The following is a 121,217-nucleotide window of genomic DNA, read 5'->3' on the forward strand; positions in this document are numbered from 1 at the left end:
ACATGTGCCCGCTATAGTGCCACATTGTTGTCGATATGAATGTTGTTAGGGCAAATGTTTGCAACAAGTGTACTAAATTGTGTTACTGTATGAACATCGTTGACTGATTTGTATGCATTTTTGTGCCAGACCATTCCACATTAATGGATCTTGGTCAATAATCTGCCATTTTGTTTTTGGTAATAGTCTTAAAAACTATTGTGTTGAGCGATCTTTGTTAATAGATGCAGTAATTCAAGTCACATAGAGATGGATTATTTGGTGCCAGAACACTTGCGTTGTTTGTATTTTTCTTCAAATGGAAAATGGTGGATGAACCATCATTGGTGGACCTTATGGATTCCACTGGCAAATGTGTTCCTTAAAAACAGAAGGACCCAATTTGTACCAAATTACAAGACTTAAGAGAAACTGTGTATGACCGACATATGGTGTGTGATCCACAGTTCCCTCCCCCGATTCCACTGATGGAGAAAATTAGGGACATCCCCGGAATATCACCAGGTTGTGTTACGGTCCCCTGGACATACATGGAACATCCTCTGTTCGCTTAGTTATTGCCACATCAGCTAGTCAACCAATACAGGCTCTGATGCCATTGTTATTGTACATGTTAGTGTACTGTTACACACTACTGTAAACTGACACATTGTAATTTGTTTTATTAAGAGATAACATACGAAAAACACACAACATCAAATACTTAAATCTGTTATTGACATTGTATCAAAACCATTACCTACAAAACATTACCTGAATTGTATTTTACAATGAAATATACATACACATTTCTTACAAAATTGTGTTGTTTTGTAGCTTGCATTCAGATTTTAGGTAGATCTTTGCATTAAAATTACGTTTACTTTTATGCCATATTACATATAATCAGATTATTCAGAAGCTAAACTGGATCAGTATAAAATCTCATGAGGCTCTACATTCTTTACAGAATATAGCATTTAAGTGATCATTTGGATATTATAAAAAGCATCTTTCTTTACAATGTTTTTTTTTTTTTTTAGTTGTGATTAATGTGTTTTCTATTTATTTAAATGCAGAATTAAGCTATTGAACACAAACTTATTTCTTTCAAAAAGTTTATTGAGCATCAACCAAGAAGAAAAATATTAAAGGGCTTACATAAGCGGAGAAGGTTCATATGATAATACACTATTTCTGTTACCAGACCAATTCTACATGATTTAATGTCTCAAGAAAACCTTATTACACTGTTTGAAAGCATTTCAGGTTTTTAAACTGAAAAAATAATAAATGTATTTAATTGTTAAGAGCATTACATACAATGTCTAGCAGCTCCGTATTTTTAATTTTTTTAATTTAAGTTTATGTTTACATAAAAAAGAAAAGTACGGCCCGTGATTAAAGAGTGATTATTAAAGGAGAGAAATTAAACAGAAACACACACGTCTGCACAGATTTTAAGATAAGAATAAAACAGTTTCACTATCCACAATGGTTCCACACCATGCTTTTATAAGCCCTTTAACACTAACTTTAACACTAATCATTTACAAAAGGAGATAAAACAACATATGTATATCAGCATCTTTCTTTTTTCTGGTTGGAAAGGTGTCATTTACAAGGGACACAATTTACCAATAACCCTTGAAAAAAATATCTACAATACTTCACCTCTCTAGAACTAAACCACTAACATTAAAGTGACCGATCACTCTATAAACAGGTCTAGATTATTCCGATAACTATTTGTTTGGGAACGATAGAAGATTATCTAAATTACACACATTACATCATTCTGGTGGAAACAGTCTTGAAATGATACTACGGTCTTCCATTTTTAAAACCCACGTTTTACGATTGTTTACAAGTTGTTTACTGTCACCGTTTATTGTTGGTTTTTGATGGTTTGTTTTGTTCAGTCTAAAAAGAAGGGAGTGTCCGTATAAAATCCATTACTTGATGACACGTCCGTGAGGGATTGGGCAGGTTGTAGTTCAATATCTGGAGTAGGGCGTCTCTCTGTACACTCCCTTGGTCGTCCGTGCGGTCGGCGCCTTGCTGCGATTATTTGTCCATTCTTCCTGACCTGCTTTAGACGGAAACAACAGGCAAAAGTAAGGAACATTTTGATGCATGTGGGCACGTACACACATAAACACGCACAAACACACACCCGACCTGGATTCAAATGCTATGTCGGGTATCAGATTGCAATTAGTGGGACATATGAAACACAATTAGGTAAAACACCCGAAAGTTATGTATTTTTAAACACTTAAATACAAAGTATTTGAACAAATATAGCTCTGTTTGCTATTTCAAATGACATATTTGAAAATTATTATTAGAAAAAAACATTTAAATAGTCTGTAATTTATAGGAAGGTGTTTACATCTAATAAAAGTAGTTGATGTGGGCAGCATTATTTTAGACTAATTATTCACAGAAAATAAGTATAATGGTTTATTTTTTATCTTAAAAGTGATGTAATAAAACTTGCCATTTGTGTCCCTTGAAAGGGAGAACAATATATTTTTTTACAAGATTTCAGGAGGTCATTATAGCCTATTTTATCAATTATTTTGATCATGGCATTATACTGTCTGTTCTTCTAATCCATCCACAACAGCAAGACATCAACAATAAAAACAGAACAAATAGGAGTTTTCTATAGATTGTTTCTGTGATATAATAAAAATAACTTAGAAAACGTTTCTCGCAGGGACACTTGGTTTTTATGCAATTGTTCAGAAGAAAAAAAAATACATAGTAGTTAGATTAGGCTACACACAGTTGACCTAGGTTATTTAGGACTTTAGTTACACATTTAACAGAGAACAGTACAAAGATAATACTTAGAAAAAACTGTATAACCGGCAACTTTCTGAAGCTGGAAACAGCAGCAAGCTGTGCATTGCCTAGGTTACAGGCATTGGTTGATACAGTTGTAAGAGCTTGAAAATGATCTGGTGGATCCAGGGAGAATCAATTAGTCTGTTGAACATCTGCTTCCCTGCCCTGCCTCCCATGTTTCTATTGCAATGGACATGCCAATGTACTGTACTGTAGCTAGCATTGGTCCTCATCCAGCTTGAATAGCAGTGCAAGAGCCATCGGCTCTCCCAATCCGGCTTGCTTTTCCATCCTGCGTCTCAATGGTTACAACCACCGACAGACAGACTTGGGACGCGCAGATGAGCTAGCAAAAATGCTCCCTTGACTAACAAAATAATAAGTCATATTTGTGTGACGCAAACACTCCTTTATTGGCATCACCAGTGAGAACCACCTGAGTTGATATATAGTACTCCTGAATGCAGCTAGGCTGCTACCCCCTGCTGAGGCACATCTGCCCCTGATCAAGCCTCGTCAGTGGAAAGATAAAAGGGCCCCTGAAGAGCAAAACTGGGAAGAGGGAAGAAGGAGTAAAACTGTGTCCTACCACCCATGTTGCTGTTCTGCTCCTGGGTTACAGGTGCACCAGGAAAACATAGTATTAGAAAGCAGTAATAAATAGAAGAGTGCTGAGGCCAATGACTTCAAGAACGCCTGCACCAATACCTCCGTATCCGCCACCAGGAGGCCGCCCCGTACGAAGCCGCCTCGGCTTTTGAGTCCATTCCCTGTGTCCCTACCCATAACAGATAGCAGGACACATGCAAATCTATTTAGTTTTTTTTTCGCACACAGATGAAAGACGCTCTGCCAATTACAGCGCCTTTGTCAAGCACTGTAACATAATGATTGTCACCTTGTAACTTACGGCCCAACAAGGTGCTAGACACGGCCAATAAACCATGGCTAAGGCCCTGTTTACACTACAAAAGCGGTGGTGCTTTGTGTGACATTTCTGGAACGTTTCAGGTTACATTGGCATGTACCGCCAGATGCCCAGAGAGATGTATGTGGGCTGGATTTTAGGGATATTTTATCTAGGCAACTTGACCAATCCTTAATTCGTATTCACTACTTATTTTAATAGGCTGTATCGGTTAGCCTATAGAAAATATATCTGGATACAAAAAGCTGAATAATAACAATATGCAAAGTATGATTTTCTTTCATCACTTCAATCACCCTTGTTAATTATTGAAGACGAAATGTATTCATATCATGTTTCTGCGTGGATTTTTAGCAATGTGAACGCAGAGCCTCTAAGTCCGCTCATTTCGGTAAATGGAGCAATAAAAGACATCTCTCCGATACTTTATAACTCATCCTTTGAAAAAGGCTGACAGGGCAGATATGGATTAAATTAAATTTACCGATGTGGTGATTTCGCTTGTGCACATAATTACATTACCTGAACCACCCCAGTAAAATGAGTCCAGTAAGAATATAGGATCTAATCATCATTGCCTGTAAATCGTGGTACATCCCTGTACCAATCTGGCCTGCTTCTGCAGACTATCTGACGTCCATGTTTGATCCATGATTTATTAGACTACTGATAACCATGCCAAATGCCGCTAAGCATTACATTGTTCAATGTTACAGTAACACTGGTGCCCTAGCTTAAATTAATCTGAAATTGGGCTAGATGTAAGATTTAAAAAAACAAATTTTCACTTGAGAAATCTGGAATCTTGCTTTTCTGCAAGGGATTTGGTGATTCTCTTCACTTACACTTCATTTCAGTAACTTTTGATTCAGTAATTGTTTGCTCGCTCGAACTGAGAGCAGAATATTTCGAACTCCCAGCAACTTTAATTACAGGACGGGTTCTTCGGAAAACGCACATCCGCTCCATAGAGGCTTGAGTGATGGATTTTCATACGTTTTCACTTCAAATGAATCTAGTAGCCCTTTTGGGAAAATGTTGAAGTCTAAATAGGCACCGAGTGCTGTCCTAAGACAGTATTGAACACAAAGGACCCTGGTAGTAGTATGAAGGCTTTATACCACAAACCCCTGAGATGCCCCTGAGATTTGAACAGTGCCAAGTAATGGTCATGACTATGGTATACTGTTTGATATATTCCTTTCAATTAGTACATTCTTGCACTAGCCAATGGATTGGTGTCTTACAGGAACGCTCCCACCAGCCATACACATTCACATTAATGTGGCCTGATCACTTCCAACGCTATTGGATCAAAAGAAGAGATTGTGTATTGAAACCTTGACTTACCGACTCAAAGTCCACTAGTCTTTACCTCATCCATAACATCATGCTTGAGTGACACAATTAATTTAAGTGGCTACTTAGTTAAAGCTAATGTTTACCTAATAATAATTACATTTATAACTGAGTGGGATGATCATACGTATATGTATAGAATTTTTTATCTCAAATTTGTATCCATCTTTTTGTAACTATTGGCAGTGTTTTGTTCGCAGGCAAGTCCTCTATGAAGTTACTGCTGTTGACAATGTTGTTTTACGTCTGTGGAAGTTGAATAATAAAGTTTTCAAGTGCAACTTCATTAACAATGGATTTGGAAAAGTGCTCAAATATTTAAGAAAGGTTCTATGAATGTTCTAAGAATGAACTTAGCCTTAAGATGTTTTTGTTTAACCGGGCCTGTGTTGTTCTTATAGAAAACAAGATTATAATTTTTTCTTTACCTAGCTAGCTTGCCATGTCGCCAAGGAACTAATAATGATACAATAATTTACTTGAAAATTGTCAGAAGGATGTATATAAAACATAATTACATAAACCTAGAGACATTTTTTTCATATTTTTCTTCCAAATGTCTTGATAAACCTGTTGCTAACATATAAACACATGAAAGCTACACATGCAGATAAGTGCACAGTGCTAGGTACACACACATATGCACACACAACTGTCTGTGAGTGGTTTTGAGGTTTGAAAAAATCTTTCTTGTTAATATTGCATATTGACCAACGCCCAGCAGGTCCAAACTCCATCCTGCCAATTTCAAATAGCCCTTTTACTAAAAGGGCAATATTTTCCTTTCAAAATGTCACATACTAATTCCAATTTAATATTGAGGAAATATAAAACAAAGAAAATACAGATGTTGACATCAGTCTGGCCTTTTTTTGTAATTCTTACACTCTCAGAAGGCGTTAAAGAAATGTTTTCTTTAACTGGGAAATGGTTCAAACAGCTCATGGTTCTTTCTTCAACGTGAATCAAGCATTGTGAACTTTCTGGCTCCAGAGTCTTTTGAGTCCCTGCTGTTGATACGGCTTATCTAACTGTCACAACAAAAGATTTGTCCCACAGCCTCTGTAGTTCAAACGGAGACTCCACCAAGAAGCTTGTCATTCAAGTAGACAGATGCATTTAGATAATTGAAACAGAAGATCAAATAGCTACTTGAAAAGAGACAGTGTAGTGGCTCCTAGCAAAAGGTCACAATTACCATTAGCCCAAATCAGCCCTCATTCAGGCCCTCCACTGTCAATGTGCCAAGTGCCTGCTGCATCGATGGCAGCCTTTGTGTGATCTCTAACCAGCAGAATCATCCCTGGAGCTGAGCAGAGGACCACAAAGGGCTGTTTCTCCCATGACATGGTCTCTGCTGGCAGTCCATAACCAATACTCCCTAATTAAACCTGTCGCCCTTTCTCTGACACTCATTTCAGAGAGACAGTGACCAAGGTTACCTTGTATTTAGAGAACAACCGTGTACCCTCCACTCAGTTAATCGTTTAAACAGCAGCTTCCTTTGAACTGCCAAACGCCTCTTTTTTTATCTCTACGAAAACATTTAGCCTGGTGTGTGCGTGTGTGTGTGTACGCACATGTATGCATGCATGCTTCATTAGCTAAATGTTTAAAGGAATACTTAAAGACACGATCATTTCCTACTTCCCCGGAGTGAAAAACCCATTTATATCCTTTTTATGTCTCCGTGTGCAATTTGAAGAATGTACTGTATAAGGTAGCATCTTGTTAGCACTTAGCACAATTGTTTGAAATCTGTGGTGGGTTAAATGTGAAATAGAGCTTGTATAGAAAAAAGTTATGTTTCTGATCTTGATTATGTTTCTAATCAAAATCTTTTTCTTTTTTTTTATGGTACACAAGAGTTTGTCTGGCTGTATAGGAAATTAGTAGGAAATGATCCCAAATATCTACATTTCAAACTATTCCTTTTTCAACCAGCTAAATAATTATTCTGAATTAATATTCTGTATTGCCAATTAGAATATTAATAAACCCCACTTTCAGTTATGGTCAATTAAAAAGATATTATGAACTGAAGGGCATAAATCTTCCACTTTACAGATTGTGACTACAACGATATACTCATATTTTGAAGAGCTCTAAGAATTGACATCTGCCAAAGCAAGAGATCTTAGATTAGGTTAACAGCTTAGTGTCTGAGAAAGGAGACATACAGTGCTTAATTAACTAAGGAAATAAAACCATGGTTACTGCTTTGTTATAAAGAGCAGATGCATAGGCACATCAGCTTCTCTATCAAACTTATTATAAATTGTTTATACATGACTACAGGCCTGGATGCTGTAAATTTAGCCAAGACCTGCTTCAGAAATATTCATATTAACAGAATTGGGTTGTTACATTTTATTTTGCCAATGTGTGACAGCATAGAATGAGTATTAAAAACTGCATAAAATACCCCTAGTTCAGTCGTCAAATGAAATAATTCCATCGTAATGACACAGAACATGCCTCATGTCCCACCTGGTATCCAGAATAAAGCTAACATAGCTACATAACACATCTGTCAAAAAATATGTACAGGACCAATTAGAGGAAAATGCATGTGGGTTTAACAGCACAAGCTGCTGTGATTATGATGAACACTAGATCCACATTCCACACGTTTCAACAACATAGTAACTCACCGTATGGCTCATATGATTCCCCGCCATTACCATGTCCATATTCATAATAGTCATCTGAGCTGCGAAAGGAAAGAAACAGGAGAAATCCATCAGAATCTCTTTATACAATACAAATATGTGGCTAGGTCTTTTCTCAATAAAAAACAGTAGTGGCAGAATATGAATAAAAAAACACTGCAGTTTACAGAAAAATTGCATCAATTCATTACCTGGAAGCTGAATGCTATAAACTGTTCAGTGAAGTGAAATAGCTGAGAATATAATGTACAGAATCTTTGCAATATTCTGTTTTATGTGATCTTAAAGATACTTAACCTGCATGATCATACAAAAAATAGGTTGAAAGCTAATAGCGTCAACAGTTTGAAAGCATATTCTATGAACTAAATACAGTTGCAGTCAGTAGGATCTTTTCATGAGGCATACACTGCAGACCGGCAGACATTCCTCCACGGACGTGTGCCGATAAACAGACCTGGGTTTTTTGAAAAGCTGCCTTAGATGACACAGTAAACTGAATGGATCAGACAGCTGACAACCACTCACAAGTTACAGTAGCTTCCAGACTGTACAGATGCCTCCAGCTCTTTGTTTTATACCAAGGGTGTGATGAACAAAAAGTGTACACACTCGCTAATTAAAGCACTCTCTGCTGATGCCGAAATAAAAGCTTGTTTGTTCCCCATAAATAAATATATCCTGCAACAGAGAGGTCCTTTTTCTTTGTTCTCCTGGAATGTCAAAAGGAATGGTTTCTGAATATACAGTAATTGTGTCTGTGACTTCTCATGGCAATTTCCTGGCTGTGTCTATCTATTCATATCCTGGTCCATATCAGAGAATATGGAGATATATATATATATGAGAGATGGCACCTATAATGAAAATAAAAAAGAAAGCCATCTTGGATTGTGGTTTCTTTGCAATTCTTTATTTATATATCAGCAGCTCCTGGTGACTTGCTGACAGAACAATCATGTGCTGGAATCCTTTGGTATCAGTCCTATCATTCAGACCCAGAAAGGTAATTCATCATAAGGCTGCCACAGAGTCGACACATGTGCCCATCAGAGCTGAGTCCCCTCCCTGTCACCATCCCTATCCTCAAGCAGTCTGGGGCTGAGATAGTGGCACCCCTCCTCTTCAATTTAGCGCTGGGGGTGCCACTACAAGCTCAGCTACAGTGGATATAAAAAGTCTACACACCCTTGTTAAAATGTCAGGTTCTTGTGATGTAAAATAATGAGACAAAGATAAATCATGTCTGAAATTGTTCCACCTTTAATGTGACCTATAATGTAAACAATTCAATTGAAAAACAAACAGAAATCTTTGAGGAAAAAAATAAATAAACAAAATCTGTCAGATTGCGAGGACATCTCCTATGCACAGCCCTCTTCAGCTCACCCCACAGATGTTCAATTGGATTGAGGTCTGGGCTGTGGCTGGCCCCTTCCAAAACACTTCTGATGAAGCCATGCTTTTGTGGATTTGGATGTGTGCTTTGGGTGGTTGTCGAGCTGAAAGGTGAACGTCCTCTTCATCTTCAACTTTCTAACGGACGCCTGAAGGTTTTGTGCCAAAATTGCCTGGTATTTGGAACTGTTCATAATTCCCTCCACCCTGACTGAGGCCCCGGTTCCAGCTGAAGAAAAATAGCCCCAAAGCATGATGCTTCCACCACCATGCTTCACTGTGGGTATGGGGTTCTTTGGATGATGTGCAGTGTTGTTTTTGCTCCAAACATACTTTTCAGAATTATGGCCAAAATGTTCAACCTTGGTTTCATCAGACCATAACACATTTTCCCACGTGCTTCACCCGGGCTTGGATGTTATTCTTTGTTAGAAAAGGCTTCTGTCCAGCCACCCTTCCCCATAGCCCATTCATATGAAGAATACGGGAGACTGTTGTCACATGTAGCGCACAGCCAGTACTTGCCAGAAATTCCTGCAGTTCCATTAATGTTGCTTTAGGCCTCTTGGAAGCCTCCTGACCAGTTTTCTTCTAGTCTTTTCATACATTTTGGAGGGACGTCCAGTTCTTGGTAAAGTCTCTGTTGTTCCATATTTTCTCCACTTGATGATGAATGTCTTCACTGTATGTTTAATGCTTTGGAAATTATTTTGTACCCTTCTCCTGACTGATATCTTTCAACAATGAGATCCCTCTGATGCTTTGGACACTCTCAGCGGACCATGGCTTTTGCTCTGAAATGCAACTAAGAAAATGTCAGGAGAATCCTACAAGAACAGCTAAACTTTATTTGTGATTAATCAGAGTCACTTTAAATTATGGCAGGTGTGTAATGACTTCTATTTAAAATGAGTTTGAATGTGATTGGTTAATTCTGAACACAGCCACATCCTCAGATATAAGAGGGTGTGCACACTTATGGAACCAGGTTATTGTAAGGTTTATATTTTTCATTTTACCCCCTCGAAGATTTCAGTTTGTTTTTCAATTTATAGGTCACATTAAAAGTGGAAAAAGTTCTGACATGATTTATCTTTGTCTCATTCTTTTACACCACAAAAACCTGGCATTTTCACAGGGGTGTGTAGACTTTTTATATCCACTGTATATACCAGATTAGTACACAAATACCATTGGGGGTGACTTTTATGAAATGTTTTAGTTTTTTTCAATACAGTAGATCATTAGTAAATGTTGATTGACAGTTTTTTTTTTCTTCAAAAGAAGCCTAAAGGCACAAGCTGACATGAACAATTGAAAATGTTAAGGGACAGAGAAAGAAAAAAAGGTCCATAGTTGTGGATCTATAAACGTCTGCTTCAGACATTGTTCAGAAGAGGCATTCATGTTGGGTATCTTCCCTGGGGAGATCACTGACTTGGCATGACACATTGCTCACTCAGCTCATGACTCAACCAGGGAACAATACCAGCAGAAACAAGCTAGCCATTTGCCTCTTATCTAAACTGTATCCCTGCTAAGATGAGTGAAGATTTAAGTGAAAGAGAAGAGAGATGTTACTATTCGGTGTGAGGTTTTTCCAATCAACCCTCACAGCAGAGGTGCCACTGTATGCCGGCACCTGTGGCTAGTTGCTAATATATACCTGACACTACTCATCATGGCTTTAAAGAGAACAAATCAGAACGAGAGAGAAAGAAAGAGAGTGTGAGGGAGGGTAGAGAGAAAAATATTTGCAGCAAAGTAACGCATGTTCTCCCTGTTCTTGTCTTGTTCACTATGACAACACCTGACAGGTTGTGCAGTAATTTGATTTCACACAGTGTCTCAACACTCGGGGTGTATTCCTCATGGAGCAGAACCCATCTGAATACACAGTCAACTACATGGCACTCTGCTAGAGGAAGCTGAGCTAGAGCACAAGCAACGCATTCCTCCTGTTGGTGGTAAAGCTAAAGGTTACAAGGAACAATATATGCAGTCACATCGTCAGAGAACTGCAGAGTCAATGCTTTCCCTTTTCAAATGGACAAGAAGGATTCCCAAATCTGTTAGGAACCTCTAATGTCTGGGCTGACATTTTGTCAATATCCTCAAACACTGTCTCACCCTGTACGAGCGTTCTTTTCTTTATGGTCAGTGAGTCCTAAAGCCTCAGGGACATCCTGAAGAGCAAACATCCAGGTGACTCCAGCTGCTCATATTCTCTAAAGTCCAATGACAGTTGTATTCCACCATTGCATCCTATTAGTGTACTCATATACAGGAAATGCATTTTGAGAATGGCCTCATCTCATTAAACTGGTACATATCAATTATTGAGATAGTCTCAAAGTAATCATAGAATGACGCACAGCTCCCGCTAAACTACAGAGACATCAACCTTATTAGTACAATTACCACAACAAGTTATACTGTTTTTGGAAAAGCCCATGCCCATTTTGAATTTGATGCCAGCAACACGTTACAACATTTTTTGGGACAGGGGCATGTTTACCACTGTGTTACATCACCTTGTCTTTTAACAATACTCTGTAAGCTTTTGGGAAATGAGAAGACCAATTGCTGCAGTATTGAACGTGAAAGGTTTTCCCATTCCAGCTTGATATAGGATTTCAGCTGCAGTTCGGGTCTCCTTTGTTGTATTTCTTGTTTCATATTTGCCAAATGTTTTCAATGGGTGACAGTTCTGGAGTACAGACAGTCCAGTTAAGCACCCAAAGTATTTTACTACGGAGCCATGCAGTTGTAATACGCGCAGGATGTGGTCTTGTTGAATAAAGAAAGGCCTTCCCAGAAAAAGCGATCGTTTGGATGGGAACACATGTTGCTCCAAAACCTGTATATATTGTTCAGCATTAGTAGTGCCTTTACAGGAGTGCATGTCACCAATGCCATGTGCACTAATGCACCCCCATACCATCATGGATGCTGACTTTTGAACTGGGCGCTGATAACAAGCCGCATGGTCCCTCTCCTCTTTTGCCCGGAGGACACGCCGTCCATGATTCCCAAAAACAACTTCAAATTTGTATTTGTCAGACAATGTTTTTCGCCTCAGTCCATCTTAAATGAGCTGGGGCCCAGAGAAGGCGACAGTGTCTCTTGATCTTGTTTATGTTTTTTTCTCTGCATGGTAGAGTTGTAACTTTTATTTGCGGATGCAGCAACACGCTGTGTTTACAGACAATGGTTTTCAGAAGTGTTCCTGAGCCCATGCAGTGATGTCCACTACAAAATAGAGTCTATTTTCAGGTTGCAGGTTTGGGGCCTTTTCCATTGCATATAGAGAGTTCTCCGGGTTCTCTGAATCTTTAAATGATATTAAGTAACGCAGATGATGAGATCCTCATTCTTTGCAATTTTATGTTGAGAAACGTTATTCTTAATTTGCTGCACAGTCTTTCACAGAGTGGTGAACCCTTCCCCATCTTTACTTCTGAAAGACTCAATCTCTCTTGGATGCTCTTTTTATACCCAATCATATTTCTGACCTGTTGCCAATTAACCTAATTAGTTGTGAGATGTTCCACCAGGTTTCTTTTTTGCATTACACAACTTTTCCAGTCTTTTGTTGCCCCATTTTTGAACTGTGTTGCTAGTATCAAATTCAGTGGGCAAATTCATGTTTTTTTGTACTATTATCTATTGAATACAGGGTTTAAATGATTTGCACATCATTGCATCCTGTTCTTCTTTACAAATTATACAGCATCCCAACATTTAAAGCAACAGGGTAAATTGCAAGTCTCTGTTTTGTCTTTCATTTTTACATTTAATGTATTTATGAATATATGTATGCATAATTAACTTGTACCAAACATTCTGATTAAAACATGAACAGGCTGTTTTGTATATATTGTCTGTGTTAAATTAGACAAGTATTATCATTGATTGTACGTGGGGCAAATAGCAAACAGACCAAAGCCCAGCCCTAGCAGCATCAGATTAGATGTCTAGGGTGTTTACTCTCTGTGGAGATATTGTCTTGTCATAAGGTGTGAGAGGGCTTTGACTTTCTAAATAGGTCAGCCTGTTGATTTGACATTCATTACTGAGATGTGTTCTGCTATTTTGTCTTGCAGAGCCTCAGTCACCGTCTAAACTTCAGTTTCAGCATCAGTCCTGGCCTCACTCCCAGTCTCAGGTCCAGCCTCACTCCCAGTCTCAGCTCCAGCCTCAACTCTGGCCTCCCTCTCAGCCTCAGCTCCAGCCTCACTCCCAGGCTCAGGTCCAGCCTCACTCCCAGACTCGGCTCCAGCCTCAACTCTGGTCTCCCTCTCAGCCTCAGCTCCAGCCTTACTCCCAGTCTCAGGTCCAGCCTCACTCCCAGTCTCAGGTCCAGCCTCACTCCCAGTCTCAGGTCCAGCCTCACTCCCAGTCTCAGGTCCAGCCTCCCTCCCAGGCTCAGCTCCAGCTTCAACTCTGGCCTCCCTCTCAGTCTCAGCTCCAGCCTCACTCCCAGGCTCAGGTCCAGCCTCACTCCCAGACTCAGCTCCAGGCTCAACTCTGGCCTCCCTCTCAGCCTCAGCTCCAAACTCACTCCCAGTCTCAGATCCAGCCACACTCCCAGTCTCAGGTCCAGTCTCACTCCCAGTCTCAGCTCCAGACTTACTCCCAGCCTCAACTCTGGCCTCACACCTTGACTCAACTCTGGAATCATACCCGACCTAGCAACAGCTTGGACATTGATAAATCAAAACCTATAGGCCTGCTAGCTAAGCTCATGATCAGAAATCAGGGAATGTGACCTGCTCTTCCACAAATACACCCACTACCCAGAGGCATCTGTCATTCCTATGAATGGCTGATCTCATATACTGATCTTGCCATTCACGGCACCACTAAACAGATGGTGGTGATAGATCTGAATAAAGTGGTACACGTGCATCTGAGTGATATTGCACGTCTCTGGTGGACTGTGTTTTCTCATGCAGCCATTACTCTTCCACTGCTATAATATCAAGCTGAGATCTGCGATGACATTAGAGAGGTTCCACAGTTCCAGAGGACCAACAGTCAGGAGCCAAATCCAGAGGATAAAAGACACTTAATATTTCAAAAGCCTTTCAAAGCAGGTCAAATAACATTCAACACTATATTCTGCAGATTTTCATCATGCATTTCATGGCATTGCATATAATTTAAAATAAGATTAATTAATTTTGATTAAGATACTAGCATTCTGTATTTTTGCTCATTTGCTACATTTGTTTGTGGTATAAAAAAATAGAACTTTATGGATTAAGACTAGGACAAGGATAAGGCACAAAGCACAATTGGAAGATTATGATATAGAACTGGCTGGACTCGTTAAATGACAACAATAGATTCTAAATATAATTCAAAAGGAACTGAACTACTGTAGGAAGAATATGTCCTGCATATTGTCCAAAATGAGGTTTGGTATAATTGTAACTCCCTCAGGACTATACTGTTGATTGCTCGTCTCAGCAGCTGATTGTGAAGGCAATTTCTACTTTTGGACCCATGCCGTGGTCTCACAAAGACCGCCAAAATGGTAAACGTCATGGATTTACATATGTTTCAGTATAATCATCCGCTTTGTCGAAATCTGACCTTGCTTCGCTTTGCTTTTTTATATTTTATATATAGATTTTAAAACTACCTGACAATTCAGATATTCCCATTACAAAAATGTGTAGAAATTCGAAAAACTATACAAAACAACAAAAAAGGATTTATCTATATAGCATCACATTATCAGTATCTCAAATGTCCAATTATAGTACATTTTTGTGATTTACTTAACAACAATTAAAAGGACTAAAAAAGTGTTAATCATCAGGACAATGTTAATCATTTTCAGTTCAATGTCCCAGCTCTCTTGGAAAAGTCACATTAAACCTATTAAATGTATAGACAGTTTGAAGTATATTTATTTATATATATATTTAAATATATATATTTTTTAGTTAAATACTACGAGTTAAAATACTACGACGGTGTGAAAACATGGTGGGAATTATGTTGCACCAAGACGTTCCATTCAGACATCCAGAAGTCTTCCTGTGTTCCGTGCTCTGACCTACCTCAGAATAGCTCTCTCACCTTTGAGCCTACCTCCATAATCCCCCTGTGCTCTGAGCTACCTCCCACCTCCACACCTCTACACTTGGCTCTTGTATTGAATTTTACAGCAGTTCCTACGGGATGTGTGTGCCCTTTAAAACACTGTCACAGCTTCCCCTGTAACCACAGCCCTCCTTCCTGAAGCCTCGTCCCTCGGGGCGCTGGCAGACCATCAGGTGTGCTGGGGAAAGGAATATGCCCGGAGAGGCCCCAGTAGTTTTACACGTAGGTGTCAGGCGTGAAACAACGCTCTGGTTGTAACAGCCAATGTCCACATTGGCTCCATATGGGGCCAATCTAGGGTGAACTATAGGCCCCATGTACTGTAAGCTTCAATCATTGGGCAGATGCACTTTTTTGATTTTATAGGTATGTGCTAATAAAAATATGATTTATTAAATTAATAAAGTGCCTAATGGCAAATGGAAACGTATTCTGTGCTATAGTATGTTTTAGATACTTTTAGAAAATCAAGGAGGACATTGTATATTGCTGGAATGTAACTATGTAATTTACTGTAACATTATTACTTAAGTGGAATTAATTGTATTACATTGAAATTTAGTTTGTGCCTACGGGCCAAACGGCAGTGCAGAGTACCCGACCTTCTTGGAGTCTCTGGGAGGGGTGCTGGAAAGTGCTCCGACTGGGGACTCTATCGTTCTACTGGGGGACTTCAACGCCCACGTGGGCAACGACAGTGACACCTGGAGGGGCGTGATTGGGAGGAACGGCCCCCCTGATCTGAACCCGAGTGGTGTTCAGTTATTGGACTTCTGTGCTAGTCACAGTTTGTCCATAACGAACACCATGTTCAAGCATAAGGGTGTCCATCAGTGCACGTGGCACCAGGACACCCTAGGCCGCAGGTCGATGATCGACTTTGTTGTCGTCTCATCTGACCTGCGGTCGTATGTCTTGGACACTCGGGTGAAGAGAGGGGCGGAGCTGTCAACTGATCACCACCTGATGGTGAGTTGGATCCGATGGCGGGGGAGGAAGCTGGACAGACTCGGCATGCCCAAGCATACTGTAAGGGTCTGCTGGGAACGTCTGGCCGAGTCTCCTGTCAGAGAGATCTTTAACTCCCACCTCCGGCAGAGCTTCGACTGGATCCCGAGGGAGGCTGGAGATATTGAGTCCGAATGGACCATGTTCTCCACCGCCATTGTCGAAGCGGCCGCTCGGAGCTGTGGCCGTAAGGTCTCCGGTGCCTGTCGAGGAGGCAATCCCCGAACCCGGTGGTGGACACCGGAAGTAAGGGATGCCGTCAAGCTGAAGAAAGAGTCCTATCAGGCCTGGTTGGCTTGTGGGACTCCTGAGGCAGCTGACAGGTACCGACAGGCCAAGCGGGCTGCAGCCCGGGTGGTTGTGGAGGCAAAAACTCGGGCCTGGGAGGAGTTCGGTGAGGCCATGGAGAAGGACTATCGGCTGGCCTCGAAGAGATTCTGGCAAACCATCCGGCGCCTCAAGAGAGAGAAACAGTGCCCTACCAACGCTGTTTACAGTAGAGGTGGGCAGCTGTTGACCTCAACTGAGGATGTCGTCGGGCGCTGGATGGAGTACTTCGAGGATCTCCTCAATCCCGCTGTCACGTCTTCCATTGAGGAAGCAGAGGATGAGGGCTCAGAGGTGGACTTGTCCATCACCCGGGCTGAAGTCACAGAGGTGGTCAAGAAACTCCTCGGTGGCAAGGCACCGGGGGTGGATGAGATCCGCCCTGAGTACCTCAAGTCTCTGGATGTTGTGGGGCTGTCTTGGTTGACACGCCTGTGCAACATCGCGTGGCGGTCGGGGACAGTGCCTCTGGGATGGCAGACCGGGGTGGTGGTCCCTCTATTTAAGAAGGGGGACCGGGGGGTGTGTTCCAACTATAGGGGGATCACACTTCTCAGCCTCCCCGGGAAAGTCTATGCCAGGGTTCTGGAGAGGAGAATACGGTGATAGTAGAACCTCGGATTCAGGAGGAACAGTGTGGTTTTTGTCCGGGCTGTGGAACACTGGACCAGCTCTATTCCCTCTACGGGGTGTTGGAGGGTTCATGGGAGTTTGCCCAACCAATCCACATGTGTTTTGTGGATTTGGAGAAGACATTCGACTGTGTCCCTCGCGGCATCTTGTGGAGGGTGCTTCGGGAATATGGGGTCCTGGGTCCTTTGCTAAGGGCTGTCAGGTCCCTGTACAACTGAAGCAGGAGCTTGGTCCGCATTGCCGGCAGTAAGTCAGACTTGTTCCCAGTGCATGTTGGACTCCGGCAGGGCTGCCCTTTGTCACCGGTTCTGTTCGTAATTTTTATGGACAGAATTTCTAGGCGCAGCCAGGGACCGGAGGGTGTCAGGTTTGGGGACTACACAATTTCGTCTCTGCTCTTTGCAGATGATGTTGTCGTGTGGGCCCCTTCTAACCAGGACCTTCAGCATGCACTGGGAAGGTTTGCAGCCGAGTGTGAAGCGGTGGGGATGAAAATCAAATCCGAGGCCATGGTCCTCAGTCGGAAAAGGGTGGCTTGCCCATTTCAGGTTGGTGGAGAGTGTCTGCCTCAAGTGGAGGAGTTTAAGTATCTAGGGGTCTTGTTCACGAGTGAGGGAAGGATGGAACGGGAGATTGACAGACGGATCGGTGCAGTTTCTGCAGTAATGCAGTCGATGTATCGGTCTGTCGTGGTGAAGAAAGAGCTGAGTCGCAAGGCGAAGCTCTCGATTTACCAGTCAATCTACGTTCCTACTCTCACCTATGGTCATGAGCTTTGGGTCATGACCGAAAGGACAAGATCCCGGATACAGGCGGCCGAAATGAGCTTTCTCCGCAGGGTGGCCGGGCGATCCCTTAGAGATAGGGTGAGAAGCTCGGTCACCCGGGAGGAGCTCAGAGTAGAGCCGCTGCTCCTCCACATCGAGAGGGGTCAGCTGAGGTGGCTTGGGCATCTGTTTCGGATGCCTCCGGAACGACTTCCTGGGAAGGTGTTCCGGTCCCGTCCCACCGGGAGGAGACCTCGGTGTCCCCCCGGAAGAGCTAGAGGAAGTGTCTGGGGAGAGGGAAGTCTGGGCATCCCTGCTTAGACTGCTGCCCCCGCGACCCGGCCCCGGATAAGTGGAAGAAGATGGATGGATGGATGGATGAAATTTAGATTACTACAGTATTCCCAGTTCATCTTCAATTACCCCGGTGCAGTAATAGGGAAACAGTGTTGCCAGATGGGGTTGGTTCCCCTCCCCCCCATTGGGCTATTTTTAATGACAGTGCGCGGGCAAAAATGGGCTTGGCCCGGTTGATTTACAAATAGGGTTTGTATAGAAAAAACTGCGTTTAGGTGATTTTATTGTGGAGTCCGCGGGTGATTGCGCGGCAACACTGATCGGGAACCAAAATCCATACTCATGTTCCTAGACCTAAAGATAATCACACACACACAAGTACGTCGAAGCGACCAGATTCGCCATCCCTGAATCCTGGATTTCTACACAATCAAATGACTTCCGTACCTGACTGATCAGAAGACGACTTTGAGGCGTTGCTGTAGGCTCCACTAACATATAATTGTGTGGTTTGTGACGTAAAAGCTTGCAACCTTTACTAGAACCAACCTACATGTTACAGTGGCTTATGATAACTAATATACATACACACATAGGTAAGTCAAAGAGACCAAACGTGTCATCCGTAAGTCCTGGATTGTTACACAGTATATTAACATCTGTACTCAAATGATAAGAAGCAGCCTTTAAGGCATTGTTGTAGGCCCCATGAACACATGGTCATTACATTGTCCGGGGTGACTTAGAGGCAAGCTACCTTAAATAGTTTCAGCCGACATCTTATGGTCGTTTATGATAACACATATATTCACAAACAATATGAAGTCAGATTAGAGATAATACATGATCACAAATGGTATATTCTCTTGCACTCGTTTTCGAACCTGGCACCTCCGTGTTGTTTCAAGTATTCAGGTGTAAACTTTTACCCCTTAACTACAGAATGACTGTGCATTTGAAAGAAGAATAGTTTATTTGATCATTTCTGTGCATGTTCAAACGGTATTCCATCACAGCTTTAAAGGAAACTGTAAAAGTTTGACAAATGCTATCCCTGATCCAGGTTAAATAGTTTCTTACTATGGAACCCCTTCGCATATAAATAAATAAATTAGAATTTTCATTCTAGGACAGAATTATGACAAAACACGGTCTGGATAAGCCACTGGTGGGCGAAGTGAAAGGTATAAAGGTGATTCAATGTGATATATTGAATTATAAAGATAACCAAGTTGTTCAATATTTCACAAAAGTGAAATATTTTTCATTATGTCAAATGCACTTTTAGAGCAGCAGGACCCCGTTCTTAGTGGGTTCAGATTTGAAAATGGTTATTTAAAAGAGGGACAGGTCTTTTGTAAATGGGATTATTCGTCAGTGTTACCAGATATAGCAAAACAAACAAAGCAACCAGGAGTAGTTGAAGCAGCCCTAAACAAGCAACTTGATGCGGTGGACAAAGCCCCAAAAAGCAATGCCTTGTTAACACACACTCCAAAAACGTCATAATCCTTTAAAAAACATTTAAAGAACTCATGTATTCATAGTCATAATGGAATGCAAACAGTAAACACCAGATCTCCAGGAAAATAATGTATTTATATTATCTATCTGTTTTACAGTTTATTGTTTTTGTTTTTATTTACACATTGAATCCTTTTATGTATGGTATTCTAAGTTTGATCAGCATCACATTCTGTTCGATTTTCCTGTCTTCTTCATTTCATTATTTTCTCTGCAATCTTTAGGAAACCTGTCATGCCTGGCATATCTCAGTTGACTATCTTTTGCAGATCTGTTAATAGATAGAGTCATTAGAGAACAAGTCCCTAACAAACTGCATCACCTCTGTGGGGAGATCAGTAAAATCTCAGTTTAAAAATAGCTTTCAGTTTATCAAAATACTCAGACATCACAGGAGTGATTCTTTGCTGCTGATGACTAAATATACTGAAGGTACAGTACACAGTGTTATAAATTGAGAATTATATGAGGACCCAAATCAGAGAAAAATTTTGTACATGTATTTTTCATGTGAATAACTGTTAACTCCACATATTGCCAGGGAAAGTCAATTTCAGTTAGCTAAAGATGTCACTCAGAAAGCAAACCTCCCAACTTTTCAACTAGTTTTGCTAAATACAGAAATCATAGATAAATGCAACTTGGCGACGTAGGGGGGCAGCGGTCCGCTTGCATTTTAATAATAGGTGGATGATAATGTTGTGTAGGGTCGGTGTATTAAACGCTGAAAATAGAGGTTTTGATAATGCCTTTAAAGACTGACTTCTCTTGAATGGCGCGGAATCTGAAGCTGCAGAGGCTGTCATGCTGATCTGACACTGAAGGGTGTTCCCTTTGGCTATATGCTTCTGAAACATGTAAATGTCTCAGAGCTACTTAGAAGGACCAATGTTTTTGCTAAAAGCATCATGTCTCAAGGTTGACATCTTAAGGTTATTATTTGAACTTGAGTCTACCAGCTACATTACCATTCATAAAAATAAATGTTCCTAATGTATCTGACCTGAATATTGAAATAATAACATTTCCTAAAGTGTTTAGAATATTATCTGCAACCGAATTCTGCCAACATGTTACATGTCTTGTATTTATTAAATTAAATTTTATTTGTTGCATGATATTTTACAACAGTTGTAGACTAACTAGTCTAAATGCAGAAGTAGTGTTACCGTGTGTTTATAATAAACGTTTCATGTTTCATGTTTCTGTGCCGTTTTTTCTCACTGTGCCTTTACACTACACACATTTGCATGAGTTTTATGTTACTGGTCTCTGTACAATCCACCATAGACTGCTAGAGCCATAGGGTTCGTAACAAGTAGTTTTGCTTAGGTAATATGGCTTGGGGGTAGAAGCTGTGCAGGGCTGTGGTTCCAAATCTTTTCTGATAACTGATAATACCTGCAGAATTTGGATATGCTGTGAGTACCGCTGAAGTAACCCCTCATGTTCATTTTTTCACTCAGCCTATGATCGCATTAGTCTTCCCAAGCACCCCATTGTGGACAAGCCAGGTATCCTCTGGGATTCTAGAACCCCTGGTTGGGAACAACCAGTATAGGGAATAAACCCTGGCTTGGTTTTAGTAGGAATTACAGGAAATAGGAATGATATGTCGACCTCCATCATATATATACATACAGTATAGCAGTAGACATTAATGACCAAAATTCCCCAAACCAACTCTTCAGAACAGCCACCCTTTTCCCCCACCAGGCATAGGGCTGATACCACACTAAAGAAACCAACGGTATAATTTGCTCTGCTTGTTATCCTGCAGGCAGAGAAGTCTGATGGGCTGACTGTGCTGTGAGCTCCTCAGGCTCTGCGAGGCCTTGTTAGGGAGACGTCTTGTCCAGTCTCACATTCCCCTGTGCCCTTCCCGGTTTCAACCCTGCTACTGCAATGACCTGCCCAGGCTGAGTTTAGGCTCCGGGGTTAAAACAGGGCGGGGCCTCTTATCCATCAGCAGATCACATTTTTCTTTTACTTAAAAAGGAAACGTGCAATATTAAATGCAGTGCTGTGTTATGCAGTACTGTGTGGCAAACAAACAGTTACAAATGTAACTATTGCAGCCTGTGAAAGAGGTTCACGTTCAAATGTCCTTTTACCTCAATTGCCTGCAGCAGTTATGTTACTGTAGGTGTACAGAAAGATAATAAAACCAAATGTGTATTTCCTTATAATCAGTCTTCCTATGTCAATACGTTGTATGAAAACTGTAAATTGTATTGGGTTATTAAATCTATTTTTGTAAGGAGGAAATGTACCGCACATGTTTACATAAACCCAATGCCTTCATGACTTCAATGCTGAGAGTAAGAGGAGACCACTAGGAGCATTCAAAGAGTTGTCTTCTCATTCCAACACACTGTCATGTTCCCAGAAATTGCATGTGATACTTGCTTTTATCATGAGCACGATATACGATCTAACCTCGAATCTCAAAAATACTTTCCAGCCAGTTGTTAGTCATGTAAAGAAACATAAATAAGTAAACAAAAAATAAGTAAATCAACTGAACGGTGTCTCTGGAGGGAGGTGGTGTAAAGCACGGAGGCCCATTAGTCAGCCCTTGTCAGCGGCTCAAATGGCCCCCTATTCCATGTATAGTGCACTTCTTTTAACCAGAGCCCATAGGGATCCAAACCATCTCTAGCCAGCAAACAGATTTCAGAGTCTCTTTGAGTACAGCATCAGGCCTCTGGGCAGAACAGAGCATAGCACAACTCCACCTAGCACACACACACATACATGCTCACACACACAAACACGCACACACACACATGCTCACACACACACACCCACTCTGCCTCTACAATACATGATGGACACATTTTTTCTTCTGCCTTAAGCCTCTGATTATTCACCAGGCTGCTTTTAAAACAAATAGCTTCAGATAGACACCCGGGCTCAAGGCCATCCTGCCCCCAGTTATTCCCCCTGCTTCTCAGCAGATCTAACAGGCAGGCAGCCTCTCAGCATGTATGAGATGGAGACGGTCTAGCCTGGGCGACATATATCCTGACATGGCCACAAAAGAAAGCATCAACCATCCTTCCTCACAAAGCAGGGGACAGCCTAATATCTTCTTTCTTTCTTTTTCTGTCTCCCCCTACACCCCGCCTTCCCTTCTACAGCTGCCTCTAATGCAGTTTTTTTTTTTGACATCTTAAGTGCGGCAACAATCAGGCCCTCTTTGAAACTGCCCATGCAGGCAGAAAATACAGAATAAATGATAGGAGGGAAGATGGTGTGACAACAGCTGGGATAAGTCACAAACTGCACACTCTCACCTACTTTTGACCAGAGACAGCCAAGGGAGTGTGCTATTATGGGAGATAGTGCAGTTGGGGATCAGACCCAGATGCGGGCCTGATAAAAGAGAGGCAACATGTCAAACCAAAGTCCTATGACCTTAGGTGACATAGTGAGGCTGATCACGGTCAGTCCTTTGAAGTGAGAAAATCAATACTGTGAATTTAGCTGCAGGGTCTTGTGTTTCTGTTGAGCTACATGCCACCAAACTGTCATTTGGGCTCCATTGACATGAGGCAACCATGGCTGATGTGGCTAATTTGAAAATATTAGCATCCGGCACCCACTAGTCAAGGTACAGCACTACGGGAGACCAGACTTTTTACAAGACAACTGAATGAAAAGCTACAGTAGAAAGACAGCAACGAAAATAATTTAGTCCAAAATGACTGGCTGGGTGTTTGTAAGAGCATTATGTGACAACTGCTGATGTAAAAGGAGTTTTATAAAATAAATCTGAATGCTTGATAGATCTTTTTCCCAAACTGTTTTTCTATGGTGTAATATTCATTATGGATTCCAGGTGTGACTGATGGCTCCTTCTAGTGTTTCATTTCAATTTGATCTTTACATTTTGTTTAGATTAAAGTTTACTGTGGAATTATCATATAAATGTACGCTTTGTTGTACAACAGAACATCCGTTTGTATTCTTTAACAGGAAGTCACGTTCACAGGATGTCACATTCTGTCAAAGCTCACGACAGTAATTAGCCAATGGGCTTATAGTACTCTATTGAATTCTGGGTAGCCATGCCCCTGTATAATGTAGCAAGACTACATGTACTGTGATAATAAACAATTGAATTATCTCTGACTCCTGGGTACGTTCTTAACAAAAGTGACCACAATACGTAAAGGTTATTTTCTTACAGTACAAATATAGGCTCTCCTGAGTTGCAGGCAATTATGAGAATAGCTCATTCTGAGTTATTTAACAGAGATAGTCACCATAATGGATAACTAGTATCCTAACATGCTAATAATCTGATGTGGTTCACATGAATCTAATGGAGAGGTAGCATCCCAACAAGCAAACATGTAGTTCACATGCTTCTAATGATTAATTAAACTAACATGCCAACATTCACTTGAATTGGTAAGTGTATCTACATGGATAAGTGTGTCTAAATGGGTAAGTGTGTCCATTTTGACTGGGTAACTTGTGTCTAAACCACTGTACTTCCAACAATAGCTGACAGAATTACAGCAGGGCTCCACAATTACAACCCTGTTTCCAAAAAGGTTGGGATGCGGTGTAAAATGCAAATAAAAACAGAATGCAATGATATGCAAATGATGTAATCCCTATATTTAATTGAAAGTACTACGAAGAAAACATGCAAAATGTTGAAAGTGAGAAATTCTATTGTTTTTGGAAAAATACACTCACCTAAAGGATTATTAGGAACACCTGTTCAATTTCTCATTAATGCAATTATCTAATCAACCAATCACATGGCAGTTGCTTCAATGCATTTAGGGGTGTGGTCCTGGTCAAGACAATCTCCTGAACTCCAAACTGAATGTCAGAATGGGAAAGAAAGGTGATTTAAGCAATTTTGAGTGTGGCATGGTTGTTGGTGCCAGACGGGCCGGTCTGAGTATTTCACAATCTGCTTAGTTACTGGGATTTTCACGCACAACCATTTCTAGGGTTTACAAAGAATGTTGTGAAAAGGGAAAAACATCCAGTATGCGGCAGTCCTGTGGGCGAAAAAGCCTTGTTGATGCTAGAGGTCAGAGGAGAATGGGCCGACTGATTCAAGCTGATAGAAGAACAACTTTGACTGAAATAACCACTCGTTACAACCGAGGTATGCAGCAAAGCATTTGTGAAGCCACAACACGCACAACCTTGAGGCGGATGGGCTACAACTGCAAGAAGACCCCACCAGGTACCACTCATCTCCACTACAAATAGGAAAAAGAGGCTACAATTTGCACGAGCTCACCAAAATTGGACAGTTGAAGAGTGGAAGAATGTCGCCTGGTCTGATGAGTCTCGATTTCTGTTGAGACATTCAGATGGTAGAGTCAGAATTTGGCGTAAACAGAATGAGAACATGGATCCATCATGCCTTGTTACCACTGTGCAGGCTGGTGGTGGTGGTGTAATGATGTGGGGGATGTTTTCTTGGCACACTTTAGGCCCCTTAGTGCCAATTGGGCATCTTTTAAATGCCACGGCCTACCTGAGCATTGTTTCTGACCATGTCCATCCCTTAATGACCACCATGTACCCATCCTCTGATGGCTACTTCCAGCAGGATAATGAACCATGTCACAAAGCTTGAATCATTTCAAATTGGTTTCTTGAACATGACAATGAGTTCACTGTACTGAAATGGCCCCCACAGTCACCAGATCTCAACCCAATAGAGCATCTTTGGGATGTGGTGGAACGGGAGCTTCGTGTCCTGGATGTGCATCCCACAAATCTCCATCAACTGCAAGATGCTATCCTATCAATATGGGCCAACATTTCTAAAGAATGCTTTCAGCACCTTGTTGAATCAATGCCACGTAGAATTAAGGCAGTTCTGAAGGCGAAAGGTGGTCAAACACAGTATTAGTATGGTCTTCTTAATAATCCTTTAGGTGAGTGTATATGCCCATTTTGAATTTGATGCCAGCAACACGTTTAAAAAAAGTTGGGATGGGAATGTTTATCACTGTGTTGCATTACCTCTTCTTTTAACAATATTTGTTTGGGAACTGAGGAGACCAATTGCTGTAGTTTTGAAAGTAAAATGTTTTCCCATTCTTGCTTGATATAGGATTTCAGCTCCTTAACAGTTCGAGGTCTACTTTGTCATATTTCTCATTTCATAATGCACCAAATGTTTTCAATGGGTGACAGGTCTGGACTGCAAGCAAGTTGGTTTAGCACCCAGAGTCTTTTACTACGGAGCCATGCTGTTGTAATACATGCAGAATGAGGTTTGGCATTGTCTTGCTGAAATAAGCAAGGCTTCCCTGAAAAAGACAATCTGGATGGCAGCATATGTTGCTCCAAAACCTGTATATATTGTTCAACATTATATACACACACAGATGTGTAAGTCACCCATGCTATGTGCATTGATGCACCCCAATACCATTATGAATAGGGTTGGGTATCAAGAACCAGTTCCAAGTTTGAACCAGTACCAAAATTCCAAGTACTGTGGATTTGAAAAGACGTGCACTTCAATTCTGCTTCGGATCTTAACATTTGCATTTCAGCTGCACATTTTACGGTCCATAAAAGTTGCACATATCTGCCAGCACTTGCTACGAGGACGGCGGACATAATGTCATGTAATTTCACGAAGTAAGTCAACAAATCAAGCACATGATGCCTTAAAAGAGACATTGAGTTGGCCACAGCAAATGCTCGAATGTTTGGCTTGTTTTGGTTTTTGTTGATCATTCCTGTACATTTTATTTATATATTTGTATTTTTAAGGGAAATAGAAACCTTACTCAATCCTGTCACTGTTGACAGTTGACTGATTATAGCCTAAATAATAAAAGTTAGGCAAATATTCCTTGAAATATTTTGTATTTTCTCCAAATTCTGTCCAAATAATATTGTAATCAGAACCGGAATTCGATAAGCAAAATCGGAAAATGGATTCATTTCTTAACATTTTACACAGCGTCCCAACTTTTTAGGAAACAAGGTTGTACATTCAGACACTGGACAATTGACTCTTGACCAGGTGGTCAGGGGGCCAGAACAACAACTATTATTTGTACACTGACTGCTTTAAAACCTTGATTAAATCGTGATATGGGCACATTAGACTCTGTTTGGGCCTAGAAATACCTGGAAAAATATTTACTAAATTAAAGTCACTTTGAGCTGATTGTACAGTGATGTGACAGTCAATTATTTCTAACAACAATAAAATAACACAGATATTTATTTGTGCTCCAAAAACTTGGGCAGCCCAATCAATCACCTGCTGGACGTTTTTTGCCTGCAGTCTGCAAGTTGGAGAATACTGCCTTATGCTCCACTTGATTTGTAGGGGTCAGGATGATAAGGCGACCTGGAGAACACATTGATGTACAGCCCTAAGAAACAGGAAACCGACTCTTACTTCTGTCCTTGATTGCTGTAGCTGTTGTCGTAGGAGTCATAGCCCTGTTCATCATAAGCCGTCCCGTATCCATCATCGTATTCCTAAAGATCAAAGGGATAAAATACATGAACGACATTTAGGAACATCACCACAATGACATTTTTCTGCACTCAACAAGCACACCTCAAGAGGTTTGAGGAAAAATAACTTATGTTCCTATGCCAGAGTTTTTTTTTGTTCCCCAACCATTGCCGTAATCAACAGCCAATGTTAACATTAATCAGTTCTACAACAGTGTATTACAAATGGGTCTGACAGTGTGTATCAGGACAATATTGTAAAATTCCGAAGATCTTCTGGCAATACATTTTGCTCAGATGCAAAGCTTGGGAACAGAATTACGGTTTGTGCTGTGTAATCAAGTTACAAAACTTTCCATATAAACTGTTCTTCGAGCAAATGTTGTTTTTTTCCAGTGAAAACCGACAGAAGTACTCACTGCGCATAGAGCGGTATCTGTAACTTTGCAATATTTTTTTTTTTGCTTGGCATACATTTTTTAAGGAAAACTTCTGAAAAGTCTGTTATGCTGGAATTGCCCTGTTGTAATCCATTAGAGATCAGCACAGATGCTCCACCATGCATTTATGCAGTATTCTGTCCTTACAAATCTATTTGATGGATAAATGTATATTATAAATTAATTGAGTGCCACACAATGAGGAGAGTATCCCATTTACTACCCAGCCCACCATTACTGAATTTATTACCCCACACAAATGATGAACATGGAGAACATAGAAGCAGGAGGTCTTCAATCTGGGTGCGGGACCCTCACCTGACAACATGGAGCAGATCTTAGCTGACTAGCTGCCGAAGTAACAGCCCTAAACAGCCACGGTTATCATTGGAAAGCTGTAATACTGATATCTGGGACTCTGGGTCATGTCATGTTCACAGGCTGGCAGTACTTGCTTTAAATGGCAGGTCTACATTAAGTCAAAGGCAGAGCAGCTGTGTCAGCGCTTATGGGCAGCATGTTTGTGTTGAGGAGGTGGTGTACTGAGTACTCAAAGGTATCCACGCGTGCAGAGGTCATAGTAATAGCTGCACTTGAGTGTGTGTGTGTGCATGTGAGAGAGACACCACCATTCCTCAAGTCCACCTCATCACAATCTCTGAAGATGAGCCGGAAACCTCTGCTCGTGCCCCAGGAATACCACCTCTCCTGCTCCTCTGGTTCCACTCCTCACCCCCGCTACCCCCCCGGTCCCCTAACCCCTTGCCTAGTCTAGTGGAACATCAAAGGGAAGCAGAGCCGCACCCGCCCTAATTGACGATAAATGGGACTTGTGTTACACAAAGATGTCAACCCCTCATGACACGTCCCTCACCCCCAAACCCTCCACCACTAATTCCATCTGGGCGATTTGCGTGCTTGAACTGAATGGCTGCTGTGAGACTAACAGTGAGCGAGAGACGGAGAGAAAGACAGAGAGAGAAAGAGGGACAGTGAAAGACAGGGAGAGAAAGTGGGGGAGAACCTATCTCCACATTATTATGAAGGCCAAGCAGCATTATTTGAATCCATTATTTTATCTTTAATCCTGAGGAAGCTAACTGTGTAAGAAAATGGAAAATAAAGTTAATTCAAGTTTGGATGGTGCTGTGTAAATCTGAGGGTCTCCCAAACGGCAACCTATTCTCTAGGGGTTCTGGTCCAATGGAGTGCACTTTGTGGAGCATAGGGTGCCATTTAGGAGCCTTTCTGTGTTACAGATAGAGTTCCCTGGCCTCTGGCTTCCTAATAATGACAGTATTAACATCACAGCTACCATGCTAGATTAATGGTATGTAAATCAGATCATCAACATCAACTGTCATGTTGGTTTGTTTTGGATTATGTATCAAGTAAACTGTACATAAGGGCACCCTTTAGAAATCATAAAACATAATTTGGCGGTAGCCTCCAGGTTGTCGGTTCGAATCCCAGTGCCGGTGGGGTGTATTCCTGGAATCAATATCTCACACACCACCCACTGTACTGCCAATCTTCCCTTGAGCATGGAAAGTGGGGTCTGTCAGTTATTTATAATTGATGCTGAACCTTGGCCAGCAGAGACAACTGTACTGTATATCTTTATGTGCATTAATATGAAATAGAAGGAAAATCTCTTTAAAAATTATAAAAAGTAAAACCATGTAGCTGTAGCTGATCAGGTATGCATAGCTAGCCTCACTCATGAAATAAATATGTCTATTCTGAGTATGAAAAGCGAGAGGGAAATGATCCGGCATTGGAGGCAGAAGATCGCACTGTAGGTCAAGCGGAAGAGGTAGTCATCCCAGAAATAAAACGCATTTCCAAGTGTTTCTATAAAACAGTAAGACATTATAAATTAATGTGAGTATTTTGACATATTAACTTCAATATTCAATGAGATTACGTATTTTATTCTAACATATGTGCATGCGTCTTGAAATAACACAAAAAAGTTATTGTCCACTTTGCGTTTTGATTAATAAGTTCAATGTTGTTTGGATACAACTTGGAGAAAAACAATCAAATGCAAGATGCCTGACAAATATAATATCTATTAGCGTAATGACTAACATTGCGAAATAATCACATTCTCTGTAAGACCTGGCCTTGGTTACAATGTTATCGCAGATTAGAAATGTAACGAAGCCCTGTGATTCTATAGAACTGATGGCATTGAAAAAGTGGAGCTCTGGTTTCTCCTTAACACGTCATCTAACTGTGAGTGAGACATGTTAGTAATACAATCACTTGGAGAGAAGGCTTATTCCATGGTTGACAATCTATTTGAAGCCTTCTGCCCTACAGTGAGCAGTGATGTAGATGTCATTCCTATTCCTCAGACCCAGTGTTAACAGTATTAGGGTACTGTCCTTGTTCTTGATCTGTGTTGTTACTGTGTGGTGTTCAGAGTCCATTTGAGTCCACATTAGAGCCTAACAACCTTGTGTTATTGTTGTTTAAGTGAGTTGGCGGAGAAACGAGCCTGGAAACATGACTGCTTTACCAACCACGCTAGCCTGTTAGCAGCAGCTTCCATTATGTTTGGAAGAGTTTTCCCTGGAACAATAGGCCTTTGCCAAAGTTAAGGGATTTTGCGATCAGAAACTTGACTGCGATAGCTAATGCTAGTCACATACCTTTGTTTCACCTCTGTCTAAGCACTGATAGCCCAGCTCAGTAACTAGCAGTCAGCATTAAATGGGTTGGTGGGGGAAATGAGGGCACACACACACACAGAGCACTAATAAAATATGGCTACATTTCCCAGTTTGAACAGGATTAGCATGTCAAAAAGGGATGGAGGGAGCAGAGAGAAAGAGCAGGGAGAAGGAAAGAGAGCTGAAAAAGAGAGAGGGAGAGAGCAGAGAGAGAGAGGAAAAGATAGCAGAGAGAGGGTTATCAAGTAGAGAGAGAGATGAGAGAGAGAAAGGGAGTAAGAGAGAGCAGAGATAGATCAGAGGGGGGGGGGGGGGCCGGAAGACAGCTCCTAAGTGAGTCTTTCATTTGTATGCCAGAGGAGGGCTGGGAGGCGTGTTGTTAAAAGATAAGGGCTGCCCTCACAGGCCGTAGAGACTCACAGAGGCCCTGGCACTGCATGTTTCAACAACAGTATCACAGACGCCTCACTGCGCTCCACAATACATCCTCTGGAACAGGGAAACATATAGGGTGGGACGCTGCCGGAACATAGACGGGTGGTTTGAAGTTACACACAGCCCCATCATCTCCACAACACTCAGGCGCTGTACACCCGTACTCATATTTTTTAGAGGCGTGTGTATCCCTGACTGGATTCACCAACAAATCAAATGTGGTAAGTCATAGAGAAGGTCTGCAACAGGCAGAGGTTTCTCTTAGGATCGGTACGCCAACGCCATCTGCCATCAGAAATGTCTATTTCTTTTCATCTGTTTTTGGTGTGCTACTGTGTGTGTAGAAAGAATGCAGGAACACTGCCCAAGACATTATGCTATGAAACTCAACTATACCACTGTACTGGTAAATACTATTGCTGATTGTCTAGAATGAGTACTAGAATGCACATCAATTCTTTATATACTTTACAAGAGAGAAAAAACACTACTTTTAGAAAGCTATAAACCCATATTAGATGGCAGTTGCCAACAAACAATAACATAACTGCTCATATTTCATTAGTGAATGTAGGCTTTTTCATGTGTTGCTGCATATGTGACCTGTACGTTCCATTAGTTCTAAAGATCTATATATATATATACAGTGGGGAGAACACGTATTTGATACACAGCCGATTTTGCAGGTTTTCCTACTTACAAAGCATGTAGAGGTCTGTCATTTTTATCATAGTTACACTTCAACTGTGATAGAAAAAACATAAATCCAGAAAATCACATTGTATGATTTTTAAGTAATTAATTTGCATTTAATTGCATGACATAAGCATTTGATACATCAGAAAAGCAGAACTTAATATTTGGAACAGAAACCTTTGTTTGCAGTTACAGAGATCATACGTTTCCTGTAGTTCTTGACCAGGTTTGCACACAGTGCAGCAGGGATTTTGGCCCACACCTCCATATAGGTTTTCCTACTTACAAAGAATGTAGAGGTCTGTAATTTTTATCATAGGTACACTTCAACTGTGAGGCCCAAATCCCTGCTGCTGTGTGCGCAAACCTGGTCAAGAACGACAGGAAACGTATGACCTCTGTAATTGCAAACAAAGGCTTCTGTACCAAATATTAAGTTCTGCTTTTCTGATGTATCAAATACTTATTTCATGCAATACAATGCAAATTAATTACTTAAAAATCATACAATGTGATTTTCAGGATATTTGTTTTAGATTCCGTCACTCACAGTTGAAGAGTACCTATGATAAAATTACAGACTTCTACATGCTTTGTAAGTGGGAAAACCTTCAAATTTGGCAATTTCTCAAATACGTGTTCTCCCCACTGTATATATATATACACTCACCTAAAGGATTATAAGCAACACCTGTTCATAATGCAATTATCTAATCAACCAATCACATGGCAGTTGCTTCAATGCATTTAGGGGTGTGGTCCTGGTCAAGACAATCTCCTGAACTCCAAACTGAATGTCAGAATTGGAAAGAAAGGTGATTTAAGCAAATTTGAGCGTGGCATGGTTGTTGGTGCCAGACGGGCCGGTCTGAGTATTTCACAATCTGTTCAGTTACTGGGATTTTCACGCACAACCATTTCTAGGGTTTACAAAGAATGGTGTGAAAAGGGAAAAACACCCAGTATGTGGCAGTCCTGTGGGCGAAAATGCCTTGTTGATGCTAGAGGTCAGATGAGAATGGGCCGACTGATTCAAGCTTTTAGAAGAGCAACTTTGGCTGAAATAACCACTCGTTACAACCGAGGTATGCAGAAAAGCATTTGTGAAGCCACAACACACACAACCTTGAGGCGGATGGGCTACAGCTGCAGAAGACCCCACCAGGTACCACTCATCTCCACTACAAATAGGAAAAAGAGGCTACATATTGCACAAACTCACAAAAATTGGAAGAATGTTGCCTGGTTTGATGAGTCTCGATTTCAGTTGAGACATTCAGATAGTAGAGTCAGAATTTGGCGTAAACAGAATGAGAACATGGATCCATCATGCTTTGTTACCACTGTGCATGCTGGTGGTGGTGGTGTAATGGTGTGGGAGATGTTTTCTTGGCATACTTTAGGCCCCTTAAATGCCATGGCCTACCTGAGCATTGTTTCTGACCATGTCCATCCCTTTATGACCACCATGTAGCCATCCTCTGATGGCTACTTCAAGCAGGATAATGCACCATGTCACAAAGCTTGAATCATTTCAAATTGGTTTCTTGAACATGACAATGAGTGCACTGTACTGAAATGGCCCCCACAGTCACCAGATCTCAACCCAATAGAGTATCTTTGGAATGTGGTGGAACGGGAGCTTCGTGTCCTGGATGTGCATCCCACAAATCTCCATCAACTGCAAGATGCTATCCAATCAATATGGGCCAACATTTCTAAAGAATGCTTTCAGCACCTTGTTGAATCAATGCCACGTAGAATTAAAGCAGTTCTGAAGGCAAAAGGGGGTCAAACACAGTATTAGTATGGTGTTCCTAATAATCCTTTAGGTGAGTGTATATATATACATAAAATTAATTGAATGAACAACCAGGTCACATAAGTAGCAATCAAAACATGAAAGAGCATAATCACAAAAGAAAACATGCAAATATAAATGAAAACATCATTTCTACTAGTAAATGGTTGCTTATGTTATTCTTTGTTCCTTTAAAGCCTATATCAATATCTGCAAGCTGGTAAAGTTCTTAACTTGTCCTATCCCTACATTTCAAATTGTGAGAAAATTTGCTCAGTTTATAAGAATAAAAGGAACAAACAACATATTATAATGTAATGAGAAAAACTCTTTTAAAAAGCAATTTGTTCATTTTTGACCTATATTGAGGGGATAGTTCATCCAAAATTATTATTTTTCTCATTTTTTCAAACATTTCATTATTCAGCTCTGACCCAGTCGGTAAGAGTTATTAGCATTGTCCAAATTCATGAACGGAAACAGTCCAAACCCCTAGCAAAGCTGCACTGGAAAACTACTCCAAAACAATTCAAACAACTGTATATCAGAGGTATTCAAATATGGCCCCTGAAGCCAGTTCCACTCCATTTTATCATTACAACCTTCTAATCAGGGACCTATTCAGACTTAAGACGCCAGGTGGGTCCAATTAATGATAAGGTAGAACAGAAAACCAGCAGGCTTCGGCCCTCACAGGCTAAGATTTGCTGTACACTGACAAAACAGTCAGTGCTAGCGAACTATTTCCTATAGCCACCATACACAGCTTCTGTTCTTTGGCAGTGATGTCATTGAGGTAAGCGTGAACTTTAACCTCAACAAGCTATGTGAAGATAGGTTGCTTCGCCTAGCTGACCCATTCAAGAGTTTGTTAGCTTTCTAACGTTCTTTGTTCCTTGCATGCCTTCTGAGTTTACCATTTTGCTTATCCTAAACTTTGAACTTTGAACTTCTGGATTTTCTTTGTTTGGATCGACTTCTGCCTGATCACATCTGGACCACGTTGTATGCCTGCTCCCCTGGGTTTTTGGTTTGAAATTAAATTCGACGAGCTCTGCAACTGGTACAATACCTCTTCCTCTCCGAATCAATGGAGCAACTTCACCAACGTGACCTACACAATTTGCAAGAAACATTTTACAGAGCATCGTGACCCACGTTCACTTAAAAGAGGACTAAAAGCAAATGCAATTCCAAGTTACCCAGTTCAACCCGTGGAGACAAGACAGATTGTAAGTAATACTTCCAATTGCTATGTTATAATACACAAAGTACACATTGCCTCTGGATATTCTGGGCAAGGGTTGGGGATTAACATGTTCACCATCGCCCCCCTTTAGCTGCTGTCCAAGCTTCGATTCAGTCAATTCATCATCTGTGTATTATGGTCAGAACAAGTAAGGCTCCATCCCCCCAAAAATGTCTTCCTGCTCATATTCAGTCAGACATAATATATATATATATATATATATATATATATATATATATATATATATATATATATATATATATATATGTATATGTATATGTATATGTATATGTATATGTGTATGTGTATATGTATATGTATATGTATATATATGTATATGTATATGTGTATATGTATATATATATATGTGTATATGTATGTATGTATGTATATATATATATATATATATATATGTATGTATGTATTTTCCTTTCTCTCTCAAGCAAATTAAGTTTGACTGTCCGAGGTGAATATCAAAGACAAAATAGGTAACTTGCTTTCTACCTAGCGAATACCAACTTTAGTTTACTGTGATGTATACACTTAAGCCTTGTTCACACTAAGTACAGCATAAAATTACCGTACGGTACCTTAACGCAAACATTGCAATCAATCCACGAAAACATTGCAATGAATATTACGCATTTTCATAACCAGTATCCAAAGGTGGAGGAAAGACTTGTTGTGTTAGCATCTAGCAAGGCAACGTGCAGGAGCGTGTCTCAATTATGGTTTCATTGTAGTAGAGGAAATTAAGACTTTGAAGTCACACAGGCTATATATATATATATCTTTTTTTTTATTCATTATTGTTTTTTCCACAAAAATGCCCCTCAAATATTTAACCAATTGGATCAAAGTCTCAATCTTTGATATTGTAGGCTACTACAAATACTGAGCTGTCATAGCTTTTCTTGCAGTCCCATGAACACATACTTGAAAGCAACATTTTAGCTTTTCTTTGGTAGTAAATTAACTTTGGTTTCTCATTCCATACGGAAAAGCACCGCAGAAGTTGGAAAATGTCAACTCATGCGGCACACCTGCCGTACTGCATCCATATCTGGCCGAGTTTGGTGGACTAGCCGGAGTGGTGCGGATTGCTTTCTATTCAAATGAATGGCCTTCTGCCAGAAGGTGTGAACGAGGCTTTACTCTTCCCAAAGTAATGTGTATTGAACAAAACTGACCGGTAAACCCAGGAAGGAGAATATCGCAAATATTGAAACTTTATTTCGAGGAATACAACATTGTCATGTTCTTTGAGGTAAACAACAACACTTGTCTTTGTTTGGAGTGTTTTAGAGTAGTTTTCCACTAGCAATGCAGCTTTACGATAGGGATACCAACCGTTTCCATTCATGAATTTGGACAATGCTAATAACGCAAATAACAGACTGGGACCGCGCTGAATAATGGATTGTTTGAAAACATGACTCTATGTCTTCAGGATTATCTCTTGGTGAGTGGAATTTGAGAAAAATATAAATTTTGAATGAACTATCCCTTTGAAACACACAATTGAATCTATAATGAACCTATTTTAAAACATTCAGATGCATTATCAGGTTATTTCTGCATTAAAACTATAAAAGATGTGCGGAAGGTGTGGTCAGGTTGGCAATGGGTGTGGCTATCTACATGCAAAAACCAGGCTAGAGCCAGGGGAAATAATATTTTACAGGCTCCAATCATGGCAGTGGTTTCTGTTTTAAAAAAGATTTTCTGCAATCATACACATTTTGCTATGGAGCTGTGAGAATTTTGCAGTTCAAAGTCCCTATGCACCCTTTGTAATTTAATTTTCAATTCCTATCTGTATGTCTAATACATCCCTCTGTGCTTTTATTTAATTAAAATAACTACAAAAACATGTTTTCACATGAAAATAAATAGAACATGCTCAGTCTGATCATGTGGGCATTAGGAAACAAATTTGGAGATATTTCCATTCACAACACGCTGATTGTGTGGATTGATCTAACAGCTGAACAGTCATTGGTCAATCAAAACAGATTACATTGTGCTGTCATGATGTAGGATAACATTTCCATCCCACATGCAGAGTATTATCATTATTTTCACAATTTCAGTGTTATTTCAGTGTGGATAAACCGAAGAAAAATAAAAATCACATTTTAACTGTCCCATTAAAAGTGAATTTCTTACACATTAGTTATGGAGCTGAGAAAAAATTAAAGACTTTTATAGACAATTTCCATCAATTCTGCTTATTTTGCCAAACACTGTGTCCTTAATAGGCTCAAACATTATAACAAAAATCAAGTCGGGGCCCAGGGTATACACACTGTATGACAAACCTGACATGTTTCAGGAATTTGTAATTCTCCTGGACTTAAACAGTTCTTTAGATGATATTTACACACACAGAAACATATATTTACATGCACAGAAACACAAACCCTGGCTCCTAACATACAGCTGAGCAGAGAGCACTCTGGGGGAATTATCGTAAACAAAACCGACCTACTTGCATCACGCAAACACAAACACACACACACACACACACACACACACACAGACACACTAACTCACACACGGGTGCATCCAGACAGCTCTGCCCCTCACCACGCAAAGATGTCATGTAGTAATACTACCTCAGATATATTATTTTATGTAATTACATGTTAACATGACATCTTGACACTCTGCTTATGTCCTAAAGAGCAACATATTACTTATATAGTACCCTAATTGGTCTAGGGCCCATTGAGCCACTGTGATGGCAGTCAGTCCATACATCCTCTCATAAAGAAGTAATGTGTTCATGTGTGAGGCCTGCAATTTGACAAGGACCTGTGCCCTGCTGTATTGACAGGAGACAGACAATCCTTTCTAAGGAAAACATGAGATATGAGCATGTGACAGTAATTTCATCACTAAGTATCACCCTAGAAATGACATCACTGATTAACAAGGACATTCTGTCTATTTCTCCCTACACCACACTGTCTCTACATAGACTGTCTTCCTATACTGTCTGTCTCATTCTACACCACACTGTCTCTACATAGACTATCTTCCTATACTGTCAGTCTCATTTTACACCACACTGTCTCTACATAGACTGTCTTCCTATACTCTCAGTCTCATTCTACACCACACTGTCTCTACATAGACTGTCTTCCTATACTGTCAGTCTCATTTTACACCACACTGTCTCTACATAGACTGTCTTCCTATACTGTCAGTCTCATTTTACACCACACTGTCTCTACATAGACTGTCTTCCTATACTGTCAGTCTCATTCTATACCACACTGTCTCTACATAGACTGTCTTCCTATACTGTCAGTCTCATTCTACACATACACTACGCTGTCTGTCTCTCCCTGCACTAAGCTGTCTGTCGCTCACTACACTACACTGTCTGTCTCTCACTACCCTACGCTGTCTGTCTCTCACTACCCTACGCTGTCTGTCTCTCCCTACACTACGCTGTCTGTCTCTCACTACCCTACGCTGTCTGTCTCTCACTACACTACGCTGTCTGTCTCTCCCTACCCTACGCTGTCTGTCTCTCCCTACACTACACTGTCTGTCTCTCCCTACCCTACGCTGTCTGTCTCTCCCTACACTACACTGTCTGTCTCTCCCTACCCTACACTGTCTGTCTCTCCCTACACTACACTGTCTGTCCCTACACTCAGCGTTCATACACTGTCTTCTGTCCCCTCCTCTCTCCATAGATCACACCCACTGTCTGTTTCTCACATTCTCCATCTACACGTTTCTCATTATCATCCCAAGTGGTGCTGATTCCTAGTGAATAGTAAGAAATGGATAACAGGCACAAAAATCACAATTGTATTATTGCTAATTCCTCTGCGAATGGCCTGACAGACAGGTTGGGAACAGGTTTCTTACATTGTGTTTGTGCGTGCGTGTGTGTGTGTGTGGCCTATGAAATATTTGGAATGAGGTTTGGATACAATTACTGTATTGTGTAATGAGCCTCAGACTGCCAGACAGATCCAGCAAATAATCTAATTCAGAATTTTGTTTTATACAAATTAGATTCCCCAATGATCTGATATCATTACTCTGTGTTTCATCAAATCATTGATATACCGTAAGAGTGAGGCAATGATTCAGCCAAGAAAATCCATTTGAATTCGAAAAGAAATTAAATCAGCAAAACAAAGACATCCCTTCTCTACAACGGATCACACAGATAAATGTAACAGATAAACAGAACATGGCTTCAAGGCTTCGGCTGAACCATACTGTCAACTGAAGATAAGGTAAAATGTAAAAAAAAAAGGCAAGAATGATGCAAAAATGTATCCCCTTCTCAGTAGTTGTTGCATAAAAAACTCCACAAGCCCATTCGTTATCAGCAGTAAAAGACAAGCAAGAAAACATGACTTCTGTGTATTTCTGTCCCTCTCAGACAACAGAGGGGAGTGGGCCTCATTCGGTCCAGAATTCACAGTGATATGATGGAGATTTACCATCAACCAGATGTCTGCAGCGCTTCCCTCGCAAGATCCCCAGGTGTGTGTGTGTGTGTGTGTGCGTGTATGCACGAGTGCGTGTGCCCATTTGTGTGTGTTTCTGTGTGAGTGTGTGACTGTGTGTGTGTGTGTGTGTGCATGCGTGTGCGTGCGTGCGTTTGCGTGCGTGTCTGGGGAGCCAGTACACCACTGTGACAATGATGTGAGGCAGCTGGTCCGGCCGTGGCTCCCTTCCAGCAGCCAGTCGTTCTGTACCACTTCCACCCAGTCTAAGTGCAGACCTCCCTATAAACCTGTCACATGTGGTTAGCTATGGTCTGGCCTGGCACTGCTCTAACAGGGGGCCACCTCCCCTCCCTCTCTGTTTCATGTTCTCTCCTCCTTCGCGTCTCCCGACGCCCCTCCTCCGCCTCTCCTGCTGTCTTTCCTCCTCCTCTCGTCTCCTATCATCTCCACTCCCTCCTCCTCCACCGCGTGTCCCCTACGCATCGCCGCTAAATACGCCAGGTTGGTGCGGCGGCCCTGAGGGAGGGAGTCCTCCTTGGCATGCGTACAAAGGGTCTGACTCTGGGATTAATGTATTCGGCTCGGCCAGCTGTTCATATTTCAACAGGGTCCCACCAGACCGGCCAGGTGAGCTAGAATGCCAGGACTACCATAACAGCTAGCAGTGAAATCCCCACTATGTTTTGATTATACCATGAGGATGTGCATCTTATTGTGTGTGTGTGTGTGTGTGCGCGTGTGCGTACACAACTGGTTTCTCAGTTCGGGAAGTAAATACTCACATATTCGCCGTACGTCTCCTGAACTACAGGTGGTGGGGGCCTGTACCCCGCTGGCGGGGGGGCTCCCCGTGCTCTCTGCGCAGGCACTCCCCTGCCCCGGGCGGACGGTACCCGGCTGGGCGGTGCCCCTCTCGGCGCTGCTCCGCGGGGGACCGCTGCATGAGGAGGGGGCACTCCTCCACGACTCCTACCGCACGGGACCAACAGGACAGGGTAAGTGTGGGCAACTCCATCTCAACCCTGCCTAGAGCCCTGTGGTTTAGGTGGACCAGGACACCGGTGCCATTCAGATGTGAAGTACGGTGAACGGAACACGGCCTTGTTAGTAAACACGTTATTTCTACGTCCGACCTGCTGAACACCCCGATGCCTCTGGGTCTTATCTCAGTCACATTAGGCGTGCTAAATTCAAATTACTGTCTAATTCAAAACAGACCCAATTATAGTTCCTCTCGGAGCAACCCAAACACGTACACATGTACACGCGCGCACACATGCGTGCACACTCTTTGACCCGGTTTATCTCATCTAATGGAAAAGTATGTTTGCTTTTAGAAACACAAACAGCAAACACACTTTGCATTTCCTTTTAAAATGTAGAGTAGAAGGAGCCAAACCACCAACACACTATAAATAATAATGTGTCAACGCCCATGTCAGTATTATCTGTGGAATTAAACCTTCAAGAGAATGCGGAAGGACAGCTGCACGCTAAAATGAATTAGAAATGTAATGATTGTGTATAGTTTGGGCCAAGGTTTTCCCATTAGTATTACAAAGGAGAGTTTTGAACTGAATGCACTAAAACTCAGACACATTGATATCAGACTTTTTCCCCCAGTTATGGGCATAAATGAATGAAATTAATTTCCGGCTGCGGGAGTCCTATTCTAAGTATGTTCTCTCGTTTGGAATAGCCTCTTTGGAACATGGTCTGTTTATCTGTTTATGAAAATCTGTGTATAATATGTATAATGTCCATCAACGATACACGTCTCACAACCAATAAAACACACTATATCACCACACACACACACACACACATACACACATTGGCAGCGGGTACCTAATGGGTCCGGGGGCAGGCGTCCCTCTACCACGTGCTGAGGGCAGCTTGCCCCTCACCGTTGGCACCTTGGCGTCCTCTGAGCCACCATTCAGGTATGTCAACTCTTGCAGCTGTGCCTGTCGGATCTCATCATTGTAATCCTGCGGGCGCACACACACACGCACACACACACGCACACACACACGCACACACACACGCGCGCACACACACCCACACACATTTAATTACAGTGCATTAAATGACGTCCTTTATCTCCACAGTTACAGACCTGTAGAAATATCCAATGAATGTACTTTACAGTGCTTCAGTGACCAACCAACCGCTGTTTTATGTGTGTGTGTGCGCAAGTGTATCCTGATGCTGTCATGACCACTGCTTCTGAAGCAGAGCCACTCACTTCTGATCCCACACTGATAACACCTAGGAACTCCACTTGGCTTTTTATCATGTCACACTGTCATCTGTTTGTTTGTGTGTGTGTGTGTGCGCGCCCGTCTAGCTTTATAGTCGCACGCAGTTGTCTTCATCGCTCAATGGAACGCAGCAATTAATATGGAAATCAGTCTTAAATCACACTGCCATGAAGACGATTGTGATGTGTCTCCTCCATATCAATACATCACTGTGTATTTGTGAGCGAAATTATACACGCAATTAATGACCAGGAATAAATCCTCCCAATGGCCAGAAATGAGACTGGAAAGATCCTCCATAAAACCCTGGGATGGATAGATCATTCTATTCATACATGTTACCATTGAGAAACAGGAAATAAACTAGGACGAGTCCTACAGAGGGTTAGTCTATGCAGACTGCTTCCTGTCGGACTGTGTTACTCCGTTTTTCAGTTCATTCAGTTACTCCAATGACTTCCCTTACAGGGACATGCAGCCAATCAGAGGACCCAGACACTCCGAAATGCATCCAATCAGACGACCCAGACAGAGTCCTACATTGCACCATACTAGAATAGAGTTATGCTGCTACAACAGTATCAGCTTTCATTCACTGTCCGGGTCACGGGCCCAGGCCCACACTACCGGATTAAACTCAGCCCCGGGTTAAGTTGACATGGGGTTGTAAAGACAAGTTTAAGAACTCAACAGCTTGCATTTCCAACAGGTGTACGCACCGTGAAATGTTTTAACTACACTAATACAATCCTAAAATAGCAAATAAATCCCCTCAAAATTCCTTCAGACTGTGTGGCTATTTTCACAAAACATTGCTTTCCATTTTCTTGCCCAGTGGTTCTCCAACCTCACCTGGGGTCCCCCATCCAATCCATGTATTAGATGTATTCCTGGGCAAGCACACCTGAATCAACTTGTCAAACTAATTATCAAGCCCTGTGGTTGCTTGATTTAGCTGAGCTAGTTCGGGGCAACCACAGAGCTGTTTGACAGCTGGAGGGTCCCCATGAGGGGTTTGAGAACCACCACTGACCTAACTAGATGCTTGGTTATAAAGACCTGGGGATCCATATAAATCCACTTAAATCCGTCTTCATTTCATTTCAACTCTGGAGCGGAGCTCAAAGTCTTCCGCACTAGTCACAGCACAACCCAGTTGTGGTGAAATGTAAGGTTGTTTCAACACGGCTAGGCCTGCCTCAGCAATAGCTGGGTTTCAACTCATATTCACAGTAAGAATAGTAGAATACATTGAGTGCAATTTGAAAATGTGGTTATGAGTGAACCACATCCCTTGTACTTCAGTCACTAACTATCAGCTAAAAACTTTTGGATTGGTAGTTCCATTTCCGAATTTTTTTTTTTTTGGCAGTATCTGTAGGATAGCATCTGCAGACCAAAAATGTCTACCTTCTACAGACACAGTGAGAAAAACCTTTCGGAGGCCTTCAAGCTGAGGATGTAGGTAGGTTTGTCAGGTATTCCATCAACTGGTAGTCATGGCCCTGACCTTAAGAGAGCCCACTGATTTTGTTAGTCACTCTCAGTTGGATATCATACTAACAGGCAACAAGTGTCAGTACATACTGGTATCAGGAACTTCTTGATCTCCTCCAAAGCGTGACCCATCCGGTTATAGGCTTCTGCAGGAGGAGCGAACACTTCGATGAGAACATGAAGGTCTTCGTTCAGGTGCTGATATTTGGCCTCTCCACTCTTCCGCAGCTCTTCCTCCTGAAGGCACAAAGGGCACAAAAATCAATAGAATGTATTTATAAAGCCCTTTTTACAAAAGCAGTCTTCACAAAGCTCATAACTCAGCCTCTCATAGTGTCACCTCAGTGTTTCCTCACAGAATAACTAATCCAATCAAGATCAGAAAGACAGACTCAGCTAATCAGTTGGACTGGATAATTGAATGTATACCTCATATAAGGTATGAATGTATACCTCGTATTGATTAAACCTCTAATGCCACAATGGAATCCAACAGTAAAAACTGTACATATTATACAGAAGGTACTATGGTAGATAACTGGTATGGAGCAATATAACACAGATCATTATGGATAACCTCATCCAGACAGACGCAGGACAATATGATATTAAGGGGTCAAAATAGGACAACTAAACCCTATCAAAAACTACAGCTAGACACTTAACACTTTCCTCATCTGAACATCTCCCCAGTTCTGTTCCTCCACGGTGTCTGCATATTGATAACATTCCCCTCTACCTTCTCCCGCAGACACACACACACACACACACACAATTACTTTCTCTAGAAGCACTATTCAATGCAGTGTCTCTGATGTCACATAATTATAAATAACCTGGTTTTAAGAGAGCCTCTGGTATGTTAATGAGATGCTAATTTCCCTCATAAATCTGTGTTTTACGAGGAAGAGACTCCTCTGTCTATACTGTCTGGAGCACTACTACTGATGGATCTGCCCGTGTCAGTGACTGTGTGTGTGTGTGTGTGTGAGTGTGTGTGCCCATGGGATATATGCTACCCGACCCCTCATACAGCTCTGATAAAAAAAACATCACTCATTGACACACACACACACACACACATAGCTCATACGCAAACACACACTGTCAACATCCTATAGTTGCTCAGTACCCCACAATCAGAAATGAGTGGTTGGGACATCCCCGGAAGATAACGAGGTTGTGTCATTGCTCCCCGAATGTCATCGTCCCGTCGACCCTCTGGAATAGCCTAGGGCAGAATATTTCAGCTGCCACATCGCACATCTCCTTCAAGCATCATCCCTCAGTTGATATTCCTCATGGATAATCTGTTTATTGTCCCCCACAGCAAAGCTGGTAATCAAACAGCCATTCTCTTCTCCAGCAACAGGGGCACAAAGAGGCACAAAGGCCGAGTCCAGAGGAACCTCATACAGGAACTGAATAGGTAAGTACGTGGGCTATTAGCTGTTGTGGATGATGCATTGTTCTGCAATCTAAATACCAGGAGGATAACAATACAATTTCAGCATGGATGCTGTGAATCACAGTGAAAATCTGTGCAGACTGACAGAGGGCAATTGGAGCCCAGGTCGACAACTCATTGTAATTTCGTCATCCATTTTAAGCTCCACTAGCCTTTGTTTTCAAAACAGCATCCTTAAGCCAGGAAGCATACGCCACTCAGTCTGGAATGTACCATGAAGCCACTACAGAGACACGGAATCGTGTTTTACCATATTGGCTGTAAGAGTACAGTGTTGACAGAGCAGCCCTGTCAGGTGTGTCATCAGCTTCACACTGAAGAAGACGCGAAGGAAGGAGAAAGACCTGATATAGCTTGCTGTGGATTCCCTGTCACTGACTTTTCTAACAGACAATGAAAATCTGGATCAGATAACGGAAGAAACAAATGAGTGTTCTATGCAAAACAATTTGGCACACGCTTTAACCTATCCAACTTACTTGCAGGGAGGGAGTAGCTAACTGAATAGGCCTCAGCAGATTTAATTATAATTTGATTCCACAATTAGACTTTTTCATGCATAATACTGGCCTCCTTATACAAGAGATCTCTGAACCAAACACAAAATGAGCTTTTCAGGGCGTGTGGTTTTCTGACAGGAACAGGTAAGGGTGCATGCGCGCTCTGGAGAAAGCTATCAGACCCAGATCAAAAACCATCTCTGGTAGTGTAGTGGAGGAGGATCGTGGGATGGCCTGAGTTCCTGTTTGAAGCCAGGTGAATCAGCTGAGGTCATCCTATCGCCGGGACAGGCCCGTTCAGCAGGGGTTCCAGAGTTGTAGCGTCCAATGGAATGCTGCTGTATGATGTTGTGTACCATCAATGTCACAAATCACCAATGATAAACGAATGGAGCAAAGAAAGACAGTCACAGTGACGTTGAGAGACCAGACAGAACAAATCAACAAAAACTCCTGAACTGGTTATGGATGACTTCCCGCTAACGGTGAGTCTTCCACAAACCATGGACACAAATGGACAGAATGAGACAGGCTGTAACCAGAGGGGAAGAAAGAGAAGCAGACTCGTCTGTTCCCAGATAGATGAACCAAGAGATGAAAGGTCCTACTGTCACAGAGAGGGGGAGAATGACTAGGCCGTTACCTTCTCCTTGTCTCTCATTGATCCTTTCCCCAGAATTGACATCTTGGTGAGCGTGTCTTCCTGTAGTCTCTTCAGCGAGTTCCCGCGTGGACCCAGCAGTTTGCCCACAAAGTTAAACTAAAAGGGAAACACACGTAGAGTACGGTGAATTGGTATCTGTGCATTGTCATGTCAATCCCATTTTGGTTTAAACGGTGCACTTTTAATTAAATTTACACAGGAATTGTCAGCATTTGACAGGAGTAAGAAATGCAGTCAATTCCTATGAGAACTGAGAATGTTCTTCCAAGTAGCAGTAAGTCTCCATAACACTGTTATCTTAACTGGGTCTAGTTGTGCGTCCCAAATGGCCCCTTTTCCCTACATTGGGCACCACATCACATACAGTATACCTAGGGGAAATAGGGTCAAACACAGTGCAGAGAAAAGAATGCCATTTGAGACCAGGGCCAGAGGTTCTGCTTTTAACAACTAAAACACATAATCCTCACAATTATTACAGCAGTATGGGAAAGGAGAAGGCTCATCCTTGTCAATGGCCTGTTTCACACAGCACAATCCGGTCCTATTCAACATATCAACTTTTATACAATAACCCAGTTTTCCTTGTGAATGTGCCTGTTTTAAGGTCACGGAAAGACCAAAACCGATTGAGGAGACCGACAAAAAGAGATTGGAGGGAAAGAGAAAAAAGCAGAGCAGGAAAGGTGGAGGCGGTGGGCAAAAAATACAGTGCCTGTTCTTCTTCGCTCGCCAGCTCTCTCTCTCTTTTTAACAGTGAGTTATACAGCTGTCTCCCACATCTCTCTAGGTCATTAATTAGTGGCTTGAGAAAAAAAAAAAAAACAGCCGTATTTTGTTCTACACCTCACCTGTGGATCCTACAGAATAGCTCCTGCCTGTTCCCTCACACATCAGTAACTGTCGTTGCCATGGTAAGTAGCATTGCACTCAAGTGAGCTCAGCCCATATGGCTCTTTATTACGTGTTTCACTACCCTGCTCATAACCCGGCCTGCATATGCTAACACCAGTTAAATCTCATTCATTACTATAGCACATAGGGTGATGTCTGCAGATGGTGCAGAGGTGATTACTGGATGTCCATATGTTGACTAACAGCCAGGTTTGCGTCAGAGATTGAACTGGTCACCGGGAAGTTCTGCATCTGTTACATTCAGAGAGGACTGCATCGTGCAAGGCAGGGCTACTCAACTCCAGTCTTGAAGGGCCGAATCACTTCTGGTTTTCATCGTCTCGTTCTAATCAGGGGCTGATTCAGATCTGGGGACACCAGGTGAGTATAATTAACTACACAGTCGAAGCAAAAACCAGAAATATTTCTGCCCTCTAGGATGGCAGTTGAAGAGCCTGGATTTACACTATAGGAGATGTTTTAGCTATATGTTATGTTTTATCTGCTGAAAAAAACACGTGGGGCAAATTTCTGGGGGCTTTATTTTTTCAAAAGTGTCTAGGTATCTAAAGACAAAAAGTCTTCAGAGTTATACAATAGTCTCCCACATTTCTATGGGTCATTAACAGGAAATGTTGGTTATTCAGCAAAATGATGGCCTTTTGCATCCTTTTGATATTCTTTTTAGTGTTTTTTGTATAAATTAAATATTAAGCTTTAGAAACCATGTGAAGAATTCAATAACTCTGATATATATATAATGCATGTCCCGACTTGCACAATCTGTTACTTTTTAACCCACTTTAACTAAAAAAAAAAAATGTTGCTTTAAAGATTATTTCATTCATTTGAAAAGTGATGAATTTATGTCTTTCATTGCACGATCAAGCCTGCTATGTAAATTGAACTCTTGTTTTAATATGGTTTATTCATTTTAAAACGTTCATGAAAGAAACATTGAACATTTAAATGTCATAGTGTAAAAGCAGGTGATGGCTTATGAAGCCACAGGTGATGGCTTATGAAGCCACAGGTGATGGCTTATAAAGCCACAGGTGATGGCTTATAAAGCCACAGGTGATGGCTTATAAAGCCACAGGTGATGGCTTATAAAGCCACAGGTGATGGCTTATAAAGCCACAGGTGATGGCTTATAAAGACGCAGGTGATGGGTTATAAAGCCACAGGTGATGGCTTATAAAGCCACAGGTGATGGCTTATAAAGACACAGGTGATGGGTTATAAAGACACAGGTGATGGGTTAAAAAGACACAGGTGATGGGTTATAAAGCCACAGGTGATGGGTTATAAAGGGACAGTTGATGGGTTCATGGAAGACACCTGGTTGGGGAGGAACACAATGCAACACATGTGTGTGGAATAATGGGGCAGGAAGGCAATCAGGGTGTGACAGAGAAACAGCCTGGAAATGCTTTAATTGAAACAAACGTGAAGCTCACATTCCATTACAACAAGACTCTATCCATTCATGTCGAACGCTGCACACACAAATATGTATTGTTAGCAATAAATCTGCAGGATCTTATTTTACTAAATTATCAGTTAACTTTTTAAATTATATAAAATATCTGATCAAACAGTGTTTGGAAAGACAGAGGGGCTGTTTATTAACTAGAGCGCCATGTAATGTTATCACAAATTACAAGGGAGATGAAGACAGTGAAAATGCTGTTTTGTTTTGTGCTATGAAAGGCTGTTGATTCTGTTGACATTTTTTTTTACAGCTTAGTTATTTACAGAGAGTTAAAATGTATTTGCTTCAGATCTGATCTGTTTAAGGCCACTAAACGGCAGTGATAGACAATCTACACATTAAACACACCGTCGACTTTACTTAAGCAAACTAAAGCCTCTCCAACCATCATCTTACAGTGCATTGCTCTGGTGGGACCATCCAGATCACTGTTCATCGTTCTGTTACTGGACCAGTCTGGCCTTTCCAATAGAACCAGTCAGATCACTGTTCATCGTTCTGTTACTGGACCAGTCTGGCCTTTCCAATAGAACCAGTCAGATCACTGTTTATCGTTCTGTTACTGGACCAGTCTGGCCTTTCCAATAGAACCATTCAGATCACTGTTTATCGTTCTGTTACTGGACCAGTCTGGCCTTTCCAATAGAACCAGTCAGATCACTGTTTATCGTTCTGTTACTAGACCAGTCTGGCCTTTCCAATAGAACCAGTCAGATCACTGTTTATCGTTCTGTTACTAGACCAGTCTGGCCTTTCCAATAGAACCATTCAGATCACTGTTTATCGTTCTGTTACTGGACCAGTCTGGCCTTTCCAATAGAACCATTCAGATCACTGTTTATTGTTCTGTTACTGGACCAGTCTGGCCTTTCCAATAGAACCAGTCAGATCACTGTTTATCGTTCTGTTACTGGACCAGTCTGGCCTTTCCAATAGAACCAGTCAGATCACTGTTTATCGTTCTGTTACTAGACCAGTCTGGCCTTTCCAATAGAACCAGTCAGATCACTGTTCATCTTTCCAAAAGATGGCATTTGGAATGAGACAGTATTGTGAATCCCAAATGACACCTATGTGTCTTTATGGTTCAACACTGTCCATCAGAATGCAGTGCACTATGAAGTGAATATGGTGCCATTTGGGACATAACCATCGCCTGAACGGAGCCTTTTGGTCATTTGCAAAGTTTTCAGATATCTCTAATCCATTTCCTCCCACAAGACCATTCATCTGAACCCAGTCCAAACTCGCTACAATATCTTACTGTCCCTGAATGGGACTAGAAGGCGGACACACTGCCAGGCACTGATAGGGAGGACCCATACAGTAGCTGAACTGTCACTCCTTAATCATCTGTTGTCTAGGACCACTTTGCCTTTTATTTTGGTTGCACGCACAAAGATACACACACATGCAAAAACGCACACATCTGGACTACAGTTACGCTTGAGTAACCCTAAACACCACTCTCACAGTCGTAGTTTAGGGCTGACAGAGAAGCCTTGGGGCAGAGTGGTCATCGTAACAGCGACTAGAACTAAAACCCCAGCATTTTTTGCCACTCATCTTCAAGTTGTCAGGAGACTAAGGAAACGGGTGAAGAGATGGAGGGTTCTATGATGATTAAAAAGTCGGAGGACACCAACCAGTAGGAACGAATGTATTAATCACAGCTACCCAGGGGGGTGGGGTGGACCAACATCTAACATCTTTTCATCATTTCCTGAATTCATTACTGTACTCTACTAGCCTTCTCTGTGCTGCGAGGAGAGGTGTGTGTGTGTGTGCCGATAGCCAGGAGAGGTGTGTTCAGAGAAAAGACAGCGTGCAGTGATTCTGCTGAGGACAGCAGGACAGACAGGGCCAACAGTAGAAGAATAAATCACTTTGGCCGTCACTAAGGAGAGGAGAGAAAGGCAAAAACATAGCGAAGGAGAGAGAGACAGGGGAGGACATAGGGAAGGAGAGAGAGACAGGGGAGGACATAGGGAAGGAGAGAGTCAGGGGAGGACATAGGGAAGGAGAGAGAGACAGGGGAGGACATAGGGAAGGAGAGAGTCAGGGGAGGACATAGGGAAGGACAGAGAGACAGGGGAGGACATAGGGAAGGAGAGAGAGACAGGGGAGGACATAGGGAAGGAGAGAGAGACATGGGAGGACATAGGAAAGGACAGAGAGACAGGGGAGGACATAGGAAAGGACAGAGATACAGGGGAGGACATAGGGAAGGAGAGTGTCAGGGGAGGACATAGGAAAGGACATAGTGACAGGGGAGGACATAGGGAAGGAGAGAGAGACAGGGCAGGACATAGGGAAGGAGAGAGAGACAGGGGAGGACATAGGGAAGGAGCGAGTCAGGGGAGGACATAGGGAAGGAGAGAGTCAGGGGAGGACAGAGAGACAAAGGAGGACATAGGGAAGGAGAGGGAGACAAGGGAGGACATAGGAAAGGAGTGGAGAGACAGAGGAGGACATAGGGAAGGAAAGAGAGAAGGAGGAGAACATAGGGAGGAAAGGAGAGACAGGCAAAGACATAGGGAGGGAGAGAGAGACATCAAGGGAAGCAGAGAGAGATAAAGGCGAGGAGAGACAAAGACACAGGGAAGGAGAGTCATAGAGACAAAGACACAGGGAAGGAGTCATAGAGACAAAGACACAGGGAAGGAGAGTCATAGAGACAAAGACACTGGGAAGGAGAGTCATAGAGACAAAGACACAGGGAAGGAGAATCATAGAGACAGATACACAGGGAAGGAGAGTCATAGAGACAAAGACACAGGGAAGGAGAGTCATAGAGACATTGACACAGGGAAGGAGAGTCATAGAGACAGATACACAGGGAAGGAGAGTCATAGAGACAAAGACACAGGGAAGGAGAGTCATAGAGACAAAGACACAGGGAAGGAGAGTCATAGAGACAAAGACACATGGAAGGAGAATCATAGAGACAAAGACACAGGGAAGGAGAGTCATAGAGACAAAGACACAGGGAAGGAGAGTCACAGAGACAAAGACACAGGGAAGGAGAGTCATAGAGACAAAGACACAGGGAAGGAGTCATAGAGACAAAGACACAGGGAAGGAGAGTCATAGAGACAAAGACACAGGGAAGGAGTCATAGAGACAAAGACACAGGGAAGGAGAGTCATAGAGACAAAGACACAGGGAAGGAGAGTCATAGAGACTGAGACACAATGAAGGAGAGACAGGGACATAGGGAAGAAGACACAGAGACAAAAAGAAGGAAAATCACAGAGACAGAGACACAGGCAAGGAGTCATAAAGACACAGAGAAGGAGAGACTGAGAAACAAGGAAGGAGAGACAGAGACAGAGATACACTCACGAGAGGGGAGATACAGAGGCTACATTTTACACTGGTAACCCAAATCAGATGTTTTTCCACTAATTGGTCTTTTGACCCATCGGGATCTTTTCACATCAGATTGTTTGAGAGTGTGTGTAAGTGCAGGTAGGGACAGAGAAACAAAGAGACACAGAGAAACCTCTAGGGCTCTTTCCACCTAGCTAACGGTCAGGGTGACTTCTATAAAATATGTATGATGAGGTGCCCATAATGTACAGTGGGTAGAACAAGTATTTGATACACTGCCGATTTTGCAGGTTTTCCTACTTACAAAGCATGTAGAGGTCGGTCATTTTTATCATAGGTACACTTCAACTGTGAGAGACAGAATCTAAAACACATTGTATGATTTTTAAGTGATTAATTAGCATTTTATTGCATGACATAAGTATTTGATACATCAGAAAAGCAGAACTTAATATTTTTTACAGAAACCTTTGTTTGCAATTACAGAGAACCCTAACCCTAACCCTATTGTATGATTTTTTTATTTATTAATTTGCATTTTATTGCATGATAAGAATTTGATCACCTACCAACCGGTAAGAATTCCGGATCTCACAGACCGGTTCATTTTTCTTTAAGAAGCCCTTCTGTTCTCCACTCATTACCTGTATTAACTGCACCTTGTTACCTGTATAAAAGACACACACACTCAATCAAACAGACTCCAACTTCTCCACAATGGCCAAGACCAGAGAGCTGTGTAAGCACATCAAGGATAAAATTGTAGACCTGCACAAGGCTAGGATAGGCTACAGGACAATAGGCAAGCAGCTTGGGAAGAAGGCAACAACTGTTGGCGCAATTATTAGAAAATGGAAGAAGTTCAAGATGACGGTCAATCTCCCTCGGTCCAGGGCTCCATGCAAGATCTCACCTCGTGGGGCATCAATGATCATGAGGAAGGTAAGGGATCAGCCCAGAACTACAAGGCAGGACCTGGTCAATGACCTGAAGAGAGCTGGGTCCACAGTGTCAAAGAAAACCATTAGAAACACACTACGCCGTCATGGATTAAAATCCTACAGTGCACGCAAGCTCAACCCTGAGCATGTCCAGGCCCATCTGAAGTTTGCCAATGACCATCTGGATGATCCAGAGAAGGAATGGGAGAAGGTCATGTGGTCTGATGAGACAAAAATAGAGCTTTTTGGTCTAAACTCCACTTGCTGTGTTTGGAGGAAGAAGAAGGATGAGTACAACCCCAAGAACACCATCCCAACCATGAAGCATGGAGGTGGAAACATCATTCTTTGGGGATGCCTTTCTGCAAAGGGGACAGGACGACTGCACTGTATTGAGGGGAGGATGGATGGGGCCATGTATTGCGAGATCTTGGCCAACAACCTCTTTCCCTCAGAAAGAGCATTGAAGATGGGTCGTGACTGGGTCTTCCAGCATGACAACAACCCGAAACATACTACCAGGGCCACACACTGCCAGGGCCGTAAGAAGCATCTCAAGGTCCTGGAGTCTCCAGACCTGAACCCAATAGAAAATCTTTGGAGGGAGCTGAAAGTCTGTATTGCCCAGCAACAGCCACGAAACCTGAAGGATCTAGAGAAGGTCTATATGGAGGAGTGGGCCAAAATCCCTGCTGCAGTGTGTGCAAACCTGATCAAGAACTACAGGAAATGTATGATCTCTGTAATTGCAAACAAAGGTTTCTGTACAAAATATTTAGTTCTGCTTTTCTGATGTATCAAATACTTATGTCATGCAATAAAATGCAAATTAATCACTTAAAAATCATACAATGTGTTTTAGATTCCGTCACTCACAGTTGAAGAGTACCTATGATAAAAATGACAGACTTCTACATGCTTTGTAATGAGCAGTGTATCAAATACTTGTTTTCTCCAATGTCTTATTTAGTAAATTTGATTGTTGGCAGATTGATTCAAATCTGTTGGGTATGGAATGATCAAAGTTATATTTTACCGTCAACCTCTTGCATAATCCCAGATCACACTGAAATGTAAATTCCCGTATATTCTAACCGCCGTCTTTTCAAAAGAATGAATATCGAGTTATTGAAATCAATATCGTTTGGCATTTCACATTTTGAAAACAGCAGACCTCTTTTCTCTCACACGAAGCAATTCGAAGCACCTCTCACAGTAACACTACAAATATTCTGTTGTCCAGCAGCTGCAGCTTATTATCCATGGTTGCAGGAGCCACAGACTGATGTTGAACGGTGCTGATAGATGAGTATGATCATTCTACCGACGATGCCCGGGGCACTCGCATGTGGTGGAACAAATTGGCTCAGCACCGTCCGGGGATGGTGAGGTTGGTGTCGGACAAGGTACTGTAGGTCTTGTCTCATCCAACTCTAGCAACGTTTCCTGGTAGGGTGTGCGCCTACATGAATAATTGTTCGCTGGCGCATGTTCTCCTCCAAAGAGTAGGTACTGCTGCTATAAAGACCACATCTTTCGTGAGATTCCACGATGAGGCAGTGGTGAATTGCACGTTACCAAATGGAGTAAAATCTTTTTACAAAAGTGTTTTGAAATAAAACAGAATAAAATTTGACCTATTTCATAGCCAAAGTATAATTTTATTTGTTGCATAAAATGATATGTCTGGAAGCTGCACTCTAGTCCCTCTGCGTTTTTAATGCTATTGATAAAGAAACTTGTTTTTTGGTCTGAACTGTTGCTTCTGAAAAACCCAGCGAGCCACTTCAAAGATGAAAGCCAAAAGGTGATGTTTTGTGGTTCAGGGAGAAAACCCATTTGAGTCACAGCGATCACTCTCAGCCATTACTACCTGTCAGATCGAACAAATTGAATTTGTCTTCCTTCGGTGGCTTGTTGAGGCTCTAAACACCGTATTAGCGTCCCCACTTATCAAAGCTGTCAGGAAATGTGTTTAGCTGCACTCCTATGAGACATAGATGGGCGTCTAGATGACATTACATGCCTCTTTACTAGAAATGTCATTGTAATTGTTTTATGAAGGGACAAGACTTAAGCTAGCTCTTAGAATCAGTGTGTTTAGGTCAGAGAAAACTATAAATATCAAAGCTCCCTCGTGAAATAGTCTAAATCTATTTCAGTAGCACTCATTAGGGTATGTAAAGGACATATTTCAATGTCCAGACAAAAGCAGCCTGCAATACAGTGAAGAGGCTACCGATGAACATTTTACATACAAAACTGGAGTTTGAAATTCTTGCGTCGAAGCTCCCACAGCCTTAACGTCCCCAGAAAGGCAGGTCATCAATCTACAGCCTAGTTTCCGGGAGGACTGAGGTGAAAACCTGAGTGATGTCATCTTTTTCTGAGAGAGGCTTCTCACTTCTGCGCTAGCCACTCCGCCACGCTACTAGCCCTCTTGTTCCCGTCCCTGTGGGAGCTGGCTGTCATGCAGCTGCCGTGTGGCTTCATTAAACGCTGTGTCTGCCGGGAGCTTTGTCTCAGAGCAGAGGGCTGAGAGGCTGAAGGACTCTCATCACATGGCTAGAGGAGCACAGCATCACTCAAACAGCATGGGGTGTCTCATCCTCACACGGAGGTCATGCTGAGAGGTTGTGTGTGTGTGTGTGTGTGTGTGGCGGTGTATGCAGCATAGCTCTTTTTATTTCTGGCGTGACTTAATGGAAGTGCAGGTGTCTCTCCTGTTGTCTCTTTCTGAGTCTTTCGACCTATTGTCGTATTTTCTTTTTTTTTTATCTGCCTTTACTTTCACTCTGTCTTGAGTATTTGTACAATCTTTTTTTGTTAAGAAGGGCACTGATTGTTATGAGTTGGATGCTTATACAATAAATGAATATCTGCTTTGTCATCGACAAATTGGTCTTTTGCTTTTTCCAGTACTGGCATAACTTTTTGTTTTTACTGTTTACGGGCCCTGACACCAGCTTTACTGAGACAGTGCAGCTTGCACGAAAGCAACCGTCTTCTTTAAAAACAGCTTTTCATCAAAATGTACAAGTTGAATTAAGCATTAACTGCCTTGTTCTGCCCAGGAATAGTGCAGTATGGAGACAGTTAACTTTCAGCTGTCCCACAACCATGTTGCACCATAGCAACTGGTACTTCGGTGCATCACATACTAAGGGGAAGGTGTTGTGTGAGATGATTGGCTGATAGACAATGTGGTTAAGCCAATAGTTGTCTCGCTCTGAATTTTGGGCAACTTTATAGCAACAAGTGCCCTGAGAAAGTCACTTAGTCTAATTCATCCTCTGTGTCGTTCTGAATACGTTTCTAAAAGTACCGTGACTGGGACTATAATCATGGTCCCAGTGTCTGTGAGCACTATTGTATTGTCACAATCCTCGCCATGAGCCGTGTTACAAATCCTGCCGAGTGTCATGATAGATGGTGTTTGCCTTTCCTCTCTCGCCGTTTGCTACATTGGTGTCAGAACCCACGGCTCGCCTGTGCCAGGGGGCTGAGTATTCAGAGCATGGGGACGTGCCTTCCCTTAGGAGGGAGCACTGTCACAATCCTCATAAGTGGGTTACTCTATTGGCATGATGCGGAGAGTGTTTGCTTTTCACGCCAGCAACCCTGCTTCTATCCCCAACTACAACAGCAAAAGGCTGAGCTTTTCTACATAATGTGCCTTCAGAAAGTAACTTTATCCACATTTTGTTGTGTGATAGACTTAATGCATAATTGATCAGATCAATCAACACACAAAGCCCCAAATAATCACAAAGCATAAACGGGTTTTTAGAAATATGTGCAAATTCAACGAAAAACTGAAATATCTACTGTACAAGTACATTACAAGATCAGACAAAAGCTCTCCTAAGTAAAAGGCATATGACATGTTGTCTGAAGTTTTCTGAGACCATGATAAAAAAATGTATTTGGTCTGATGAAACCAATATTGAGCTATTAGTCCTGAATGTGAAGCACTACTCTTTATCACCCAGCTAATAAAATCCCTACGCTGAGGTATGGTTGTGGGTGCATCATGCTATGGGGATGCTGTTCAGCGGAAGGGACTGGAAGACTGGTCAGAATTAAGAGAAGGATGAATGGAGCAAAATATAGCCAGGTCCTTGAAGAAAAAACACAGAATCGCAGACTGGAGTGAAGATTTGTCTTTCAGCATGACAATGACCTTAAGCACACAACCAAGACGACAATGGATTGGCTTCAGGACCGATCTGTGAATGTCCTTGAGGGGCCCAGCCAAAGCCTGGACTTGAAAACTATTCAACATTTGTGGAGAAACCTAAGGATTGCAGTTCACTGACACTCCCCATCTAATCTGACAATGCTTGAGAGGATCTACAAGGATGTATGGGAGAAACTGCCCAAATCCAGGTGTGGAAACATGGTAAAGGCATATCCAAGAAGACTCAAAGCTGTGATCGCTGCCAAAGGCATTTCTATATAGTACGTAATAAGGGGTTTGGATAATTACATAAGTTGGCACTTTTTAAAAATGTGTTTTTCTTTGTCTTTATGAGGTTGCGGCAAAAAACGATTATGTCTATAACAGGAAATGTGTAGAAAGTGAAGGGGACTTTCTGAAGGCACCGTATCTGTCTGGCTAATGCTGGCAGGAGTATGAGGTGTTTTTGATACATCGTGGTACGGGGTAAATAAAACTTACGACAAGCCGTTTGTATTTTACCTTTAAAGTTACTGTATAAATTGGGATTATGTGGTGCATCAGTATGACAGTGTGAGTTACAGAACTAGCTGGCTAGCAAACTAAATTATGAATGGGGTTTGTTTGTAGTAATAACATTACTGTTGACACAAATTATTTGTTATTTACTTCAATAACAAAAATGATTTGTTATTGAAGTTAATAACAAGTAATCTGTGTTACTCTACTGTATGGGTGGGTATGGTTCATTTTGTTGCTAACATTACGTGATCAAACCAACATACTTCATCCATGTGTTTCAGGAGGGTATTGTACCATCATCATTAATATTATTGTACATGCTCTTTTGTTCTTTCTCAATCCGCACTGACACATTTCCTTCTCAGTTTTTAAATGAACACTTCGTATTGACACGTTTGATATTGATACTACACTGCTACTGTAGAATATGCAAGTACGGATTTCAGCGTACCACATGCAGCATACCCATGTAGCTTTACATAGTTGATATAGTTTGTTCACTAGATACACTGTGGAAAAACAACAGAAACTGCAGTATGTTCAGATTAGCACATGCAGTTGGTAAAAGACGAGACAATTTCTATTTTTACCTAGTATTTCAGTATTGCAGACTGTGTAGTAGCATTTTAGTCTTAAAATCTTTGGCTGCTTTCTGCACATTGACATTACATTAACATTTAAGTAATTTAGCAGATGCTCTTATGCAGAGCAAGTTAGAGTAGCGTGTGCATACATCTTCATACTTGTTCACACGCTACCTCACTTGGTTTCACATTGGAGTCCTTAAAAATAGGGTCCGGGCTACAAATTAAGGAGAGCGTAAACAACCGAAAACAGACCTCTGTTATGTGTAAAAACGTGAAAATAAACATTCAATGCTCAAACTTAGAAATACAAAACCAGAACTGATATCCACCTAGATGTCTCTGGAGGAAGTAGCAGACTAAAACAATGTATTTGCATTATAGAGAAAACTGAAGCAAAAGACATATAGAAAAACTGCATATTAAGTGAATGGAGATTTTATGTTCGTTTTACACCACAATAGTTTTATTCAGATGAATTGCTTTATTCGGATAAACGAGATTTGCATCTGATATCAAAAATACATTATATAAATGGATGAAAATGGCAATTGTCATACATCGCCATCCGAGTTAGCATGGGACACTTTTCTGACCGATACTCTCTGCGCCAACAGAGGTCTGAAGACGTCTCGCTCAATATGTATTAGAGCTAGAATCAGCGTTTACATAGAAAGTCTGGTTCTGTAAGTCTGGTTCTGTAAGTCTGGTTCTGTAAGTCTGGTTCTGTAAGTCTGGTTCTGTAAGTCTGGTTCTGTAAGCTCCATAAACAAAATGAGAAAAACAGATTGCTGGGAAGCGACTAAAAACATCTCACACTGGCACTTAAACAATTCTACTATCACCTGCACTTGTTTGACGGAGACCAGGTTCTGTTAGTTAAAAGGTTAGAGTTTATACATCTTCCTGATCATTGGTCTGGGAAAAGCGATACAGGAGGATTTGTTTCTCCTTAGGGTGCAGTAAAATGTATTGTCGCTAGTGTGAATATTTTTTTTATATTTTATTATATTATGTTAATGTTATTTAAATGAAATCATGTCCATAACAACTGATGTAGTCTAAACAGGCACTCAAACGCACATCACTGACCAAGGTCAGTCAAAAGTTGGGGGGAAGCGTTCTGCAAATAAAGGGGTTATTTGTGCTGTGATGTTACATAAACTCTTAATAAAATGTGATCACGTGAGCCTAATTCTGCTGCTTGCATTTTAGCTGACTTAGTTATATAGCAAATGATTTCCCTCTGTGTAAATGAACACTTGAACTGTCAAGTGATTGTTGTCTAGGAAGAAATGCAAATAGAAAAGACATCACGTTGTTTGTTTGCAGTTTCACCATGTGATCTGACAGTCTCTAACCCAAATCCAGCACTACTTACTTTAGGAAACTGTTTGACAGGTATTAACACTTTCTGTCCCAGCTTCATGTTCTTGTTGATGACAACGTCGATGAACCTCTCATCTTCTTTGTCTTCTTTTCCTTCATCTTTTTGTAATTTTTCGATTTCTAAAGCGGAAAAAAGAAAAACGCAAAATCAATGACTAATTTGGATTAAGACAGACATTTAAAGAGTGACAAAAAAAGAAGTCTTTCCCTTTTCTCACAGGCATTTGAAACAATAGACATTATGTGTGCCGGATTGTCTGCTGGTTGTCACTCAGACACACACCTTTTGCCTGCTCAATGAACTGTGAAATAAGCTGTTTTGGCGATGCCGTAATTTAGGTGGATGTGGTTCTAATCATTTTACAGTCGTTCATCACGGCCATTGGACAAATCTCCCTGTCTGGATTGTATTATTTAGCAATTTTGACTGTAGGTACATACAATTTCAGAGACATTTAAATATCTTTCATGTTCCACCAACATGAAAAATGATAATGAGGGGAGACCAGGTAGAGAGACGAGTATATCTCCAGGGAAATATTGTCTGTCACCGTTCCACCCGTTTAGAAGGTAGCCTTTGATGGATTTGTAGGTGTAACCTTGAAGATTCTATGAGATAGATAACATCTGTGTTTCAAAGCCAATAAAATGGTAATGTAACGGTGGGGAAAACACATATTGTACCTGTATATTGACTAAGCATGATATCTAAGTGAATAACAAAACCTCGGGATCTTTGACGCACAGGCTAATAAAGCCATGGCAATTGACACGAAATTGAAAGCCATGTTCAGTCTGTGTAGCAAGCCAAGCAGTCTTCCCGATTTGAATTTCTAATCACTGCATATCATTATCATTGCTTCTTGAAGTTTCGGTTCCCAAATGACATACAGTAGAGTTTCACTTAGTTGACTGCATTGGTAAAGCAATCAAATAAATAATAAAAGAGACTCTGTGTCCTGGCTCTAAGAAGCTACGGCAACACAGCTGTGAATATGGGACCATACAACCTCTTCGCGTTCCTAAGACATCCTAATGACAAATGTTTGTTTGCAGGATGGATTCCAGGAATTAAACGAAAGATGAAAAACATTTGTTTTAACTACGATAACAGATGTACGGTATCAGTAAGCTGGGATATCTTCTAAGCCTAAACTCATCCCAGGAGGGGACAAATTCCTCATGTTCTGAGGAGAGGCCAGATTAATATTAATACGTGACCTCTCTACATTCCTTGCGGATAGTCTATCATCCTTCCTCAATGCTTTGGTTGGGCTGAAGGCTGAATTCAGTATCCTGTGGTTAACTCAATGAAACGCTGTTGTTTTCAACAGTTTTGCGGTGCGCCAGTGAAAAGCCCCAAGGTGCATGGCTGTCAGGATTTTAAAACATCTGGGAAGAGATCAACGTTTTAGACTGTCTAATATACCAAGCTGTCTTAACAACCTAGTGCAAACTGCCGCGCGGTGTTCTGTTTGCACAGTGGTCTGGCAGATACATATCTGGAAAACAGAGTGGACCCGGCGCCTCAGGAACCAATGGTTGCTGTTGTGTTGGATTTCAGCTGGCCCTGCAGGGATGCCCGAATCCAAGAAAAAGGTCCCTTTTGATGGGCTCTGCGGTTCTTCTCTCGCCATCAAAGAGGCTAGATGTGACATTAAATGTGTATTCGCAGCTCTGGAAGACCTCAGTGTGTGTCTGTGACAGCCATGTCCCACACAGCAGGGGGTCTTGGCCCAGCTGTTTGCTTCACTATTAGATACGGAATCACTTAAGAGGAGCCCAGCACTGATGTAGACCAAACCCATCCTCCATTTAAAATTCATAAGCTGGAAGAGATTTGCAGGATTATGCCTGATTTCCGATTCGGGCTTGTGAGTGGTAAGGAGTTGAGATGGGGGGGGGGGGGGGGGGTTGGGGTGTGTGAGCCGGGCAATCAGGCTATTAAGTTCCCTAATGTCAGGTTGCAGAGAGGGTCAATGTAACCATGTGATATTGACAACTGGACATTGAGGTCTTCTAGCTGAAGTGGACAGAAAGTGGTCACATCAAATATTGATCATGGAAACTATTAGGGGAATGCATATGTTGCCCTGGTAGTTAAACTGTGACATTTTTAGCAAACTCCTTGAGACTAGTTGACAGATGAACAACGATTAAGGTTAATAGATTTCTTCTGAACGGGGGGGGGCCGCGGTCATGGCAGCACTAGTGGTCACTCACCATGAACTCTGTGAAAAATGCTTGGACATTATTATTCTAAAGGTGTTCTGTCCTGCTTTCTAATGCTGTTATTTTATGTTTGTACAAAAGAAAAAAAAAGGGTTGTCTTTGCGAAACTCTTACCCAGAAATTGCCCAATTCTGCCTTTGTGATGGTAAAACATGTCAGAGCTTTGAGTATGGAGACATCAGAGAAGCCAATGTACAAATGGTATGCTATGTTTCTGTGATAAAGCAACAGAAAACATTTAAAAAGGCTTCCAGCAACACTTACATAATAATAATAATAATTAATTAATTAATTCAAATGTTACAAATAATATTAATATGATAGTAATATAATGTATACATACATAGAGCACATTTCAATTAGAATTTCATCTTTACATGAAGAATAAAACAAACATTGCCACAAATCATCTGGAAATGACTGCTTTGGAATTAACTAAACATAATAATTGATTTTGTACTTGTTTTATGTAATAGTGTCTTAATCTATTTCCCAAACATTGCGGTGAATACACACTGCAGTCAATGCATCCTATTTCTGTATCGACCTTATACGGATATTCTTCTCAGTCACAGAAAGAAAATGTACAATACGGTCATGAAATAACAACACAGTATGTGTATATACTAGTATGTGAAGAACCAACATTAGTAAGAAACACCACCATTTTAACTGATCTGTAGGTTGGGCGTCTAAATCTACCATGTTACGGATCAATATTTCGATATGTCACAGTCCAGTGTTTGATATAGGTGCTATTTTCCCCACAAACTGCCCCCCGCTTGTAACTCTCAGCAGATTTCCATGACAACTGACAGACTGTGATGAAAAGCACCTTATTCTGAATTCCAATCGTCTAAGTGGTTACCTGCAGTCTCCAGGCTACATTGTGTGGCCAAGAGAACTGCACATTAACACAGAGGGAATTGAACTAACCGCTCTCTCCTTTTAGACAGGCAGGACTCTCAGGGCTGAGCACAGGGGGGGTGTCCTGACATTAAAGTGACATTCAATATAAAAGACACAAAAAGTTTGTCTTGTTTTTTGTTGTTGTTGAAAGTTTGTCTTTAGCAGAAATTAATGTAAGGGTCAGGGTTAATTATTTTTCCAGTGTTGGCCAAAATTAATCAAAAATGTTGTGCGTGTTTGATCATTAATCGCAATATTGGACTATTGATAAGATACAGTGCATGAACTTTGTGACACAAGTGTCCACGCAGCAGGAGGCCGGAGCAGGAGACCGTATCAGAGAGCAATCTAAAACATCTCCGTTTTACGTGTCAATACCCCCATCTCATCCTTTCCATTTCCATCTCTGGGTTTCACACAGCACTTTGTATTACGATGAAGAAATCCCAACCGTACATGAAAGAAAGCTGGTGACAAAATGTCACTGTATGTTTTTCTCCATAAATGTGGGACTGCCTGCCTGCTCAGCCGGTCTGCTTGTGTGACCTAACATTCAGTGCTATCCAGGGTATCCGACTGTGACCCTAGAAAGAGAAAGAGCTCAGCTCAACGCACAGACCCTCACGTGGGCCGCCGACTCTGCCCTGAAATCTCAATTTCTCTCTGGCTCCTTTACAAGGTCAGACTGGCGGCAGGAATTCATCTCGGGCTCTAATCTAGAGATTACATTCTTCTTGCCCAGCCCAGTGCCAGATCCTCCCTCCCTGTCTTTCTCTCAATCTCTCTCCTCTCTCTGTTACCTCGCTGTCTTCCTCCCTCTTCCTGCCCTCTGTGGCCTCTGTCTATCTCCTTGCAGCCCTTGTCCTCCATCTCTCCCTCTCTCCTTCTCTCTACCAGGCTCTCCACGGGGCCCTGGCAGCCAGGATCTCTGCTGTGAGGTTAGTAAAGTGCTCAGACCTGCTTACAGTCGGCAGATAATGTCCAGGATTAAACCTCTGAGCTCTCCATCCCTGGCCCCCTCCTCCCGTCAGCCCAGCTATGGTTAGATGGTTAGACAGAGTTTGAGAGCCCCTTTATCAGTACAGGGGGCTTCTTTAAACTGCACAGCCTGCCAATCAAGAACATATGCAACAACCTGGACCTTCTCTGTTAACTTAGAACATAATTTCTATGACTTCGCTCCCCAAATAATTCTCCAAGAGGATAGACAAGGGGATAGAGAGGGTTTATCTTTGGCCTGAACCACACTGCTTTAATGGTAGTATACTATAGGGAATATTTTGGAAGAAGACATACGCATACCAAAACGAAATGCAGCCCCCTGTATCCATGCCCCCGACCGAAGGTAGAATTGTTTGATGGAATCCCTGTTTTGTTTTTTTGTGAAGAGTTTAGCCATTCTGAATGTTATTGATTTTTGCCACGGTAAAGGATTTAGACATTTCCCCGTCATTTAAACAAGAATTACAATGAAGTTTGTTTTCTTACCTAACCGGAGGAAACAATTGAATTGCATTTGCATTTCTATATTTCCATAAAATAGTCTGGGGAGACAGCTCTGTTCAAGACAGGGAAGACAGTCGAAGACATGAAAGGATTTGCAGTTGGCTTATTCCTCAGTCTCACCTTCAACCAAACCGAGTGCTGAGATACTCATCTGTCTCCCCAGATCATACAGATGTCCTTCGCAGAAAGAAGATATTCTATTCTCCATGCAGACATATCATGACAAGCTGTATTATGATGTTATGATGAGCCAAGCCTCCAACCAAATAGAGGTTCAAATAGAGGTTCCATTTTAAGATGAAATGAAAGCATTTGCTCGATATGACTGTACAGTATGTGTAAGGGTTTCTTAAACAACAGAATAATGCCATTCTCCTGTTGAGTCCCCTAGAGGCAGATTCATCAAATAATGAAATAACTACCCATCTACCAGCCATGGGGATATAGTTCACAGTCACTAGAAGTCTTGAATAGCGTCCTGCATTCCCTACAAAGCTTACTATATTTGACCAGGGTCCATAGGGATCAGGAAGCTGGAAAGGTTTGTACTTCTACAGAACTAACTCTGAACTACATTCCCTGACTGGTGTGGTGGACTGAACTCTGCTCCCACTCGGATCCCTGTCCTTGTAAATAACTTGACTGATTGTGTTGCGTTCTTTCAAAGGAAACTGGGGTTCTCAGCCTGCTAGGCCGACAGAATTTTAATAGCCATAAACATGACATTACGTTTGGCCCCAGCTAGTGTGAGAATCTTCTGCAGTTACTAACAAGCCTGAGTAACCAGTGATTTCCCTGCACGCATATTTCCATGTGGAATCAAATATATTTTTGACCATTCTTTTAACAATATTACTAAAACAAGACAACACTAAACATGTGACTAATTCATTTCAGTTGATTTCTATAGCAGTCCCCTTGGGACAATCATTGTAATTTTGCCAGATCTGACTCACATGCAATCAAATTCATGACTGCATTGACATCCCTGAGTATTGTGTGTTAATTAAGAGACCTTTTTCTTAGCACAAATCATGCACAGATACTTTTTTCTAAATATTGTGTCACGCAGAAGTGAACATTTGCAGAATTCAAATGAAAGAAACTACTTTCAAGTAAAAAAAAAAAAAGAAAAGACATTGCTGTGAGATAAACGTGATAATTGTCTTTTTCCTATAAAATATATTGGATGCAGGCACCCTCTGAATGTAGTTAAACTTTTCCATGACCCTAGTACCAAGAGAATGTATTCAAAATAGCTTCTGACGTTTCATAACTGTATGTTAGTTAATATGATTGTGATTACATTTCCTTAAAAGTTTCTGTTTTGGAAATAAGAGGATTTAATCAGACAGCCATGCATAAACAGTTTCAGCACGCCTGAATCTAGGTTTTGCCTTCATATTTATAAGACATTAACAAGGACACATTGGTCACTTCTCAGTGACATTTTAAATGGGTGTGACCCTGAAAAAGGTGACACATGTAATCATTCGTATAGTGCCACCATCTGGCCAATTTGGTTAAACATCGGATTACTGTGGCAAGACCCACCAGTTGTCAAGATCAGGTCAGTTGTGTCTGGTATATGACATGTCACATGTACTTTCCTTGTGGGGGATAATGAGAACGTAAAAATAAGAACAACAAGGCCCTGAAATACACAGAAACACTCACAAACACACACACACACACACACACAAACATTCACAAACACGCGTAAGCACAGAAAAGAATCGGTGCCCAGACACCCAGCTATCAGACTGTCTACGCTGCACACTCAACAACGAACCATTACGCAACATGTTATGTTTACTAAAATGCCTAACCTGACACAAATTCGGAAAAGCCCAGACTGGGCACCTCCTTAACTAGTCTTTATTTCTTAACATAACCTCAAACTAAAAGTTCCTCTGACACTGCAGTAAGACTCCAGCTCTCCCGCTCATTCCTCAAACATGTTATATAGGTTAATGGGATTCTCTATGCATAATTCACAAATATTCTGTTCATAAAATATTCTGTTTTCCCCACAAAACAAAAGATTAGCAGAAAACGAAGCTGCTCTGGAGAAACCTCTAGCCAGTAAGATAATATGCATCCCTGCATTCTACTTCGCAGGTAATAGGGAACATCTGAGGCTCAGGTAGCTAGTTGGGTACCTTGCAGTACAAAAGGTGCATGAAAGCTGGACCTCCTGTGGAGTTGGATAAAACAGAGATATAGCAGCACAAAGCTAAAAATAATGGTCTCCAACTCCAATTAAATACTTCCAACATCACAAGCACACAGACACACACACACACACACGGCAATGAGATTCTATTGGAGCTCACTACACCCCCGTACTTGTTCAATCTGTCCTCTCAAACCTGTCCCGCCCACCACCCCCCAACCCCCCTCCCGCCCACACCCATGCTCATTCTGTGCATTTGAAGTCTCCCTCCAGCCGTCCTACCTGTATTTTTGAAGGTGTCTGATTAAAAATGCAGTTTAGGATGTTGTGAAGCGGCGAGATGCGAATCGACGTGAGCCGTCCTGGGCAAGGGACCGGGCTCCACTCCCCTGTCAGATTCACTCTAAGATGAACCGCTACTGTGTCTCTATGTATGGCCAGCCTGAAAATCAACACAGACGCTAGCCCATGGTTCTTTACGGGCAACACTGAAAAGTCTGGCAGAAGATAAGAGAATGAACACTAACCAAACACTGTACTACAGCTGTAGATTCTGAGTGCAGAAGATGAGGAAATGTGGCTTAACACACTTGGCATGTTATGGGACAAGCAGCACTCAAATCAATTATACTATACCAACATCTGTGTCTGTCTTATTTCCCCAAAATATAATTAATGGGTCGAACAGCACGCCCTCTTTCGTATGATAAGCCTTTCTTTGAGAGACTACTTGAACTCCTAATATATAATTAACATGAACTGATGTTTATCGGTTCAGTGTCTCTTAGCCTAATGAAGCTTCCCATCAAACCATCATTAGGCTCTGAAAAGAGGGGGAACATGAAAAAAAAACTGAAAAAAGAGAAGGATAACAGTGCCTGGGCTTAATGTTGGTCATTATCTAGATTTCATCTCAGGTTACATTATCAAAATGCACTGAATCATCATAAATCGTAACGACCTGAGAGCTTTCATTTTTTGGCCGAGATTGTGGATCCATAGATAACTGCCCCACCCCTGTCGCTGCTTGTCTGCATCTGCTTTGCCAATATTTGTAATGATGGTGGTAAAAAAAAGAGACCATAACCGCTATTAGTGATGGGCATTTGAAGCTTTTTCAGTGAGCCAGATTAGCTGTTGCACTTCTGGGCAACCGACCATCACAGTCAGCTGAAGCGTGTAGCCGGTAACCAGAGTTTGACAATGACAACGGGCCCAGTTATCATTCTGCTGATATGACAATGAAAAGACAACAAGGGTCCAGTTCAATCACATTCGCCATAGTCGACATTCCCACTACATTCAAATCCACAAGTAACCCAGTGCAGTAAAGGTGGATAGGCCATTGGAGGCAAGGCCTAGATGCACCTGTTGGATGATCCCATGGCCCTCAAAACCTCTATATGGGCTGATTGAAACATTCCCATCTTGCAAAATGAGCATGCAATTATTTCACTCTATCTGAACATCAAACACGTACTTTGTTACACTCCGACAAGCAGCCACTCACCAATTTCACAGCATTAACGCAGTTACCGACAACGCCAAAATATCGGTAAACAATTGATCTTATTGAATCCCGGCCAACATCGCTATTTACACAGCACGTTGCTTGTGTTTCATATGCTGACGAAATATATGCATGAATCCCATCTGAAAACATTCAATAAAAATAGCAGTGAAATTTTTTTTGACTCTTTGCGATGGCATATTATAATAACACAATAAACAGCATGTCCATCATGTCTGCTGTACAACACCAGAGACTAAACAATGATATATCTGATCATCGACATGGGGAGGAATGAAGTGAAAGCAACAGCAGAAGCAGAAACCACACGCAAAATCCACATAAAGATTCGCATACAAGCGTGGCTATTCAGAGATTTCCAGTAAAAGTAATTTGCGCAGTCACTCCGTAAAATTTAAATTTCTTATATAAGAAATTACAATTGGCTAAGATCATGAGCCTTATTTAAAGGTGCATTGTGTAGAATCCTGCCTCTAACATTTAAAAGACTAAACACTAACACGACTTGTCTCCTCCCCTTACCTAATGAGACCAAAGAGGTTTTAGCTAGTTCAGGGTGGTTTAGGCCAGTGGTTCTCAACCTTTTTCAGCTACTGCACCACCGATTTTATCTCTGCATGAAGTACCCCTGAAGTACCCCCTCATGTTAATTTCACCAGTAAGCCTATGGTGTCATGAGTGTTTTCAAGTACCCCCTGTGAAGAACTTATTTTTTTATTATTACAAACCCATAACATATATTTTTCAAGGAACAATAAGAAATATATATGTTTCAACTTTTGATAAATTGTCTTGACTATTTTCTGTTGATGGTTTGAACACCTTTGCATTCAGGTTTTACTGACATTTTACACAGCGTCCCACATTTTTGGGAAACAGGGTTGTAAAAATCCGAATACAGATAAGTTATTGGAGGAGAAAGCTATAATGTCACTCCCGTCTGAGCTTCTCCTCCAGTTGGTTTTGAGGAGACGCAAAAGGTGTAATTGAGAATTATTCAGGGAAGACATTTCTTTGGTAGCAAGTGAATGTTTAGACCTTTCCTGAAGTGCATTACTTGCATAATATAAATGTTTTGCTCAGAGGCCCATCAAATTAGTTTTCATATTCCACATCATATCATACCTTTGAGTCATATTTCGCCTAGTGGCATGCACTGGTGAACATGATTCAAAGTTTCAAATCCACTGCCAGCTTGTTTAAAACGACACCTCTTTGTAATATAAGAAATGTCGACAAGCATTTATGGGAAAAGCCATGGCACCATTCTGTTATTGAGATTGATTCTGTATACGCATATTATGACGTATTTTACCTCATAATGATACATAATTAATCACTTCTAATAGAGTGATACTCAATAAATGCATGTCATGTCCTTCAAAGGCCACATGCTTCAGGTTGTTATCCTTTATCTAGCGCCTACTGAGTGGCTGAATCTATTGGATTACAGACAGAGTGCCTCTTCATGACAGTAAGTGTCAAACTATCCCAGAACAAAATGAATCAATATCCTAATTGAAATTATACCCTTGATGTTCTCTTGTAGACGATGCTACATTCATTTATGCTGAGAGATAAAGTCTTTGTTTGGTATCAATGGGGGGGGGGAGAGGGGGGTGACATGTCAGATCAGATCTACTAATATGGACTTGATGTTTTATTACAGCGGTAACAGATTATCTGACAGCTATAGATCCGGGATTATACTATAATCCAGGTCCAAATCCAGAGAGAACACAGTGGCTGATTCTGGCCTGCTGACAACTAACTCATATCAGTTATTGCAGATCTATTGCAGTCTGCTGTAGATAGTGTATCATTTATTATATATCAAGTCTGCTGTAGTCAGTGTATCAGTTATTATATATCAAGTCTGCTGAATACAGTGTATCAGTTATTATATATCAGTTATTTTATATCAAGTCTGCAGTAGTCAGTGTGTCAGTTATTATATATCAAGTCTGCTGTAGTCAGTGTATCAGTAATTATATATCAGTTATTATATACCAAGTCTGCTGGAGTCAGTGTATCAGTTATTATTATATATCAAGTCTGCTGTAGTCACTGTATCAGTTATTATATATCAAGTCTGCTAAAGACACTGTATCAGTTATTATATATCAAGTATGCTATAGACAGTTAATCAGTTATTATATATCAAGTCTGCTGCAGTCAGTGTATCAGTTATTATTATATATCAAGTCTGCTGTAGTCAGTGTATCAGTTATTATATATCAAGTCTGCTGAATACAGTGTATCAGTTATTATATATCAGTTATTTTATATCAAGTCTGCTGTAGTCAGTGTATCAGTTATTATATATCAAGTATGCTGTAGTCAGTGTATCAATTATTATATATAAAGTCTGCTGTAGTCAGTGTATCAGTTATTATATATCAAGTCTGCTATAGACAGTTTATCAGTTATTATATATCAAGTCTGCAGTAGTCAGTGAATCAGTTATTATATATCAAGTCAGCTATAAACAGTGTATCAGATGTTATATATCAAGTCTGCTATAGTTGGTGTATCAGTTATTATATATCAAGTCTGCTGTAGACAGTGTATCAGTTATTATACATCTAGTCTGCTGTAGACAGTGTATCAGTTATTATGTATCAAGTCTGCAGTAGTCAGTGTGTCAGTTATTATATATCCATTCTGCTGTAGTCACTGTATCAGTTATTATATATCAAGTCTGCTGTAGTCAGTGTATCAATAATTATATATCAGTTATTATATACCAAGTCTGCTGGAGTCAGTATATCAGTTATTATATATCAAGTTTGCTGTAGTCAGTGTATCAGTTATTACATATCCAGTCTGCTATAGACAGTGTGTCAGTTATGATATATCAAGTCTGCTGTAGTCAGTGTGTCAGTTATTATATATCCATTCTGCTATAGACAGTATATCAGTTATTATAGATCTTGTTTGCTGTAGTCCATGTATCGGTTATCATAGATCTGCTGCTGTTCTTTACACACTATGATGAAAATGTCTAAACTCAGCTGGCTCAGATACTTTCTTTCTAGCATGACTCCAACAACTGTCATGGATCAGTAAACTATACATTGTGATTTGTGTGCATGGTCAAATATGTGGACAAAATAATATCAAGATAATGCAAAACACTGGAATTTGTCCACTATCTGTCATTTATTTTGATTATGCATAAACATGTAATCCTCGCTGTCATATTTAACTCCTTACATACTGGCTTAGTATTGCTCAGTGATTCAGTCATTGCCATTCAATGTGAAATCATTTCATGGCTGTCTACCTCTACCATGACAACAACTTCATTACAACATGCTCAGACAGATCCAAATACATTTCAAGTAAACGGAAGCAGAACTGTACTGGTTCAATGGTACATTCTTAAACAGGTATAGTTAATTAGAATGATTACAAATATGTCTCAGAATCACCATAACTAGTTGAAGTACATCCAACGACTCATTATCTTTGCAAATTTAAATTTTATATTGACATCATTAACATTCCAATTAATTGAGCATCCAAACTATAACATTTATGATGTCAGGGGCTAGATAGGTATTACCAAATATAACAGAAACACATCCTCCCATCCATCAGAAGATAATTATTTAGACTGCATTTTTCCAGTTAGACCACAGAATATTCACCAGAGGAAATAGACCATGACCAGTTAGACCACAGAATATACACCATAGGGAATAGACCATGACCAGATGGACCCCAGAATATACACCAGAGGGAATAGACCATGACCAGTTAGACCACAGAATATACACCAGAGGGAATCGACCATGAAGAGTTAGACCACAGAATATACACCAGAGAGAATAGACCATGACCAGTTAGACAACAGAATGTACACCATAGAGAATAGAACATGACCAGTTAGACCACAGAATACCCACCAGAGGGAATAGACCACGAGCAGTTAGACCACAGAATATTCACCAGAGAGAATAGACCATGACCAGTAAGACAACAGAATGTACACCATAGAGAATAGAACATGACCAGTTAGACCACAGAATACCCACCAGAGGGAATTGACCATGACCAGTTACACCACAGAATATACACCATTGGGAATACACCAAGACCAGTTTTAACATTGTATAAGAGAAGTAACAAGTCTCTGATATGCAGAAAAAGATCAGGGAGAGACTTTTTCTAGTGACACACTTTGTAGGCACTGTTGTGCTAAGGACCAATGGTGTACCAATTTTCTTTCAGCGGTCGAAAAACAATGTATATATGTTTTGAATTAATCAAAATACCCTGTAGGGGATAGAAAACAGACAGGTTGGTTTCATGTTCTCATGGCATGTAGCTAAGCTTGGCCTTAGCTACATAGAATGTCTGCTTATGCATCTCACTCAAAGACCATGTTCTTTATTGATGTAAACCAGTAATCATTTATTAATGTGTACTCACCTTGTCATGTGCTTAAAAAACATTTACCAACATTTGCCATCAAGGGTGTGGGGATTTGCAGTTAAGAAAATATACAAATTTGCATGATTTCTCTTTCGCCCCTTTGCCTGGTTTCTTTATCATATAGTTCTAAAAGATCCCCAAGCCTTAAAATATTTGATTTATCTGTAATGTATATGCAAAATTGTTAAATTACTCCTCGAACGAATTAACTACCTATCTTAAACATTTATTTCTTATACTTACTTGTCATTAAGGGACTGCCAAAAGTTTAATTAAAAAAGGAGATTAAAATGATTTCATAATGATCAAATATTAATATGATAATTTCTCTTGTCCCCCATATTTCTTCATAATAAGTTCAGTTGTCAAGGAGATTCATCTCCTGTGTCCTCTGCGAGGAGGAGCGTGGACTCTGTTCTGAAACAGTGTGAAGATCAATTGCCAGACCACCGCGGTTAATCTGCAGACACTTTTAAAACATTTCTCTATTAGCTCAATAAGTGATGTAGTGGTAAAAATATAAAGGTGGGTAAACGTGAATGACTATTTACTCAATAGAGTAAACCTATTAATAATGACTGTGGATAAATGAAAAATTACTACCAAAATAATTATGAACCTACAGTAGGGAGAAGAAGTATTTGATACACTGCCGATTTTGCAGGTTTTCCCACTTACAAAGCATGTAGAAGTCTGTACTTTTTATCATAAATACACTTCAACTGTGAGTGATGGAATCTAAGACAAAAATCCGGGAAAATCACATTGTATGATTTTTAAGTAATTCATTAGCATTTTATTGCATGAAATAAGTATTTGATACATCAGAAAAGCAGAACTTAATATTTGGTACAGAAGCCTTTGTTTGCAATTACAGAGATCATACGTTTCCTGTAGTTCTTGACCAGGTTTGCACACACTGCAGCAGGGATTTTGACCCACTCCATACAGACCTTCTCCAGATCCTTCAGGTTTAGGGGCTGTCGCTGGGCAATACGGACTTTCAGCTCCCTCCAATTATTTTCTATTGGGTACAGGTCTGGAGACTAGCTAGGCCACTCCAGGACCTTGAGATGCTTCTTACGGAGCCACTCCTTAGTTGCCCTGGCTGTGTGTTTCAGGTCGTTGTCATGCTGGAAGACCCAGTCACGACCCATCTTCAATGCTCTTACTGAGGGAAGGAGGTTGTTGGCCAAGATCTCACGATACATGGCCCCATCCATCCTCCCCTCAATATGGTGCAGTCATCCTGTGCCCTTTGCAGAAAAGCATCCCCAAAGAATGATGTTTCCACCTCCATGCTTCACGGTGGGAATGGTGTTCTTGGGGTTGTACACATCCTTCTTCTTCTTCCTTATTTATAGACCAAAAAGCTCTATTTCTGTCTCATCAGACCACATGACCTTGTCCCATTCCTTCTCTGGATCATCAAGATGGTCATTGGCAAACTTCAAACGGGCCTGGACATGCGCAGGGTTGAGCTTGCGTGCACTGCAGGATTTTAATCTATGACGGCGTAGTGTGTTACTAATGGTTTTCTTTGACACTGTGGACCCAGCTCTCTTCAGGTCATTCACCAGGTCCTGCCGTGTAGTTCTGGGCTGATTCCTCACCTTCCTCATGATCATTGATGCCCCATGAAGTGAGATCTTGCATGGAGCCCCAGGCAGAGGGAGATTGACCATCATCTTGAACTTCTTCCATTTTCTAATAATTGCACCAATAGTTGTTGCCTTCTCACCAATCTGCTTGCCTATTGTCCTGTATCACATCCCAGCCTTGTGCAGGTCTACAATTTTATCCCTGATGTCCTTACACAGCTCTCTGGTCTTGGCCATTGTGGAGAGGTTGGAGTCTGTTAGATTGAGTGTGTGGACAGGTGTCTTTTATACAGGTAACGAGTTCAAACTGGTGCAGTTAATACAGATAATGAGTGGAGAACAGGAAGGCTTCTTAAAGAAAAACTAACAGGTTTGTGAGAGCCGGAATTCTTACTGGTTGGTAGGTGATCAAATACTTATGTCATGCAATAAAATGCAAATAAATTATTTAAAAATCATACAATATGATTTTATGGATTTTTGTTTTAGATTCCATCTCTCATAGTTGAAGTGATAAAAAGTACAGAATCGGTACAAAATCGGTAGTGTATCAAATACTTGGTCTCCCCACTGTACATACAAGGGCACGTTCAAGCAATGGCAAAATGTGTCAGGTTGCAAGGAATCAGCTTTAAAACAGATTTTTTTTCTCTCAGCCCCATAACGAAATGTGTAGAGTTACAGAAAAATACCTTTACAATTGTTGTCTCAGTAGCCAAGAGGAGGTACTCTAAACCTTTCTTTTGGCAAAGGCACCATTTACCATGCCCAGTACCATGCCACGCCAGCACATAAGCCCTGTTTTGATTCAGACAACCTCTGATAAAGTAATGCTCACTGGATCTTCATTGCCTTGTTTCTGTGAATGCATGTCTGGCATTTTGTTCAGTAACTGCACTGACCCTTCACTAGAGCACTGAGCTGAATGATGGACAGCTGAAACCTGTCAGCGGAGTTGTAACAATAATGCTTCCCTGTCCTGTGATCTGTGAGGGTGTAAAGCATGTTTGTTAGCATAGGTATTGCATCCCAACAGAGACAATGACAAAGTTACAGAACAAATATATAACCTAATACATAAAAAAAACAGTACATGTCCTTATATTCAGTATAATTATACATTTTATGGTTTCTTCATTTTTGTTCAATCAAACATACAGGCTAACTACCTCATTTAACAATATAAGCAAAATGCATAGAATGAGTTGTCAGTGAGATCGGTATCAGTCATTCCGTTGTTGTCACTGCTCAACAATTCACTGTAACACTCCGCAATGACCAGCCCACAATATGTATCAATAAAGGAGTTAGTACCTTCTGAATCTACTCAGTCTCCGTCATACACACAGATTTTGGTACGATTTGGTGCTCATTCCTGTGCACTTCAATATGCCACTCAGTGTCCCCTGACAGCATGTAGAGTTACAGCAAAGTGATATCTCTCAATGGATGGCAACCTGATATGGGAACATGAGACACTGGCTGTATGCTTTCTCTCTGGTTTCAGGGTCTGAAAGCACAGCTTACTTTTACTGTCCCTTACACCTTTCACTCTTTCAGGACGGGGGATCTGAATGTGTGTGTGTGTGTCTATCTGTGCATAGGGGGAGCTGGTTCTGGTGATGGGACAAGGCATTCTAAAATTAGACGTATCATTGCATGTTGGATGTTACTGGAGCAGGACACTAGTGAGAATCAGTGGCCAGGGAAGGGGTATGTGTCCTGTTATTGTAGTAAAGGATGATACAAGTCTGGCTGTTAATTATTTACACCAGCCTACTGTTTTATGTCCTATATGCACTCCGCTTCAAGTGCTCCAATTCAGTCTAGTTTACAAAACACTTGAGCAAGACCTTTACAGCTTTTACACCAGTCATGGTTCTTATGGAGTCAAGAAGATTAATGTTGGTCTCTTTGAGAGAAAAAAAAAAAAAGAAATGGGCAGGGAACTGCCACTACAACTAATACACCAAGGAAAAGGTTCAGTACCAATCTGTCCTAGAACTGAAAAGATCAATGATATTTTCCTAGGCAACAAAAAATCCTTGTTCTCAATCCACGCACTCAAAAAGCAACACCGGTAAATGTGAAAACGCTTTCGAAAATAAAGAGAGGCTCGAGAAAAAACGGAGAGAGCTAGTTAGAGTATTAGAGGGAGAGAGGCTGAGGAATTAAGGGCGAGAGAGAAGAGGGAGAAGGAGGACGAGGGGATGAACGGAGTGAGCGGTGTGGAAGGGAAGAGGCCTACCAGGTCAGGCAGCTGGTCTCCGTGCTGAGGGGGCCTAAAGGGGCTGCAGAGGCAGCCAGGCTGATGGATTACAGTGGCTCTCTCCTGGGTAAACTGACACCGCCACCCCTCCTCCCTTCCATCCCACCGTCTTTCTTTCCCCTCCTCCTCACAGCGTCTCAGCCTCTGGATCGTCATTGAAATGTCTCTAACGCGCAGCTGAGCCACTTAATCCGCGAGGCTCACTTTCTACCGGCGGAGAAGTGGATTTTGAAGGGATCCTCCTCAAAAGATCTTTTCTAATCAAATCTGATATCATTTTCACTAAGATGACCTGTCTACCAATACCAATCTCATCTCCAAGCCCAGAAATAATGCAGGAAAACAGACAATCCAGGAGCAGCATCGATTCAGTCCACATTAATTGCCGGGAAGCTGGCCCGTATTGTTTTCAAACGTATTTCCTTTGTCATATTTCATCTGTCATTTCCTTTAGCAGCCCCAGCCACAGAGAGCAGCAACTTCTTGGTCCAGGTCTAGAATGCGGTTGTACAGGTCAAGGCCCCGATTCATAAAGCATTTCAGAGTAGGAGTATCCCCGTCCATATAATCAGGTTTCGCATTTGTTTTGTAGGTAGCCCCCGGCACCCAAATACTAATGGGGGAAATGTCAATACAGTTATATTGTGATAATATCTTTAACAATATATAACAATATATTTCGTTTCCACAATATTGCAATATTTCTTATGCGCCAGTCGGCTGTACTAGCCACAAAACTGTGGTATTTACTTTGTTCACAGATTATTCTCATCTATGAACAAACCAACAGTTTTTTTAGAACTTTCATTTGCATGACAGGGGGATACTTCTACTCTGAAATGATTTATGAATAACAACTCATTTTTCATGACTTTTATTTGCATGACAGATCAAAACTAGTTTTCCCATGGTTCTGCAGACAGTATACTTGTACAGTACTGTATATCTGAAAGCTAGAATCTTAATACAATCACATTATTGAAATGCAACACAGAGAATGGGAAGAATTGGGAGGATCAAAATACACATCTAATTACTGTAATAATATTATCTTGTGATATACCTGCCAATATATATTCAGGCCACCATATTTCACTGTCAGATGGTGTGTGTTGAAGCGCCAAACAGATTTTTTTCCAAAAAAGTTCTATCTTGGTCTCATCTGACCTCAAAATCTTTTCCCACAGGGAAGCTGGGTCACCCTGATGTTTTCAGATTGTACTTTCTGAGTAACAGCTTCTTCCTTGCCACCCTCCAATACAGGCCAGTTTTATTCAGAGCTCTTGATAGGATTGATCTGGGCAACATTGCTCAACTCCCAGCCACTGAGCTCTGTAACCCCTTCAAAGTGATTGTTGGCCTCGCTGTCACTTCTTAAACAAGTCTACTTGTTTGAGCACTGAGTTTTCAGACTTTTTTGGCTGCGCCTGGGTGGTGTGATGCAACTTCCACTTTTCTGATTATTGATCCAACTGCTCACTGGGACATCCAAACACTCTACCGTTTTCCTTAAATATGCGTTTATGTTACTGTTTTCATTAAGATTTACAGCCTGACCAATGACCATTGCAAGATTTAAAAGCAAATCTCAACATAAAATCAATGTCACCATACAATAATAGATTTGGAGTGTCAGTGTTTTAAAATCAAATAGAATTTCATTTCAATGTACTTTTATTCTTTTTACATTACATTAATATGAGAAATACATTTTTAATAAGTTTGCAAGGTACTCTGTGTACATTAAGTGAGTTTGGGGACAGTCTGAGCCACATCTGGAAAAGTCATTAATGAGTATTTAACCTTCATGAGAATCATTGTACAAGAAGTGCAGTACAATACTATACAAATTTCATTCTATGTTACCAGCCGTCTAAACCACCTTAGTTTTAAAAGGTCACATAGAGCAGGATCAGCATATACTGCTCTCTTTAAATAAGTAATGTGAAGGCAGGAAGGCACCAGACTAAATGAACCTTTTAGTCCCATAACATTATGCTGATTCCGTACTATCCTGTTCAACGTCAAAATACACAAGTCCTCTGTGATCCTCTTGACTTAAATACCAGCCTAATTACCTTGTCTGCTGCCCTGCAATCTCACAGCTTTTTTTAATGTCTACAGCCAGAGTACATCACCACGTATTTTCAACATCTACAACCCTGCAATGGATGGAAATAATTGTTGCGTCAATCCACACAAATCCTGGCAGCAAAACATGTGTGGCTCTTTGCATTATTACACCACTAATTTCTTCCATAGGGAAATGTTTGATCCACTTCAAATAGGTGTGTGTTTCAACTAGGCTCACACAATCTCAGTGTTTTGATAAATGTGTAAAGATGCAAGGTGATTTTTACAGTATCAATACTTTTGCCTCTATTCTGGCAAAAAAAATCTAGTAGAGTCAGTTGTTGTATATGTTGACAAACATCACCATGTCATGACAAGATTTATTTGAGCATCAAAATGTTGAGGCGGGGTAAGCCTAAACAAAACACAGACTTCAATTAGATACAAAACGTCCCATATGGAAGAAATTATTGGTGGAATAACGCAAAGAGCAACACTCATGTTTTGCCACTGGGTTTTATAAGGATTATGTGTCACACTATTTCAGTCAAAACCAGAGTACATGACTAAATATTAACAACATCTACAACCCTGCAACACCAGCTTACATGACCAGATATAAACTAAATCTAGAACCAGAGTATATTAACAGATATATACAACATCTAGAACCCTGCAATACGAGAGTATATTAACAGATAGATACACAATCTAGAACCCTGCAATACCAGAGTATATTAACAGATATATACAACATATAGAACCCAGCAATACCAGAGTATATTAACAGATATATACAACATCTAGAACCCTGCAATACGAGAGTATATTAACAGATATATACAACATCTAGAACCCTGCAATACCAGAGTATATTAACAGATATATACAACATCTAGAACCCTGCAACACCAGCTTACATGACCAGATATATACAAAATCTAGAACCCTGCAATATCAGAGTATATTAACAGATATATACAAAATCTAGAACCCGGCAATATCAGAGTATATTAACAGATATATACAAAATCTAGAACCCGGCAATATCAGAGTATATTAACAGCTATATATAACATCTAGAACCCTGAAATACCAGAGTATATTAACAGATATATTCAACATCTACAACCCAGCAATACCAGAGTATATTAACAGATATATACAACATCTACAACCCTTCAATACCAGAGTATATTAACAGATATATACAACATCTACAACCCTTCAATACCAGAGTATATTAACAGATATATTCAACATCTACAACCCAGCAATACCAGAGTATATTAACAGATATATACAACATCTACAACCCTTCAATACCAGAGTATATTAACAGATATATACAACATCTACAACCCTTCAATACCAGTGTATATTAACAGATATTTACAACATCTACAACCCTGCAATACTAGAGTATATTAACAGATATTTACAACATCTACAACCCTTCAATACCAGAGTATATTAACAGATATATACAACATCTACAACCCTTCAATACCAGAGTATATTAACAGATATATACAACATCTACAACCCTTCAATACCAGAGTATATTAACAGATATTTACAACATCTACAACCCTTCAATACCAGAGTACATCCCCTCACATTGCCCTGAAATCCCACAGTCCGGAAGTGTACTTTGATTTCTCCAGAGTGTGTCTTAAATGAACCTTATTAACTATAGTGCAATACTTTTCATGAGTTCTGGGCCCTGCTAAATAGGGATAGAGGTGCAGTTTGGAACACAGAGTGCCTCTGTCTGAACTATTAAACTCAATAAAGTTTCTTCATGTCAGACTGAAACATCTCATCTTGCGAGCAACAGACAGACTAACCAAGGTTGGGTTATAGAAACCGGGTTAGGAATACCAGAACAGAGACGTTCAGTATACCCCACCCCCACCCCCCACTCCTATTCACAGTGATTAAATCAATTGTGAGTGCTTAGCTTCGCTCTGAGCCCTGTGCTGCAGGAGAGCAGTGATAGTGTCAGTCTGCTGGTTTCTCCTCTCGCTGAGTCACGCGGTGCACCGCACCACCGAGCCAACCACTTACCGGATCCCCAGGAAGCACATCAAACCTGGGATTTATGAAAAGAAGAACTATGGCAGACCCACAGGGGGTGCTGGTCAGGTGACCGCCTTTCAAACGGGAACATTCCAAGAACACTAAGATAGGGTTTGAATATGGCATTATGATTATAACACTACCAAAAATATTTTTCTTCAAAATGTGTTAACCAAAATAGCCTTTATTAAAAAGTTATACAGAACATCTGTGACAGCAACCATTCCCCAAATGTTCTCATTAGGTTTTCCTGTAATAGCTTTTCAGTGGTTTAATCAAGTTTTTTAGAATATACTGCCGCAATAAATGTGAGTACCATTCTGAAAAGAAATTCTTACAACATTAGTACATTGTTTGATAAAACATTGTTAAATCGTTATTGTTTTATCTGAACTGGGAACTGGGAACATTTGCAGTGCCATAGTGAACTGGGAAAATTTGCAGTGCCATAGTGAACTGGCAACCTTTGCAGAATCAATTTGGATTAGCTGGGATTAACACAGAAATATAGCAGGCAGGCTGAGGTCACCAATATCACTGTATCACCGCCAGACAAAATGAAGTCACAGTACATTGAAGATCACAGGTTACAGTAAACTGAGGTTACAGTAAACTGAATAGCCTGGCAAACTGAGGTTACAGTAAACTGAATAGCCTTAAGTAGGAGGGGGGGGTTTGGTGAAATTAATAATTGTGGAGCTTTGCAAGTATATTTGCTCTGTGTCTTTATTAAAGATCTTACATTACAGACTGTTCTCTAGTTTATCCGTGCAGGCCAAAGGAGGCAGGATGTAATCAAGTTGCACTGTGTAATGTTGAAGAGTAATCACTAGCTGTAACCGAACCGTCACATGAGCCTAGATTAAGGCAATGAATGAGAGTTCATGGAGTTGTTCAGGTTCTCAACCAATCTCATTATCGACCACACATGCTCCGGATGAGGGGGTGCTGCCCACCCACAAACACACACACACACACAGCATCCACCTTGAACAGGTGTGTCAGACACCTGTGAGTACTGTTGGCTAGGAGATACAGGACGGCGTGTATCAGCAGTCTGCTTCGACATGTGCGTGTGTGTGTGCCATGCGCACATGTTGAGTGTGCATACATGTGTACCTGCCTGTGTGTGTGTGTGTGTGTGTGTAATGCTAAGTTGTGTGTTAAGACCCACTCTATCCAGATAGCAGCATACCTAGCCTTGTCTATTGAATACCATAGTAGCTTAAAGTATTGTCTTTGTTTAACCAGCAGCCTCACAGGAAAGGGCCAGTCTCTGGTCAATCAGGTACGAAGGCCTAATTAGTATCCACTTCATAATAGCCATGAAGTAATTAAACAGTGTTAAGTGAATTTATGGCAGTGTATGTTATCATTATGACATTCCCTAACTAATCTGATTTAGTGGTGAGATACATTCACTGTAAAACACACAACAGCTCATTCACATGCAGAAGCAAAAGCCCCTCTAGATAAACTATATGGTGATTTGTGCATCTGGCATCTGGGCCAGCCATCCTCTCAGTTTCCTTTTTTTATCACACATACATACTGACACACACACACACACACACACACACACACAGACACACATTAACACACCCACCCAGGCACAAACACACATTCTCACTCTCTCATTCTCTATCACACACATAACACGCTCAGTCCAGACCTCTACCTCCCCTGGTTCCAGGCAGAGACAACCAGCCAGGCTGTCAGGAAGATGAAATTATGCCTGGGTTCATTTAGCTTTTGTGGGTAGGCTATCCTAGGGCTGAGTCCCAAAGTGTTCCCTGGCCCCTCCTAGTGCCCACACCAATAGCCAATAGGGTTCTAAATGTGCAATAGAGAGCCTATTGGGAACCACACCAAGGGAGAGCCGGGCCAGGTAGAGCTAATGGAGTACTGGAGGACACAGTGGGCTGTCGACACACACACACTCACTCACATATGCACACTCACACACACACACGCACTCACACACACACACACACACACTGTCACATTGGGCCTGTCGACTCAGCATTGAACACTGCCACCAGCTCTCTCTCCAGGACACACCATTTTCATGACAATCTTCCAGAGGGCACAGTGAGAGGGGTGGCTGAGAGACTGGGGGCAGAAGCCATCAGCTCCGAGCCTGGGGGGCCTCAGATTTAGAGGTACCAGAAGTGTTGGTGAAATTCAGACACCTACGTGACACCTTAGCAAATCCCTGCTACTGCTTTTTCCAGCTTTGGGAATACATAAGACCAAAAAGCTTTTGTGCACACTGTATTTAAGCCCAGTACAACATTCCTTCGATGCAGGCCTTAGTGTGAGTGAATTGATTAAAATTCTATAAAAGGTTTTTGTTTAGCAACGAAACTGAATTGTGCCCCATCAGGACAAAAAAGAAAAGATTGGCTTACACTGTTGATAAAATCTAAGCTATATTTAATCTCAAAATGTTTATGAAAAACATAAATACATTTAAACAATCATTACTTGTCCCTCATGTACACTGTTGCATTTGTTGGTTAACTAGCCAGCTAATTTCAGTCATCGCATGAATGAGACAACCTGTTGAAGGATTGGAAAGAAAAAACTAAAAACTAAAAACAAATGAGAACCCAGAATGAAAGTTACATCTAGTGTTCTGGAACTAAATGTCATTTTTTCCAACCCATAAAAAAATGAACAAAACAAATATGCAAAGCCCAGAAACGTGTCCTAAAAGCCGTGCCAACTGAAAAGCATTGCCTGTGTGTGTGTCTGTGTGTGTATGTGTGTGCTAATGTCCTCACAAGGATAGTAACACATTGCAAATCTTGGTTAGTGAAGATAAATTGCTTTAAGGCTTGGGGTCAAGGTTAGGTTTAGGGTAGTAATAGGATTTTAAGGTTAGGGTAAAGGTTAAGGTTATGGTTAGGATGAGGGGTTATGATTTTTTTTTTTTTTAATGGAAATCAATTGGGATCCCAAAAAAGTCAGGCATGTGTGTGTGTGTGTGTGTGTGTGTGTGGGTGGGTGTGTGTGTGTGTTTGGGTGGGTGTGCTTGGGTTTATTGTGGATGCTGCCTGCCTCCTTCCCTACAAAGATTTATATCCACAGTCGCCTACAGACATTAAGCATATTTCAGAAGTTAGGGAGATTTTAAATGCAGTGTGATACACAGAAAATGTACAGTTTCTCCGTAGTAGTCACATAGTCACTACTCTAGGTATCTAGTAATTCTGTACATCGGTTATGTAAAATACATTGATAGCCTTTACAAGGCAGACCTGGCCAATTTTTCACTTGTCCATCCCAGGCATCACTGAGTCAAATTGTGCCACCCGATGCTAGGCTCATGGGCATCATCAGTGCCCCAACAAGGATTAGAACACCTGGCCAGAGTCATGTGGAATGCAATGAAAAAATTTAACAAAACCAATGGAAAATATATTTTACACAATCAGGCCGATACACCCACAACAACATTTGCTATAATGTGTATGCGACCAACTCACTGTCAACGAATACAACAAAGAGCTGTTATGAAAGTCCATATTTAAGTTTTCTGTATGCTGCAATGACAGCACATTTTTATGTTTATGTTTTTATACAACACTTATAAACCCCTGAATGCAATTCGCTGTCCACTCACCCTACAAAACATTTTCAAGTAACAGTTTCGAGTAGCAAAGCATATCAATAGGTCTGCATTGCCATTATTATTAGATTTTGTCAGAGACATTTTCACAATCCAGTCAAATGAGTAACATCATGAATTTAGGCAGGAAAAAAGTGTTTTATTAAAGTCTCAACGGACAGTGGGAAAGGGATGGTGATCTTTTCTCCCTCCCTCTGTTCAGTCTGCCAACACATAAAATCCGGAAGAGTTCAAGATCGGGCCAAGCCTTACTCCTTACATGTCTCTGCTCAAATAATGGCAAATAATTGCTTATCAACATGAATAAAGACATCTTCTGGATTGTTCTTTGATACCCATAAGTGGGCATCGAGATGTAAGGTTACACCCCTCCCACAGCAAAACAATTGGTCTACAGTCAGTCAATGCCTCTTCCAACCACTACAACACCATTGTCTGGACCTCGAAAATGTCAGGCCTCCTGATTGGTTTGGTTCCTTTTCGGCAATATCTTTCATTCAACTAGGTTTGATGATAAATCAAGGACACATGGAACCTGGTCAAAAGTATTCCACTTTATGGAGAATATGATGCCATCTGGAATGCATGGGTTGACTTCTGAGTCTCAGCTGGTTGTGAGCTTTTTCCTAGAAACAATCCTCATCCCATTAGCTTTTTTAATAAAGGGACCATGAATAGGTGTGAAAGTGCAGCTTTGCAACAAACAAATGCAAATTGGCACTTGATAATGATAAAGTGATCGAGCCAATAGTTAAAAGGCATGCACACATTTGCACATACAGTAGGTCCCAATAGTTCAAGAGCTGTTCCCTGTCCTCCCACTAAACTGCTGTTCAATACTGTTGTTTGTTAAAAAAAATAATAAAAATGTTAAAATAATTTGAATCTAATATAAATTCAGCACGTCTTGGCAAGGTAAAATATTACACTTCATACTGGCTAAATAATGCATCTGAAGCTGATTATATATATATATATATATATATATATATATATATATATATATATATATATATATATATATACAGTATCTCACAAAGGTGAGTACACCCCTCACACTTTTGTGTGACAACACTAATGAAATGACACTTTGCAACATTTGCTTTTATAACAGTGTAAATTTGCTGTCCCTTCAACATACAGCCATTCATGTCTAAACCGCTGGCAACAAAAGTGAGTACACCCCTTAAGTGAAAATGTCTCACTTTTGTACACAAATGTGTACTCACTTATGGTGCCAGCGGTTTAGACATGAATGGCTGTGTGTTGTGTTATTCTGAGGGAACAGCAAATTTACACTGTTATACAAGCTCTACACTCAAAACTTTACATTGTAGCAAGTGTCATTTCTTCAGTGTTGTCACATGAAAAGATATAATCAAATATTTACAAAGTGAGATAATGTATGTATATTATTTTTGCTGCTTAACATGTGGAAGATGTTATTCTTTTAGGTTTTGAAGGGACTCACATACATATGAGCTGGTAGCACCACCATAAAAAAATGGTGGTGGAACAGAATCATTTTCCTAAGTTTTTTATTCAGGCGAGTTATTTTGTCATGGGTTTACAGAGGGAAACACTGGGAAAAGACAGGTGAGGCTTTTCCTAAAAGAACAGTGGGCCAGAATGGAAGCCCACTTCCGGCACAGAAGTGTCTTTGGTGCCGGACTCCTGTTGTTTCAAGCAATTCAGTCGATAGGTGATGATACACTGTGGTATAAAGGTGCTAACTACACATTTATACCACAGAATTGCCGAAAACATTCCTCCAGCCTACGTTGCAGACATGTCTGCCTGCTTTCAGCTACTAGTTCTGTTGAATTTGGTTGTTATATTGGCAGATTTGCTGTCACTGGATTGGTTGGTGCCTGCTAAGGGACTCAATTTCTTAATTTACATGAACATGTCCATTTCCACAGTAATGCACAGATCGTAAACGTTTATGCATTTTTTCCTACAGCACTTTTCCGCCTTGCGTTCCCATTCCATTGTTTTGGTCCGTTGACCTCTTTACTGTGTGTATACACTCACCTAAAGGATTATTAGGAACACCATACTAATACTGTGTTTGACCCACTTTCGCCTTCAGAACTGCCTTAATTCTATGTGGCATTGATTCAACAAGGTGCTGAAAGCATTCTTTAGAAATGTTGGCCCATATTGATAGGATAGCATCTTGCAGTTGATGGAGATTTGTGGGATGCACATCCAGGGCACGAAGCTCCCGTTCCACCACATTCCAAAGATGCTCTATTGGGTTGAGATCTGGTGACTGTGGGGGCCATTTCAGTACAGTGAACTCATTGTCATGTTCAAGAAACCAATTAGAAATAATTCAAGCTTTGTGACATGGTGCATTATCCTGCTGGAAGTAGCCATCAGAGGATGGCTACATGGTGGTCATAAAGGGATGGACATGGTCAGAAACAATGCTCAGGTAGGCCGTGGCATTTAAACGATGCCCAATTGGCACTAAGAGGCCTAAATTGTGCCAAGAAAACATCCCCCACAACATTACACCACCACCACCAGCCTGCACAGTGGTAACAAGGCATGATGGATCCATGTTCTCATTCTGTTTACGCCAAATTCTGACTCTACCATCTGAATGTCTCAACAGAAATCGAGACTCATCAGACCAGGCAACATTCTTCCACTCTTCAACTGTCCAATTTTGGTGAGCTCGTGCAAATTGTAGCCTCTTTTTCCTATTTGTAGTGGAGATGAGTGGTACCCGGTGGGGTGTTCTGCTGTTGTAGCCCATCCGCCTCAAGGTTGTGCGTGTTATGGCTTCACAAATGCTTTGCTGCATACCTTGGTTGTAACGAGTGGTTATTTCAGTCAAAGTTGCTCTTCTATCAGCTTGAATCAGTGTGCCCATTCTCCTCTGACCTCTAGCATCAACAAGGCATTTTCGCCCACAGGACTGCCGCATACTAGATGTTTTTTCCTTTTCACACCATTCTTTGTAAACCCAAGAAATGGTTGTGCGTGAAAATCCCAGTAACTGAGCAGATTGTGAAATATTCAGACCAGCCCGTCTGGCACTAACAACCATGCCATGCTCAAAATTGCTTAAATCACCTTTCTTTCCCATTCTGACATTCAGTTTGGAGTTCAGGAGATTGTCTTGACCAGGACCACACCCTTAAATGCATTGAAGCAACTGCCTTTTGATAGGTTGATTAGATAATTACATTAATGAGAAATTGAACAGGTGTTCCTAATAATCCTTTAGGTGAGTGTACATTTCAATCGCTTTACACTGCTAATAATTATTTTAAACAACATAAATGGGATTATTTATTTAAATAAAATACAAGCGATGTGTTCTCTTTGACACTCTCTTGATATCTTGTCCCATATCAACATACAATTTGTTGATGAATATATCCTCCACTCCTCTTCTACTGGCCTTTAGCATCCACTAATTCTCTGCAGACATGTCTCTCCTTCTCATTCTCACTGCCTCTTTCTAGCGCACGCCTTCCCCTACTCTCTGTCCTATTACTCTCATACTCATTCACTCTCCATCTCTCTCTCATTTGCTCACTCTTTTTCTATGCTCAGAAGAGGGGAAAAAAACAGACAACTACATCTCATTACTACCAGTCCACAAACCCAAGCCATCAGACAAAGGCTCTGTTAACAAGCTATAATTTCCCCCAAATGTGAGCATTAGCTCTGTCCTGGGCTGTCGACAATGGTAGCAAACACAGGGACCACAGAGGATCAACTTAAAAAAGTACTCCATAATAATAATCCAAATGAACTGTCGGTGCAAAAGCAGCCAGCAGACGTCCAGGAAGTCAGTGACTGATGTGAACGGAGAAAATAATGTTTTCGTCTTTGTGCAAACTGAAGAAATAGAATCATAAATTCACGAGAGGCCGATCAATAGCAGAGACACAGCCAGACTCTGAAAGGTATCCAATGGAGAGGCTCACTCAACGACTGCTTCCCCAATGCAACCATATTCCCTCTATAAGGTATAACTTTGGTTACTCCATACTTAGTGGACAACGAACATAGTGTGCAATGAAGGGGATAGAGTGCCATTTGCGACACACAAAATATTGCGGATCGGCGATCTAACAGATCCTGTGATTACTACTACAGGCCAGGGGCCTTATTAGACTGGGTTTAGTAGCACCACACAGACACACACACACACACACACACAGGCCTTTTAATGTTAGCTATCTGACCATATCTCTCTCAGTAATATTGGTAAAGCAATGAGCATCAGTCAGTCCAGCACCATTAGCTTGGTCAGGTTACAAGCAGGGCACAGGTTGACTCTTTCCTTCAGCCAGTACAGCCCTGTAAACTCCATCATTAAACTACCAAACACATTATTTACAGTGGCTTTAATTACATATTACAGGAATTATGCTCTAAAATAACTCCTGTTAAAAGATAAGCGAGTTACAACACCTACACTAATCATTCGCACTATGAAATAATTTAAGCCTCTGTAGTGTGTTAAACTAACCGAGATTTTACATTCATCATTGTAATAGATTACTGGGAAAGAACACAAAACACAAGGGCGTTTATCCAGTAAGTGAGTAATGATAATGATAGTCCTATGACTGTGACTGCGCTGTGAGGTGACCGTCCCATTAAAGACGTTTGTGTTTAATACCTGTCCCTCCTACGGGACCACCCTTTGATATGGACCTCCTTCATCACATAGCGAGGGCCACGCTAGAATGAAATGGGTCATGTGATACTTTAAATAAATATGATAATGAGTCAGACAGCCAGCCAATCGCTTGAGGGGATGTTTGTGATCTGGACCAAGCGGTCCCTGTGGATGTTCCAATTTGAATAATATTAGAATAGAGATGTTGATTTGAGTCTGAGCATGTGGGAATGTGTGTGTGTGTGTGTGTGTGTGTGCGTGCGTACGGGCATGCGGGAGTGTCTGTGTGTGTGTGGGTGTGCATGCGTTTCTATGTGTATCTCATTGATCAGGCATGCCAAAATTATATTTAGAAAGTAAATTCCCCGATAGACATGAAAAACATTACAGCTCTATATTAAGTTAACCCTCAGACAATAGGTTTGTGAGTGCTGAACGTCTCACTCCTCCTCCATATCTCAGCAGCCCTACTGTGAGAGCCAGTGGGGGATAGCAGCTCCTCTCCTTTACTCTGGGCTTTTCCCTCTCAGCAGGTGTCACCGCTCTCTGTAAGAGATGTTTTGTGGCTCGATAGGAGTAATGTAGTGGCTCAGTAAGAGTAATGTGAGTCAGTAGAGTAATGTAGTGGCTCAGTCTGGGTAATGTGAGTCAGTAGAGTAATGTAGTGGTTTAGTCTGGGAAATGTGAGTCAGTAGAGTAATGTAGTGGCTCAGTCTGGGTAATGTGAGTCAGTAGAGTAATGTAGTGGTTTAGTCTGGGTAATGTGAGTCAGTACAGTAATGTAGTGGCTCAGTCTGGGTGATGTGAGTCAGTAGAGTAATGTAGTGGTTTAGTCTGGGTAATGTGAGTCAGTAGAGTAATGTAGTGGCTCAGTCTCGGTCATGTGAGTCAGTAGAGTACTGTAGTGGCTTAGTCTGGGAAATGTGAGTCAGTAGAGTAATGTAGTGGCTCAGTCTGGGTAATGTGAGTCAGTAGAGTAATGTAGTGGTTTAGTCTGGGTAATGTGAGTCAGTAGAGTAATGTAGTGGCTCAGTCTCGGTCATGTGAGTCAGTAGAGTACTGTAGTGGCTTAGTCTGGGAAATGTGAGTCAGTAGAGTAATGTAGTGGCTCAGTCTGGGTAATGTGACTCAGTAAGAGTAATGTAATAGTTCAGTCTGGGTAATGTAAGTCAATACAGTAATACAGTGGCTTAGCCTGAGTAATGTGAGTCAGTAGAGTAATGTAGTTGCTCAGTCTGGGTAATGTGAGTCAGTAGAGTAATGTAGTGGCTCAGTCTGGGTATTGTGACTCAGTAAGAGTAATGTAGTGGATAGAGACACATCCAAACTGCCCCCCCGCCCCACCACCCGTTCTCCTATGTCGTGTACTACTATAGATCAGATGCCTGTGTGTAGGGAAAATGGGACACTTGCAAAGGCTCAATACAGGTAATGCACTGTACTAATAAAACAAGCATTGTGGCAATACATTTGATACTTTTGAAGATCCATTCATCCTTTTGATAACAGCAAGTCGAATGTGGAACCACACTAAGAAAACATACATTTAAGTGGACACTACATGGACAACACATTACAGGGTGACAGATTGCAATGTTGGTTTGGTAAGATCAAACGTGTTTGACATCATGTCTTTTGAAATGTGGGCCCGGAATGTTACGTTTCTGCTAAGAATGAGCCTGAACAAGGGCAGTAAAAACAGTAATAAGCCATGAATGAATAACGTTGTCAAAAAAACGACGGTAGCTACAATTTGGACTATTTTGTTTACACGAGTCAGTGACCAGTAAATCAATGTGTTTTGCCTCATTGATTCTCAGTAATGAGAAGTGCTCGCATGGAGCTTCACACACGTACGGTACGACATGCAGCTGTTTCATTTGTCTAACTTGCAGCCCGAGGTCCTTCCTCATGCCCAACCATCTGCTGACACTATTATGGTATTCCTTCACCAACTCGAAATTGTTGCTTCATTGTTGCGGCTTAATCAGAACCCAGACGGATGTTCCTCCTCTAATCTGTAGGTCCAGGCAATGTGTTCAATGTGGTGAGAGTCGATTCCATTTCAATTCACTCAAGTCAGGTACGCTAAAATTACTCCTTTCAATTGTCTTGACTGGAATTGGAATTTTGGGTTAATTTGTGAATTGACCGATTAGAAATGGAAGTGAGCCCAAGCCTTTTCTTCTCAGGAGCATCTGGGAACTCCTGTACTGCTCAAATTGCACCCGATTTTATATATAGTGCCCTACTTTCAAAGAATGCAGGAGTAATGGTGTAAATGGTGTAAATAGGGAATAGAGTGCAATTTGGGCTGCAGGCCTGACAAACATCTCTGATGTCTGACGCTGAAAGGTGATCCTCAGTGTCTCTCGTTGTGTCTCCTTGCCTCTTCTGTTTCTGTGGCTCCTGCTCTCTTATCAGCTTATCCAGGAACCAGGAACTGTCAATACAACAACAACCACGAAGCGGAGATAGCGAACCAAATCTCCCCTTCCCCTCTCTCCTTCTCTCCCCGTCTCCCTGTCTCCCTTCAAAACTGTCTTCACCAATTCGTCCTGACCACGAACGGACAGCAATTAAATCCACCCACCAGCACCACCATTGGACTGGAAGTTGCGAACGTGTCTGAACCACAGATCTATAAGCTTGATTTATATTTACTGAGCCCCCACACTTCCTCCATGACATATTATCTACAGTAGATCCTCTGTATGGACCAAACGTTCAGTATCATTAACAGCTGGTTCATCAAACAGACGTCACGGGAGAATCCTGGTTGAGAAGGGGATACGACCAGTTAAGACTTCATAAGCATAACCTTTAAAATCTTGATGTCCATTATACACAGCTGAGAGCTGGGGAGGGTGGATGGGTGTGTGTGTGTGTGTGTGTGTGTGTTGCTTAAGTTACTGCCGGGGGGCCAACAACACAGCAAGTTCCTCATTTAGTAATGATGGTCAAAATAACACTGCAGGCTTTCCACACCAGTCACAACATCTCTCAAAGTGGTGTTTTAAAACCAGACTACAGCAACAGCAGAATGACTGGAGATCGGTAGGATACAAGAAGTATGGGATGTAGAAATAGAGTGAGTGATAGAGAGAGAGAAAACAGACAGAGAGAGAAAGAGAGAAAACAGACAGAGAGAGAGAGAGAGAGAGAGAGTGAGAGGAGGGTGGTTTGTTGTGCTGCCGCCTTTAACAAGCTGTAAGGTCCAATGCTAGGTCAGATTTTTAACAAGGCCAATCTCAGGTCAGTCTAAGGAGTTGAGACCAATAGCCCGGTCAAGGCCGGCACATATAGTAGGCATCGGTTTCAGAAGCCAACACACCCACTGCAGAGCAATGTCCAAGCAGAGAAGGAGAGTCTAACTTTCCTTGTTACCGAGGGAAACAATCCATACTTGACTGTCTACGTTTATGGTGGACCTATAATAGTAAATGAGCATTCAATACTCAGTCGCAGTAATAATAAAATACAAAACAGATAAAAATGCCATGTTTTTTGGTTTTGTCAGGTTTAAATTGATCCAATATTCTTTCAATCATAGCATCAATCTGTCCTGTCGGATGGTTGTGGTAATAACACCTTTAAGGTTGATTGAGTGCTGTTATTTCAAAATAGGGCCGTCACAGTTAACGTGTTTACACATAACATTTGAAATGCCGTTATGTTTTGATGGTGGTAATCGCATCTCCATTTCTTCACCCTTGTGGAATGTAGTGTTTTATAGGCACACATGTACCCACTGACCCTTAAAGAAGCACACAACACAGTGCAGTAAGGTGGGCATTTTGAGTCTTTTTGTTGGGCCTGCAAAATGCTTAAAAAGTGTCCAGGAAGTGTGAAAATACACAAAAGCATTTAAAAAGGCAAAGGCAGACACCCATTTTATCGTATTTTGGAGAGCACATTAAGACAAGTAATCTCCAACTATAAACTGAATATGTCCCTTCACAGCAAACATTTGCGTGGACCAGAACTAAGTGCTCTCCTAACTATTCATTGTTTACCTAGTAGGTGTAAACAATCAACAGTGAATAACTGTAACCTTTCTGCAGATAATCGTTGTTTTGAGCTAAAACGGTATGGAAATAAGGGAGACAAATGAACATATCTTTCCTTGTTGCGATTTAGTTCCCAAGGTTCACCAAAATGAGCCATGCACTTGAGTGAAGGACAGGTCTTGCCAAAGAGATGCGTCTTTTACTAAATGACTGTGATTGACTTGGGGGTGCTACAGTAATCAACTGACTCTCCGTCACATGCAATGTCTCTATTGGCCCCAGTGGGAACAACTCAACAAATAAACAAGCGTTGAAGATATCTAAAAATGTGAATACAATGTGGAATAAGAGCAGCATTCCTTAAAATAGAGACAGGAGACAAAGTGTAAGTGGCCCAGCAAGATGACAAAAGGTCCCTTGGTAACAGGACCAGCCTCTCTCTCTACCCCTCCCCCAACCCTCTCATCTTCTCCTCAGTAGATTATAGCATAACTCCACTTGCTCCTAAAACCCAGAACATTCACTTCACTTCATTTACCAATATCTTACTTGCACTACCTTCAGCCATGAAAGATTCATAGATTCTTATCCACCACCAACTCCACCATCCTACTGAGATTTTGTATGTTTCTTGATGAGACGAGCCAAGCTTTAAAAGCTTGAAGACACTGAGGGTTATTTACAGAGACACGTAGTATAAACCAGAGCAGAGTGTTTAAGACAAGATAAAGGATAATTCCCTATAAAATGGTCATCAGAGCAAACTCTTCAAAGCATACTTATCCATACAGGAAAGGAAGGGTTATTTGTATTTCCGTCTTCGGTATGTGTGTTGGGGTATATCTCCTGGTGTCTTGTGCACATTATTACACTGACATGGCGTCGAATGAGAATGGAAAGAACCTATTATTGCACTTCCTGTTCATACTGAAGAATCACGGTTACAGTCAGTAAGTAGCCCAAAGGCTCTGAAAGCATTTCATCTCATCAGAAGTTCCATGCTGCTTGGAGCACAATAGTTCTACTCAATAAACTAAAGTTCTATCTAAAACTTGGTCTGAGTTTTCTTGAACAATGGAGCCTCTTTTGAATTATCTCTTGCAGAGTCTGTCAAGGCATGCACTGCTTTACTATTTTTAGTTTTTTTTTTTAATGTTAGCTTCTGATATTGCATGTTGGGGATTAGGCTCACCAAAGTAATAAAAGAGATTGTATACACAGTGTGAACACTTCAGCTTTATATTAACCACAGTCCTCTTTTATGACCTTAGCCTGCAGCTGGTTAAATCTGAATCTAACTATACAAAAGGTATATGTCCTCAGCATTAGATCTGTTTGGCTTGACTTGATACCTCACATATTAAGAGAACAAAAACATATTGAGAGAACAAAATCCCAAACCAGTCTAGCCCAGAGCAACCCAACCCAGTCTAGCCCAGAGCAACCCAACACAGGCTTGCCCATGCCAACCTAAGCCCAGGCACACCCGACACAGGCTAGCCCAGACCAACCCAAACCAGTCTAGCCCAGAGCACCCCAACACAGGATACCCCATACCAACCCAACACAGGCTAGCCCATACCAGCCCAACACAGGCTTGTCCAGACCAACCCAACACAGGATAGCCCATACCAACCCAACACAGGCTAGCCCATACCAACCCAACACAGGCTAGCCCAGACCAACCCAAACCAGTCTAGCCCATACCAACCCAACACAGGCTAGCCCATACCAACCCAACACAGGCTAGCCCATACCAGCCCAACTCAGGCTTGTCCAGACCAACCCAACACAGGCTAGCCCAGACCAGCTTAACACAAGCAAGCCCTGAACAGACCAACCGACAATAGGCTCAGACCAGCACGTGAATTCATTAAACTGGTAACTTCCCACCCCCCACCTGGTTATGAACGCAGCACAATTTCAAAAGGAGAGTGAATGCATTTGGGAACAATGCCAGGGCCAATGAGAAACACTGGGCTAATATTTTAACCCACCGCCGCGCACAGGCAAATGCGGGTACGTTGGCAGGGACAGGGGTCTTTTCTAGAGCAATTCACCAGGACAGTGTCATTTGGGGCACCCCTCCGTCATGGAGCAACACCCGCAGCACTGACACGGTGCCCACAACACAAGGGGCAGTGGAGGCGACACAGTCACAGCGAGGTGCTCCTTATCTGTCTGAAGCGAAGCTGCACTGTCAGACGGTCCAGGGATCCAGCCAGGTGGAACGATAAACATAATTAAATTGAGTCGGATTACAACAAAATGGATGGGATCAGCTGGGGAGGCGGGGAGGCTAATCCTGAACCAATCCCTTCAAAAGAAGGTGCCAATTGACACAACACAGTGTAAATAAAGGGGGGGGGGGTATTAAAAGAGAGAAAGAGATGGAGGGGAAGAGGGAATAGGGAAGGAGGAAGATGGAGGGAGCTGCTGGAGAATGAAAGGCCCCTTTTCAAAACGGAGACAAATACACTAAACTACTCCACAGTGAAGCAAACTATTTTTGGTTAAGCCAGTGCAATTGACAAACGGATGCTCGTCTGTCATTTCTTTTCTTTTCCAACCTTTGATAGGTAATTTACTTGACTTATATGAGTCTGCTTGCACAGAGGTGGGACGCATGGCAACGTCTGTGTCATTCCACATTCCACACAGTGGGGAGAACAAGTATTTGATACACTGCCGATTTTGCAGGTTTTCCTACTTACAAAGCATGTAGAGGTCTGTAATTTTTATCGTAGGCACACTTCAACTGTGAGAGTTCAATCTCCCTCTGTCTGGGGCTCCATGCAAGATCTCACCTCGTGGGGTATCAAAGATCATGAGGAAGGTGAGGAATCAGCCCAGAACTACACGGCAGGACCTGGTCAATGACCTGAAGAGAGCTGGGACCACAGTCTCAATGAAAACCATTAGTAACACACTGCTCAAGCCAGCGCATGTCCAGGCCCCTCTGAAGTTTGCCAATGACCATCTGGATGATCCAGAAGAGGAATGGGAGAAGGTCATGTGGTCTGATGAGACAAAAATAGAGCTTTTTGGTCTAAACTCCACTCGCCGTGTTTGGTGGAAGAAAAAGGATGAGTACAACCCCAAGAACACCATCCCAACCGTGAAGCATGGAGGTGGAAACATCATTCTTTGGGGATGTTTTTCCGCAAAGGGGACAGGACGACGGCACCGTATTGAGGGAAGGATGGATGGGGCCATGTGTCGCGAGATCTTGGCCAACAACCTCCTTCCCTCAGTAAGAACATTGAAGATGGGTCGTGGCTGGGTCTTCCAGCATGACAACGACCCGAAACACACAGCCAGGGCAACTAAGGAGTGGCTCCGTAAGAAGCATCTCAAGGTCCTGGAGTGGCCTAGCCAGTCTCCAGACCTGAACCCAATAGAAAATCTTTGGAGGGAGCTGAAAGTCTGTATTGCCCAGCGACAGCCCAAAACCTGAAGGATCTGGAACAGGTCTGTATGGAGGGGTGGGCCAAAATCTCTGCTGCAGTGTGTGCAAACCTGGTCAAGAACTAAAGGAAACGTATGATCTCTGTAATTGCAAACAATGGTTTCTGTACCAAATATTAAGTTCTGCTCTTCTGATGTCTCAAATACTTATGTCATGCAATAAAATGCAATCATACAATGTGATTTTCTGGATTTTTGTTTTAGATTCTGTCACTCATAGTTAAAGAGTACCTATGATAAAAATGACAGACTTCTACATGCTTTGTAAGTGGGAAAACATGCAAAATCGGCAGTGTATCAAATACTTGTTTTAAGAATTGACAAACCAACTGGAAGTCGCTGTGGATTAAAGCGTCAGCTAAAGGACTAAAATATCTGTCCAAAAAAAAGCTGGTGCTCACTTGGTAGGGGTATTTAAGACCCACCAAAGCTGGTTCTAGCAATAAGGTAGTTGGTTATAGAATGGAATTTGACAACAAAAGGTCAGCCTATCCAGCCGTAACGCATTCTGCCCTTATGCACTTGGACTAAGAGGGATGTGCTTCTTCGTGCTTGTAAACCGCTTAATTAAAAAACGTTTTATTTTTTCCTTCTGATTAAAAACCAACCATAGACTCCCCTCTTCTCAATGAAGGCCGTTGTCCACCCCAACACATTCACCAAGTAATCAAGACCGCCGACAGAACGTTTGGCTTGTGATACCGCTTAATCAACAAAGATTTATTAAAAGATAACAGCCAAACAGAAAGTGTAGTGGCAACGTTTGAATGTGCAGAACTATTAATAGACAACCTGATACTTCTGGGCTACACAGACAGAGCAAAACAATTATTTATTTTTACAAGCTTACGTTTCATTATGGAATCAATGGAATCTGTCAATAAAGCAAGGTTGGGGGAGAAATAAAAAAAAAGTTGTTTAAACAAAATGTGTGAAGACAGTTGTCAGTTTTTCCATTAGCGATAAAAAAGCTGAATTTGAAATGCGATTCTGGTGACAAAAATAAACAAGCATTGAATTTACACCTTCCCCATCTCCTGCACAAGTAGTAAATTGGCACTTGTCTTTCTCCCCACAGCTATACATCCACACTGTTTCACTCAGAGGGTTTCGGCTTGGCAATGCATGTCTGCAAATTCAGCTATTCACCTAAACACATAAAATATGAAACGATTTGTAACCACAGAAAAAGGTTCTGGGAGATTCAGAGGGTAGGACGCAAAACCACTGGGGACCTACTTAACCTGCCATTCTCTAACATATTTCTTTTCAATACAAAACAGATATCATTTTTTTGTCACTTTCACACTAGGTAGCTATTTTTCCATTACCCCTTTACTTTTTTCGATTTTAATTCCAATTTCATTGCACTCCTTACTTTTTCCCCTTAATGCATTTTCCTTTTCAGACTTTTGGTTCAATCTTTCACAAAACACTTTCCCACGGGGAATGTGAACCGTTAACTCTTTCAGCTGCCCAGTGCTACAGTTAGCACATCCACAGACAAGCTTTCTTTTCTACCTCCCAGTTTAAGCCAGTCGAGTCCCACAGTGCTGTCTTTGTGCCATCTTGGGCTGAGAGCAGAGCAATATCAGCAATAATAATATAATTAATGGATCTGTAATTACTTCCGGTGGGTTTGGGATAGAACATACTGTGGATAACTGTGAGCTAAGCTAACACATAAGTGGCGACCGAAGGAGAACTGGGGTGCTGTGTAGAGAACGAAGGACAAATGGTTAGGGCCAGCACAGGGGCTGGGGCCCGGGGCCCATGCTGAGATCGGAGGCTAACCTGCAGTTGGAAGTCTGTGCTGGTTGCTGATGCTGCTTGTTGAGTTAAAGAACATAGCACTCTCTGACCTCACGCTGGGCTTAAAGGAACTAATTACAGATCTGAGACCTTCTGAATACTACCGCCCTCTCTAAACAAGCCCTGATGAATTATTTACGACAGCATTCAAGGCAATCTTGCACTGATAGATAGCAGCTTGACCAGCTGGCTATGGGAAACAGGACCAACAGGGAGCAAGGCAAATTAAACCAAATGTACAATTATATCACAATTTATGTCGTAGTTTAAATCATGTTTTGCATAGAAATGAATTGTCAGTTGAGTTGTGTTCAAGGGTGTCAAAGCAGTCGAGCTATCATCGACATCAGTGTGCTCCCCACGGGTCTTGTTAGCCATCAGTGAGATATCAGGTTTCTTTTTATTTAAATGAGGTATGTTTGAATGTTCCTGTTAACTATGTTGCCTGCTTATTATTTATTTCTGCTTATCTTCTACTGAAAGCAGTGATCAGATGCAGAGAGGCCATTCCTCTGTGTCACTGCTGCTCTAATTCCTGCTTCATGCAATACTATGATGACAAAATGGAGTATACGCAGCTGCTGGCAATGGGAAAACTCAGAGCTTTAAACACTTCCTACTCGTTTTAGCTGAAAGTGACATGCATGGCACCTTTCTCAAGCCCCTGGGTTGGCGAGCAGCAGGACTGCAGATCCTGAAAGAAAGAAGCCGGACGGTGTGGATGCTGGTCAAGAAGGAATGGGGGGGGGGGGGCCTGAAGTAAAGTTGTTCCCATATCGTTTTAGCAAAATAATTTAACGTGATGGCACTGAATCAACACAGAAAACAGAACATTTGGGAATTCTAACGTCATAAGAAACAGGTCAGATAATGAAGTACTCAAAAGAACATTGACTTTGGCTCAAAGTCTGACTTAGGCTCATCAGCATCACATCCCCCCAAAAACTCGGAAGTGGATCTTTAAAACACTCTGCAGTACGGCCTATGGCGGCCCAGTCTCTAACCCATGGCCACTGCATGTGTTCTTGCAACGCAAACACTGTCCTCGATCTGCACGGCACAACAAAGCACACAAAAAAAATCACCAAAAAAAGGACTATGACATATCTGATTTCGCTATGGAGATAGCGGTGTCGTTTATCTTCAGGACGGACTATTACACGGTGAAATCGTTTGTTGTTAGAAAAACACTTATTTCCCTGCTTCTGTGTTTTTATCCACTAACTAGTTAACCTGGATCTGTCAGCACTTTACTTTCCTCGTACAGTGCTCTATTTTTGATCGGGGCCCATGGGACTGGTATTGCGCCAATTAGGGAAAAGGGTGCAACCGTTGTGTCCTGGAGGTGAGAACACTGCTAAATTACTCCATCTCCACCTCATTACCGTTGGCATAACAGCTGTTCCATGCATCACACATTAACAACGAGATCAATACTGCCATGTAAACTCACCAGGCCTATAAACGTCTTGCCATTAGGTTTTATGACCGAGCACGGCTGCCTTAGTCCGTGTTAGACCTGGCCTACATCTCACCCCTCCTGTAAAATCCTCTGGGATGCTACAGCTAAAGGAGGGAAAGACCGCTCAGCAAACACCTCAGACCTCTGAGCCACAACACACACACACACACACACACTGCTCAACACCTCACACTGTGCACCGCGGACTAGCCTAGAAGTCTGAATGTTAAAGTGGTTTCTGGGTGTCTAATGGCTGGGTGCGCGTTCCTAGTGTGCATCTGAAATAGCACCACAGGGTTTAGTCAAAAGGAGTGTACTGAGTAGGGAATTGGGTGCCGGGGGTGGGGGGGGTCTTCTTAGAACACAGCCCTAATGTGCAGTGCACTCAGAGACACAGTGCATTTTGGGGCCAAATCTAAGATCATGTGATATAATACTGAACAGCTTCTTTATCTTCTGAGGATACTGTATGTGCCAGCAAGTACTAGATCTTCTCAAAGAGGTTCTGTAACTCACAGCACCAAATACATGTCTTTGCTCAGAACTGCTAGGATCATTTCACTCCGGGTTCCTCTCATTTGTGCATGTATATTTAATAGCAGTGGGTAAAGTTAATGTAAGTTAAGCCTATACAAGCCAGAGAAAGTCTGAACACACCCTTGTACATTTTTCACATTCAGCTGCCTTCTATTTATTTTCTAAAAGAGGAACACATTCCATATTTCTCCTATCAATCTACACAATCTATAGCACATTTTCAAAGTACAGGAAACAGAAAATATTTTCTAAACAACACAAAATAAATGAAGATGACTTGACATCTCAGATATTATGCTTGGTGGAAGCCGTTACTGCCATTTCAGCTGTTAATCATTTTGAATGAGATTCTACAAACTGTTATGGAACATGTATTGGTTGTGTCAAAATCACTCAAGCTCAAATTAATTTGGTTAGGAATCACTGACAGACAGCCAGTTTAAGTCAGGACTGTGATTGGACCACTCACTATATCTTAGAAAACCATTCTAGTGTGTATTTTGGAACGCTTAACCATAGAATTTAGCTATATTTTTCAGCTGGACTATGGCATAAATTAAAAAGAGATAGGAACTTGAATATTGCTGTCAATCAATGACCTCCAACCACATTTACTTAGCATAAGCAATTCAAAAGAATTATGTTTTCCTTAGACTTTTACAAGACATTGAAAATCATGGAAAAGGCTGTCATAACTGAGAAAGTTAAATTCACAAACAATTAATTCTGGGTTGAGAAGACAATAATAACATTTTAGTTAATAAGTAATGGGGAATTTTCTTTCACAGAATCTGGAGTGGTTTGTGTTAATTGTGAATAGTGATGTTTAATTAGAAGAGGCTCTTGGGTATGAATAACAAATCGCATATACCATGCTTACCTTCCCCTTGCTGAAATGCAGTGAAATCGTTGGCGCACATACAAGTTCGTAACTTCAGTCCCTGTTAATGGCCAGGGTAGGCGTAGTGCTTTGCCTATAATGCTTTATTAATAGATTAATTCATTTGCATATTGTTTTAAACAAATGTTTAGTGTAATTCATTTTTGTTTCATTTTCAAGAAACGAAAAAGGGGGTAGATAGCAGATAAAGGATATTTTAATTTAGGAAACAATTATGATGTAAAGAGAAGTGCATGAAAAAGCAAATTAGGTTCCAACCTATCTGGTCTGACATAGCCCATGAATGAATTGACTTCCAGCAGAGGTACTGATCCATTAGATTCTTTCCATAGGACCCATGTGTGGTGCAGAAACTAAACTCCCATCTTTGAGCACAGCCATTCCACCTACATTCCCCAACATGTGTATCTCTCCAGACATGGAGCAGAGAGTGATCCAGTATGCATCCACTCACTGTCTGTCTAGGCGCTTATTCTCTTCAGTTCTGTTTGTGTCCCCTGACAATTGCATAATCAAGTCGGGCCTGGTGGGGAAGATGCCAGAAGTCAAAGTGTTCCATTAGAGAAGTGCTCTATTAAAGTAATGCTTCGTTCAATGCATCATGTGCCATCTGCTTTGTTAGAGGGAGATAACACTATTTACAGTTTGGGAGTTATGGCAAACTGTTACTGATGACTGACTGTTACTGTTATTACCCAAGGCACTGTTACGGAATCATACGGACCGACTGACGGTAGGATTGAGCCTTGATTGGATCATGAGCTGTCACTGCAATTGGCAGCCTGTTCCCCACTGCGGTCCACTATGCTGGTCAAAGGTAGTTCAATACGATAGGTCTCCGGTCAAAACAAATGTGCTTCCGGGATAGGGCACAATTTTGGAATGCACAGGAAAGTGTTAATTGAATCTGTTCAAATGAAACGATCCAACAGTTGTTAAATTGCTGTGGAAATGAGTGTGGAATATTCCGTACTGCACTCCTCTGACTCCATTGAGCACATTGGCTCATTCATGAACACAATTTATGTGAACCCTCAGCGACGCTCTGTCGAAGAATCGAGCGCTAAGTTAAACCAAATGTATATTTCCTTCAAATCACATTTATCTCTACTGGCAAGCTGGGAAATCTGTGCTGGAGAAAAAGGCCAACCCAATTTTACAGACAGCTGATAAGGAGAAAGTGCTGAGTAAAATACACTCTTATCTCAGTCTGCCTCCACTGATTTAGCTCTAAGTGGGAGAGCTGACAGAAACATATTCATAAAGGCCCTTCTGTCCCGGTATTAACCTAATGCAATACTTTCAGCTAGTCTGTCAAGTATTGCCCATACTCAATACAGTTAGCTATGTCTTAAAAGATGCTTTCAGAGATCTTGTATAATTTCATCCAGTAGTTTTGAAAGAGGTGCTCATGAAGTTGAACCAGTCCACATTGTCCTACGTCCTCTGACTGTATACTGCACCATCCATTGCTTGTGACACGCTACGACCTGCATTTTTATATCCAGTAATTCCGTCCATTCATTGAATGTGTTAAGAGTGTGTTGTGCTCAAGATCCTGGAGTGTATATTTAAACAATAACAGGCTTAAAATGGGACTGGTTACAGTGTGATATTCTGCACACCACAAGACTGTGTTAACCTACCAAGCTAAGGTCCAAGCAGCCCCAGGTCCAGACATGGTTACTTTCCATAGAGCATGGTTAGTAGACCTTTGCAAGTTATTAATGGGCACAGGTACTCCAAAAACTGCAATGTTAAAATTATCTAAAAAGACCTAGATATAAAACGATATTGATGTCATCAAAAAAGGTCCCATGCCATACACTATGCTATAAAAATCAAATGTTTGCTCTCAAAGCTTGGCGAGTTATTTTTCTGAAATCCAGGCAGACAGCACTAGACACACAGCTCATTTACGAGTGGTACTCGAAGGATCTACTTGAATGTTATTCAAGCGCTCTTTGCTCAACCAGACGGGATGCACACGGGGGTGCGTCTCTAAGTATTTGCAACATTCTGACATCTTCAAAGAAAGCTGTAGGCCCTACTCTCGTTGCATATGAGAAACGGATTAATTAAACCATCTTCAATTAAAATCGCTGCGTAACACACGGCCCTATCCGTTCAAATTACAATAAAGTCAAGTTTCCGCAAAGAGGAGAGAAAAACCATCTTCTAAGGAGTATGTGTCGATTCTACTGTTAACATCATAATTGACACGTCTCCGTGCTGGATGACTGAGCTACTTGGAGAGGGTCCTTTATCATCAGTTTATTATAGCCTGGTAGCCTAGTTGAAGGCAACTATAGAGGTTTTACAAATAAAGCAGCTGTTAAAATTGTTTAAGTAGAGTATGATTTACAATTACAATGTTTATGTAGGTCTACAATACAAAGGTATGCCATTATATGTGTTATGCGACCGCCAGTCATATTCCTTTTTTTTATGTGACCTATATTTAAACAGGGGGGTTAAATTAGTTATTCAAACGTTTAACGGATCAACAATTTCATGTGTAATGGTTCTAAAATCGGCAGACATTAATTGAGAAACAGATCTGTTTAAGCTAGTCTATAGAGACAGCGTGTCGTCAAAAAACTTCAAACTGTCCATAAAGTATAATAATAGGTCAAAGTAGCAGTAATAAACAGGAAATAAACAATAGCGTATATGTTACAATACTGTTTATTTAATATAATAGAAACGTCCCATGCATTGACATGTTTTCTGTTTACCTTGATCTAGTAGCCGTAGAGAGTGATGAAACGTGGGGTCCAGTGTGTCCTTCTCTGCCATCAGCTCCGGTAAGTACTTTTCGGTATCCATCTCGTCCCGTGCCTTTGTTCCACGTCGTCCAAAAATGGATTCAGTAGCAATACAAATAATAAAAAACAAGCCTTATACCCAACACCTGCCCCACCGAAACTAGCAGCGGTAAAAAGATTAACAGAAACAAAAGGATTGCGGCAATGTCATTAACAGCCTTTACAACATTACAAGTAGTTGTACAAGCTGTAGCCTAACAGCGACCAAAAACTGTTTGTGCGCGAGCGTCTCTGGTAGGAATTCTGTTATCCCATCGGTAAAGTAGTCTGTTCACCGTCACCGTACAGAACCCTCGCAGCAACACCACCAACCTGAATGCTCGAGCTCCCTCCGTTCAGTAAACAAGCTCTCTGAAGCTCCGCCGGAACGTCTCCACTAGCAACGCGGGCTCATTCCACCTCCTCTAAACTATTGGTCCGCGATCAGTGTGCTCGAGAGCTCCCCAACCATGCAGTGTAGCGTCAGTCATTGAATGGGCGGGCGCTTGAGCCTGTTGTGAGAAGAACAGCTGGATCTGTCCATGGTCCTGATTCCGCGGCGCTTAGCTCGGGGTTGTTCGATGTGACAGATTTTCAATTGCAGGAATGTATAATGAACATCAACAGCATTATTTGTCAATGGACTGTTGAATTGTTCAGTAAAAATGTTCCAACACCAAAAAGTGCATCGCTTATGCAAATAACATAACCAATTTGAGTTTTCAAGGTAGGAACTCGGGATTTTGTGTGATAAATCAATTAGACATAGGTACCCCCACACTTTGTAGTACTTGTAATGCAACTTGTCAGATATGGAATACTACTCTTACTTTGAATTTTGGAGCTGCGTTTGTCAGGCAAATGAGAAAATGATTTTTTTTTTAAAGAAGAATGTATAAAACGCTAATTTGTCAGTCGAAACAATCAGCCCTTAAACAACTCAACTGTGACCAATAACAAGTGGATTGATAGTTTAGTTAGACAGCATATTCGGTTTTCCACTTACAAGTTCTCCCGACTGTCAAAATATCTTCTCTAATGGCTGACCATGGCTTGACGTGTAGCCAGAGGGGACAGCTGTTCTGTTTGCCGATATGCGTCGTCTGTTGCAACGTGTGGATTTTTACCATGGTTACATGACAAACGCATCTTAAAAATATGAGAAGATGAATTTTTCATGCCTTTTTGGAAATGAACGGATAATAATGCATCAATTCTATGGCATGTTGAAATCTGCTTGGAATCATGGAAGATTGAACCAAATATGCTAATCTACAAAGACTAAAGGCTCAGTATGATAATGTGTCTTATGACAGCTATGTGCATATTTCGTTGCACCCAATAGTTCGCTACTTGATCAGCGACCGTAAGACTCTGGTCAAAATGAATGCACTGTATACGGAATAGGGTGCCATTGACTGTGAAATGATTCTACAACAGAAAATATTAATTTATTGTGGCATTAAACTAAAAGGCTTTTTTGACTTTCACTACCTTAAGGGATTTATTGTTTTGATAGAAGACTCCTCATTTTCTCAAGACAACCAGTCAATAGTTCAGAGGAAATCCATTAACCTTACTATAAGTCACTCAGACGACCCTTTCTGAAAATATGTGCCCGTGTATTTCTTATGCTTTTCACTCCACTGGCTAGTCTCTAGGTATAATGACGTTGGTGTCATGGTGTATATTTTTTCTGAAACATTTTCTCTCTCCACACAGTGGTGTTGAAGTCACTTCACGTTGTTTTATTTCATTCATATATTTAATTCAGAGATACCATTGGCTTATGCGTTTTCATGTTTTTTGCTCAGTGTGTAGGCTTCTTACATCTGATGTGTGGGTATTTGTGGATCAGACTTATGCCTGGACTGAATCAAAATGACATCACAGTATTACTTCAAGTAGTCTATCACAGTATTACTTCAAGTAGTCCACAGTATGTTGATGTCAACCTTTCTTCATTCTATGATGGAGGTCACCACTAAATGTAACCCCACAGGTTACATATTTCCACTATTAGCAATTATTAATACATTTTAAACAATTAGATTTGTGATGAACCTGCCGGGAAGAGGATAAACGGGTACTTTGCCCCCTTACACAATGAGGAGGATGGTTTGAGAAGTATAAATTATCCATGGGTCACAGTTGAAGAACAAGTGGTTGAACCTTAGGGTCACCATGTTTAGATGCCATCTCTTTCTCTGCCAACAAGCTATGTGGACATCAGAAGAAAGCTTCTCTGAGTAAGATATCGTCAGGGCCTGGAGTTTGTTAAATGTATTTGTAAGCTTGATTGGAACTGGCTTCTATGGTCATGATTGACAAATATATATCTCTTTAGCCACAAATAACAGAGGTGGATATGGTCATAGAGAAAATAACCTAATCCCAGATATAGTTTATGGTGGTGGATATGTGATGTTATAGGGTTGTTTAGCTTACAAAGGCCCTGCGAACCTATTATGATACAGGGCATCATTCTGTCAAGAACAGTACCAGGACATTTTAGGACCAACACCTGTCTGTCTCTGAAAGAATGTAAAAACTGGATTATCGTTGTATCTTCCAGCAGGACAATGATCGGATGGTACCTACCTGACTAAGGCCAATTCCAAACCTGCGGGGTGAGCTGAAGAGGAAGGTTTATAAGAACAGATCAAGGGCCAAGGATACATTTTCCAGATCCCCAGCTAAATGTTTGGCCAGCTCATCGAAAGTTATGGAAAACAACCAGTGCTGTTACCTTGGGAAGGGAAGTTGTAGAAAGCACTATATGAAGGGTTGCCAATAAACGTGACACTTGTTTTTGACAGCAAATGTACATCTCTTGATTCATTCAGTTTCTTTCTTAATATTTAGGTTCAATTAAGGTTAAGATTTTTCTGATCATGTACAATTTTTCATGGCGTCATTGCTATGACACGTCTTTACCAAGGAAAAGTCATACTGGAGGGAACTGTATATAATATGTATACTATTGGCATTGTTGACATAACACAGGATTAAAATGATAATTCAAACTTTTCAGTCTGAATAGGCTCTTGAGAAACTCCTATATTTAAGTTAAACTATAAAATGGTTCAACATGCCGTAATAATGCAACAGTTGCTACAATAAGTGTAGTTACTCCAAGAACCCCTTAAGTAAACAAAGGTGCAAACAAATGATTGACTAGTAAGTTTCCATTACAAACTTTAGGGTTCCAATAGTTGCCAATCAACTTGAAGGATGCACTCATGTTAATTGTGTTATACTGAAGAATGAGCTGAATAAACACACAGTGAACATAAAGGAATTCCACAAATGTGTTTACAGAAAGGAAAGTGTAGCCAATTTACACTGTGTTGGAAGATCCAGGCAATATGCGAGCTCCAGTAAAATCGTTATTTCAGTGGGAGACGTGGTCAAAATAGGAGGCTTCTGTCGATATGTGTGGAGGATGCAGAGGTAGCCCCCAAGTGGGCGTTATTCAGCACTGAGGATGATAAGTACATGTTATATGATGAAGATTACCAAAGGTTGCAAGAAGCACCTCTCCTCCCTCTCAGTAACTTGGCTGAGATGCGACCCAGAGGCTAGAAGCATGGCTGGTTCATGTATATTTATCAATGCTTTTATATTTGTCCTCAACAAACTCTGAGAGTAAGCCTGCGTTTATTTACTCTGAGAACAGCTCAGGGCTGTAACGTATATATACAAATATAAACATATATACACACATGCTACATATATAATTGTATATGCAGTGGGGAGAACAAGTATTTGATACACTGCCGATTTTGCAGGTTTTCCCTCTTACAAAGCATGTAGAGGTCTGTAATTTTTATCATAGGTACTCTTCAACTATGAGTGATCTAAAACAAAAATCCAGAAAATCACATTGTATGATTTTTAAGTAATTAATTTGCATTTTATTGCATGACATAAGTATTTGATACATCAGAAAAGCAGAACTCAATATTTGGTACAGAAACCTTTGTTTGCAAGAGATCATACGTTTCCTGTAGTTCTTGACCAGGCTTGCACACACTGCAGCAGGGATTTTGGCCCACTCCTCCATACAAACCTTCTCTTGATCCTTCAGGTTTCGGGGCTGTTGCTAGGCAATACGGACTTTCAGCTCCCTCCAATGATTTTCTATTGGGTTCAGGTCTGGAGACTGGCTAGGCCACTCCAGGACCTTGAGATGCTTCTTACGGAGCCACTCCTTAGTTGCCCTGGCTGTGTGTTTCGGGTTGTTATCATGCTGGAAGATCCATACACGACCCATCTTCAATGCTCTTACTGAGGGAAGGAGGTTGTTGGCCAAGATCTCGCGATACATGGCCCCATCCATCCTCCCCTCAATACGGTGCAGTCGTCCTGTCCCCTATGCAGAAAAGCATCCCCAAAGAATGATGTTTCCACCTCCATGCTTCACGGTTGGGATGGTGTTCTTGGGGTTGTACTCATCCTTCTTCTTCCTCCAAACACGGCGAGTGGAGTTTAGACCAAAAAGCTCTATTTTTGTCTCATCAGACCACATGACCTACTCCCATTCTTCCTCTGGATCATCCAGATGTTCATTGGCAAACTTCAGACGGGCCTGGAAATGCGCTGGCTTGAGCAGGGGGACCTTGCGTGCGCTGCAGGATTTTAATCCATGACGGCGTAGTGTGTTACTAATGGTTTTCTTTGACACTGTGGTCCCAGCTCTCTTCAGGTCATTGACCAGGTCCTGCCGTGTAGTTCTGGGCTGATCCCTCACCTTCCTCATGATCATTGATGCCCCACGAGGTGAGATCTTGCATGGAGCCCCAGACCGAGGGAGATTGACCGTCATCTTGAACTTCTTCCATTTTCTAATAATTGCGCCAACAGTTGTTGCCTTCTCACCAAGCTGCTTCCCTATTGTCCTGTAGTCCATTCCAGCCTTGTGCAGGTCTACAATTTTATCCCTGATGTCCTTACACAGCTCTCTGGTCTTGGCCATTGTGGAGAGGTTGGAGTCTGTTTGATTGATTGTGTGGAAAGGTGTCTATTATACAGGTAACGAGTTCAAACAGGTGCAGTTAATACAGGTAATGAGTGGAGAACAGGAGGGCTTCTTGAAGAAAAACTAACAGGTCTGTGAGAGCCGGAATTCTTACTGGTTGGTAGGTGATCAAATACTTATGTCATGCAATAAAATGCCAATTAATTATTTAAAAATCATACAATGGGATTTTCTGGATTTTTGTTTTAGATTCCATCTCTCACAGTTGAAGTGTACCTATACATTACAGACCTCTACATGCTTTGTAAGTAGGAAAACCTGCTAAATTGGCAGTGTATCAAATACTTGTTCTCCCCACTGTATGTAGGTATTATTAACATAAATAATTTATAGGCAATAGCATTCTTATATGACAGTGTATGGTTTGAAAGCTTACTGTGGCCTTTTATCAGTGCAGTGAACTACAAATTCTGACTAGAACAGGGAATACTTTGTGTGAAATGTAATGATAGTTAATCAAATAATTAGATGTGCAGATCAAGTGACTTGTAATGAAGTCCTGGGTTGGATTGTCTACTGCTGCATATGAAATCCAGTTAATGCAAATGCTGGAGACAAAGCCGTCAGAGGCCAACAAGGTAGGATGAATGTGATATGACAAAATACAGTAATAGTACTTATATTTTCCATCCTCAGATATTAATCTGAAACCTTGTCCAGTAATTGTCCAGACACCTGTTCATAAATCTTTAGCTGTAAAGAAGAAGTAAGAAACATGTTATAAAACAGCTTAATCTCTCGTTCACGGGCCATTTAAAACAGGCTCAAAATGCAGTAATCTCCTTTTTGGAAGAGAGAAGGACTTTTTTATAGATCTGCAGCCATCTGTTGCTGTTATCATCTTTGTAAAGCGTTCTCTAACCAGAGACACATATCTCGTTTGACAAGGTTGCTAGTCTAAAGTGTTTCCCAGAGAAGTGATTCTGTAATATGTCTATTTCCGAATGAAAGGGAATCAAAGTTGTTGACTTGTTTTCAAAATAACTTACTCAGGACAAGTGAAAGGATTTGCACACACACGTTGCCCCACTGACAACCTTAAAATACCCTTCTACACACACACATAAACACACACAAACACACACATTCAGTTGGTGGTGTAGATTTATAGCAGTTCCATTCCAATCCACCTTAAGTTTGTGAGCTTCCAGTTTGTCATCTTGTTATTAATGTTATCTTTGTGAATGTTGTGAATTGGTTCATCAGTCAGGGACATTACGGATGGCAGGGAACATAAGACAGAGACATCTGGACAAGAATCACACCGCCTATTACATGGCATCAATGGTAGACAGATACTTCTTGTACTTTTTCTTGGTTTCTCACTTCTTTAGACCCTAGCAATTATGTTTAGAATAGGTACCCTTTGTCAGTGGGTTTTCCTGTCATCTTTTTTTGTCTTTAATTAAAATCGACTCTTGAGTTAACTCAACTGTATATTTAAATTTTCATGCAAAGAAAAATATTATTCAGTGACTGTAATGAGAAGTAATTAAGCAAAATCTAAAAGTTTTTCGATTACAAAAAAGTACTTTCTTACAGTTGTGTTCTGGGTATCATCATGTGCTTTTCAATACACCATCTAAATCAGTGCTGTCAAACAATAACCCACAACTATAATAGAATGACTAAAACCCAAATCAAAACTGTAGAAAATATATTGGTCCTAAACGTATATAGTATCTTCACTCTGTTCTACATAAGAACAATCAGAGAAACAGAAGCTAGACAGTCAGGGAGCATCTAAAATTCCCCAAGCTATCGATAGTGGGCTATTTTCTGTCAGATTTTGATGGTATGGCAAAATATTTTTTTCTGGACCTCAGTGAAGCATAGGCCTAAATGCATTTGATAGCCATAAACTATATCAATCCCTGAAGGTGACTTGTTATACAGTGATTTTTATATAAAACAGATGAATGACACCTCTGGGTATGTAGGCCAGGGTCTTTAATTAACATATTTATGGTGGAGAGAGGTACTTCGGGACAAGTAGAAGTAGAGGGTCAATGTGATTATATAAAACATTAATATACTGTATAAGTCAGTCTGTGTGTGTCAGTGTGTGCGTGTTTGTGTGTGCATGCACGAGTGCATTGCCCAGATGTCGACAAAAGTATAGTAACCAATGGCAAGTCATTACTTGTTTAGGTTTGGGATTAAGGTTAGGATTCAAATGAGGTTCAGGGTTAGAATTAGGGTTTGGGTTCGGCATTAGATTAGATTTCAGATTTTGTTTTTTGGGGGGCTAAATTAGGGTTAAGGGTTAGAGAAAATAGGATTTTGAATCAAAATCTATTTTGGTCCTGTGGTAAAGATTTAAAGTACACCTAGTAGAACTCTTTAAGGCAGGTAAGACAGAGATCAAAATACACTTCAACCCTAAACAGTTATTTGCAAATGAAGACAGAAAGACATTACAGTTCAGAAAAGTTCCTTTTTGTATCGGTAAGTAGGTGTGACAACATCTCACAAAATAACTGACATTTCAAAAATAGTCCTCATAAGTATAATAAAACAAACGTGGTGTGTATGTGTGTGTGCGTGTGTGTGTGTGTGTGTGTGTGTGCGTGGTAACCGCAAATCTGTGAAGTTACAACACTGCCTCCTATTAACATGTATTACATCAATATACAGTACAATATTAATTTCATATAATTCCATCAGTAAATAAATACAGAAAATATTTGTCTTTAATTGTGAAATCGAAACATAATACTGTGCTAAGATGCCCAGGAGAACTAAGCTAAGGAAAGTAAAAGCCACAGGATTACACTTTATTTCCACAATGATAAAACACAGGGATCCATACAGTCCCTTCGTACATGACTAAAAACACAGTGTTTTCTGTTCCTGGTGATTGTATGTTCCGGCCAAAAGTAGTGCACTACATAAGAAATAGGGTGTCATTTGGGACACAATGGGGGTATTACCACCTTTTTCAAACAGCACCTCAGTATCACTACTAACATTTTATGAACAAGTGTAAGCATCATTTACTCTACACTTTGAATGGCAACTGAGAGACACCCACCTGAACCGTGCCATGTCTGTTCTGACCTCCTCCTTCAAACAGTTTTTGTTCGACGTCTCAAACACCACACAATGCCAGCTTAGGTTACAAAGGGCACTTTGGTGCAGTCACTCAGTGGGGCATACACATCCGCTGAACAGACGTTCAATACAATGGTCCTGCCAGCGTCAATCTATCAGGTGCATTGATCAGCTCTGTGTCCCTGGCTGTAAAGAGACTGTGTCCACCTCTTCAGGAAGTGTGGTGCGCGTACGTGTATGCATGTGTATGTTTGTGTGTGTGCGTGCGTGCGTGTGTGTGTGTGTGAAGCGTAATGAGAGGCTGTCAGCCCAGCATAGGTAAACAAATCAATGGCACTAGGCAGGCGAGAACCCAAGGTCGACCCACCCACTGACAGTCTCTCTCTCTCTCTCTCTCTCTCTCTCTCTCTCTCTCTCTCTCTCTCTACACACACACACACACACACACACGCAGTACAGAGAACAGGGTGTAATTTGGGACAAGGCAAGTGGCTACCACCTGGACATTTACCATGGCAAACAAATGTATTATTATATGAGTGAAGGACAGCAGGTCAACAGCTGTAATTAGAGCGCTGGGTGTTTAGATGGTGATCTCTGTTCTTATTATTACCTCATTAAGCAGCAGTTCTTTAACCCCAACACAAACTCTACTCTCCCTGTGGGGATTCTTAGCCTCACATTATTGCTTTTGACAGGTCAAGACAGCATGTCCCTTTTTAATTAAGCTCACACAAAGAAGAACCTGTGTCTGTGAACGGGAAAGACATGCCTGCCTCTGAATATTATTCATTTTCTTTAAGCCTTACATGCTATAATGTCTTTTTGTGAATACATGTCTCCTTTACTGTATATTTTCTTTTTGACTGGCGTGTTTATGTTGTTTTAAATACCCACCTTTTACAGTACTGTATATTGTCAGTGTCTGACTAGCATGTCTCTATTGTACATACACATCTCTTATAGTACTAGATATTGTCTGTCTGACTATCATGTCTCTGTTGTTGTAAACACACATCAGCAATGTATATTCACCATCTGACGGGCATGCCTCTGCTTGTCTGTTTATCAGGAGCACCAGAACGACAATGTCTCCCTATCCAACAGTTCCCGGGTGTGGGACACTACCCTATGGTCCCTGGTAGACAGTAATGGTCTACGTATGGAATATGGGGCCATTAAACAAAACAGGCCGACTGAAAGAAGCCAGGTCAGTCAGTGAGCAGAGCACATAGACTGTCTATGGACGTGGTTATCAAGGCTTTCGTCCAGCCTGCACTGCCGTCGACATGCTACAGCACACACGCCTCTAGCCTCCCGCCCACCCTCCCTCTCCTGTTGAGAATGAGGCTGCTGGGGTCTCCCACACAGAAGAAGTAATCATATGAAATCAGGATTGCTTATAGGTCTGCGTGTCCCAGAAAGACAAAGAGAAGACATGAAGGGGAATAGGATGTTCATTTTCACACAGGGTGCCTATATTGAGACCACGACTCCTCCTCTCATCTCTCCTGACAGAACAAAGCAGGTTTCCTTATCTTGGGGCAATGACAGATGGATAGATATAATTTTTTTCTCTGAAACCTGAAAAGGTGAACTGTTCACAGGAAGCGTAGTGGTGGAAATAAATAAACAAAGCACATGACACAATTTTTTTTGTACCAATCAAATTGAAGAATGGAAGATCAGGGCAACATTTCAGTGGTCATTTGGGATACATTTTTCAGATATCCTTCAATTGTTAAAAATCGAATGCACCTCAGTATAATGAGGCCAAATGTTAATGAATTTAATAACAAATGACCTCTATCATCCGCAGTTGTTCAGGGAGTAATTTTAGAAGTATAAAGGCTTCTGATAAACAAATAGTATCAAATAACGTGGAGACGTTGGCTTGGCAAATAATTATCGCATGTATATGAGCAATGATTATTGTTGGGAAGACAACCACATTGAGCTACACCTTGTCACACAAACCCCTGCATAATGTTGTGTAACAGGTATGAATGGTAAAGCTAATATCGAAAACCATTGTACCTTGATAACATATGTGTTCAGGTTTTCCATAGGTCTATTTCAAATGAGACCTAGACAGACTTCTTCTCATCCAGCAGCACTAATTTAGAACAGAGAGAAGAAAATGGAAGGAAGGCGGAAGAAAATACGGTAATTGGTGGCGGCTGCCTACTAACCCAAAGGCACCGGTGTCTCGTTCTTGCTGTGTGGCTGGGTTCTACAGCTGGTGAGGGAACATTCTTGTCAGCACAGAGACCACTGTAGATAATCACACAGCGGTGTCAGACCTTAGGTCCGATATTCTAGTCATACTGACGTTGATATTGTGATGTCTCCAGGACAACGTGTACATCTCTAGAGCATTGTACTGTTTTATGTGAGACACAGAACTGTGCGAGCGGATTATAGGTACAGGAGAAGGTATGGCAAAGAGAATGTTATCAGCATCAACCTGTAACACCAGCAGGTAGCATTTCCAAACAAGGCACAGCATTGAAACACATAGGGCCGGTTTTGCGGACACAGATTAAGCCTTGTTTGATTTAAAACCAAGGAAAATGTAGATTTTAGTCAGCCTCTGAGGGCAAAGGTAGGATATTTAGAAGATCTGACTAAGATCTGACTCAAAATAATACATTTCCTAGCCTAGTCATAGGAGTTTGCTCTAGGACCAGGCTACATGTTTTTTAAGGGTAGGACTTCCTGTCTGTTTCCTGGATAGTTTCTTTCTCAGGGCCTTGCAGAAGGACAACTAGGTAGCTGTCAGGAATAGAAGAGCGGCTGACTTGGCGATTAGGGGTGGATGGTCAGGACCTGCTCTTCATTAGAGCTGTCTTCTCCCTAACATTTGAAATAGCACATGGTTAAAGGTAGTTCACTATTTACGAAATAGGGTGCTAAAGCTAGTGTGCCATTTAGGAAATAGTGCAGTGAAGCGCTTTTAATCACTGTCAAGGTGTAATTGAACACCAGGAATGTCTAGTCCCCTCAGACCAACTGAAAGACAGAGAGGACAAAGGCACAGCAAGCTGATGACAAGCAACGCCCTACTCCTGTCTGAATAGTGACAAGTAATCAGGTCCAAAATGATTGGCATCATTCACAAAGATTAGTAAAAAAACACGACTAGAGTCCAAGTGGGTCACACTGAATCCAGCATTTTGAATTGTTTTCATTCGCCCCTTCTCTGTGAATCCTGCCATTAAATGGAGCGCTTACGTTTTCAGTGACGACATGCCATTTATGTGTGAACGGGGTGTAACAACACATTAGCACCTAAGACGCCGCGTGTGCACGAATCCACCTGTTAACACTTCTTTTAGCATGGTAAGTTATTTCCTGCTGGTAGCCTAAATTTGACATTAATTTTGACGCCAGTCAGATTTTCACTAAAACAAATTGTATTCACATAAAGAACAACTTCTTTGCTAAGCATAAATAGATTACATATCTGATCCTGATCAATGTCTGTGTATAAACATCTCTGGCTACTTTGCCTACCTTATGCCTATTTAAGTAATCTACCTTATGGCATTTGGACTTGAACCCCATTCTAATCACATTTTAGCCTAATAATCAAAGTACAATACCTCAAAAAGCATAGGTATGTATAGATTCTGCCAGTCATTGTGATCATTTCTGGGGAGACATTTAAGGGCCATGACATATCCTGTTGTAATGGAAGTCCTGTAAGTCGTGAGGTGGGCCATCCATGGATCGGATCTGTTTGTCCAGCTTGGATTGAGATCTGGGGAATTTCGAGGCCAGGTCAACACATCAAACTTGTTGTTGTGTTCCTCAAACCATTCCTGAACCATTTTTGCTTTGTGGCAGGGTGCATTATCCTGCTGGAAGAGGCCAATGCCATCAGAGAATATCGCTGCCATGAAAGGGTGCATATGGTGTACAACAGTGTTCAGTTAGGTGGTACCTGTCAAAGTAACATCCAAATGAATGGCAGGACCCAAGGTTTCCCAGCAGAACATTGCCCAAAGCATCACACTGCCTCCGCCAGCTTGCCTCCTTCCCATAGTGCACCCTGGTGCTATATGTTTGGGACAATTATAAGTAAGTGACACACACGCACCCGGCCATCCAAGTGATGTAAAAGAAAGCGTGATTCATCAGACCAGGCCGCCTTCCATCCATTGCTCCGTGGTCCAGTGCTAATGCTCACGCGCTTTCGGCAGTGGACAGGGGTCAGCATGGTCACCCTGACTGGTCTGCAGCTACGCAACAAATTGCGATGCACTGTGTGTTCTGACACCTTTCTATCAGTACCAGCATTAACTATTTCAGCAATTTGAGCTAAAGTAGCTCATCTGTTGTATAAGATCACACAGGCCAGCCTTCGTTCCCCATGTGCATAAATGAGCCTTGGCTTCCCATGACCCTGTTGCCAATCTACCGCTTTTACTTCCTTGGACCACATTTTATAGGTACTGACCAATGCAGCCCGGGAGCACCCCACAAGGGCTGCCGTTTTGGAGATGCTCTGACCCAGTCATCTAGCCCTCACAATTTGGCTCTTGTCAATGTCGCTCAGATCCTTACGCTTGCCCATTTCTCCTGCTTTTAACACATAAACTTTAAGGACAGAATTTTCACTTGCTGGAAAATATATCCCACCCACTGACAGGTGCCATGAAGACGGGATTATCAGTGTTATTCACTTCACCTGTCAGAAGTCATAATGTTATGGCAGATTGGTGTATGTATCAGGGTCAAATTCAATAGGTGTGGGGATATGCTAGAAACACATGTCCAGTGATCACATTCATGTAATTCAGACTTATGCATAAATATTTGTTTTCTCTCAATCCCCACACTTCAAGACTCTTTTTTCATTAAAGAGTTACACAAGCACAGACAAATACAGTGGCTCTTATCTACAAATGCATTGAAATTAATTACAAATAAAATACGTCTAGGCATTTTCATCTACTATTTGAAAAGGTAAAATTAATAACAATTAACATTGCTTAATGGTGAATGAGAAATCGGTACATCACATCCCATGTGGAGACATTTCTTTGAAAAGTTATAAATAGTTTGTCACAATGACAAAAGAGGACAAATGCCTGTGCGCCACCGAATTTCGATTTTTAACAGAAATTGTACCTGGCGCAGCAATTTTAAAACTGTCACCACTAAGCGCAGCTGCAGTTGGGTGGCATCAAAAGTCATAATCCAATGCCCAGAAAAACGTCAACACTTTTGTGAGATATTTTACACTGGGGGACAGGGGAGTTGTTTGAGCCCCAAAGCAAGTTTCCTCCTGAGGCTGTTGGTCCTGAGCTGTGATCCACTGCGGTGTTGTTGATATACTCCCTCTGCAACGTGTCCCATGCAGAGTATACGCGCTGTGGTCTGATCTGAAGTGAGGGTTGAAGTGGAAGAGAGAGCATTATGTGTTTGAGCGGCGTGAATGTATTTGTCTTTGTTTCTGAGCATGCATGAATCCCAGCCAATCGGTCTATATAAAGACACGTGTAGGCGGCGGACTAGCTGTTGTCCAGGAGTACGCTAGATTATATACTTGATGTGCATGTAAAGTTTTCATTGGGATTTAATGGGCGACATCCTACCGAGACAGAGTTGGGTTTGGCAGTTTGCAACAGTTATTAATAGAACGGTTTTCAGATGTGTCCTTCCATATCCTCTGCCCTCACCCCCTGGACGAGGCCACATCATTACCTTCAACATATGAAATCATCCTTAATGTGAAAATGAAACACTCAAAGCCACTGGATCAAATAGCCTGTGGTAATCTTAGAACATAAGGCCTTCCATTCCTCCGCCCCCTCTCATTTCTGGAACCATAATAATAGTCCTATCAATACACAGCCTAAACCTTGAATACAGAGGCTGTCAGAGCCTTTAATCCCTGAGCGTATGTAACACAATATCTCTTAATGAGCAGCATCACTGTGTGTGTGTGTTGGTTGAAAGCAGTTACTTCAAATGACGAATTACTTGCTTTCCCATTCCTTTGGGAAGATAATGAAAGCCAGGGTGTAATAAAGGGCTTTATTAAAACATCTAATAAGATAAGGTTGTAGAAGTGTTTCAGCATTCCAAAATTTCTGGAAAGATAAATGTCCGATTATGATGGACAAGAGTCATGTCAATTGTATCTTTGTTAGACTGTTCAGCTCCTTATATAATCATTGACAGAATCCTGGAAACAGAATGTACAACCCCCGCTTCTAAAAAGGTTGGGACGCTGCGTAAAATATAAATAAAATAGAACACAATGCAATGATGTGCAAATCATTTACACCATATATTCAGTAGAAAATAGTACAAACACAACAAATCAAATGTTGAAACTGAGAACAGTTATTGTTCCTTGAAAATACACTCACCTAAAGGATTATAAGGAACACCATACTATTACTGTGTTTGACCCCCTTTCGCCTTCAGAACTGCCTTAATTCTATGTGGCATTGATTCAACAAGGTGCTGAAAGCATTCTTTAGAAATGTTGGCCCATATTGATAGGATAGCATCTTACAGTTGATGGAGATTTGTGGGATGCACATCCAGGGCACGAAGCTCCACCACATCCCAAAGATACTCTATTGGGTTGAGATCTGGTGACTGTGGGGGCCATTTCAGTACAATGAACTCATTGTCATGTTCAAGAAACCAATTTGAAATGATTCGAGCTTTGTGACATGGTGCATTATCCTGCTGGAAGTAGCCATCAGAGAATGGGTACATGGTGGTCATAAAGGGATGGACATGGTCAGAAACAATGCTCGGGTAGGCCGTGGCATTTAAAAGATGCCCAAAGTGTGCCAAGAAAACATCCCCCACACCATTACACCACCATCACCAGCCTGCACAGTGGTAACAAGGCATGATGGATCCATGTTCCCATTCTGTATACGCCAAATTCTGACTCTACCATCTGAATGTCACAACAGAAATCGAGACTCATCAGACCAAGCAACATTCTTCCAGTCTTCAACTGTCCAATTTGGGTGAGCTCGTGCAAATTGTAGCATCGTTTTCCTATTTGTAGTGGAGATGAGTGGTACCGGTGGGGTCTTCTGCTGTTGTAGCCCATCCGCCTCAAGGTTGTGTGTGTCGTGGCTTCACAAATGCTTTGCTGCATACCTCGGTTGTAACGAGTGGTTATTTCAGTCAAAGTTGCTCTTCTATCAGCTTGAATCAGTGGGCCCATTCTCCTCTGACCTCTAGCATCAACAAGGCATTTTCGCCCACAGGACTGCCGCATACTTGATGTTTTTCCCTTTTCTCATCATTCTTTGTAAACCCTAGAAATGGTTGTGCGTGAAAATCCCAGTAACTGAGCAGATTGTGAAATACTCAGACCGGCCCGTCTGGCACCAACAACCATGCCACGCTCAAAATTGCTTAAATCACCTTTCTATCCCTTCTGACTTTCAGTTTGGAGTTCAGGAGATTGTCTTGACCAGGACCACACCCCTAAATGCATTGAAGCAACTGCCTTGTGATTGGTTGATTAGATAATTGCATTAATGAGAAATTGAACAGGTGTTCCTAATAATCCTTTAGGTGAGTGTATATGCCCACTTTCACTTTGATGCTAGCAACACGTTTCAGTAAAGAATGGGACAGGGGCAACAAAATACTGGAAAAGTTATGTAATGCAAGACAAAAGCTGGTGGAACATCTCAAAACTAATTAGGTAAATTGGCAATGAGTCATTTACATGTTTGGGTGTAAAAAGAACATCCCAGAGAGGATGTTGGGTAAAGAAGTAAAGATGGGGAAGGGTTTGCCACTCTGTGAAAAACTCTAGGGGTTCAGGAATACTCCCGAAAACCATTGTGTGTGAACAGAGTATGTCACTGCATCCACAAATGCAGGTTAAAACTCTACCATACATAGAAGTAACAACTAATAAAAAAGATCCAGAACCGCCACCTTCTCTGGGCCTTAGCCAATTTAAGATGGACTGAGGCAAAGTGGATGACTGTCCTTTTGGTGTGACGATGTAATGCTTCTAGTTGGTGTCATGTTGGCAAGGAACCAGGGGCAGGCATATATCACATTTGTGGGTTTAATAAGCATACAAACAAACCAAACACGAACGGAAACCTCTACAAACGACTGAATGAAATAAAAGTGCGCGACATGCGTCTTAACAGGCAATTTTCAGACAGTACAAACAAGCAACACTCACCGATAAACAAACAGACAATAACAGTAACAGCAACAATGATCCACAATGTGGGGAGCAGAGGGGAAACATATTTACACATAGAAATTATGACAATTGGGACCTGGTGTGAAAGATGGGAAACGTGACAGTCCGGGTTGTGTTCGTGAGATATGGGAACTTGAGAATATATGGCACGGTGGCGCTGCTGCTCACCGCACCATGACAGACGAATCAAAATGTGAAATAATTTTTGGGAATCATGGACACTGCGTCCTCCGGACTAAAAAGGAGAGGGACCATGCGGCTTGTTATCAGCACACAGTTCAAAAGCCAGCATCTGTGATGGTATGGGGGTGCATTTGTCACATGGCATGGGTGACATGTACTTCTGTGAAGGCACAGTTAATGCTGAACAATATATATATAGATTTTGGAGAAAGTCTTTTTCATGTAAGGCCTTGCTTATTTCAGTAAGACAATGCAAAACCACATTCTGCACATATCACAACAGTATGGCTCCGTGGTAAACTGGCCTGCCTGCAGTCCAGACCTGTCACCCATTGAAAACATTTGGTGCATTATGAAATAAAAATACAACAAAGGAGACCCCGTACTGTTGAACAGCTGCAATCCTGTATCAAGCAAGAATGGGAAAACATTTCACTTTAAAAAACCTTTTTTAAATTTAGTAATATTTTTTTTTATTTGGTTCCAAAATGCTTACAGAGTATTGTTAAAAGTAGACATGATGTAACTTTTTTGAACATGTTGCTGACATCACATTCAAAATGGGAATGTAATTTTCCAAAAACAATAGCATTTCTCAGTTTCAACATTTGATATATTGTCTTTTTACGATTTGCACATTATTGCATTCTGTTTTTATTTTATTTTTACTCAGCGTCCTAACTTTTTTGGAAAAAGGGTAATTAGTAATTAGTAATGATTTATTAGGTGGCAGAAATTTGGTAAATTGTGAGTCCAATACTGGTGATAACTGTTTTAAGTGGTTGTACAATCTCCCCGCCAAATATGTAAATATGCTATTTTAATTGTTGTAGTTAATCAGTTTTATTGATTGAGCCTTTATCATCACTCTTATTCACTAATGTACAAACACAATTCCAAAAAAGTTGGGACACTGTACAAATTGTGAGTAAAAAAGGAATGGTATAATTTACAAATCTCATAAACTTATATTTAATTCACAATAGAATATAGATAACATATCGAATGTTGAAAGTGAGACATTTTGTAAAGTCATGCCAAATATTGGCTCATTTTGGATTTCATGAGAGCTACACATTCCAAAAAAGTTGGGACAGGTAGCAATAAGAGGCCAGATAAGGAACAGCTGGAGGACCAATTTACAACCTGGGCTCAGGAATACTTCCAGAAAACATTGTCGGTGAACACAATCCACCGTGCCATTCGCTGTTGCCGGCTAAAACTCTATAGGTCAAAAAAGAAGCCGTATCTAAACAGGATCCAAAAGCACAGGCGTTTCTCTGGGCCAAGGATCATTTAAAATGGACTGTGGCAAAATGGAAAAGTGTTCTGTGGTCAGACAAATCAAAAGTTAATTTTGGAAAACTGGGACACCATGTCATCCGGACTACAGAGGACAAGGACAACCCAAGTTGTTATCAGCGCTCAGTTCAGAAGCCTGCATCTCCGATGGTATGGGGTTGCATGAGTGCGTGTGGCATGGGCAGCCTACACATCTGGAAAGGCACCATCAATGCTGACAGTTATATCCAAGTTCTAGAACAACATATGCTCTCATCCAGACGTCGTCTCTTTCAGGGAAGACCTTGCATTTTCCAACATGACAATTACAATGTCATGGCTCAATTACAATGTCATGGCTGCATAGAAGAAGGAACCGGGTACTGAAATGGCCAGCCTGCAGTCGAGATCTTTCACCCATAGAAAACATTTGGCGCATCATAAAGAGGAAGGTGCGACAAAGAAGACCCCAGACTTCCACATC

General features: G+C 41.3%; 1 protein-coding gene across 3 annotated transcripts; it reads right to left on the reverse strand.

Moving 5' to 3' along the window:
* Positions 1–740: 740 nt before the first annotated feature.
* On the reverse strand, positions 741–103,407 carry khdrbs3 (KH domain containing, RNA binding, signal transduction associated 3). 3 transcript variants are annotated; one of them, XM_010873820.4, is made up of 9 exons: positions 102,888–103,407; positions 58,848–58,975; positions 45,497–45,613; positions 42,976–43,122; positions 40,973–41,115; positions 39,907–40,093; positions 27,277–27,359; positions 7,777–7,835; positions 741–2,068 (listed from the first exon to the last, which is right to left on the reverse strand). In XM_010873820.4, exons 1-9 carry the CDS (start codon positions 102,976–102,978, stop codon positions 1,977–1,979), a joined length of 1,047 nt encoding a protein of 348 aa, XP_010872122.1. In that variant the 5' UTR covers positions 102,979–103,407; the 3' UTR covers positions 741–1,976. The 3 variants fall into 3 exon arrangements, with proteins under 3 accessions (XP_010872122.1, XP_019905712.1, XP_019905713.1); XM_020050153.3 differs by having other exon boundaries at positions 741–2,071; XM_020050154.3 differs by lacking the exon at positions 102,888–103,407 and adding an exon at positions 67,189–67,209 and having other exon boundaries at positions 741–2,071.
* Positions 103,408–121,217: the final 17,810 nt, after the last annotated feature.

The sequence above is a fragment of the Esox lucius genome, chromosome 10 (assembly GCF_011004845.1).
Source record: "Esox lucius isolate fEsoLuc1 chromosome 10, fEsoLuc1.pri, whole genome shotgun sequence".
Taxonomy (NCBI): domain Eukaryota; kingdom Metazoa; phylum Chordata; class Actinopteri; order Esociformes; family Esocidae; genus Esox; species Esox lucius.

Coding starts and splice junctions, on each gene's coding strand:
- khdrbs3 (XM_020050153.3), bottom strand. CDS start 102,978: ATGGATACCGAAAAGTACTTACCGGAGCTGATGGCAGAGAAGGACACA. Junction 41,116..42,975: donor TCAAGAAGTTCCTGATACCA/GTATGTACTGAC, acceptor GTGCGCCCGCAG/GATTACAATGATGAGATCCG. Junction 27,360..39,906: donor AGGAGACGTACGGCGAATAT/GTGAGTATTTAC, acceptor TTTGATCTTTAG/GAATACGATGATGGATACGG.